The sequence below is a fragment of the Rissa tridactyla genome, chromosome 5, assembly GCF_028500815.1.
Source record: "Rissa tridactyla isolate bRisTri1 chromosome 5, bRisTri1.patW.cur.20221130, whole genome shotgun sequence".
In the NCBI taxonomy this organism is placed as follows: Eukaryota; Metazoa; Chordata; class Aves; order Charadriiformes; family Laridae; genus Rissa; species Rissa tridactyla.
The window spans coordinates 26,966,418-27,088,313 of NC_071470.1; the positions used below are offsets into that span (position 1 = coordinate 26,966,418).

General features: G+C 39.6%; 1 protein-coding gene across 3 annotated transcripts; it reads left to right on the forward strand.

Moving 5' to 3' along the window:
* Nucleotides 1–8,456: 8,456 nt before the first annotated feature.
* SLC2A9 (solute carrier family 2 member 9) lies at nucleotides 8,457–120,081 on the forward strand. Of its 3 annotated transcripts, XM_054202860.1 has the most exons (13): nucleotides 10,491–10,561; nucleotides 11,653–11,778; nucleotides 14,308–14,406; nucleotides 20,750–20,910; nucleotides 27,616–27,740; nucleotides 28,948–29,093; nucleotides 48,728–48,860; nucleotides 57,991–58,178; nucleotides 63,917–64,027; nucleotides 75,155–75,256; nucleotides 77,588–77,663; nucleotides 95,538–95,665; nucleotides 116,491–120,081. In XM_054202860.1, exons 2-13 carry the CDS (start codon nucleotides 11,740–11,742, stop codon nucleotides 116,746–116,748), a joined length of 1,566 nt encoding a protein of 521 aa, XP_054058835.1. In that variant the 5' UTR covers nucleotides 10,491–10,561; nucleotides 11,653–11,739; the 3' UTR covers nucleotides 116,749–120,081. The 3 variants fall into 3 exon arrangements, with proteins under 3 accessions (XP_054058834.1, XP_054058833.1, XP_054058835.1); XM_054202859.1 differs by lacking the exons at nucleotides 10,491–10,561; nucleotides 11,653–11,778 and adding an exon at nucleotides 8,457–8,534; XM_054202858.1 differs by lacking the exon at nucleotides 11,653–11,778 and having other exon boundaries at nucleotides 10,451–10,561.
* The last annotated feature ends 1,815 nt before the right edge of the window (nucleotides 120,082–121,896 follow it).

Sequence of the window (121,896 nt, forward strand, 5' to 3'; positions counted from 1 at the left end):
AAGTTTATTTTCCTAGCTTGATTTCCAGGACCAACTTTCACAAGAAAGCAACGTGAGTATGTATTTCTACTCTGGGCTTGTTCTGCCTCCTTTTTAGGCACATTCAGCACTGTAAGGAATGCGTGGACTCTGGGCTGGAGTAGTGCTCGCTGCTCCCAGGGGGCTGGAGCTCAAGCCCTGCAACCAAAGCTTTGAGCAAGCTAGAGACTGGCTGAGAGTGCGATGCATGTGAAAGCATTTTGTTTCGTTTTCCCCCTCCACAGAGGTCAAGAGTGAGGTCTCAGGCTAGAAGGAGTCATCATATTGTTGAGGATGATACTGTGAGTCAGAACACGGAGCTTCACCCGGAGGGGCCTTGTGTTAGAGCCTGATGTGTTAGCAGTTTAAATGATCTTTCAAAAAGCTCACTGGTTCTCCTCTGAAGATTTCAAGTTGAGTAGTAAACAATTCCTAAGTGTGATAAGACTGCTGATTGGAAAAAAACCTGTTTCTGTAGAAATCGCCTGCCTGTTCTTGATGTCTATAATGAGATTTTAGAAAAAGATGTGTAAAGAATTAATCTGCCAGGGTACATCTGCCTGCTGGAAGTAGGTTTTGCTACTACATGAAGAGAGGAGGAAGGCTCAAGATCTTAGTACCCTGGTGAGACATTTCCTTGCTTATAGCATTAACAAAGACAACAGAAGCTGCTCAAACATATTAATATTGGGAATTTCAAAAGTATTCTCTGATGTTCAACCAAAAAACCCCCTAGATGCTGGGCACTTTGCTGCCTTTGGGATTGAGCCCAAAATTCCCACTCTAGAAAGGCTTCATTTGGAGGCATAATCCTTCTTTACAACAAGAATTATTTTAAGCGTGTTTCCTTTCCACCTGGTAAGAACCTGTACCCAGGAGCTGCTCTAGTCTTAACTCTGGGCATAACCTTACAACATAAAAGCTTTTACTTGTCAATATTTAATTCAACATTTACTAAATGGCAGGTGGATGCTCGGCTGACTTCACTGGAAATAACTTGGCAAAGATTTAACTAGCTTTAATCTACATGGAAGGTAATGTTGGAAATAACCCTAACATAATGATAACATTAAACTCATGGCTCATAAGATTTTTCCTAAATGATGACATACCAGACTTGCACGTGTAAATGAGAGAAAACAGTTAAAACAACATTAATGGCAAACACAACACAGGGTAATTATTAACTACTTTTTCTTCTAAAGAACTGGGAAATACTCTGCTGTAGCTGATCGAAGGCACCGTTATGCAATAATGAGTAAAATCTATTTTTGAATATTCAATATTTTTCTTCTGTCTTTCCCCCAATCTGTTACACCTGCTTGTACTGATGCCTACGTACTGGGAGCTTTGACATTTTTAAGCTAAAAAGACTACTACATAAACACGGCCGGTGTCCTGGCTTTTCTCTCAAAACTCTGTTTTTTAGCAGTGCAGGAACACGATTAATTTCCATCATGGACATGCAGCCACGAAAGACACTAAATTCCAGTTTTAGGGGTTTGACTAAGTAAGAAGCTAGACGTTCTCACTTTCACTATCTAAGTATTTATATACATGCTTAATTTTCCTATGGAATTAGGTTTAAAACTAAACTGTATACTACTGCTTTGCCATATCAGGGCATTTTTATAAAACTAAAATCTAAGCATCAGTTTGGCTTACCAATTTGAGACTGAATTTCCAAAGGGACCTGCACAGAAATCAGCTACACCTTTTACGTGTGAATGAGCATTCACACATATAGGTACAGACACTGTATGCTCTCTGCTTATCTGGTGTACTCCAGCAATTCTGTTTCTAATTTACTAACAATAAAAAAAAAAAATTAATCTTGAACCTGAAATTAAAATTTCACTGACTTCTGTCAGTTGGTGAACTTTCAACTTAGGCTTGCTCATAAAGATTCTCTCTTTTTTCTGTTGTATTTAAATTTCAGTTAAAAAAAAATCTTTGCTTCTTTCTTGTGTGGTATCTAACAGCAATTCTTGTTTGTCCTCTTTCTTGGTCATGACTGTGTAAGTTGCCCTTGAGATGGTTTCTTTGTATTCTTGCTCAAGTTGATACAGGCCAAGTTTATAGACTTGAATCTAAAACGTGGAAAAACTGGGATCAAAGAGGTAACTTTGTTTAGTCTGAAAGGATTAGTTTCAGCATGGAGCGGGCTGCTTTTCAATAATCATTGAATTTATGCTTTTTGAACAGGCACATCTTCCCAAAGCTTACATAACCACACATGACTGTTTTTATAATGTATCAGTGACAGCTTTATAACCTTGTCTTGCTTATTTTCCTGTCCTTAGCTAATCATGGGACATACTGAGCAACAAATCCTTTCCACAAATGACAGCTGCTACTAAGGAGTGCATCTTGATGTCACAAACCTAATCACTTTGCATTAGTTGAAAAGTTGTGAAGTTTTCAGTGAAAATATAGATTATGTAAAATGCAAATTAAATGTATATATCTGGAAGTTATCATCTGTCACTTGCATGAAAATTACAAGATATGTTTGAACCTCATCGGTCACTCCAGAGAGTGTGGAGAGAATCTCCTCTTTCCTTATAACCAATGTAGCATCTGTGTTACAAAGGGCTAAGGTAGAAGATTTTACTTTTTTCCTGGTAACTGTAAAATATTGGGTGCCAGGTTTAAGACACTTTTAGATAAAATATGCTAGGGGATCTTATGGAGAAGTTCTTTCCTGTCCCTGCAAAGTGATGTTTTCTTTGATTAGTGTCCTGTAACTGTAGAAAGATGCTTATGTCTAGCTGAAGTAAATTTGATGGTAACAGGATCAAAAGTGATACATAGGAACTGCCAGTACAATCATAACTTGAAATACAAACAAGGCACCATGTGCTCAATAATGCCACCTTCTCTAAAAGAACAAAGTTACTTCAAATCCCAGCCAGAATTTATGGTTTCAGCAAACTCATGTCTGTACAGCTGCACCTCTACCTAACACATCTTGGTTAGCTTAGTATCTGCAAGTTTACAGATAATCCAATTAAATTAGCTATTAAGGTCCTTAAGGAAATGATGATGAGCCTAATTTAAACGAAGTGTGATGTTCAGAGAAAGCAATACGCTTACCAACAGGGAAAAGCCAAAAGAGGGAGCACCTTTTCACACCAAAGAGTGTTCTTATCTCTGCTTAGCTTTGGGATGTTAAGGAACTGATAGCAAAAGCAAAGTCAGAACTGCTTCACCCTTGTTCTGACCCGTCTTTTGTTTAGTATTTAAACTAATACTGATATGCAGTTCATCTCTATGGCACAAAGCCAGAAGGGCAGACAAGGGAAATTGTTTTATGAACTACTGTGGTTCTTGTTACTGTACAGTATGTCTTGTCCCAGCCTTTCAGACCCTTGCACAGGGGTGGCTCCTGACAAGTCCCACACGCTGTCTCGCACGCACAAGTACTGGCCCAACACATCACTGTTAAAAGCCATTTACAGCACATGGAATTCTGTGGGTGTTCCTCTACCTGGTCACTTGTGATGAAGTAAGAGTATATGAATGTGAGTCCTAGCCTTAGGCATTTGCATTTCAAATGTCTATTGGTGGGAATGTGGGAAGCAAAGCTTTTTCACGTTATGTGGCAACTGAAACAAAGACCTCTTGTATGGTATTGCATACAAGGCAGTTTGTTTTTTATTGGGTAGAAAAGATTTATTGCATGAATTCCAGCTGAATCGTCATACTATTCATTGTTTTTACTGTTAATTATTTATTTTATTTATTATTTATTTATTCTGAAAAGGTATAAAAGAGTTAAAGCTGGCTCTGAATTTAACTCAATGATTTAACTGTCCCTATTTCAGAGAAGAGGGCTGCTCTGAACTGCACTGAACTTCAGAAATCACTGGAAGTGAAGAATACTTTGGATAAGCGGTGAGTAGAGCCTAGAAGTTTGACTTGATATTTGGAGCAGCTTCTCAAATTTGGCAATGTTCTCAAGGGTTTGACTCAGGGAAGGAGGAATGGATTTATCTTGGTATAAAACAATTTTGTGAAATTTGTAAACAGATAATTTCCTGTGCTAGTCGAGTACTCAGCTTCTGTATAAGCAGTCATGAACTCTGAAATCTCTGTCTTCCTCTCCTGGTTAATAGATTTCTATGGAAAATAGCTTTATTTTTCCCCCAATTTATATTTAAAAAAAAAACCCCAACAATGAAAACACTTCATTTTGAAATAGACATTCAATTTTTCTCCTTCTCGGTATAAGAGATCAGATTGTGACTTGTATGAAATCCAGATACAGTAATTCATTATTTTGTAAAGACACTTTCGGACTGATACTACAGCTATAGATAAAACGAGACATATGCATTTTTTAACACTGTCAACTGACTACTTAAGAAAACAGGTATTTCTGGAAGCTGGGGTGTCTACAGTATTTGAGAATAACTCTTCCTAGATGGTTCAGTACCATAGGAATGCTCTGCGCCAAATGAAAGGCATGACACACCTGACTCCAGCAATGGTATTTTAATATTGAGACTGTTTGACATTTTCCATAAACAGTGTAAGACGCATTGACTTGTACAGTCTCACCTGCACCAGAATAGATCTAGCTTAACAAAACTATTTGAGAAGAAAAGAATCCCTCAGTTCTTAATGGAGTTCCAGAACACCTATTTTAACCAGGTAGTTGTGGTGCTTATCAGGATCTCATACATAAATCATTCCTGATTTGAGGGACACAGAAACTTGAAATGTGTTCTTCACGTTGGGTGCTCTAGCTAATCTTTTCACGGTGGATTTCTTTTGTGTGAGGGTGTGTGTGTGTGATTTACAGTACCAGGGAGAGGAGCACATTCATTGAAGTACGCATGGTAGATTGGTGACGGAAGCATCTAGCTGGAAGCACAGGGAAGTCCTCAGCTTGAGTCTGTTGCCTTGCAAGGATGGCTCCTTTACCGAAAGGCACAAGTGGTCAGCCACAGAGAATTTCGGCTGTGAGCTGAGTGGAAAAAGGCAGTGGCAGTAGTTCTAAAGCATGTAAGCTACAGGATAGGAGTGAGATTCAAAGCTTTTCTCCTCCGTCTCCACCTACCTATTTCCAGTACAATGCATAGGGAACCAAAGTTCTCAAGTTGGACAATTTTGCCTTCCCAAAGGCAAAAATTTTTAGATGTTCACTATGGCTCAATAGGACTTACAGAGTCTGTTTGGCTTATCTTTCCACTGTTTTCCAAAGCTTTGCAATTCACACCTTGTTGCAGTGTTGTCTCTCTTAGTGCTCCTTTTTACCATTTTTAAAAGAAACCAAACTATTCTGTGCTATACCTGAAAGAGGTTTACTCTGAAGGGTGCAAAGCAGTCCCTTTCCATCCCTGAGAGGCTGTGCTGTGTTTATAATTGCAAGTGAATTTTGTCAGCTGGAAGCTGCTCTTCTGACTTCCACATTTTCCCTGTGCATAGTAGTGCAATGTTGACACAGATAGAATCTTTTTATAGAGGTAATATATTTTGCGCTTGAGAGACAGACATGGAAGCCATGTATGCCCATCGTGAGGAGTTTGTGTCAGACGAACTTTTCATATTGCAGATAAACTGCCTGAAGGTTACTTGTGTTGTGCCTTGGGTGGAGTGACCGGTGGCTTTGTGTATGTCCAGGGCACCTGAAGTTGGCAAACAGGCCCTCACTGGCTACTGGCCCAAACAGTGCTTTGCACTCAGGCTGGACAACAACAATAATTGATCTATTCTAGGTCTTATACTCTTCTTAGTTTGGGGTTCTTTCTTAATAACTGTGACTTATAATTCAGCTTTTTGGAGGTGGTCAACTCCTTGGTGATCCTGCCATCTAACATAACAAATATGGCTATTTAAAATCTGAGTTCATATGAAACTGCTCCCTTTGCATATTTGCTTTTTGTGAACACGACACCTTTCCGATAGCTTTTGTTTTTCCTGACTTACAGTCAGTTAATGAGTGATAAATATTCAATAGAAGTTTAAAACCAAACCTAGACTACAGTAGGCTTATTCAGAACTCTCTCAAGTCAGTTTGCTGTGCACATAATGGTCCTGCGCTGTGAACTGCTGAGCCACCCTTGCCAAGGCTAACAAAGCCAAGCCAAGCTCCAGCTGCAGGACTCAGTTGGATTGTGTGTTCTACTAAGGAATTCAACCTGTACATTGCTAAATAAACTGCTCTGGGTAAGTAGGTAGGCAATCTGTAGCTCTGTAATGCTGGAACGGAAGGTGCTCCCTGGCCTGACATAAATGAGCCTTTCCTGATTTGTGGGGCACCTCCTGACCAACTGTACAAGCTAGGGAGCAGACAGATCAAATCTTCCATGATGAAGATTGATTAATGGATGAATATTTCTGGATCTACGCCTTAAGCAACTTACCTAGTACTAGTAATATGAAGTTCAAAAAATATACTTTTCTGCCCTATCTGTTAATTTTTTTTCAGCGAATGGCAACCAGCAGCAGCAGCGCAAATATCAGACTTTCATTCCTCTGAGTGGAATATCACTTCTTTAGATTTTTTCAAGCACTGAAATCTGAAAATCAGGTTCCTGCTTGCTGTAATCGTGTCTCTCTTCCCTGCACACAAGTCAACACAACTGCAAAAGTAACATTGACAAATCCATGCAGGTTTCTTATTTTTTGCATCACATTGGGTATTTGTACTGGATATGGTAACGCTCCTTTTTCTAGATACAAGTGGATATGTTTAAAAAGTTGTGAAACTAGGCTTACAGAAAACATTGGAGGGGCAGTTCAATCTGAACACTTCTGCAGGTGGTGCACTGTTAGCAACTAAACTTTCCAGACACAAGAGACGTATCTTGAAAGTGTTTTAAAGATCGCTCAAAGAAGAAGAGGAGGATTCAAACATATTAAAAAAAAATGCAGTGAGGGAAAGCAAGCAGAAGTTATCCTTGGCTAGTGTCTCAGCTGTGAGGTTGAGTTATACGTCTTTAGATGCTTAGCAGATTATTTCTGACTGAGCCTGTGCTGTTTCTGTTTCAGTGCTATGCCCCATATACTCTCTGTTTTGTAAGCTCTTAAATTCCAGTTTGATGATGCTTTGTTTGTGCTCTCTCAGAACCTTCATTAATGCAATTATCTACATTATCTTTATATGACATCCTGTATAGCATATGGGTGCTGCAGCGAGCAAGTCTGACATTATTTTTGGTATGCTTGTTAAATGTGGCATGGGACAGGTGAACTGTTTGATGATAAGACTAAGCATCTCTCCTACAAAGTGAAATACATTTGCCTTGAAAGCTCTTTTTGAAGAGTAATTTAGCAGGAACTGACTAAGGCCCTTTGCAGCAGAGGAAAGGAGTTGTTTGTAGGTTTTTAGTGTTGACTGCACTGGGAGGTAGAGAGGGAAGAAGGTAATTTTTCTGGCTTTAGTGCTTATAGGATACTGTCATCTCTCTAGCTTCTTACTTAAAAGCTCAGCCTGATTTCTTGGAACCATCTGATATAATGGCCCCAGTACTGCCAATGGCAGTACTTGTATCAGACAGAATTCAGGCAGAATTTCTTCTTAGGGAATCTCTTGTATGTGTGGCAATTTCCACTCCAACGTGCTGTTTCACTAAATTGACTTACTCCCCATGTATCATAGCTCACTATCTAGTAGGTTCTTGTCTACAAGACAATTTGCATCCAAGACGGGATCTATTGTTACCATAACGACCAAGTAAGCAGAAATCTTGAAATGTGCTGTCATCTCAAGATGTTGAGATAGAAGAACCCAGTAATCCATATTCCAAATGAACTGAACAGACTGAAAGACTGCCCAAGATCATGCAATGAAGCACAGTGTAAATAACAGATCATCCTCTCTGAAACCCCAGAAATCAGTTTAGTTTCTTAATAAATGGTGATTAAAATGTCCTTTAACATTATTAAAGCGCACATGGTGATGTTCAGGCAAGAATTTTCTTGACAGAGCAGTAAATAAGTGGACGACTCCTTTGCAAATACGTTCAGGCAATGCCCCAGCTAATATAAGGTCTAATAATCATTAGAATCACACCAGCAATTAATCCAAATGCCCTGGCTGCAACCCAGCCATAGTAATGTCATTCCACCTGACTACCCTTTTGTAGTTGCAGTGGGTCTGATGCTCCTATTCTAATAGAGACAAAGCATCCAATGAAGGACCTGATACTGTAGGTTTTTCCCCTTCATTCTTTAGATGTGCTAGGAGCTACCATGCCTGCTCCAGAGAGCATGCCGCCCTCTGACTAGACTCCTTAACACAGTTAGCATGTACGTTTTAGTTGCTTTTAACTGCATTCTGTTTGGTGCTGCTACGCTTTCCTGAACGAGGATCTGACTTTTGAAGAGAGTAGCTAGACTTCAGGTTTATGATTTTACTAGGAAAAAACCAACCCTGCCTCAGCTGAACAGTACCACAACTCTCCCTCTTTTCTTTCTCAGCTATTGCCTGACAAGGTAACAGAATGGAGAACAAACAGCAAAGCAACGGTGAGATCAAAGAAAATAAGGTGGTGAAGAAAAAAACGGTGAGTGAATTTCCCAAATCTTCAGTCAACGCATTTGTTTGCTATCTGGGGACTGGAGGCAGAAAATAACTATTTGGAACCTATATGAATACTTGCAGTCACAGGCTCAGTGTCCTAAACACATGAATGCTGCTGTTTCCTTTCTGCCTTTGGTACCTGGAGTGCTCACGGGCACACTGTGAGGCTGCACCACAGGCCTCTCATTTTTCCCCGTGTTTCTCTTTATATATATATGGCTGGTTTTGAACTAGACAAAAAACGGTTTAGGCAAACCATTCTGTGATTACTTGACTTTAGGATCTCCTCTTTCATGGGAGAGACTCTGTCATTGAGGACAGTGGTAACATTTTGGAGGAGAGTTTCAGTGCCTTCAAAAGGAAATTTTGGGAGGATGTATTCTGTGGAAAAAAGCTTTGATTTTGTCTCTGACACCTTTCTTATACAAGAACCCGCAAAGCTGTGTATTCTTCCCCTTTTTCCCCTTCCACTCTGACATGGAAGAGAAGAGGAAACTGATGCTTCTTTCCATGTGAACACAGAGATTTGAGCAAGGGGAAGCTGCCAGGATGAAAATTTGAGGGGTACAGGGAGTAGCATGTGTTTAGTTTCTGTAACTTACTAACGACAATTGTAAAAGGTCAAAAAATGTGAGTGTGTTAAGGTGAGGAATTATGTGCATATTAATCACATGCAGCCATATTATTTGTATTTGAGTATGAACTGAACTACTTGCACTGTGCTATTTAAAATGAAGCTAAATAAAACACAGGTGTCTGATTCATCTCAAATACACTCCATGCATTTTAGAAGCTTGACTCTCCTAACTTGACTCTTTTACTACCTATGACCATCCAAAGAGATTACAAATGATGTCCGGTCAACTATCCACGCTGACATTTCTCAATACGTACAATAATTTTACATGTTAATAAGTAGCATCTGGCTTTCTATTCTCACACTGCTCAGCTTGATCTGAGACAATGACACTTCAAAGTTGCTGCATCATAGACTGCGTTCAAACCTGCAGTGCTTTTTGGCATTACTTACTGTGTCTTTGAGAGTGCCAAGCCAGTTGTGAAGTATGTAGCATGTCAGAAGTGGAAACAGCACAGATTTACACCAATATTAACTGCAGTCATCTGGGAATAGCGCCCAGATGCACTTAATACTCATCCATTGCCAACTAGGTGGTGTAGTTTAACTCTTAGCAGTTCGAAATCCCCATGTTTGCAAATAGGCACCTTAAAAGTAATAGCTGAAAGAGTTTATCTTCCCCAGGTAGCATGTCTAATCACCCTCTGTTACACAGCAGCGCTGTGGCGTGTCAGATCTACACCTCCTAAGGCTGTGGAAACATCCCTACGCCGTGCGATTAACATCTTAATTGGCTACAGCTCTCGTGGCATCGTCGCTTTTCAGCTTCGGCGATACGGGGAAAACTCTTCCCCTCCTTCCTCCAGCGCCCAGCTTACAGCGAGGCAGCCCGGCTCTCACAACGGCACCCGCGGCGTGGGCACCCCCTGCGACCCGCGGTCCACTCGCGGCGGTGGGGGCGTGATGAGCACCCGGGCGTGACATTTCCCTGCCCCGCTGGGTCAGTCCCTGCTGGGTGGAAGATGCCTGCCGGGAAACCCCACGCAGGGCTGCCGGGCAGGAAGATTTTCTTAAGTTATGCCCAAGCAGGCAGATAAGTGAGGGAGGGCTCCTCCATCCTTTGAGCCCGGCCTGCGGCCCCCCCGACTCCCTCTTCTCCCGGGAGCCGCGTCCTCCCGTGGCCGGCGCTGCGGAACGGGGCCGCGGCCGGGGCCGCGACCACCACCACCGCCGCCCCCCCTCGCCCCGGGCACCCCCCGAGCACCGGCCGCGGCCCCCCCTCCCTCGCCCCGCCGCCTCCCGCGGCCGCGCCCCCGCCGCCCGGCGGAGATGCGCGGCCGCTGCGCACGTGAGGCAGCGGCATGGAGCGGCCGGCGGGGGCCGAGGCGGCCACGCTGGTGGCGCGGGGAGAGAGGGGCGGCCGCCGCCGGAGCGTAAGTAGCGCCGCGGGGGTGAGCAACGTGTTGGCGTCTCCCTGAGGGTGTTTTCTCCGGATAAACGACCACCGCTGCGCCGAGGGGTGGGTGATCGGGAGAGAGGGAGCCCGGCCTGCGCTGCCGGCGCCTCGGGGGACGATTAACCGGGGAGGCGGTGGGGGGTTGGTTTCAGTCCTTCCCCAGCGCGGCAGGGAGGGGGGACAGGCGAGGCTGGTGCGCGGTGGCGGTGGGAGCCGCGGTGTCTCCCTGCGGCTTCCCAGCCCCCCCGTCCCCCAGGAGCTCAGGTTGCAGAGCGGCGGTGGCGCCGAGCCCTTCCCCGCTCGGAAAGTTGTTGGTTGGCGGCGGGCAGAGCTAAAAATACCGGCGGCCGCCGAGGCGGCAGGCAGAGGACGGGCGGAGGGCAGCGCCTGTACCGGCAGGGCAGCCGCCCCCGCAGTGGGAGCGGGACGAGGCGAGAAGATTTCACCGCTTCTGCCCCAGGCCACCCGGTGTCGGCCGGTCCTCGGGGCAAGGGGGAGCCCGGGGGGAGAGGACGGGGGGGTCCCCTGCTTCAGTCCCCGCAGCCTGGCGGGCCAAGGGCAGCACCTGCCCGGAGCGCCCGGCCGTCGGTCCCTTCGCCTGGACGGAGATCGCTCCGGTACTCGGTGCCTTCCTAAAACCGTATCTCGTTAAGGGTGTCGGGTAAGGTACTGCAAAATCCAGGTTCCCAGTACCAGTAGAAAGTCTTATCAGTATCCGTTTAAGAGCAGCAAAACTTCCTGGTGTACACTTATAAGCGTGTTTTAATCTGAGAAGGGGTTTATGACTAACTAACCAAAATACAATATTCTCAACTGTGTATTGAAAACTGAAACACAAGTTGGCATGCATTTAAAAAAAAAAAAGACAATTTGAGGCTCACAGTAGCTGACACAAATGCTACACTTTGGGCATAGTAGAAGGGCGGGAGTTGGGAAAAGCATCTTTCAGAGCACGGTGCCCTGGGATCTGTGATAGGACCAAAACTTGCAGGCTCTCTTGAGGAAGCCATTCTCAAGTATCTGGAGTGCTTTGCTGTGAACTGACATGCAACTTTTCTGACCGAACAGTTATTGCTGTGGTGACGGTCACACCTACCTGCCCTTGTGCTGGTGGCAGCGACGCATGAGCACACGGATGACGGTGAAGGAACACCTATGAGGGAGGCGTGGTCGCCTTCGTGTTTCCCAGTCACTGTAAAACACTTTTTTTTTTTCCTTTTCTTTTGTTAGTGTTGTCACAGGGTTAATATTTTTCTGAGCAACAGTTTGATTTTTTTTTTTTTTTTGGTGTTCTTGCTTCATTGTGCTGTCGTCTTTTATCTGGCATTGCGGAAGCCTGAGCAAATATTTAAGATAGTGTGTGAGGAGACAGGTCATGGAGAAGTTGAAGTTCTTGTTCCAAGACCTGTAAAACTCCTGAATTTAGTAAGCCTGAGGTTTTCTGCAGCAGGCTGTATACTTGAAAAATTCTTGGTATTGAAGTAGGCTCTAAACCCAACTGTTAGCAACACTTGAAAATAAAGTGGATATGGGCTTTTCTAATTCGGCAGTACTTCAGTGAGTTGTCCTGCATTATATTCCACTTAGCCTCAAGTGCATCTAATTTGCCTGTGCTGAAAGGTTTAAGTGTTCACCAGAGTTTTTAATAAATCCTAGGCTATATGGTCCAAATCATTCTGTTTGCAGGATTTTTCTGATGCGTCTAACACTGTTGGAGCCGAGCCCTTTAGCAATATTGCATTGAGATTACCACATAGCACTTGTGAACTCGTGCTTATCTTTTGTGAACCCATTGGGAGCACCCTGAGAGACCTCCAGGAATATTCTCCTCAGTGTCATTAGTTCAGAGTAACAGCAGTCCCTCCTATGTGTAGGAGCATAGTGTGTGCACAGTAGAGAACTAATGGGCACCTAGTAAGCGGTGTTATCACAGCAAGTTAAATAAAGCCTTGGGTCAAAATGTCTACTGCTTGCTACCAAAGTAATGGTGCAAAGCTTTGTGTGTGTGGGTCGCAGGTTCATTTTAAGAAGCTGGCTAATAATAAGAAATTGCCTTTGGCTTATGTATGAACTCAATGGGATATATTTCTTACACAGGGCTTTTTCCCCCCTGTACACTTCCTCCAGACTTGACTGAAAACAGGCTGGTTAATGAACTGTGTAATCTCTTAAAAACTTCCCACATCATGTGGAAGAAGTTAAAAACTCTCGGCTGTCCCGCAGGGCGTCTTTTGAGCCCTTAGGAGTGGCAGCTGCGGCGTGTGGCAGACCCCAGGCATGCTGGGCTGTATGCTGCGCTCCCTGGCACCCAGCTATCTCATCACCTCATCCCTTCTTCATCCATCAAAGTGAGTCTGCGGCAACGGTGTGGAAACGTCCTAACAGCCACAGCATGTTGGCTTGCCCAGCCGTGCCTCTTCTGAGGCTGGTGGAGCTTGTTACGGTGCATCGTCACTGCTGCTACACTGTGTGCTAGCTACACACACCTAGTTCGTGCTCCAAATCTTAATTTTCCAAAGTGAGCATACAGCTGTGTGCAGTTGACAGAAGGTATTGGCTCATTAACCTGTTGTGTGTGCTGTAAGCAATATAACTGAAGCTGAGTTTATCAAGCCTGCTTAAGCAGGTCTTTCTCCTTGAGGCTTCAGTGAGTGATGAGGCTGGGCATAAAACGACAGTGAGCTGTGCCTGAAATTCAAGATTCTTATCGGAGTTTTGTGGGGTTTTTTTTTGTTTTGTTTTGGTTTTTTAAAATCAAAACACATTAGAAAGCCATCCACTTTAATGTATTCAGAAGTCAAGAAAGTTGAGTTGTCTTCCATGATCTACAAAATGACATTCTCGGCTGACCAGCCACCAAAACACTAACTTTAGCATCTTTTGGAAATGGTGATGATCACTTCTGCCACTCTCTGTAATCCAGCAGGAGAACTGAGTGGCAGAAAGTAATACTGGGGAAGGTGGGAAAGACCCCAAAATGCAAAATCTCTCAGATCAACTGGGTGAAAGTCCAGTGTCTAAGCAGTGCTACCTTTTTTTTTCCAATAGCTGATGTGTAAGAAGAAATTGGTAGCAGAGGTGGGCTAAAAACAGGATGAGGGGGATGAAGGGAGAAGAGCTGAGAAGGGGAATTACAGGTGTGTTACTGGGGAAAAAGGGCAAACGGTGTCTCCACCAGAATGTGTGTGTGGCAGCAAATTACTGTTGGAAACTTGCGTGTGGGTTACAAAACCTAGTTTGTAGACGTAACGTTATTTTTGGGGGTCACAATTTCACTAATCCTTTTGCTCCTGGGAGTGGGGGGCACAGCATCAGGCTTTCACCTAAGTCAGGTCTAACCATGGACCTGTTGTGTCAAATATATGCTACTCCTAATGCTTTGTTGCGTTAATGATGTGTTTGCCAACAGTGTCCTTTGCCGAGAGCATGCTTCTCCGGTGTTTTACTTTTTGGTGTGGGGGCTGATGGGATGCTTGCAGCAAAAATCTGTGAGGTTGAAGGAAGTTCAGACCTTCACTTATGCCTCGGTAAATGTTAACTGAGATGCTGTCACTTCAAATTTACTGTCCCTCGGGTTGCAGCAAGGGGAAGTGTTTCAGGCCACTGTTCTGCAGCGAGGAGATCTGCCTGCAGGAGCGATGCAAGATAGCGTAAGGAATCTTAAAACCCGAGGTACGTTAATTTTAAGTTAATAATGGCCACATCTTTTTCTTTGTTTTTCAGAATTGGTCTGGAAGTCTTATCGTAGCCTCTTTAACTGGTGCTTTTGGCTCGTCTTTTCTGTATGGTTACAATCTCTCGGTGGTGAACGCTCCTGCGGTGGTAAGTGACTGACAAAACTGGAATTTAGTATCAGTAGAGGGCAGCCTTGTCCAGCTAGCGTGTGCCTCTCAACAGCCTGCTTTTGTAGTCCTCCTGATATAGTAGAAGAGGTTAGATCTAATACGGTAACTTTCCTGTGACCAAAAGCTTCTTTCTGCTGTCCATGAGGTTTTCGCATAAATTCAGCAGTTGTCAGGAAAGTAAACGCTGCTGTTGAGTGAGTGCACGTGGTTTGCTTCTGCCCAAGCCCAGACTAATACTAAATCTTCTTGCACACTTTTATGTGATAAGGTATTTTTGAAAGTCTGTCTTTCTAGTGGGTATTTGGTAGCTCTATGCACGTGTTCAGCAGCCTCTGTTCAGATTGCTCAGTTCTGGAGGGTTGTACAACATTTAATTCCCCCAGTACTGGTATTATAAATAATGCCTCTGGCTTCCTCTTAAATAATGGGCCTCTTCTGCATTTCGTGGAGATGCCTTGTTTGGTTCTGAATTCGAAACCACTGTGTTGACCGTATGTTGGCTGCAACGTATGGAATAGATTTGGTGAATAGGGTACTGTGAAATCAGGGTACAATATTTGGGGGGGATTTCATTAAGATATCAGTTATCATCACAAGTACATTTTGTTTTTACACTGCCTCTCTAGAGATTCTCTTAATTCAGTTGAGCACAGCAGTAAGCAATTCAGTAGAGCTGCAAGCAACACTGTTTTGAAAAAGTAGCTAGTAATTTTGGGAACTAACTGTTGAAATTTCATTTCAAAATAGTTCCTTTCCAAAGCTAAGCTCCTTCTTTTATGGAAATCTCTTATAAAAATGTGTGGCTACGTTTCCACCTAAACAGGTTGGTCACATTAAAGACGGATGCAATATTTATGCAAATAATGAAAGAAGATTTTTTTTATTTTTAAATTAATGTTTCATATGTGTATTTTATTTGGTAAACTGATGACCCAAAGGATTAGGAAGAGACTCACCCTGTAGAAAGATTTAATTGCCCCCTTTGTAACTTCTGGAAATTTTCTTGAAGTTCCTGGCACTTCTGTACCAATAACACACGGTTGGACAAATTTGATATTTATCCTAGCATGACATGACTAGGCATCACTTCACCCTGCAGTCATCAGAAGATAAACATGGCTTAGAAGAAATCAGCAGTAAGCTGAAATTCTGTGAGCAATGATACTGATTGTCCTGATGGTAGACATCCTTCCTGCGCTGCCTTTGTACTTTCAACAGAGCAGTCAGAATGATCCAATTTCTAAGCTTTTAAGCGACGTTTAAAAAATGGGCTGTCCTGGTAATCAGAGCTCTCCAGTTGCTTTCTGCAGGAGTAAAGGAAAGAAAGGATGGCAGGACGTGCTGTTTGGCAACACTCAAGACACTTAGGTTCGAACCATGTGATAGATCATAGTGGTGACCAGAGTGCTGGTGGGGAGGTTGAAGGTGCTAATACACTGTGACGAATGATGAAATTTCAGATATCGTGGTTAGTAATGCTTCCAGGATTGTCCATTTTTGCTTAATCTTTACTGTTGCTTTCGGACTGAAACTGTCCACCGTGCTGATATGATGGGTTTGGTCATTCTGTTGACAGGTATGCCTGAAGTCTCCCTTTTTCCAGCATGGTGTTTCAGTGTGTGATTGAGAACTTTGTGTCTGTCTTATTCGCGTTAAGCCATACATTAGCTAGGGCTACAGAGTAGTCCTACTGACAAGGAATACATAGTGTGCAGTTCAAGAACAAAATACCAGTGTGGCCTCTGGTGTTCTTTCTAGCCCCAGGATTAATCTGTGTCATCTGTTTGCCCAGGACAGGCCACCTTCCTGTCCCTGTCCCTGGAGCTGCAGTCACCAGGTTGAAGGGAAGAGTCTGGGCTCTGCTCGTAGCCGTGGTGGGGAGGAGTGAGCTGTACCAAAGCTGTGCTGCTTGCAGCACAAGAAAAAGAACCTTTGCCCCATCTGTTTTCCCCTGTATGTCACCAGATCAGTCCGCTGGAAGGTGACCCTTTGGGAATACTGATGTGAGGTGACTGAGGAAAACCAAAGGGGAGCAGCTTTTAGCTATATTAAATAGCACTCTTATAAGAGGTTATATTGGGAGTGCAGTAATTCCTGAAAGCTGCAAGCTGACTTTCATTTATAAACTTGTTAGGACAAATAATTTGTTCTGGTGATGTGCAGCTTACAGCCTGCATTGTATCAGCATCTCTCTGTAGGATGTTGGGTATCTTCTGCCCCTGTTTACTTCAGTATAATTCCTTTTGATGTCTAAAGTCCTCCAGCCTTAGAGGAGGACTGTGTGATGCTTCAAGAGTCGTTGAAAAAATGCTTGATAATGACTGTTGACTAAGGCATGGGATGTTTCCAGGATCCTGGAACTGAACACATCACACACGATGCCTGAACTGTTGGGGGGAAGTTCATTTAAGACTGAAGTGTTGAAGAACTGTTTGTAAATTCTTGTGTACATTTCCTTTCAGTGCTGCAAGTTATGCCAGCTCATCAGACTCTAGGAGAATACCCCTGCAGTTCTCACCGGTGAACTTTACTGCAGGTCATCTTGTAGAGTCAGTCCAACTTCCTTTTTGTTGCAAGGGGGCAGTAAACCACACCAGCTCTGCTCAGAGCAGAGATCGCTTCCCTCTCAGTCGCTTGCCTTTCAGTGGGAAAGAGCAGTGGCCCATTGCAGGTGTGCTTCACCCTGCACACAGCGCTTGACCACACGAGAAACCCAGAATAAGATGTTTCCATGGGCTTGTTCAAAGAGTTACCAGAATTTATTAAAAATGTATGTGAGTATTTGGCAGTAGGAAGACAAATGCTTTAATTGAAGCCAAGTTGAAGCTGTCTTTTTCTGAGCTGAATTTCTGCAGTTCATTCCATGGACTGGTTGTGGGCAAGGTCTGCAGAACAATGATGTGCTTTGTGCTCCGTGTGGGAAGCGAAGTCTCTGCCACTTACTGCCGCGCAGCCCTTGCCCCCTTCCTGCGGGTGGCTGCAGCTCTGCATTCCTTTTAGAGCTGATACAGGGAAAGTGAGACTATTACAAAAACGTATAGCCTGCTGTGTTAGCCAGTTGGATAGTTGTCACTGTGCGTAAGTCACCCTCGTCACTATGGCTAAAGTCATTTTTCTTTTCTAAAGGCCAGTTCATCTCTTCACTTGATGTAATTTATTTACAAGTAGAGACAAGGAAAATATTTCCCTTATATTTAAAATAGATCCCTTTTGTTTATATATATAAATATATATATATATTCCTTGTATTCCCATTATATTTCCCACCCTAGCACTGCTACCTTAATGAACTGAGGCAGCAGAATACAAGATACTGATATCAGTCAGCTACCATTCCTTGTAGGCTTTGGTTAGGGGCTAAAATTTTTGTATGCAGATTTATGCCATTAGTATTGTTCAGACATCTGATTAAAATCCCAAAGGAGCCTTTCCACAAAACTCAATGGATTCAAATCCAGTGGATTTGTTGGGTCAGATTTGTTTTGTTTCCTGTGCAGCTCCTTAAAACCTGTACGTTATTAGCTTCCCATTCATTGGCAATGGGAATCCGGACACAGGTGATGTACATGCCAGCACATTTATTTGTTACTGTTTAATGTTGTAGTTTGTACTTTCTTTTCTTGACTATTTGCAATTATTTGATGTCTTCTTGTAAATAACAAAGCTATGCTGAGACAATCAGTCATAACACAAGGGGAAAATAATTTGCATACTATTTTTAGCCATCATCATTAACAAGAAATGCTAATAGTGTTCTAAAAATGTTTTCTCGTAGTATTCATTACTATCAGAAATGAACTTCAAATAAACAAGAAGATATCTGAATCTAAATATAATCTGAGTATTGATGTTGAAGAGATAAGATGTATTACTTGATTTAATGGCAGATTCGGAAGTTTACTGTGAGATTCTTCTAAATGGACCAAGCACCAAATTGACTTTTTTTCTCTTTTTTGTTTTTTTGTGGGTTTGTTTTTTTTTTTTTTTTCCTGTCTGTTTGTATAGAAACATATAAGATAGGATGGGAGACATATCCCTGTCCTCCTTTTAGTTCAGGGCACAAGAGACCTATTAGAACCTTGATAGAAGGAAGACAGTAGTATGTTCTACCTCCACCTTTCTTAGGTACTTTGCAGGTGGAGAGGTAGCGTTTCAAACTAAATAAAGTCCTCAAATCAAATAGTTCATATGTCCAAGGCTGGAATACCTAAAGTTTGAAATTCCTAGTTTGAACAGGGAAAATGCAGTGTTAGGCTTATCCAGGATGATATAGTACCTATGACATCCTGGAGGAAATCTGAGAAGAAACTGGGGAAAAGTGCCAAAATTGAACTTTGTGGTATTGTAGAGCTTGTTGGGGAGCGGTGACATAGGATGAGCAAGAGCGTTACACAAGCATGCTGTGCCCTTCTGCAGTAGCGACTGGTCACTGTCCTCACCAGAGCATCAGGCACCATGGTGGCCTTGGAGCTTTGCTTGATTTTGAAATGGAAACAGCATAAAAATGAGGAAGGTTGACTAAAAGGAAGACAAATAGGCAATATCTCTGCAAGGGATACAGAGACTGTGTAAAAATGTCATACTGGAGCTATGACGTCTTTACCTTTTAGAAAGATGAAGAAACTTTGATGTAATTAAACAGCAGGGAAGGAAAGTTGTTAGAAGGCATCTTTCAAAAAACTGCAGTTGTGCTCACATGAGGAAAACAGAAACAAAATATAAACTCTGGCACATTGAAGGCTAAAAAAGCGAGCCAGTCCTGGAATTTGAGTATTTTCAGCAGGCACAAAAAATGAAAGCTGAAAAAGGGTGTTCAGAGAATACAAGGACAGAATAAGAAACCTGAATTAATATTTTGAATTTGAAAAGTCTGGAGAGGTCCCACGCTGTAACTTTATAGGGGATGTATTGGACAAGTGGAAATGTCAGTAGAGACGCGGAATAAAATAATAATTTTGTGTTGCATTGCCAAAATATCTTAACATTTATTCAAGACTGAAAAAAATAACTCAAAATATAGGCTTCATATCACAGTTCAACTTCTTTCTGAATAGCCTCAGTAACAGTAACACTGAGAGGATTAATGTGACCTTAAGAAAAAAGTAGTTTTTTAGGGGGAATACTTGGAACATACACGCTAACAATTTGTTATTTGTACCTGACAAACTATCAGAAACTGTAGTAGAAAAGTGAGAATTTGGGGAAGAGCTGGCATGGCTTTTGCAAAGGAGAATCGTGACTCGGGCATCTGTCGGAGTTTTCTAGAGGTTCAAGAGGCACTTGGAGTTTCAAAAGATACCCTGGAAGGGCCCTTATGGAAGTGTCTTACGGAAATTAAGCTGCCGTGGGAGAAAAGTGTAGGTCTCGGGATAGCTGAAGAGTTAGAGGATAGGTCTCAGGTTTTCATTTCTTGGGAGAACCAGCTTCTCTGGCAGATAGATTCGTATCAGGGTCTTAGGTGTCTAATTTTGTGTTTGCTACATCTTTCATTACTGAAAATAAATTGCTTACCTTGTTTAGCAACCTGAACTGCGTTCAAAAGGCAGCTTAGGTAAATTTGAAGGGAAGAAGCTATAAATACTTATAAAAGTGATTTGGGATTCTTAATTTTGTAAATTTGAAGGGAAGAAGCTATAAATACCTATAAAAGTGATTTGGGATTCTTAATTTTAACGGTGTCAGACAGCTAGCTCTTTTTGACTCATACTGTGGGCTTCTTTTCCCCCCATCAGTATGAAACCAACATCTGTCAGCTTTTGCCTCCCTCCTTTAACAGTTATTTGTCTTGGCTGTAAATGCTTTGGGAGAAACATGTTATCGTTCATTGCTTGGCTTAGCAGGGGGGTTGGACAAGGTGGCCTCCAGAGCTCCTTCCCACCTCAACCGTTCTGTGCCTGAGCCTTTAACCCCAGTTCAGGCTGAAATGTTTATATATGAGTACACAGTAAGGCTAAACCAAACTGTTAATGTTGTACTGACAACCCAAAAGGTAACATCCTTGCTTTATAGGAGTTTCTCTTTCATTAGCCTCTTCTACATTCACGTGTACCTATTATTTTTTACCCACCTTGTTTATGACCGGTGTGTAGTTAAATGTGTGTACGCTTTGACTGGTTCAGTTAGTCAGCAGTGCAGTTGCATCTAAAAGTGATGCCCTGTTTGTTGAAGGAGGGAGATAGAAAAGAAAGGCTGATTCCTGCAAGCAACCTACTGTTGTGGTATTTTTTTAAACTCTGTTTCTCTCAGTTGTGTTCTTAAAGTGTGATTTTTATTTTTTTTTTTTTTATTTACGTGTATTGTTATGATGTATTTTCTTTCAGTATATCAAGAAGTTTTACAATGAAACTTGGGAAAGAAGATATGGCTTCTCAGTGGATGAAAGCACACTGACTCTCCTCTGGTCCATAACTGTTTCTATTTTTGCCATTGGTGGCCTTGTGGGTGCCATAATTGTTACCCCAATTGTGAAATTCTTTGGACGGTAAGTGTATTGGAAAACGTGTGTTTTCTAAAGCAGTTTTTCACTTAGTCTCTCTAGAAGGCTTTATTTTAATTTTTTCTTTTAAAAACCCTCTTCACCAGAATGTAAATTTAAACATCTTCAAATTATGAAAGCTCATTTTTAAGAATTATGAATTTCCAAGAGTAAAATCAGTACCTTTCTGTCTGGCCTTACTGTGCATCATTTTTGTGACAGAAGCCATTTGCTCTGAACGGGCAGTGCGTTGGGGTGTCGAGGAGGTTGAATTGTCAAGAGTGCAAAAGGAAAATGCCATAAAATAGGAAAGATTTCACAAAGAATTGGCACATTCTTGTTTCACGAGTCTGCTGAGTATCTTACTGAGCACAAATAAAGCTATCAACGTGTCTCGTTTGCTTCTCATCTTATGTTGTCATGTGGTAATAAGCATTTGCTCTTTTTTTTTTCTTCCTTGTGTCAACTTAAAATACCGTTTGAAGAGCCAAAGTAGGGTGAAGTTTGTGCTTGGTGTTCCTCAAGCTTGGGGATGCCTTTCCTGCTCTATGCGATGCAGTATTTGACCAAGTCTTGACCATAGGGAGTATGAGTATTTTAGGAATGTCTTTCCTGGTATGTGTTTGCCTTTCTGCTGCAGTTACTAATTAGATATTTCTGTCAATTTTTTTGTTTGGCACAGTCTTCCAAAGAGAATTTAAAAAGTAGTTTGTAATTCACCTATTTTTAGAAGGGCATGGAAAAAATGGTTTGGGGTGCAGCAGAGCCAGGTTCCTGTTGAGGGAGAGAGGCCCTGGCGCACAGTTGTTGCCGTGGCAACCAGGGACCCCGACTGGGTTGTTTACCCTGTGGGGGGGGTTGCACCTGTGGACAGGTCAGGTGACCCCAACTGGCCAATCGGGTGTTCCATCCCCTCCGCAGCGCTCAGTATAAAAGCTGAGGGATCAAAGGGATCAGGTTGGTTCCTGTCTGAGCCCATTCTCCTTCGGATCTTCTCCACTGGGTTCCTCTTCAATGGACTGCTTCTTCCATGACTGACGTCCGAAGAGGACCCCGTCAGCTCATCTGGCTTTTGATCCTGGTCAGTGTATTCCAGTTCCCATTTGTCGCTGAGTCAAGTCTGGAACTTTCCCGGCGCCTGCCAGTGACACCTCCCTGGGAGCTTGATACGGTTTTGTGTATATTTGTATATAGTGTATCTATTTCATTATTTCTCTTTTTTTTAAATTTTATTAGTAATATTTCATTGAAGTAGTTTAGTTTTTTCTAAACTCACAAACCTCTTTATCTCTCTTCTTGCTCTCCCTAGAGCAAGCGGAGTAGAGACCATCTGCTGTCCTGTCATTGGCCAACCCGGCCCAAACCAGGACAAAAAGCCATTATAGCGTTCATCTTAACTGCTCATTTGGCTTTTCCTTAATTGTAAATTCAGTATAATTTGATAATTTTTACTCAGTTAAATCACTGGAGAAGGTCGTCACGGCAGCTAAATATAACCATCCACCTCCACCGTTCTTACTTTTCTGTTCTGCATTTTGACTATTTCCATTGCTTTAGACTGTACTCTCCTAGGCCTGTCTGTCATTATTTCAACTCTTCCACATCCCATTTTTCACCTCGAAGAGAATGTTTTCAGATTCTTCCATTTCATGCTTACAGCAAGTCAGTATTCTCTGCTCAGTAAATCAGTTATCCGTTCTTCATTACTTTGTTCCGTCCCTTGACCATTTGATTTTCAATTCTTAAATATTTTTCATAGTCACTTTTTTTTTTTTTTTTTTTTGGCTTGCAGTCTTCTGCCAAATTGTCAGTTTGGGTTTTACACACCCCTTAAATATATGAAACTATGCCTTACTCTGATTAATGCCCAGAATTGCTGCTGAGTCTTCTTTACTTTATTAAAAAGTGAAGTGAAAAATAGGTTCATAGAAGTCTTGAATTTTAGATGAAGAGTAAAACAGCTTTGTGTGCAGTTTTGTTAAAGTGGTGGCTGATCTCAGACATATATATATATATATATATATATGACTTTGATGGGAGCAGGTCATATTTCCAGGGCAGAGCTTTGCATCTTGCAGACTCTGCCCCTGTTTATTGTGTATCCCTGTTAAACTGTGAAAACAGCTCTCATAGGTATGGTGTACAAGTACTTGATTAGAGATGGGAAAGGATTGCATCTCTCAGGGATGCTGGATAAAGGCTGCACATCAAAGTGTGGTTCTTGAGCTTGCTGTGCACACTGCAGTGTGTTCGTCTGGTTTAGGAAACCAGACTGACATATTGGTACGGTAATTGAGGAGCACATTATGAAATGTTGACAGAACAATAAAATACTCCACTGTTAAATCATTCAAGTGTAGGTTGGAGGGTTGTAGGTATGATGAAGTGGAGCTCCATTTACACTGACACAAAATAACGAACTAAGGGGGATAAAAAGCATTAGTCAGAAATAATATATGACTTTAAAAAGAGCACTCTTGAATCATATTGCTGTAAGGTTAATAACATAATTTTCAAATTACCAGACTCCTAGGCCCTAGTTACTTCAAGAGAGATGTAGACTAATTTTTTCAAAGAGAGCTTTGATCCACATAAGTCACACATTCAAATGTGGCTTTGGCACTTCATATATATTCTCTTCTACTGAAGAGCAACTGCTGTCGCGTATCCTGAACACCCAGAGCGATATGCTTAGTGGATTGCTTAGGCCACTGCTAGAGAGGCGTTTGCAGGAGGAGAACAAGGCCTTCCTTCAAGCACAGTGAACCATTTTGAAGCAATTAAGGGCATTTATCAAGATTTTTTTAGTAATGCTACCACTTGGTTATTCTGAAGTCTACTGTAGTTGAAATGGTGATTTGATATTCAATATGTTACTGTCTTTTATTTAAACACCTAGTTTAAAGAACACACAGCTTCTTGTTTAAACACCTAGTTACCTTACTATACTTTCTTTATGAGGTATCATATTTGCTCCCAAGTGGAGCTTCTAGAGTCTTTCTTATTACTGAATTTTGAGACAACAATACATTTTTGAAGAAACTTTAATTCTATCATTTTGCTAGTTGGGAGTTTTAGACTAAAATATTAATAATTCAAATCCCTCATGAAAGTTATTACAACAGCTCAGCTCTATTGGTGTCTAGCTGGTGAGTGAACTGTGTCAGCTGAGATGCTTATAGAAACTGATTTCTACTGAGAAAATGGTTCTTCTCTTAGGACTACTTCGCATTGAGTACAGGATTGAAAGGTACATTCCTGAGGGAACTGGGGTTGTTTAGTCTGGAGAAAAGGAGGCTGAGGAGAGACCTTATCACTCTCTACAACTGCCTGAAAGGAGGTTGTAGCGAGGTGGGGGTCGGTCTCAAGTAACAAGTGATAGGACAAGACAAGGTCGGTCCCAAGTAACAAGTGACAGGACAAGAGGAAACGGCCTTAAGTTGTACCAGGGAAGGTTTAGATTGGATATTAGGAAACATTTCTTCACCAAAAAGGTTATCAAGCATTGGAACAAGCTGCCCAGGGAAGTGGTTGAGTCACCATCCCTGGAGGTATTTAAAAGATGGGTAGATGTGGTGCTTAAGGACATGGTTAAGTGGTGGTTTTGGCAGTGTTAAGTTAATGGTTGGACTTGATGATCTGAAAGGTCCCTTCCGACCTTGGCAATACTATCATTCCTGCAGCAGCATGGTCTTAGAGAGAACCAGTTTTGGCACTAAGTTATAAAACGTAATGTTTGGCGTAGGATGTAGGAGGAATGGGAGTGAGAAGACTCATGGGTCAAACTAAAGAAGGGGAAAACACTTACCAATTACTGCCATGGGCAAAACAGGCTCAACCTGGGGAATTTAACTTAATTTATTGCCAGTTAACATAAATATTTAATTACTGAACAGGTATTGGGAAACACGACAAATGTTAAAAAACCTTTCCTCCCAGTTTCCCAGGCTGAGGGCTCCTCTGCTCCCCCTTGCTCCCATGGCGGGTGACACTCAGTCCGTGCAGTGAAGGAACAGGCCGTGCAGGGTGATGGGCTCAGTGGGCAGCAACTCCCCTCTGCTGCTCCTTCCTTCTTACTCTTCTCCTGTGCTCCAGTGTGGCTCCTCCATGGGCCACAGTCCTTCTGGAGATGTACCTGCTCAGTCCTGGAGCACCTTCTCCCCACTGACCTTATTATTCTCTCATTCCATCTCCTCATGGAAGCCACCCCTGCAGCCTCTTCCCTTCCAAAACCTTAACACAGACACGCAGCACAGTGTTTTCATTACCAAAATTTACATGCTTTATATAGTAACACTCTAAACAGCGTTTACTTTCTTGTTTTCATTTTTTTCGATCTGGAAAAGACAAAATCCTTTGTTTTTATTTTGGTTGGTTAGGCTGCGCTTTTCTATTCTTTGCTGCATAGAATAAGGGGTCGCTGGCCAACTTTTTCTAAAAAGATACATATTTTGTAGGGGTTTTTTTAATTATAGAAGAAGAAAGTAGTAACATGAGATGAACGTATAGCATTTTTTTTGTCCTGAATGAACAGTGTTTCCATGTCTGGCCTTATTTATATCACTTTTAGCCCTCTCAAATTATATCCATTTGAAAAATCTGTTTCAAATGGTAAAGTCATCATCATGCTTGACAGCTGTGTTGTATAAACATATACTTTCAATAAGCTATATGTCATTGTTTGATCTTCAAACCATGTTATTCATTCAAACAATGTTCAAAAAACACTAGAAAACAGGAGAAGTATTCTAAAAATACAAGTATTAAAAATACTTGCTATCAAAATTTATTGATCTGTTGTAACAAGTTGGATGACTGGTTCAATGGGTGGGAGATGTCCAGTTGGTACCTATGTGTTGAACTCGAGAAGAATGAGGGCTGCTGGGTCAGTTTGTTACCTGCTTTGGAAAAGAAAAGGGTAGGGAGCCTTTCTGGTCATTGCTTTTCTTTTGCATGGAAATCACAATATATAGAGATTGAAAATCCATTGAGAATACTTAAAAATTTAATACCACTTCATTTTTTAATAAAATTGGTATATTTTCAGCCTGTGCCATTTACTGTCAAAGTTAATAGAATCCTCATAATTTACATCATCAGTGATGTTTATCTCCAGGTAAATTTGTTTTCAAATCAGTTGTTAGCTTCATATGTTGTTGTGAGTGGGATTAGAGGCTTCAGTGTTGAGTTGTACCTCTAGAGCCAAAACAAGACTGTTCTTAATTATGTGACTGGTAAAGAGAAACTTTGTTGCTTTGCCTCTTATAACTAAGTGAGGTGACTCACAGATAGAAAACATAGGGTACAATCATTCTCTTGCCACGTAATTGTGAAAATTACGGTGTTTTGTCTTGTGTTAGAGAACAAGCGATGCAAAGCAGGTATCTCGTTGTGATGTGCTGTAGAGAGCCCACCACATCTCCAGCAGATATCCCAGCTCTGGCTGTGACTCTGTATTGTAATTGTAAGAATTGTAAGAAACTTCTCAGTCACTCGCAAGGCTGAACCTGATGATGATAATAGCTTTTCCAGCCATTCACCTGCAGGCTGTAATTTAGCAAAAATCCACTGAAATCTGTATTTGTGAAGAGATGTGTATAAGGTAGCAGTGATTCTCTGAGTTCTGGGTGGATTTTTTTACTTCATCTTTCAATAGAGAATCATTGCAGCAGAGCTATTGATCTTGTATCTTTAACCCCTCTTCCATGTGTTCAGGAAATGAGACCTTGGATGTCAGTGTTTGAATCTGTCAAAGGCCCGTGAAATCCTACATGTCATTTCTTTTGTAAAGTGTTTCCTTCTGCAGAAGTTACGAGACTTATGAGTAACTGTAGAATTGATGAGTCCCTCAGACTTAAGCAGAAAGTTCTAGAAGATGAAAACTGTGAGAAATACAGCTGTTGGTATAGTGTGAGCGAGAAATTGAGATGTTCTGAAATTTTGAAAATATATTTTTGATTTTCTTTGTACTTCTTCAACAAAGTAATAATTTGACTTTACATTTCTTTTCTTTGAAAGAAATGGTGTTTTTCACATTTTATTTGACTGCTTTGAATGGAATAATTTAAAAATTTGGGGTGAAAAAGATATATCTCAATATTTTGGTTAACTCAACAATTTTTGGAAGGAGATTGATTTTTATCACTTCTGTGAGCCCCAGTGTTTTTTTTCTAGCTCTACAAGTAGTAAGTAATTTTGCTTAATGTATTTCTTTAATATCATGGGTTGAAGGATGAATTATAATGACATAAATATGTCAGTGTTGGGAAGTTCTCCAAATGGCAAAAACTGTATGTAGCATAAAAATGCCTATAGTTATAGCAGTTTATTGCTATTTGAAGTATATTCTTTGGTTCCTACATACATACATTTGCCCAGAGTATGCTTGTTTATGTTCATATACAGTGTCTCGGGGCATGGCACTTGGGTTCTTAGGATGTGTAGGATGGCCAATTGCTGTGCCTTTGAAGTATTGCTTTAGTTGACTATGATATGTTTTATTTTAAAGCTGTGGCATTGGTTTGGAACTGTATCCATTTGCGTATAGTGTTGTATTTTGGAACTCTACAAAACATGTAAGAAGCAGTGTTTGTTAGGCACTTTTTGGTTTCATTTATGGATATTTAAGAATAATAGCCTAGCGTGCTTTGAATATGACTAGATTTAGCTGCTGTGATGCTAGTACTTACATAAAATGTCTTTTTCTTTTAGGAAATGTACATTGCTGCTCAATAATGTGTTTGCAGTGACAGCTGCATTGTTGATGTCCTTCTCCTTGCTGGCGGGGTCGTTTGAAATGCTCATACTGGGACGTATTATAATGGGTGTTGATGCAGGTAAGCTTTTATCACACTGTATATATCTGAAATGCTTGCACCATGGACAGTCTTTCTCCTCTCCCCCAGTTAGATCTTTCTTTACATTAAAGAGGCATTTTGGGGACTAGCCACACTGATTTCACTGGGGCAAATCAGCTGCTTGCTGCCTTGTGTTTAGAAGTTGTTGGATTCCATGCTAATACAAGTAGGATTAAGTGGAAGGTTTGGTACATCATCATTTGCTCCTAGCAACAGAGTCTTCCCAGTTTAAAAGTAAATCATGGAGGCACTGCTGCACCAGAATAGTCCTGCAGCTAGTAGTGAGGCTCTCAGCGGCTTCACAGATGGGTAGATGGTGAGAAATACTTACTTAATCTGGAGATGGACTTGATGAATCAAGATGGTTTAACCCTCTCAGTGTAATTACCTGACTCTAAACAAAGGAACATGCTTTGACCTTTGCATCGCTAAACCCTCTTCCTGGCAAGCTTTGTCTATGTTGTTAGTAGGCACAGATTGCAGTTGTTTAAAAGTGGACACGTCCATCACTTGAAGTGAAGTTCATGGGTAATTTTGGTGCTGACTGCTAATTTTTGTCTTAGATTACCACCAAACAACCAAACTTTCGGAGCTTTGTAAATATTGTCATTGTACTAACCACAGTCATGCATCTGTTTTCTCGTCACTTTGAGCAGCATTCTTGCCCTTATTTTATGCCTGCTATTAAGAGTTCATTGCAGCTGTAGGCCTGTATTGAGAGGAACATCTGCTAATACCCTTTACAGTAAAAATATTTCATCTGACAGTGTCTGCCCTCTCTGCCTGACACATTGGTTCTTTTTTCCTTACCTGCACCAGTGCTAACATGATTTTGCTTGCTTTGGAATGAACGAGTTTAAAACATAAAATCTGTTCTCCTGGTGATTCTCATCTCTGAGTAACCTTTGGTGCTTCTCATCAAATAGCAGCCCTTGCACATCACTGTAGATCCATAACAGATAATCAATCCCGTGGTTATTAAATGGTCCAAGAGTAATTAGACATGCAGAGAAGATAATTCATATTATCTGTGGATAAATATAATTCTGTTCTTTGCCTGGTTTTATGCCGGTCTTGTGAGCAGATTAGCATTTAAACTCCTTTCAGTAGACCAGTTTGTTTCGTACCTGGCATGATGAAAATATGATTTGACTTAATATATGTTTTTTTTTCCCTTCCTTTACAGGCATTTCTCTGAGTGCCCTTCCCATGTATTTGAGTGAAATATCTCCTAAGGAAATCCGTGGTTCATTGGGTCAGGTCACAGCGATTTTCATCTGTATTGGTGTTTTCACTGGTCAAGTTTTGGGGCTGCCAGAAATATTTGGGCAGGTAAGTATTTAACAGATGTTCCCTGTGAAAGAACACAAACATGCTTAAAAGTGTTATATTTTTGTATTTTGACTGAGTTCCTTAGAAAATTAGAAAACAGAAACATTATCTTTTTGTTTCAAAGAGTTTTGTTTCTTAAGAGTTTTTTGCATATTTCACTTATAATTTTTCAAAGTCAGATAGAACTGGGAAAGGCCTGGTTCGAGTTTGTACAAGAACCTGAATAGGAAGACTCTTGTCCAGTATTTATAAAGCTTCTTGTAATGCAGTCCTGCTTTTAGACTTGGAGGTGAAAAAACAGGGTTAATATGTACCTTCATGGAAAGAGATTATCTATGCTGATACAAGAGGTTATCTTGCTGTTGTAGGCTGAGATTAACTTGGTTGGCCACTGGATGTCGTTATTAGTCTGAATAAATGAAGTCAAGGTTTATTCAGACTGTCACTTGGAAACACTTTTCATTCGGAGATGAATCTTCAAAGCGGTGTGGAGGACGTGTTTGCAGCAATCCTCTCACAATGAAACCTGAATGAAGAATTTCTTCTGACAGCCAGCAAAAGTAGTAAACAGTTGAAAAGTGAGGAGAGCTTGTCCTCCCATGTCCATCCAAATTCAACCCTGTTTTAAATACACAATACCACCTTCCCTAACACTTATTTTTGTCTGGCCGGGTCTCCTATTCTGTCCCTTTATCCTTAGGCTCATTTATCCTTTTCAGCTCCCCTGAAGACAGATGGTTTGACTCAACCTACCCTTTATTGAAGGACGAATTACTCCCCCCTCCGCAAAAGCAACAGATTTTAGGAAAAAGCTCAAAATGGTTTTCACTGACCTTCATTGTGTGGCTTCTACAGAATTCCCTTCTCATGCTTTGAAAGCTAGTCTGGTACAAACAAGTGTATTAAATGTCAAGAGGCTGATTCGACTGCTTAGAATATATGTCAGCTCTTATGTAGTAGGGTTTTTTCTAATTTTTTGAAATATGCGTACACTTTTAAAGGTGAGGTGTCATAAAAATTCTTGTTTCCCTGTTAGGTCTTTGCGTTTTTTTAAATAGGAAATACTTATTCCTTGGTTTCAGCTTACTCTTGCTCTTTTTATTTCTCTTCTCCCCGTCCTTCCCTTCCAGTCCCAAATTATGGAGGTTGCAGTTCTGCTTCTACAACCTGCTTTAGTATGCAGTTAATTAATATCGTACCATTAAAGACAGCAATTAATTTATGTGAGAAGAAATATACTTCATCGGTAAAATTAGTTCTTTTCAAGATGGGTAACATCAGCATGTTAGAAGGAGCAAAGTTTTAGCTGGTGCGAATTTGTATATTTCCAGTAAAATTACTGGTGACGGCTTGCATTTTCCAGTTAGGTATGTGGGTATATTTTCCTTTTAATATATTAATAAAATATAGCAGTGAGGGGAAACCTCAGGCTGTTTGAAATACGATTCCCTAGTGCAGTCTTATCCTTCTTTGAAGGCTTTATCAAAATTTCTGTTGGTTTCAGTCAAGCTAGGATTTTCTTCGCTAGCTTCGTGTGGTTCCCACTAGAAGTCAGTGGGAGTTTTGCAGCAGGAGCAGCAGCTGTTGCCAGAGGACGTTGCTGCAGAGGGTACGTGCACCGAGTTCACTTCTGCTGAAGCTGGGAGGCAGCAACCATCGTGTTCCTCATCCTGAGTTCTTTAGTCCTTGCAACACTTTCCCCTCTCCCCTCCCTAGCAAACACCTTGCTCAACTTTCTGTCACTTTGTTCAGTCAAGTTCAGAAGCAGGTTCAAGACATTTGCAGGCTATTTTCTATGTCAGCATCTCACTGATTGACATCATGACTTCTGTTCACTAATGATGTAAAAGCTTCTTATCAAATCATTCCCGTATAATTTTTTTTTCTCCCTTTTGTTGGAGAAATCTTTGTTGCATTTGAAAGTGAGGCCCGTTTCCAGATCCACAGCCACCGTATTTTGGAGACAGCTATGCATTCGTGGTGCCTTATTAATGATTTCAGCTGTAACTGTAAAGCAAACTCTCGCTTTCCTCCGAAGCCTGAGGTTATTTGCGTTACACTTCAGCCAAGGCTGTAACATGGCATTCTGTGGTATAGCTCTACCTCTGTAAAATTCATAAATTGTTTAAAGCAAATAGACAGGAAAGTTGTGAGCAGTAGGAGCTTGTCTCCAGTGATCGCTATTCTGTGCAACTGCTTGCACTGGCATGTGGAAAAACACCTTTGCTAAGTCTGTCTGAAAAGTCCAGCTTTTTAATAATTTTGGTGTAAAACCTCACAGGAGTTTTTTTGTTGTTGTTGCTCTGTGGTCGGTTGCTTGTTTCTATCAAAATTGGTTGTAAATAATAATAGTTACAAATACATGTCTTCTGTCATGGTTTCATAACAGTTTTCTCCTGAGCTCTGTCACGTATCTAATCCTTGTAACTTGAGCAAATATCTAAGAGGTTATTAACCATAGTATCTAAGCAGTGATGATTTTGAAGAAAGGAGGGACAAAGACCAAGTTGGGTGTCTTGCTGGGAGAGGCTGTTTGGAAAGGAATGGGCATGGGGAGGGCTGCAGTCACGGCCAAGGTCTTGTCTTGTAAGAGGAGGTGACAGCAACATTGCTTGTGTGGCCAAGTAAATAGAGGGAAGGGAACTAAAAGCACCATGTTAACACAAGAAGGAACTGCAGAGGGAACAGAGGGGCTTAATCTCAAGGACGGTATTGCTACAAGAGTAACTTTTTATAAATTTATAAATGTGTGAGTAATTGCATGCTGAAATTCAGCAGAGTGATGTTTGGAACAGACTCCCGGCTGAAGTAGCTTAAGCAGAAAATTTAACTTTTAAATTGGAGCTTCATGCATTTATCTGGATTATATGAGGTTGTTGCCTTCAGTGGTTCTGTAAAAGTCTTTCCACAGAAAAGGAAAGTGTTTATGTAGGCTGTGGGACATAGCCTTACAAGCATTTATTAACAACCTAATTGATAACTTCCTCCATTACTGAAAACAACAGTGTTCCTTTAAATGTGGAAGCGTGCTAAAAATAGCTCCAAAACACTGAGTATTACTTGAGGCAATTCAGAAAGTCCTTACTGATTTTTATGTCAAGTAGGTTAAGCAGCCCCAAAGTGATTTTTGTTCTTTAGCAATCTTTTATTTATGAAGACCAGCCCAGGAGAAGCAGGAGACGTAGGCAGCCCCAGGTTCGGTGCCAGAGGCGCAATGGTCAGCTTTGGCTGTGTTGCTGTCTTAAGGCTGTTGGCTCTTCCCTATTCCTTCAGCCTTCCCAAGCTTTCTACTGGTAGGGCTGGAGGCTGTGAATCTTCTCATTTCCTTCTGATGCCTTTTCATGCCAGTATTATCAGCTTATTGTTATTTTGGTCAACTGTTATTTATCCCATGATATCTTACTCTCTCTCTCTCCACACCCCCACACCTCCCCCTACCCTAAATGCGTTTTCTTTCTCTCCCCATCCCCCCATCACTTGTGATCTTTGTGTTTCAGGTTAGACTTCATCTACTCTAGTAAAACAAGCTCTTCTCTTCGGTCTTCTTCTCATCCTACGTGCCTTTCTCTGTACCAATTCTGGTTTTAAATTTGAACCTGAGAGAACAAGATTATACAGACAACCCAGATGAAATGATACTTTTAAAAATACTAAATACTCCCTTTTTTCCTGGTTCTCCTGGAAATATTTTGGCTGAAATGTTCTAGAACTGCATTTAGGTTTTTATTTTCCTGTGTCATAGAACCATAGGGTTGGAAGGGACCTCTGGAGATCATCTAGTCCAACCCCCCTGCCAGAGTAGGGTCACCTAGAGCAGGTTGCACAGGAACACGTCCAGGCGGGTTTTGAATGTCTCCAGAGTTGGAGACTCCACCACCTCTCTGGGCAGCCTGTGACAGTGCTCTACCACCCTCAAAGTAAAGAAGTTCCTCCTCATGTTTAGGTGGAAGTTCCTATGCTCAAGTTTGTGCCCATTACCTCTTGTCCTGTCCCCGGGCACCACTGAAAAGATCCTGGCCCCATCCTCCTGACACCCACCCTTTAAGTATTTATAAGTGTTGATAAGATCCCCCCTCAGTTGTCTTTTTTCCAGACTGAAGAGACCCAATTCCCTCAGCCTTTCTTCATAAGAGAGGTGTTCCAGCCCCCTCATCATCTTGGTAGCCCTTTGCTGCACCCTCTCCAGCAGTTCCCTGTCCTTCTTGAACCAGGGAGCCCAGAACTGGACACAATACTCCAGGTGTGTCCTCACCAGGGCAGAGTAGAGGGGGAGGATGACCTCCCTTGACCTGCTGGCCACACTCTTCTTGATGCACCCCAGGATGCCATTGGCCTTTTTGGCCATGAGGGCACATTGCTGGCTCATGGTCATCCTGTTGTCCACCAGGACTCCCAGGTCTCTTTCAGCTGAGCTGCTCTCCAGCAGGTCAGCCCCCAACCTGTACTGGTGCATGGGGTTATTCCTCCCCAGGTGCAGCACCCTACACTTGCCCTTATTGAATTTCATAAGGTTCCTCTTTGCCCAACTCTCCAGCCTGTCCAGGTCTCTCTGTATGGTGGCACAGCCTTCTGGTGTGTCAGCCACCCCTCCCAGTTTTGCGTCATCAGCAAACTTGCTGAGGGTGCACTCTGTCCCCTCATCCAGGTCATTGATGAATATATTGAAGAGGACTGGGCCCAGTACTGACCCTTGGGGATCACCACTCGTCACCGACCTCCAACTAGACCCTGTGCCCCTAATCACAACCCTCTGAGCTCTGTCTTTCAACCAGTTTTCTATCCACCTTACTGTCCATTCATCTAACCCACTCTTCCTAAGCTTCCCTATGAGGATGCTGTGGGACACCATGTTGAACGCCTTGCTTAAGTCAAGGTAGACCACATCTGCCGCCCTCCCCTCATCTATCCATCTAGTCATGCCATCATAGAAGGGTATCAGATTAGTCAGACATGGTTTCCCCTTGGTGAATCCATGTTGAGTACTTCTGATAGCTTTCTTTTCCTCCACATGCCTTGAGATGATGCCCAGAATGAGCTGTTCCATCATCTTTCCAGGGATGGGGGTGAGGCTGACCAGCCTGTAGTTCCCCGGCTCCTTCTTCTTGCCCTTTTTGAAGACTGGAGTGACGCTGGCTTTGCTCCAGTCCTCAGGCACCTCGCCTGTTCTCCAGGACCTTTCAAAGATTATGGAAAGCAGCCCAGCAATGACTTCCGCCAGCTCCATCAGCACTCTCGGGTGCATCCCATTGGGGCCCATGGACTTGTGAATATCTAATTGATCTAATTGATCCCTCACTCGATCCTCCTCAACCCAAGGGAAGTCGTCTTCTTTCCCGGTTAATTCCCCCAATGCCTGGGACTCCTAAGGGCTGGGCCGAGCAGCAAAGACCAAAGCAAAGAAGGCATTCAGTTACTCCACCTTCTCCGCATCCTCCGTCATACCATGTTGACATGACCTTGCCAAACACTACTACATCCAATTTTTAAATTACAGTATAAAACAGTAGATGCAAAAAAAATCTAATAATGATTGTAATACTTAAATACAGGCATTCTTTTGGATTGTGAATATATAGGCTTTTATTCTATTGGTCTCCAGGGGTACTAACTTTAGAGTATTAAGTCTGAGGAAGGTGTTCCTTTAGTAAGCAACGCTTAACAAGAGTGATTATTCTGAAAGAGAAAAGCTGCTGTCATGATACTGGTCCTCTGCTACTGTGGTTTGATATTCTTATTTTCTTTTCCCTGTCTTAATCATCCAACAAATCCCAGAAATGCTTTTTATTCGAGATTGTGATTCTTGTAGGTCATAACCTGTGGGAAGCCACATCTACTATGTCTTTGTTGAGGTTTGGGAAATTACACAGTGGTGAAGCTGGCTGGTGGTCAGACTACAGAGCACGACGACTTGACGTGCTAGTGACCTGTTTCTCTCCACCACCCTGACTGCTGAGTGTAGTGTGCTCGTTTTCATGTGCTAGCATCTTGTTTTACTCTTCTGTAAGCCCTTCATTCTTCAGGAAGCCATGGCAACTGTAGATGACAACTTGGTGCTGGCCCACAGGTGTGCAGTCATGTTATCTGCTGTAATATGGGCACTGAATTGTAGCTACTGGCTACAAGGTTATTTAATTTGGAGCATTTTTGGTTGTATAGCATGTACAGCTTCCTATATATCTGACTGAAGGAAAAAACAGATATTAAGATAAAGAGGAATTGTTTCAGAGCTGTCACTTCTTCAAACACTGCCCTTCAGGTGTTTCCGTTCTCTCTGCTTCTGTGTTTCTGCAATTTAATCATCCAGACCATTTTTCTGACAGATTGCTCCCTGCAAAGCAAAAGCCAGTACATTGTCAACTTCAGTTTTGAAAGTTCAAATTTACACTGACTGTCTTGGGGGAATATTGTCTGGCCTGATTCTGGCGTATTCCGTGTATCCTTAGGTGTCTCTCTGTAACTAACTCGTGTAGTTCCTCCAGCATATAGTGTTCCAAAGGCTTTGCTTAGGATGGTAACATCTTTTAAATGTTGTAGACCACGAGGCTGTGTCTTCTGTATCTTATTTAATGAAGGTGGGCTTTAATCTTTCCTTAAGTGATAGAGGATTTAGTTCGTGAATACTTTTGTTGTAGTTACTATATTCATATTTTTTTATACATTGAGCCTCAGTATCTCTTTTGTCTTCTGTATAGGTATAAGAGAGGGGAGAAAAAAATGTTTCACAGTGTGTATATGTATTTAGGACAGATAAAACTGGAATTGTTGCCTGTTGCCATGTTTTCCTCAGACTTCTGCTTTGAGCCCCCTTTCCCGTGCATGGTGTGTAAGGTTTTGCAGAGCTGTAGTTGTTTTCCCTGGAGCTGCCCCCAGTGACTGGTTGGCTCCCACTGCTTCTCTGACCAGAACAGCTGTTTGCTGTAAATGGGCCAATAGAAAAATTTATTTTTTGTTTGCTGTTTTTTGTTTGGTTGGTTTTTACTTCAGGAACCCTATTCTGTATATTTCAAGTGGTCAACGGGTCATGCACCCACAAGCTTGTCTAACTGTATTGCCCTCTTTCATAGTGAATAGTATGTTGTCTTAAAAACCTTGCTCTGCATCCTAAGATTTACTAGGGCAACACTTTATGAATAATCGTTATTACTACTGTAGGTGTTTCCAGAAAAAAAATAAATAGTGAAGCAAACAGAAAAACAGTGAAATTCTTGATGTGTCCATCTCTTGAATGTTAGAGGTAATTTTGGTCAGCCTGCTTTAAAAAGAGTGTAATCAAGCAATATAAGACACAGGAAGGAGCAGCAATGATCAGAGATGGGAAGTGGTTTCTTGAGGAGAAAAGGCTGGGTTAAGGCTCGACAGGTCTTATGGGTAACCCCATGCTGGGTAAACACTTAAAGCAATGAAAAACAAAGTACAACCAGAGAAGACTCAGAATTTGTCTTTAAAGGACATGCCGTCTTTGTCTAGATTTTCCTCCATCTTTTCTTAAACACATTTGGAATTTGCCATGTTGCAAAACTGCTGTGTAAGTGGTTACAGTTACAAACTTCATTAATTGGATGTCATTGAAAAAACATGAATTACAGTTTTAAATGCCACTTTTTTGAGGAATTTGAGCAGCTTTAGTACGTATCTGGCTAGAGATTCCCTGTTTTTAAAAAAGGAGTTAGCTGGAAGTAAGTCTGTGATACCTGGTGATACTGGCCAAACTTTCTTCCCCCCACAGCTGATTATTTTAGCAAAGAAATTCTGTTGTTGATATGACTATCAATTTCTACAGCAAAATGAGCTAAATTTGTGAAAGGACTAATGAACTTCATAGACACTGTACTATATATCTAGTAAGGAAAGATCTTTGTGATTAATCCCTTTCAAGTTAGCTCTTCTTTACGCAGGTGGACCTTGCAAAGGAATAGTTGTAATTTTTTTTTTCTTTTTTTTAAACTCAAACTAAGAACTTCCGTAGATGCTATGTTAAACTCTAATTTTCTTTACAAGACCTCTTAAAAATGATAGATTTGAAGTCATAGACAGTTGTATATTTAGGGAAATTTATATAGGAATTTTTCATTTTTCTTTACCAAGTTCTTTTAAAAGTAATCCTTCACTTGCACTAAAATACAGTGGTGGAATAGGCAGTTGTACAGCCTATGCAGTTGAAGGCTGTTCTGAAAACTAAGCTTTGATTTTACTTGTCAAAGCTTTGGTTTTAGTGTGTTTTTTTCCCTTGTTTTTCTTTTTTTTAACTGATCCTTCTTCCTAAGACTCTTGACTCAGATTCAAGGATTCCTTAAAAACTGTCAGTAAATTATAGATGAGAAAAGAAAGCAATTCAGAATTACTCTGGGGACCTGCAGCCTGCTGGTGGACACCAGTGACAAAATGGTCTGTTGGAGATGCTCTTGAAATGCATCTTACACATTAGCATGATAATACAAAGGTATGAATCAACCAGTTTCCTCATATTTTTCTGTGAGCTCTTTTGTTGTATATTTTTATCTTCCCCTTGAGCCATGATAGTATCTACAGTTAAAGATACTTATCTTTCAAGATATGAGTTGAGAATTTATTTCAGAATATAGAACCGAGAGCTCTTGTGGCAGTAAGAGACAGGTGAACTCTTGCAACTGCATGAAGTATCTTGGCAATGAAACCAGCTTATGCCTCACAGATGCTTGCTGTTTACAGAATATAAAAAGGTGTTTGTAGCTTCCATTAGAGTAGGACAAAAGCATCCACTAGTTTAGCATTTTCCAGAATCACTCGAATTCCCAAAGTGTCCTGTTTGTGATAATTTCAAACATCTGGCTATGTAGAACAGAAAAACATAACATCTTCATTCTGCTTAGTTATATTATAGAAATATACGAAAGTGAAGCAAAGTCTAGTTGGAGGCCAGTAACCCAGGGATCAGTACTGGGTCCAATCCTGTTCGGTATCTTCATTAATGACCTGGACAGTGGTGCAGGGTGCCCCCTCAGCAAGTTTTCAAAGGATGCCAAACTGGGAGATGTAGCTGGTATGCCACAGGATCGTGCTACCATCCAGAGGGACCTCGACAGCTGGAGAAATGAGCTGACAGGAACTTCATGAACTTCAACAAGGGGAAGTGCAAAGTCCTGCACCAGGGGAGGAACAACCCCAGGCACTAGGATATGCTGGGGGCTAGCCAGCTGGAAAGCAGCTTGACAGAAAAAGACTCAAGGTCTTGGTGGACACCAAGTTGAATGTGAGCCAGCTATGTGCCCTTGTGGCAAAGAAGGTAAATAGGTCCCTGGACTGCATTAGAAGGAGTACTGCCAGCAGGGAGATGATCCTTTCCCTCTACTCAGCACTGGTGAGGCCCCACCTGGAGCGCTGTGTCCAGTTCTGGGCTCTCCAGTTCAAAGGAGACATGGACAGACTGTAAGGAGTCCAGAGAGAGACTACTAAGATGATGAGGGACTGGAGCACTGAGGAAAGGCTGAGAGCTGGGACTGTCGGGCCCGGAGAAGGCTCAGCTCAGGGGGATCTTATCAATGTGTTTCAATACCTGAAGGGAGGGTACATAGAAGGCAGGGTCAGGCTCTTTTCTGTGGTGCCCAGTGACAGGACCAGAGGCAATGGGCACAGACTGAAACACAGGAGGTTCCCTCTGAACATCAGGAAACAATTATTTATTTTTTTTTACTGTGAGGTTAATTGAGCACTGGCACAGGTTGCCAAGACAGGTCATGGAGTCTCCATCCTTGGAGATATTAAAAAACTGTCTGGACATGGACCTGGGCAGCCAGCTCTAGGTAGCTCTCCTCAAGGAGAGGGGGTGGACCAGATGACCTCCAGAGATCCTTCCCAACCTTAACCATTCTGTGATTCTGTGAAATGCTAAGTGTACACAGAATTGTATATAACAATTTACAATGCAGAGATCTCAGTTTATTCATGTTGAACTTTCAAAGAGTGATTTCTTAAGGCTCTTAGGCTTAAGCTCAAAAACTTTAACTAGACTGTATGCCCAAATATGAGTAGTCCTGTTAATTGCAGTGGGACAGTTTATATCCTTAGAAACATGCTGCTTTGTGGAGCCCATTGTAGTATATAAATTGCTAATTCTTAGTAAGATCTTCAGAGCAAAAATTAGTGTAGGACATGGGAAAAATAAACCAGGAATTACGCTTATCGGTTCTGATCCCCACTTTTTTGATGAGGGGTCACCTAAGTTTGGAGCAGGAGTTTGAGGAGATGGTTTCAAATACTCCTGTAAATGCTCTGCCATTGACACAGACTTGCAAAAGGTGACTCCAAGTTACCCTGGTCCCTGCCATTCCTCTGGACTGCTGAGCTGGTACAGTGTTTCATAAAAGCATAGAAGCAAAGCTTCTTTATATTGTCGTAGTAAAATGCAAAACTCTGAATTAAAGGCTAGAGTATTCCCAAAAGAGTGTTTTAAATCTTCTGCTAAGGATACAGGAGACAGGTTGGTGCTTGTAAATGGCTGCTCAAACCCATAAGGGTATGGTATCTGCTAAGAAGAGCTCAGAAAAACACCCTAACAAAAAAAAAAAAAAAAGAGAGAGAAACAAAAACAGAACAAGAAAACATTTCAGCGCTTATTCAGATAATCACCGATTTCCACAGGTGTTTGTATGGCTTTCTGAGCCTGTATTGATTATGTGTATCTGGATGGAAATCTGCCTGCGCTTCCTGCAAACTGGTAGCAGACATGCCAATTAAGAATTGCTTGAGGTAGTGATTTTGAAGACGGCAATCCTTTTTAAAATATTCTCTGGCTTCCTTTTTTATCTACCGATGGGAAATTTCCTTCATCTTTTCACAGTAACACATAAGGCACAGAGTTTCTTATTGCTGAAGCAATTTCTGTGTCATTTATTAATGCACTTGCGCTTAATTACAAGCTGTGAGTTGCTGATCAGGGGCTTGGAGGTCACCTCACCCCATAGTTGATGCAGCCAGGGGAAACTGCTGTGCAGCCACCAGGTTGGAGATACACGGCCTTGGTGGTGCTGACAAGGGAACAGAAACGCTGCCAGGACCCTCTGGGTTGTTGCATGTTCATAGTTCAGTAGTACCCATGGGAAGAGAAGGTCTGCTCTGTTACACCAGCCCTGTTGGTGGGATGTAGTGAGTGTTGATATGTTTGTAGTGGAGACATTAAGTGAGGTATTCTGTTTATATCTATTGTGGACCAGCTGAGATTATGTATTTACTGGAGATTATAAATCAACATTTTATTGGTTCCCCCAGATAGACACAGAGGTATTTATTCATCCTTTTTCTGTACAGAACTCATTGAGTAATGCATGGGAAAACAGCCGTGAGTCTTCATATTTGCAAATGAGTTTCAGTCCATTAGAGCTGTGCTGTGAGACTTGAATTCCTGAAGTTTTATGGACAGCACGTGGCTGATTGGCCATATGTAATATTCAGATGTTGTGGTTTTGCATTTGGGAAGAACATCCTGCCGGAGAGGATTTGTCTGAATGTGGAAGTGTGGTTATAGAAGAAGGAGAATTATGGAGAAATATGTATTTATTTGGTTTTAGACTTATTCCTGAACAACAGACTTAATGGCAGAGCATATAATGTTTGGATGGAAGTTTATGATCAGTGAGGACTATGTTTCTATAGACTGTTGAAACAGGGCCCACCTAACTCTTGAGAAGATAAGATTTCTATGTAGCAGTACTGTGTTTATTAGGTCAATTGGAAAAGCAGTAGACAAGTTTTCATGGAAAGGTGTCCTTCAACAGGTCTGAAGTAAAGAAAGACTTAAAAACACCACAGAAGTTGAACTTAGAACATTTATTTATATTGTCTATATATTTAAGGTTTGACTTTTTGCTTCTTTGTCAGACTTAAAAAGGTGGATTTTTTCACTTATTGTAGTTGACCTAGTAACAAGCAGTATCTGTTTATGAACCTTATTTTACCCTGTGTTAGTTGGAGTCCTCTTCAGAACTTTATGAGCAAGTAAATGGTTTAGCCTGTCTCCTTAGTGCTTGAGTATCCAATAATATTTACAAATCTGTTATTAAGCAATAAATCTAAAATGATTTGACCTGTGACTTCCTTCCCAGTGTGCATCACACACTGGGGAGATAAGCACCATTTAAATCTTTTTGAAGGTTCTGGATGATTAACACTTCAGTTTTAATTTCCATTGTCCTTTGTAAAATCACCCATTATTGCAAATTCATGTCCTAATCTTTTTGAAGGTTCTGGATGATTAACACTTCAGTTTTAATTTCCATTGTCCTTTGTAAAATCACCCATTATTGCAAATTCATGTCCTAATATGTAAATTTGTCCTTTACAAATTGGATATTAATGCTGTGGTAAATTGGTCAAGCATCATAGAGTAGCATGCAGTCATTGTATTGAGTAGTAGGGTGTATTGTCTAGACTTGTGTTTCTTCGTTTGCTTTTGAAATCGCTGACAAAAAGAAAAATCAAGAGGCATATTCTTGATTAGTATTTTGAGGGATTTTTTTAACTTGAAGTATATGTTAATTTATTTTTTAAAATCTAAACCAGATCTATTGCCATTACAATAGTGTCAAGATTAAATATTCAACTGTTCCAGTTGGTTTTAAAACAACAAATGTGCTTTGGGTTTTTTTGGCCTCTTTTTTTCTTTTTTTTTTTTTTCTTAACCTTGTTATTCCTTAGCCTCTAACTTTTATAACTTCGGCTTGGCAAAATATAATTACACAAAAGAAGAATTGCATCTAATGTAATTTCTAGAAGCCCTGAAGCATTTTACTTCACCTCCTGCTGGAGCTCCAGGAGGGTGCAGGTCTTTGGAGTTGTGTGTGTTGCACCTGCCAGTCCCACAGGGACGTCTGAGGTACCCTACGGCATCAAAATGATACTATATGCTCATGTTTGAGGAACTGAACCTTATCCTGTTCAATTATTTTAATTTACTATTTTATAATTTATGGAAGTTAACCTGAGTATACGTGCATAGTTGAAAGGAGGTTTTGTCAGAAATTTTGCGTAGCTCCAACATACCTCTAATATTTCTTTCTAAAGGATGCTGGCTGCTGGTAATAATCCCATTTGAAAGCTCGCCGTTTCCCATTGCTTTTCTCAGAATTTTTTTCTGAAATTTTCTCAGAAATGAATAAGCAGTGAAGGCAAATTCTGCCATTTAAGTGTTCAGTAAAAAGGTAGTTGTTACTCCAGTAAAAAGTTGGACCATAAAGCATCTTGGGAACTTGTAACAGATGCACTAATTCTCCCCCTCAGTATGTACAACATGATCTAACATGCAGTTTATTCAACAGAAGGTCATTGGATTTGGACACCAACCACTTTCAAGGCTGTTTTAAGTCCTGTTCCAAAGATGGTTTACTCAGTAACAAATACCTCCTCCTGACCTCTGTGAATTTTAGATAAGAATTGTACAGTCTTAAGTCTGGTAACTTTCTGTACTGTTTAGTACCTGGGAAGACACTGAGACTTGAGTCATGTTGTTGTCAGAGCTATATTTGTACTAGTGACATATAAAAATAAATACCCATGTGGGTGCAGAACAGAGGTGAAATACACATGCTGTCTGGTTTACCTCCGTTTTAAAGGAGAAGGTAAGCAATTCATAACTCTGTTATTAAAACATATTTTGACAGAAGTGGGTTACAGGAATGGTCATGCAAAGAGAAAATTGTATCCAGCTGGGATGCAACTGTTAGACGGGGAGGTTATTGCCCTCTGCAGCCAGAGAAGGTTGTAAAACGATGTTTGGGGTGGCATGAGGAGGTAAGAGGAGGGTAATTGTTCTGTTCCTTATGTGACTAGCTGATCTGAAGCCTGAGATACAGAAGTATTCATTTCTCAGCTCCCTCATGATCATCACCACTGTGCCATACCCTTGACTTAAGGAAGAAAAGGCAGTTCTAATGCTGAGAAATTAGTTCCATCTCAGTGCTTTTTCAGTCCTTGGCCCCAGGCCAGTGAGGTTGTCCTTTACCTTTAGGAGTTTTTTATGTGGCACAGTAACAGATTAACAAGGAAGTGCTGGACTTGTGCAGTCTTCTCAGCTTTGCACACCCAAGTAACTCTACTTGGTCTGTTCTAAGCAGGGATGTGATTTTTTTTTTTTATTTTTTTTTTTGGTGTGGCAAACAAAATATTTTTGATATGAAGTTTTTGTGCCAAGTCTCTACTAAAGAGGGTAAGATTCAGTTGCCTGAACATAAGCATATAGTATCATTTTGATGCCCTAGGGTACCTCGGATGTCCCTGTGGGACTGGTAGATGTGACACAGAAAACCCCAGAGACCTGCATCCTTCTGGGGCTGCAGCGGGAGGCGAGGCGAGATGCTTCAGGGCATCAAGAAATTATACTAGATATAATTCTTTTTGTCTGTGTGTATGTGATTATATTTTGCCAAACTAAAGTTGTAAATGTGTTCCTGCTTCTTGCAGGAACATGAAGCAGAAGAGACTCTCAAACCACTAGTTCCTGGACATTTTGAGTGTCTTGCATTGGATGCAAAAGGCTTTTGTTTCTTTGCTCCCAACATATAAAATGGATAAAATATGTCATTTTACATGAGAAGGGTATTATACAAAAAAAAATCATTGGTGTTTGTAAAGTGTTCAATGCTGTAGTAAACCCATCATAACCCCACTCCCCCAAGGAATTAATTCTGGAATTAATATTTGAAGGAGTTTGGAATAGTGACTGGTAAATAGACTTGCTGACTGAGAGATCACAGTTCTGTGCACTGAATGACAAAAAGGCAGTGTGAGTATTTTGGTACTATCTCCTGCAAGTTCCAAGCAGTAAAGCTAAATGAGCCCTTGGTAGCAGCTCTGTGAGGCAGCGTGGCTGTTATACTGGGATGCAGAGCAGGGCTGGAGTCCTCTGGGCATTGCCGTGTGCTACCCCACGTGCAGGCTGCTGCCGAGGAGGAGGTGTTTGGGGCTTGCGTTTGAGGTGCGGTGATTTCCTGGTGGCTCTGGAATGGACAGGAGGCAGGGATGCAGAAAGCCTGTCCTGGGGCAGTTGGGGTCAGGGACGCTCAGCTGGAGGTGGGTGTCTCCACAGCAGAGAAAACCAATTGCGGGGCAGAGAGCGAACAAGGAGCCTGACTGTGCTGTAGTGGTTGATACGCAGTTGGGAATGGGGAGCAGGATGCATGTGCAGATTACGCATTTTAAATAAATTAATAAATAAAACTAGAGAGAGATAGATAGTGGAGCCTGTGGCAGTTCGTGTATCTCCTTACTCAGTCTTTTTTATCCTGTCATACATCTTGTACTGGTATACTTAATTGGCCTCACTAGATCTTTCCAAAAACGAGTGCCTACATACAGGGCAGTACAGCACTTCTTCCCGCCTCTGTTGTATGACCTTGTCAACGATTCAGTTCTCCCTTTTAAAATTTTTATATATATGTGCATATTCTTAGCCTTTTCAGTGTTGAAAGTGTCTCCAAATTTTATTGAAATCTTCCTAATTAGGGAAAATATTAAATGTAACCAGTGCTTAAATAAGTCATTGAACTTCATATGGACCAACAGTTTAGCTTTCAGCAGTGTCTGTTGACATTATCCCCATGCCAGTTTTTTTTCCACCTTTTAATTGTTACAATAAGTTCCATTTTCTGCACTTTAGCTGATGAATCTCTGGCATAGCTACATTTGCTTTACTATATTCCAGTATAATTTAATCTTGTCTAATTTGCAGTTGATAAATCCATGATCCATGTTTGTGCTTTATCCATCCTCCCCTCTCTCCCCCCTTCTATTTCTGCAGCTTTGCACTTTATTATATCAGCCTTTGAATGAGTCTGTGGTTGTCAAACTCATTCTACTATTTAACTGTCTTTTGTAAATAGATCAAAGCCAGTTTTTTCATGCTCCAGCCTAAGCAAATATCCATAATGTGACAGTTTAAAATTAAAATCTTACCATCTTGACATGTTATTTGTACCAATTCTGAACAGGTGATGAGTCAGGTCCCCTGTAATTAAAATATTTAATGCTCTTTTAAGTTTTTCCTGAGATAAAATGGGTTGTTTTCATTTCTCTCGGTAGTGCCTGTGTGCTGCTCCTTACTGATGACAACTGAGGTAAAGTGTTAGTGTGTCTTCTAAGTCACGCCTACACTGTCTTCTGCCTTTACCTTATTGCTTCTGAGTGTTGTCCCAGTTTGTATTTTGTCCTATTCCTTCTTAAAAAGGTTAGGGAACCCTTCTTTTCCCTCTTTTCTTTTAATTCTCTTTACAGGGACTAATTTGACTTGATTTTCAGCAATTTGTATTTTATACTTTCAGACCAACAAATGTATGGACCTTTTAAACTCATTTTAGTCCTATTTCTTTTCTGAAGTGGGATGAAGTATTTAAACTGAATAATGTAAATTAAGACAAAAGCAAGTAGAATGCATGTTCTATAGCACTGAATAGGCGTCATCCAAACACTTTTGAAATGGATGGAGAAGTTTCCGTTGCCTTCAGGGACTTCAACTCATGCCAGCAACAGCAAGTGGAAGCACATTTATGATTGTTTTACTTTAAGGTTTTAGAAGTTAGCATAATAAAAAGTAAACCAGAAATCTTTGATAGAGCTTCACAGAGGAAGTTCAGCGTCTTATGTGGTGAAAATAGAGGGCTTTTTATTACACTGTCATTTATTATACTTATTGCGAAGGGTAAGTTCAGAACTTCAGTCTCATTCATAGCTTTTTCAAAATAACGCTTTCAGAAGAGTTATTTGAGAGAAATGTGAAAAAACATACACTATGGGACACTTTAAAAGGGGTGAAAGCTGATTCCAAGTAAGTCTCCATAGGTTGGCAGAATGTTAACAGCAACTATATACAGCAGAGACTTTTTTTTTTTTTCCTTTAAAAAGTGTCCTTGGCATTGTGGAAAAAACTACAGGAAACACGATGATCAAGAGTAAGATTTTTATCTAGCAGTACTGTAAAAAGTTCTACCACCCTATAATCTTTTTTATATGGCACATAGCAAGTGGATTTATATTATAGGAAATCATGATAGAGATTAAATAAAACAATGAAAAAAATTTTAACGACTTTGTATAAAAGAAATGTTGGATTCCAGGCAGACATAGACTAAAACTTATCAGTTGTACTGCCTGTTTTCTTAAGTTATTCTTTACAAACAGGTACCTATTTTTTAATGTGATTTGTTAACTGATCTTGAAGCCTTAACACAAGTTTAATTTTCTACTTTTTAAAATAAGACTGAGACTCGTTTCTTTATAAATATATTGTTAACCACTGGTGGTTCTCCTATGTTAGGTAAAGTTCTCCACTCAACTGCATTAAAAAAAAATAATAAGAAATAGGATCTTGAAGTCCTTGTGGTAATGGAGGTTCTAAGAAGACTTTATAACCTTGAGCTTTAAATTATATGGAAAAAATCCCTTCTCAAGTTGTTTTCCCATCCCAGGAGATTAAAAAAGATAACCCCAAACCTGTCACTTCAAGGACAGGTGAAAAGTTTCATGAGGAGTTAACTTGCTTATTCTGTGTTCTATATTAGTAAGTTATCTCAGGCCCTAGTTCAGGTTCGAGGCTGTAAATTGCCTGCAGTAAGTTGTGTTTTAGATGTTGTATTGCTGAAGTGGGAGAATGTAAAATAAAAACCATCAACAGAAAGTAGTCTGGGGGCTTTTGACCTTTGATTTAACTGTAGAAAATGGTATTGGAATAAAATGTCTCCAGCTCTTTTTGGGGAAACGTGGACTCTGAATGCATGGATGCATTCTCATGGAGGAACGGGATCCAAACCCCCGGTGCCTCTCAGAGCTCAGTCAGCCAGGATGCAGCACAGTCTGCTTTTGATCTAGCCAAGCTTTTGAAAATGTGCTAGACGTGGTGCCTGAACAGTAGGCCCGCTGAAGTCTCAGCAGGCTTTTCAATTAAGAACCAAGTCTCAAATTAGAAAGCATTGAATTAAATAGATGAATGCTGAGCTTGGAGAAAACAAGTAAGAAATTTCATCTTGACATTCGGTTGGAGCACAAGGCATCTTATAAGAACGTGGACAGATTGAGGGCCATTTTGCAGGAGAAAATAATACTGCTGGCACCTTTTTCCTTCAGTTATTTGAAAGTATCCTGTCTTGAGAGTAAGCCCAGAGATGAGCTCTCTGCTGCCTTTCCCAGCCTTTTCCTGAAAAAGCTTTGCTCAGGTTGCCCTCTGTAGCTCATTTTAAATAATGAATACGTTTGAGGATGTTAACAACTTTGTTTCAGTTGATTTCAAAGAAAATTATCAAAGTGAAGTTGTATCTGAAATCTGCCAGCAGTTGAGTAGATTCATGTAAATGGTGTTGGTTAGTGCAGCACCTCGTGCTCTTCACCTGCACTGCGGTGGGGCTCTGGCAGGTGAAAACTGCCTGGCTTCTGTAGGGGGGACTTGACAGAGAGGGGTCATTGGTGCTTTGCTTTGGGGGGATACCACAGATGGCTCTCTTGTTTTAGGTCCTTGCTGGAGACTTCCAGCAGATCACTTGCAAGGCAATAGAAAAGGTACTTTCTATTTTGTGGACCTGGGAACAGGGCTGTCAGCATTTCATTTGAATGTCTGAGCTACGTTACCTAATTCAGAGTGGGAAACAGTATAATTTTTCTTAATATTTTGTATAATCTTTATAAGTATTCTTAGTTACACCACCATAGAGCCAAAGGACTTCTTTAAGGTCCCATGATTTTGGGCAGGAGGATAGGTGAAACCCATTTCTTCTGCTTAAATTAGCATGGAAGCCAGCTTAAGAGGGGGAATCATTGGCTGCAAGAGAAAACATTCATAAAGACAACCTTGCTTTGGTTAGCCATGTAGCTTGTTATTAAATTTTATACCTGTCTTTCACTCTAATGGTGTTGAATTGTATATGTTGTCTTTTCTGAATGGAAATGAAAACTGCCCAACTGTGTGTTACTTGTACCTGTAAGGCAAATTTTGTGTTTTTCCAAGTAGAAGAGGCTTGTGGTGAGACCTCAGCCCAACTTGGTTCATTCCCAGCAGCTGTGAAATGCTGAATGGTCACTGCGTGTGTTACACCAAGAACCACAAAACTCTGTTAAAAGCAGCTTAGCTGAAGCGTTATCAGGATTTTACCTGTACTATGACAAATAGAAGACTGAGCCAAATATATATAAATATATGTGTGTATTCTGGTTTTTTTAAGATCAATTAGATTGGACTAAGAGACAACATGCAGGTATATGTAACTATACAAAAATAGCATCATACTGTTTCTTGAAGGTAATGAGTGATAGATACTACTGTGAGTGGGGATGACTTGTAGAATATATATTTGAGTATATATCAGATTTTTACAGGTATAATTGTTGATGCTGAAGGAAAGGAAAAATATGTTATGTTTTGCTGTTTCCCAGCTTCCCTGCCACTCTCTTTTCATGCTCCAATCAGTTGATGGCTTGAATTCTGTCTTCCTTGGTCCTTCAGTAAGGTGATCTGAGGGGGGAGCGTTCAGACTGCTTACTAAGCTCAGGCAGAAGACGTCACGCTGCTCACTGACACAATATGTTGAATGATGAAAAGTTACCGCATTTCCCATCAAAGCTATTTTTCTTCCTCATATCACTGTGGGAGATTATTACTGACTTATCTTTGCATCTGTTTGCAGGAATCTCGGTGGCCTTACTTATTTGGAGCGATCATTGTGCCTTCATTGATACAAGTTGTGATTCTGCCTTTTCTTCCTGAAAGTCCTCGTTACCTTCTACTTGAAAAACATAACACGAGCAAGGCAGAAAAAGGTATGATGTGTTACTTTCTTGCAATAAAGGATTGTTTATTGTAGGGATACTGGCTGAAAAGTAATTCTGATGTCACAGTAAAAGCAGAATGTTCCCATAGGAGAATCTCTTGGCAGTTATTTTTCCCTCACCTTTTTGTTTGTGCGTAAATATAACTGTTGCTTTGATTTATTTTTTTAATAGATCAAATTCTCCAACAAACTAACCTATGTAGCATTACGCATAGCGATACAGAGCTAACCAAATCATCCTACTGTTGTGCATCAGCCACTGTATTCGGGGTTCATTTGGGAGTGAAAGGTGGTTTCAGTCTTCACGACTCTCCCTTATCTACAGTCTTTGCCATTTGGCTAGCAAAAACGCTGATTCTGTTGCTGGATTTTGTTCAATAGCCACTGTGTTTGACCCTTCTGTAACTCAGTAACCTTTGTATTTCTAATAATAACCTCATACACCGATTTAACTGCATATTTTCAGTGCTTCTGTATAGCTTGCTTCAGTTTCACAAACCCAGAACAGAATAATTTGTTCTTATTTTGGGTTGTATGTGTAAAAGAATTTGCTTGTGTGATCACAGCTGCTGTATAGTCTGCTCCAGTAAAATCAAGGTGGTCAGTTTTAAGTTCCAGTATATCATCACGTTATGGCTGAGAGAATGTTGAAAAATTTGGTTTTGCTTATTGTAGGGACACATTAAAAATAGGATTGTACAAAGAAGGAAGGACTCTGATTATAATACCAGGATGTTTGCAGAACATAACTGCGCTTTAACAATTATTCGTAAAAATTTCATTTCAATATAACCCTTAACATTTTCAGTCCCTAACTAGTTGCTTGCAAAATTACTTGCAAAGTGTGAATCAGCCCCTGAAACTTAAATTTAATAATCTTTTAGCATTAAATTAATGCAACTCACTCTACCCTGTTTCTTCTACCATGAAATGAAAAACTGGCCTTTTTTGTTCTGATGAGCACTATGAAATAGAAATGGCATGCTAGAGACTCCTGTGTTGTCTCACTTTGGTGTTGAATGAAGAATTTTGTAAATGTTGGGGTCTGAAACATTTAAAGATACAGTAGAATTTTTAAAGAAAAAAAAAAACACAGAAAGAAAAAAGGAGAGCACAAAAGCAGCAGGGCTTTGGGGAGAGTTCTTTAGCTTTACAGAATCAGCGGAGATTTGTTGAGGCAGAGAAGAGCTTTTCCAGGGTTGGTGAAGGAAAGGGCTTGCCTGCCAGCTGTGGTCAGAGCAGCCAGCGGTGGTGAGCAGCTTGGGGCTGGCTGTTGGGTGGTGACTTCTGCTGCACCACAGCTGTGCTGGGAAGAAATGCCTTTGGGTGCCAAGTTTAAACTGGCTCATTTCTACCTGATACAAGTGTAAAATGTATTTCTGGAGCTATGGCTGGCAAAGAGCCTGCATCGGCAATGCTATTGCGTAATGTCACGCCTGTTCTGTAGGGATCTATTGGAAATACTGCCACAGAACCTGGAAACCTCAGCACTGGCAGTGAAGCTGGGCCTCTCCCAGGTGGAGTTTAAAAATTGCAAAAAATTGGCAGTGGAATTAACACCACCTGCCTTGAAATTCACACCATTTACTGTTTCTGGTAATGGGCCAACTGCAGTCTGGGACGTTTTCAGCATACATGTTCTGAAAATGGTTTGAAAGCTTATCTAGAAGCATTGGAGGTGGACTTTGGAGTAGAAGACTTCAGAGAGCAAAGTTACCCACACCTTATTTGGTATTTGAAGGGAAATGAACTTGAGCAATTGGCTTGCTGATTATGAGAAGGTGTCTTTCATGAGACACCTTAAAGACTATAAATTTAGATACTCTGAGAAAAAAAGAGGAGGCTGATATAAAAAACTTTTCAAAGTAACTGCTTATCAATAGAAGCTTTTGGACCTGATTAATTCTAAAAGAAAAAAACTAATAATGATACATGTTGTAGTACAGAGTGAAACTTATTTTGAGTGTAGTCTACAGAGCTTTCGAAACAGGTAGAGACCAATGATTCTAGACAGGGGTTTGCAGAGGACTGTAGGACAGTGAAGTGTACACTTCCCCCTGAATTCCCCTCCCGTTCCTTGCCTATCAGGCAGCCGTGCTTCCAGAATTGTTTGCACAGGCAAGGTGTAAGATATCAGGTTCAAAATAGGTAAGGATGATTCTTAGACATCATTTTGGAGTCCTTGAAATCCACCTGTAAGGCAGCATAGGTCATATCATCTTACCCTTCTGTGTTATGAAGTATCCATGTGTTAGGAAGCACGTTAGGAACACATACAATTTTCTTACCATTGCACATCCTTTTTAATCCCCTCTCTCCTAATGTAGATTTGCAAGTGATAGTATCTTTGGATCTCTGTTCTGCATGTGGATAGGTGGGGAGGGAGTTTGGTTGATTCATGGAATGACCAGGCAGAGGACACCTGTGATGTTAGACCAGCGTGGGGGGTTTGGAGCCTTCCTCCCCACCCCAGGGCATGTGGAGAAATCCAGATTAGGCATGAGCCAAGTTTTGGGCATCTGGAGTAACGCAGTGGAATAACGAAAGCACATGGGGAGGGGAATTCACAAAATAGGAGGTTCAATAACTGTGAATCAACAGTTAAGAAAAATCATCTGGATGTTAGCATTATCTGCAGAAACAGGAGGAAAAGCCTGAGTATTAGGGACACTAGAGGAGCTTGTGCGTTATTAAAAAAAACTACTGATTATAAACCATGTAATGACAATGCAGTATTCTCCATTTTAATGATGACTACAGTAATGCTTTTGAATTATTTGCCTCTTAGGTTAAATCTGCATATTAATACTAGAAATGCGCAAGTCTTTCTTCTGACTAAATCCCTTTTCTTTCCCCTAATGGATCAAGGCTATTCATGCAAATATACATTTCACTGTGGATTATATCTTGTTGGAGAAATATAAATCTGTTATTTGTAAAAGGTCTGCTGTATTTAAGGCAGATGACTGCGTTAGTCTTTATAAAATACTCTAAAATGTATGTGTATGTCAAAGCTTCTAAAGTGGAGATGCCAACATTAATCTTCCTAATTGTTTTAGAGCAATAAAAATCCAGTGGGAAAATGTAGGTCACTGAGTTTCCACCAAATTCTGCTTCTGCTTTCATCCCCTCCTTTTCTTCTGCCCTCAGGAGATAACCAGACTATAGCTACCAAAATGCAGGTGGCATCATTCTCTTTTTTTGGCAGAGGTGTAAAAGAGCATGACGCCTTTAAGTGGCAAATAAGAGACTGAAAGAGGGAGAAGGACCAAAACGTGTTGTGTAAATGATGAACAGAGAGAAGGATGAGGTTACAGCAGGCAGGCTCTAGCCCAAGAAGCTACTCCGTGAGCACAGGAATTTGAGGCCTCAGAAGAGTGATGTCTCCTGAGCTCCACTAATGGGGATCTACCCAGTTCCCTGCTTTCCCCTTCATAGCAGTGGAAGCGGTGCAGGCTGTGGGTGGCTGAGCCGATGTCTGGCTGATCAGCCATACGGACGCCATGGCTGATTTGCAGTTGTCTGCTGCCAAAAGCCGTGCTAACAGCCGAGCTCTACTTGTCTTCCTGGAGGTCACCATCCTGTGTCCTGCTCCCTGAGACCAACAGGAGCTGAGCTATCTCCCTTATTCCTGTCTCACTGCTGAAGGTGGGAGAACTGATTTACGTGTTGTGGGGGGAGAATGGCTGACTGGAGCAACAGCACAATCTGTAAAGCAGCTTTGCTCAAGAAGCTAAAAATCTGTTAATGGGGAGAGGGTAGAAGCATCCCAGCTCTCCTCCCAGGTCCCATAACTAACATTCTCCTCCCTTGGTAAGAACAGAAGGGAGAAAAATGTCTGACATTTAACTGGTGTGATCCTTCTTCATAATGCTCACCAGACAGCAGAGGAGAAATGAGTATTTAAATGGTTGAGGGGAAGGACTTTGGAAGGAGATGGTTATTTAGTTGCTAGAGAGCAGTGGGAGTGAAGGCTAACAGGGATAGAAACAGGAAGAAAATGAAAAATCTACTGCTAGAATTACATCAGGTGGTTTACCATTCAAGCCCTAGGACAGTAAGACAGGAATTTGACATTAGTTGTCTATTAGTTGCATGCCAAGCGGACACCTGATCTGTGACTGTGGCAATGATGCAAAATAAATAAAACCAATCATAGTAGTGTGATAAAACATTTTTATGACTAACAACATTGATTATAAACACTCTTAGTTGGAGAGTTGGTGTGTCTTTTGAAGAAACCTGCATTTTCAATGCAGCTACAGTAGCAGGTCATGTAAATCAATAATGGGATTCACATGGTGTCCCAGCTTGCCGGAGAAGAATATTGTTATGTCTTAAGGGTCAAATAACTTAGATAAAATGTCACAGTAACATCTGTTGGTGACATACAAAATCTGTTCATCTAGTATGTTCATTCATACATTAAAACTCCAGTGGTTATGAAAGAAGTATTACACCAGCAATAACAAGAAGTGTAGATTTAAATTCTTCGAACGATGGATTAGAGTTAATACCCTTTGATGTGACATAACAGCAAAGCCATTCCTGATTTTAAAAAGTAGGTAGTTAATTTTTTTACAAAGACACTCGTGGGGCCCACGTGGACAGGAGAAATATTAAAACCAAAGTTAGGGCAGGAATAAATTGCTGCAAATCCAGTGATTTAAATGAAGTTGTTATGGCTGACAACAAGGACATGGATGATTTATTTTTGCCTATATGTGTTTTCTGTATGTCATTAAGCATTATAAGCTATGGTTATTGGAGAGGAAGAGTCAGCCATGACTACTACAGTTGCTGGCTCATGGTAGAGGCTCCATCTCAGATGGTTGCTGACTGACAAAAACTACAGTGATTGTGGTGTGTCTGTTTTGTTTTTAAGCTTTTCTTAAACCTCCAGTCTTTCACAAAGGATACTTGGTCCACTGGACCTTTGATACAACTTGGTTTACCAATTCTTGCATTATTTTAGGGTGGCATGTAGATATTTTGTTTTACCTGTGCATCTTGGCTAGTTTCAAGTGAACTTGAACAGGCCTATTTTGTATTGATGGTCTGTGAAACCAGACATAAGAACAGGTAAAGATGTAATCCCAAACTGGATAATAACTCACAGAAGATCTGTGTGTTCCTTTACTTAGAAGGAGGTCACACATGGGAAAAGCCTAAAGCCTTTTCCTTGCCGTAACATTTACTGAATTGGGGATTTGTTCTTAAACTTCGCTACATTACATGCTAGTAGTTAATTAATATTTTGCTAGATTTAAATAGTCATTTAAATCTCTTCTGGCAAGGTACATCTAAATTATTCTTCTGGCTATTCAGTGCTCTAATAAAATAAAATCTAAATTATTCTTCTGGCTATTCAGTGCTCTAATAAAATTAGTGGTTAAATTTTTTTCATTTGGCCAACTATTTTTGCATTGACATGAGGGGAAATTATTATGTATCCAATTACAGGGAAATTACTATGTATCCAATTCAAAAGCATTAAAGTTGGGTGAACTTTTTGCAAGTGCTGAGGCAAACAGTGAGGCACCCCATACATCTGCTACCACTCAGAACAGCAGCCAACATTTTCAGAAGATGCCTGACTGCATCCATGCAGCCCGGCATTCTGTCTCCCACAGCTGCCAAAGAAGATACTGCTTAAGCAGAGCTTAGACATAGCTTTTTATTAAAGACACTGGGTTTATTGTACTTAATCAAGTGAACGTGTCCATGGGAAACAGATGACGGTAATACTCATGCAGCTTCTTATTTTTTTTAGTTTTTAGAGACATAAGCCATGTTGCCCAAACTACTACCAGTGATGACTACTCTCTTTTTCTGCCTCCTCCTCTTGCCTGGGGCTGGCTCCATTCTGTAAACCATACAACAGCCTTTTGATCCTTTTAAATGTCTTCTCAAAGTTTACATGCTAATTTGATCTTTACAATAACAGCTGATTTCTTTTCACAGTTGTGGAAGTACTACAGTGGAAAAAGAATTAGTAATTTCCCATGTAGTTGAGTTCTTGAGTATCCATCTTCAGTTAATTTAAAGGCCTGATTGGTTTTAAAGACAGTACCAACAGTAGAAAAAGAGTTAGTAATTCCCCATGTAGTTGAGTTCTTGAGTGCCTGTCTTCAGTTAATTTAAAAGGCTGATTGGTTTTAAAGACAGTACCACCTGATTTTTTTCAGACTTTTGAAAAACTTTCAAATGTTTCACCTTCACTTAGCTGAGATGAATAAAAGCTGGTGGTGTAAATGGAAGGGTTTCCTATCTCCTTTCCCCTTGACTGGAACCATCCACTTCTTTTGCTATTTATAAAGGTAGTGTAGCAGCTTTTGAAAGCCGAGCATCTAGGACCTTCTGATCCAAGGGAAATAAAAAGAAATCTGGGAAAGGTCTAAAAATTGCCAGAACTGTATCTCCTTAGACAGTTGTAAGCGTGACATGGAAATAAGCCCTCCCTACAGAGAGAAGCAGCCAGTCACAGAGGGAAATGAGTCATTGCAGCGGGGAGAGGAATGACTGTGGTGCCTCTCAGTGCCAATAATGCAGGGATTTAAAACGTTAAATGAATAGACTTGAACATCACACATTGAAAGACCTTTGAGTTTTCACATCTCCCTGCTAATGCAGAATTTATTTCCACATTAATTATGTATAAAATTGTGATTCTTACTGTACTGAAAAAATGTTAATGGAAGAAAATTAAAGATGTGTTGAGCAGCAGGAAAATGTGTTTTTCCAAGAAGACTGAGTGTTATCTGCTCAAAACTATGCATATATAGCATAGCATTTTCTTAGCATTTCTTGGCTTGTTGGTAATTTTAAGCATCCGTCAAAGTTCCCTAGTGGCATTTACATCTCTGCCCTAATACCATGAAGGGAAGAAAAAGAAACCAGGTGTCTAGGTTTTTCTTGCCTTGTACTTGGTAATTTTGGTAATTGCAGTTTTTTACTTCATGATCCTTCTAGAAATATAGCAAGCTCCCTGTGCAGAAAAGACAGATTGCTTTCTTTTTACTTGACTGCACCTATATTTTTGACTTGTGTGCCCTACAGTAATGCTGAGGATTCTAAGGACAGGAAAAAGAAAGAAAATTGTGCAATGACCTAATTTACACTGATAAACCAGATGCTTAAAAATCTGAGAGAATCTTTTCAAAGAAGAGTACGGTGATATATGTCTGGTTGTTCTCATCTTTATCTGAATTTTTCTTTATCAGTGCTCTAATAATACTGAGGAAAGTGTAATTTAAGTGGTACTGACTTACCATAGTCACACATTGTTCTAATTTCACAGTTCTTATCGTAGCCTTTAAATACATCACGTTCATTTAAGCAGGCATTTAGCATGTCATTTAATAAGTGGGCAGTGGCACAAGGACAAAACTCAGCAACTTAAATTCTAGGCTCTGAGGTCCAAATCTGTTAGCTCGTTTCTGATGGTAATTCCTGTGTGAAAAGATAAATCTCATGCTGTTCCTGAGGGATTTAAAAATTCTGACCTTTCCTCTCCCAAGAGAGAAGGTGGATATCAGAATAAATGAATGTTATCAATTGACTCAGCACCCAGAGGTGATCAGTGTTCATCCCTTAAAAAAAAAAATCAGCCCACTTGTTAAGCAGGGTCACATAAACCTCATTAAAATGCAATAGAAGTGCTAACTGCCTCTGAAAAACTGGGCCCAGAGCTCAAGTTAGTTCCCTGGGCCACCAGACTGGGAGCCAGGCGGAGCACACAGTGTTGCGCATCCATCAAAGGGACGGAGAGGGATGCGCCGGGGAGGCCACCAGTGCGTTTGTGTGACCGATCCCTCACGACATTGAAATGCCACTACTTGGCCTTTTCACCTGCTGGGTAAAGTTAAATTTTATAACTTCAAAACCTAAATAGAGTCCAGGCATTTTAATCATGACTAGTCAGTGTCTCTGGCTTTCATAACCGTCCAAGTCCTTTCTATGATCCAAACCAATGTATACTTACTGGAAAATGTGAAGGTCATTTATTTATAGGCAGTACTATGCAAAGGTGTGGATAAGAGAAAAATGGACTTTGCTCTTAGGAGAACTAAATCAACTTATTCACCTAATAAAAATAACAATTTTAAGTGACCTGCTGTGTAAAGGATTGTTTTTAGAGTTAGCATCCTACTGGGTCACAAAGCTTTGTTGCAGGGGTATGCATAATGTAATTGTTTCTCTGCAGTCATGCCAAGATGGTAAGAATTTTGAACATCTCTTAAAAAGCCAACCCCTGGGGTATGTTCATAAGATTGTGACAAAATTATCATCAGCATATACAGTATCTGTAAAACAAGGTTGGTGGAGATACATCACCTCCATTAGGAGGTATCTGTTTGTAGTACCTCTTGAAGCCATTGTGAGATGAAAAGCTTTTATTATTCACAGTGGAAGGATATCTCAGTAAGTCATCAATGTGTGATAATATAATACTAAGTGGTATACTTTTCTGGGGAGACGAAGTTGTTTGTTTGCTTACATTTGCCAGGTAAATTCACTCCTGTGTCTACAGCGTTGACAAATAGAAACTGCTCTAGGTAATTCTTTCTAATATTAATCATCTTGACAAAGTGAATTCTTGCCGGTATGCTAGTGAAAACAAGAGGTAAAATGAAGAGTAATAGCTATTCCTTTCAAATGTCTGCCTTTCCTTGGTTTACCAGACTTAGGAACATTTTTACATGTTATTACTTCTCTATCCAATCTACCTACAGCAACAAAATGTGATATATTGTTAGGCTGCAAAATTAGCCAAGTCAAATAATGTTCAAAACTGCTTTGCAATTAAACCCTTTTTTTGCAGGGTTTTGACTCTGCACTGGACCTTAGGCTATATTATATATGAAATAATATAAGGAGCGATCTGGTAAGGTTGCCAAGCAATTTATATATTCTTATTACAGCTTCTGAGACCGGTTGCAGGGAGGAGACAGATCATACCCACAGCAGAATGATATTGTTGTGCAGAAGAATAATTAAGTTGTAGCCCATGTGTGGTTCCTGTTTGTGTCACACATTTCCATTTCTATGGAACAAGTCTGTTGTAAATGCAGATAGTGCCAAGTGTCTGGCCTAAAGTACATGTCCTCTCTCTGTAGCATTTCAGACCTTCCTTGGGAAAGACGACGTGTCTCATGAAATAGAAGAAGTTTTGGCAGAGTCTCGAGTCCAAAGAAACACCAAGTTAGTGTCAATACTTCAGCTTCTGAGAACCCGTGCTGTGCGATGGCAGGTCATTACCGTGGTTGTCACCATGGGCTGCTACCAGCTCTGTGGGCTAAATGCTGTAAGTGTCCTTCTTCAGGCCATGACATCTCCTGGTGTGCTCCTTTATTTCTTTTTAATGCAAGGCTTGTGCTATACCATTCAGCAATCTCTATGACTTTCTATTTTTGGCTGTTTCTTATTCATAATTATTTTGTTACACCAGCATGTGGGCAGCTCCATGGAAAGCTGTATCATTTGTGGGTTTTTTTTAAACAAAAAAAAAAAAAGGTTGGGGGGAAGCCATGTTGTGTTAAGTTTGAAGGAATACATGAAAAGGTAGTACAGATCAGCAAAGAAAGTGTGCAGCTTCTGCTTCTGTTATTCAGATTCTCTGCTTCTGGTCACTTAAGATCTGGTCTGATATGCCTCATGTTTGTTCGTTAGGTAAACTTGGTCTTTCAGTAGACATTTCTGTTTGGATTAATTCAGTTGTGTGCTTATAGAAGTCAGCAGAAGTTCCTGTAAGTGATTTTTGATGTTTGTGGATGTTTGATTTTTGTTGTTGTTTCATACAATTTGAAGAATAAGCTGCACTTCAATATGCCTTTTTTGGAAAGTGGAGCAAAAGAGGAAAAAAGACACCAAACAGCCAATAGCCAGAAGTCCCGTTGACCGTTAATGTGTGTCTAAGGCTAATGGATACCAAAGTCTCCTTTTCTATCTGTCTGAGCCCATTGCATCAGCTAGGAGAGGGTCACAGGACAATTTAGATTGGAAGGGGTCTTTGGAGGTCATCTGGTCCAGCCCCATGCCCAGAGCAGGACTGACTTCAGGGTTGACTCAGGCTACTGAGGGCTTTGTGCAGGTGAGTTTTGAATATCTCCAAGTTGAAGAGTCCACGACCTCCCTGAGCAACCTGTGCCAGGTATTCTCACCTCTTACACTGTGAAAAGCATTTTCTTGATATCCAGCCAGAACTTTCCTTGCTGCAGCTTGTGACATTTGGGTTAGATGCTTTACGTTGCACAACACAAATTTTCTCATGAAGCACCTCAAAGCGAACGGGGTTTTCATCATAGTTCAAAGGCATTAATTGCTTATGTATATGAAGGGCAATTCATGAACAGAGCTTGGCTTCTCACTGTGGCTTTGTGCATGACACCATACTTCAGCTGTGTTTGTTTTTTTTTTTACCCCAGGGCTAATCAGTGATAATAAGTGTACCAAAGGCAGCTAGTTCAGGCTTATCTCAGGTGTCTCTATAGCTTTAAAACTCCTAATACAAAGTAATTTGTCCAAGACCATTTGAAATATTAATGCAATTAGAATTCTGGTATCTAAAAGTTTTTAATGAAATACTAGGAGACAGCTAGAAGATTTTTTCATACTGTGGAGAGAACTATAAACACGTTTGTATAGGTGGTATTTTCTTCTAATTGTAGGATTTTGGTGCTAATGACAGGCTATTTTGTTCCTCATTGTGGATACTTTTTTAAGAAAAGAAATGGAATTATCTTGTCATCCAGTCTTTCTAAGATTTATCAATGCAGAAGTGAAATAAAATGACACTTATAGTAAGAAACAGACTGTTAAAATAATGAAGCACATTGCCAAAAAAAAAAGAAAAAGAATCACACAACTAAATTTTCAGGGGAAAGAGAAGAGTTTTGTGACTTTGAGGATATTTAATAGATGACAGAAATTGTCCAGCACTCCATGGCAGAACATAGGCACACTCTCATAGCTTGAATGGGGGTGTGGGGCAATAGTGAGACATGTCCAGTCCAAAATGAATACCAGAGTTGTTTTAAGGTGTCATTAGGTGGCCAATTTGTGAAAATATGCCTCAGAAAAACTATTTTTGTCAGAAAACCTGTATATCAATTGGCTTGTTTAAGCCTTGCCTTTTTTTTTAAATTATTATTATTATTTTGTTTCTCCTCCCACATAATGCCACTAAACATGAAAAAAAAATTATTCACACAAAATTTGCATTCTGAAATTGATTTTTTTAAAATAGTTCATCTAGGAAAAACAAGCAGATGATGAGAGGTCAAGAGCAATAGTTGGACCACTTGATTAAGAGACCAGGTGTCAATTCCTTGTCTCTTCTGCATGGCTTTCTTGGCTGATCTTGCTCAAGTTGCCTGAAGCTCAGAGATCACAGGGCAGGTACACGTGTGACAGATACTGTTCAACCCACGTCTTGGTTTGCCTGGCTGCATCTGGGCTGACCTGCTGGGTGTGAGCCAGCATCAGCAAGGTTTAACTGGCTGCCAACGCTTCCTTCTCACTCATAGTTCCCACCGTTTGCTTTGTCTGTAGTGCTCTGTTAGTCAGTCTGGTCTTTTCCACAACTGCCATCTGGGCAGGACATATGGGAAAGTTGGGCAGGACATATGGGAAAGTTGGGCTTCTTTCAGGCGAGAGTCTCAGGTCACTCTCAGGGGAAATTACCAGCTGGCAGACTTCTGTAATCATCCTGCTGGTATCTGAGAACACTTGCTTCCTTTTAAGGCTTGTACTTTCCAGTAAAATAGCTTAAAACCAGTACATTTGTTTGTTTCCACATGGAGCAGAAATCATGGTGAAGCCCTGATTATATTAATATATTCAATTATAACAAAATACCAGACAGCCTGACCTAAGTTGGCATAAATAAATGAATCTGTATTAGTCTCTTTTCATCTGATAAAATTTATCCATGAAACATATAATCCATAATAAACTTATTTATCTTTCACCATTATATCTCAGTTCTAAAGAAGACGCAAAACTACAGTGAAGTTCTCATTGGTGAACTTTATCCCTTTTCATATCAAGAACTACACTGCGCTGCATATTGCTTTGACCAGGGTCATTCCCAAGTGGAATCCCTAGGCTTTCGTGGGGTCTCTCCTTAAGGCAGGGGCTGTATTTCAAATGGCAAGAAATCATGTAGGGGATGGGGGACCATGCAGCAAGGCATGTTTTCAGCATGCAAAGGACCTATGAAGAGTGTGTGCCTCACATTTGCTGTAGAGAAGACCTGGCAGCAGGTAGTGTAGGAAGGGATGAGCATGCAGTATGCATTCAGCGTGCAACACAGTATATGTCTATGTTGTTGCCTGTTTCTTTTTTTTTTTCTTTTTTTTTTATTTCTGGATGAGAAAGAAAAGGACTGGAAAACTGAGACAATGCTAGAGGTGTTTCTGGTGTGAAAAAGTTTGGGAACACCATTGATAACATGTAACACGTGCCACTTTAAACTAAGAGCTTATAGGAGTAAAAGCTTATGATAAGCAAAGTAAACAACTTCCACGCAGCTAACTGTAATCTACAGACAAGAATGCTAAAAGGTTGTGTCTGAACTCACCGAATTCAGACTGAGGAGATACAGCTGTTTAACTGACCAAAATGGTGAAGTTTTACTTCTGTCTGTGAAGCAACAGAAACCCACCGTGAACATAGGAACTTGGACGTCCCTGTGTTGATTTGGACTAGAGAGCAGTTATGTCTGGGTTTTTGGACCTTCTGCCCAATTTTTCCACAGCTCTTTTGTTCCAAAACTTTTAGCCCAAATAATTAGCTAACAAAAATCATGTTAGAAAAATAACTTGGAGTAATTGTCATTAGCCTAGTAAGTTTTTCGCAGTAATGTCCTAGAGCAACATATTGCCCTGTTTAATGATACACAGGCTGAAAAACATTCACTTTTATTGTTTTCAAATGTGTACACCTTGTTAATTTTTACCCTAATTTATTTTTGTGCTGCTACAGAGGGCTAATAACTCAGTGAACCTCATGCTGTCTTTGCCAGGTTTTTAATCTAGCTGTGTTACTACCACTGCTGTTGTCAATGGTCAGTCATGCTCTTCTGTGAAACCACTTGTGAAATGTCTTATGTTCTAGTTATTACATTTTGGCAAATTGCATTTGGGAGTTGTCTGCTTAAGTGACTCTTTGGCCTCTTTCTTCTTGTTCTCCCTCAAGGTCAGCATACCTGCATTGTCACCACCATTTTTATCTCTACCTGCTACGCAAAACTGATATCAAGAATGAAATGCCTAAATTACATGGTTTATAACTTCCATTGCATGATTTTTTCAGTCTTGTAACCTGTAGTATGGAGAAAAATATTATTTTTATGGGAATTTTGTGCTACCTTGTTTTCCTTATAATCACTGGGTAGGGGTATGGGAGGTGAATAGGTTGACAGGGTCCCAAAAAATTTATCAGTTGTCATAAACATTTCAGAGAGAATTGGGAGCTGCTCCGTGGTTTTGCTTCAGTCATGCTCTGTATCAGCAAGGCCAATGAAATGCGCAGTTAACACCAGTGCATGCTACGTGAAGGCAGATTATTTCATATGGAGAAGTTTGCTGCTATCACTTGTTGTCGCTGCACCTATTCTGGTGAGAGCTGATGTGCCAGCAGTAGGCATAAAAGTCTTAAGTCAGGTTTTCTTTATCTGTGAGGTGATATAGGTGTCTTTTTAGTCCTTGGTGCTTTATTTTACTTGTATTTTATGTAAGATGAGTTGGATTTTCTTCTTTGATCTGATCTGGGACAAGCAGCTTTGCTGAAGGCTAGTTGGGAATTTAGTATTACTTTTTTTTTTTTTTTTTTTTTTTTTTTTTTTTTTTACAAAGCTCCTGAGTTAGTAGCTTGATGACCACGTGTAGCATCTGCATAATATGCTGGCAGGCAGCAGGGTTTTCCTCACGCGATCAAAACACTTCCATTCATCAGACAAGCCTTTTCTTTAGCACATGGACAGCATATGGAAAAAAAATATCACTACTAATTTCACATTTAGTGCCATTATTATCTCTGGCTTTCAGTTTTGTTGCCACAGATTTGGTTTAGAACTTTATTTTCTCCTCATAATCAGTTGTTTCCCTTGGTTTTCATCTTCTCTAGTAAATCAATTATCTTTTCTCTCTCCAAGGCAGTCTCTCCTTGTTGCATGCTTTTGGCAGCCAAAATCTTTGGCTAGTTCTTTGTTGTCACCTTGAGTCAAAAATATCATATGGTCTTCAGACCTTAGTTGAGATGTGAATGGGGCTTTGATACTCACCAGACTTGTTATTTTAAAATATATATGTTCTCCGTCTGGATATTGTCACCACTGGGTATGGTTTTACTGACCAAACACAGTCTAGGCTGGTAACTGTATGCTCCCTGTGTTTCTGTCCATTAATGACAACTCCTTCTAGCCTATGATTCATTTCATCCTAAAAGCAGCTCTTTACTTTTCACAAAAAGACTCTCACTCTAAAAGTATCTTTTCTTTCTGTTGACAATAGAGAGATTAGGGTGATGGCTTGACTGCTGATGTCCACACTGCTGTGAGGTTAAAGTGAGATAAATCTCACACCTTCTGTCTGAAAAGGAGCAGGTTTTTGCAATGCCTCTCAGCGCCTCTTTCCTGTTCTCTCCTGTTGTTATGTGCCATTGAGGTATTCCATAAAGCCATCCAAACCTGCTTTTTAAGCAGTGGGGCTCAACCACATGAAACCTATTTGTAGCCTCTTGTTCAATCTTAAAGTGAGTTTCTTTGATTTACTCCTACAGTGAATTAAGCTAAATTGAGTTAAAGCTGCTTGTAATTCTGCCTGGGTCTGCAAGCAGAAGTACAGCAGCAGTGTTGTGACTAATCCACCTGAAAGTTGCACCTTTCCTTCATTTGTTGTCCTGCCCAGCCCTTGATCATTCAGGGGTGCTCAGTGTTTTAACAAGTCTGGTCTGTGGCAGATCAGATGCTTGAACTGAATGCCAGCGTCCTGTACTCCAAGACATAATGATTAATAACTCATTTTCTTCTCTCTGATACAGATCTGGTACTACACAAACAACATCTTTAGTGAAGCTGGGATCCATCATGAAACAATCCCCTATGTTACTCTAAGTACTGGTGCTGTTGAGACTCTGGCTGCTGTTTTTTCTGTAAGTATGGTTATAAAAATCCATTAACATGCTTGATATTTAAATTACTGATTTTATTTCCTTACACAGGTTAAAATATAAATAAATAGTATATTGAGGATTAAGTGTAATGGCTGGTAGAGCATTTGAAAATATTAATCCTAAACTCAGTTTTGTGGCTCGGACAATTTTTTTGTAAAAAGATGCTCTCTAGTTGCATACAAGGAGCATAAAAAGTTGATATATCCTGAGGTGCTTTGTATGAGTGAAGAAAAAGAAGGCAGGAACAGCAAGGCCCAAAGTATATTTAGTGATAACTCATAAATGACTTTACCTGGTAGCAGTTTATTCACATCTCAGAGTCTTCTTGTGTGCCTGCTGGGAAGCAGGCAGTGTTGCTGAAGAAGGCTCAGGCATAGTACAGCGAGGTGTGTCCAGTATGGATCACAGAAACAGACATACGACTTACTGGGCATGTTTTAATGACACATTTCCTATAGCAGCTTACAAACACTGAGGAAAATTCTTCAGCCATTTAAAAATATCGGAGTAAGTGTTTGTAACCCAGCTTGTTGGAAAAATAAGCCAGCATGCTAGAACAAGATTGTCCCGTGTTGTGTTAAATTCTGCTATCTCATTCACCGAGGGCAAGGAGGCATCCTTTCATAACACGCGAGCTCCTGAGTAGGTCGTGTACCTTTGCTCTGCACTGAACAGAGAGGAAGATGTTAATAGGAAAAAATATCCAGGCACATTTTTTTCTTTCCTATTTCAAAATAGAAAAGTTGGCTAGGAAAAAAAATAATACACTAAACAAGCAAACTAAACCTGAAAGGTTTAGATACGCCATTAATTGCTAAAGGAAATACATTTTTGTTTGCACTGCAATAAATAGGAAACAATGGAAGAAGTCTTTGAAATGGGAAGTTGCAAAAAAGTACATACTCTTTCTTTGTTAGGATTTTTCCTTATCTTCATATATTCTATACTAACTGTATTTGCACAATACTGGACGCACCAGACAAGCATTTTTAAATGTCAGAAGAATGGTTTTGGCAAAAAAATCCTCTCCAGTGGCAGAACAACTGCTTATGACCTATAAAATGTTAAACTAAATCCAACTATCAAGTATATTTTCTTATAGTCTAGGACATAAGGACTCTCAAAGGTTGCAAGGATCTTCTTCTGATCTTTGTAAATTTCTACAAATCTATTTTGAGGTAAACCATATTTTTTTTCTTTAATTAAGGGGACATTCTTTTTAATAGGTGGAAATAGTGAAGTGTGGAAATCTGTACGTCTTACAATTTCTTCGTGATACTGCAGAAATGCTTCTTGTTTACGATATATGTGAAAATGATAATTCTGCCAGTGATTTAAGTCAAGAATACACCTCTTTTTTGTGGAAACAGGGAAAATTACATGGAGATGATTCCATGATATTAAAGCCGTTCTGTAAATAGGGTCTGTCATCTTTTCAGTTCTTTCTGTGCTATCAGTTTGTGGGGCCTATTCAGAGCACACGGTTCACACATAATGAGGTGGATGTGTCTGCTTTGGTTCCTGGTATGTGTGGTAACTCTTTTTTATGCCCAAGAAGAGTGTTTTTTAATACTACTTCTGTTTAAGCTATTTGCTGTGCTTCTGGAAATGCTGATGTATTGATATCTCCATTGCCTTCAAATTTGCTCTTTCAGTTCAAGAGAAATGCTGCTTTGTAGCCTTAATTTTATTTCAGTAATCTTCATAAATGTTTCATTGATGCCGTTTAAAGGAACAACAACATGAATTTGTTTTTTCAGTTTAAGGTTTTGCAGGTTCTCATTTCTACAAGTAATTTCCTCTAAATGTTTTTCATGGCTAGAACTAAGGATGGGGGATTTCCTCCCACTCTCAACCTCTCATCTTTTTTCCTCTTTTTTTTTTTTTTTTAATCTATTTGACAGCATTAAGTCAGGTGCATATGTCTGATGTACTACTCAGAGGAAAGAAGCAGAACAAAGCAAGGGGAGAACATAATTTTCCTGGTATTTCTTAATATATCGTGCTTGCTAGCAGAAACCAAATTTTGCTAACAATAAATTCCAGAATTTCAGTAAATACTCCTCTATTGGTAATAGAAATAGAATTTTTGTTCTTATAAATGAAATAGCTATTGGAGACGTCCACAATGAAATCATGTACTATCTCTGATCGTTATGCATATGTTAGGTGGTCATGAGACTCTGGGCCTCAATAAGAATACATAGGTGTTGATGAGCTCCATTGAGGAGGCCCATATGAATGCTAAAGGAAAAGACTGAAATAGATACATTTTGTAGAGAAGCAAAATAATATTTAGGAGATAAAATATCATTCAAACTGTGGGAAAATTTGAAAGTCTCCTTTTAATGTGTCTTCTGGGAGCAGCAGCATAATAGTAATAATGCGGTCCTTGAGGAAGGGCAAATAACATCCCATCCTCTTTATAGCTCTATATTGCCTCAGATCACTTGATATGCCTGCTAGTCGCTTGCTTTGTGTACAGCTCCATCCGTCTTCCTCTTGAACAAAAGCCACATAAAGACTGAAAAATGAAACACGTGCATCGCCATTTTCTTTTAATTAATATAATTTGGCTGCAACTCCTGCTTACACCATCACTTCCTAATTTACTTCACAAAATACCTGTATGGTAGCATTGCGTACTTGGTGTCCTGGTTTCTCTCTGAGGAGATGATATAAACTTTCTGTATATTTTTCAGTTAATTGTGTAGTTCTCCACCCATTGTACTGAACACAAATTCAGTTTAGAGGAGTTGCTAGACAAGCTACTTTTTAATGACAGCGCCATTAATTTCAGTTTGCTTCTGAAGTAGTTTGCTCCCCTCTGGAAAGAAATACTGAAGATTTCCTACTCACGGATGTGTTGCAGCAGTAAGTTATCTAACCTAAAGCCATGCTTTTAGAAGGACGGAATATATCTAAATAATTCCCTGGCAAATATGTGTTTATTAGAAGTCTGTTCATTAAATTCTTCAGTGAAGGGACTCCACACACTTAGTTGCTCTTTAGTAAGATTGGTTACTATGGCTTTTTTGTAATTTTTAGTAATTGAGGTTAATTTAATTTAGTTGTCTTAGTGGACAGAAAGAACCATTTGCCAGTGCCTTTCTTTGACAAGGCAACAGGCTCAACGGAAAAAGAGACAGAAGTATATGTGTGAAGACTCCTCCCCCTCCCCTCCATGACACCAGCAAAGAATAAAAGACAATGTTATTCAAATTAAGCATCCCACATCCAATTTTGCCATCTGTGGCACCAGATTTGGTCTTTACATAATGTTCACGGAAAAAGACTATCTGTGACTGTATTGAGAAGATTATGCCTTAAGCATTTCCCAAAGGTGATGCATCAAGGTGTTACTAATGTGCCTTCCAAAGCCTGTGACGGAGACAAGCCATGCAAAGCCTGGAATGAGTTAAAATATAATTCAGTAGTAGACCATAAAAGAATATAGGAAATCCTTTGCAGTATCACACAGGAGTCAAGGAAACCAGCTTTCTTAGGTGAGATGATGTTATTCTGCTTTGGGATGTCACGAGAAAGGGCTCTTAGACTTGTTCTGTGTTTCTTTTAACGTTAATAGATCTTAATATGCAAGAAGGGATTCCCTGCTTAGGGCATGGCAGTTAAAATAAGGTCACCCCAGACACTTCAGTAGTTGTTCTCATCCCTAACACATTTCTTCCATTGTATCCAAGGGGTAATGCAAGATATCGCCATTGAAACTCTGTGGCTCCACTGGGGTCAGAACAAGAAGAAATACATTCCAGTGACAGCCAGTTGTAGCAAGTGGAAAAATGAGGTGACAAAAACTTTAATCTCAAGGATTCTGAGGAAGTTTTGCTATAATCTGATTTTTAGTAAGACAATGGAGTTCCATGTGACATTGTTTGCACTGGGTCAGAATCAACCCTCATCTACCCATAATCCCCAATAGGGTGTAAGAAGAGGAGAATGCAAGAATGGGGCAAACATGGCATTTTCCCCTTTTGCTCCCCTCACCCTGACAAGCTGTTGCTCAAGGAGTACCAGAATTACAAGGTAATATCTTAGCCTTTAATAGCCTGGATAAAATTTTTTTATTTGAATTTTTCCAGTTACTTTTCAACTTTTATATCTTTCTAGAACCCACGGCATCATAAAGCAGTGAATTTCACAGTTTTTCATACATATTGTATGAAAAAGTCCATCCTGTTGAGATTAGAGAATATCAGATACAGTAGGTGTGGGCTGGATGAAATGATAACAGTGTGGATGCTCAGCTAACTGCATAACTGTCAACACTTCACTGTCATACAAAGAAATATCAAATGGGATTCTGTGCTGGTTTATCCTGAGGCAATTCATCATAAAAAGATCCATTAATAATACGTGAGAGGTGACAAAGAACCTTTATAATCAATTATGTCGTTCAAACTCTCCAAAGGGAGAAACTTAAAAGTACTATCGAAAAGAACTATGGAAGATCATAAGAAATTGGACATGTGGCCTGAAATTGGTAAGATGAAATTCAGCAAGGAAAGGCACCCAGTTCCACACTTTAGGAAGGAAAAAAATCATATACACAAATACAAAATGTCATGTGGAACTGTGTCAAAAGGCTTACTGAAGTCAAAATCTATCATGTTTTTCATTTTCTTTCTATCAACTCAGCTTCCTCCCTGACGGTGAAAGAAGTCACACTGATCTGCACTGAGCAAATCTGTTTTGGCCGTTCTTATCACCTTAGTCTCCTCTAGTGGCTGTCAGACTGTTTGATCGGTTAATAATTCATCCTAGCGTTTTGGGGGGGATAAAAGCAAGACGCTCTATTCCTTCTCCCTGTGCAACAGAAGATAGGTGCTCCGTCTGCCCAGATCCAGTGCTCTCAGATATTGCCATCAGCTCACATCATTTCTGTGACTTTCATTAATCATCATTACGAAAGCCTCATTTTAACTAATAAATTGTGAGGTGAAAAAACAGTCTTTAGTCAATATGCATATTGATTTGAGGGGAAAAAGTTACCTAGCACTGAAGGCCATTAATTTTATCCAAGAGAAATATTTATACAGCTCATCATCTATAATTTTAAGGAGCCGTAAATAGTTGCCTACATGAGCAAACAGTTGGCTTCCAAAATTGCCTACCATACTAATTTGTTTTGCCGATAGAAAATTCCAATTGCATGAATTTTTAGATGATTTACATATGCTTTGCTCAGTCCTATGAAAGCACTGCTAAGTATGTCTAATAAGTGAAATCCAAAAAAATACTCGGTGATTCATTTGGAATATAAGATACTGAATTCTTTCAGATGCAGGGAGTTCCTAATTACTCCCTAGTCATAAATTCATCCTCATTCCAGATCTCAAATGTAAATGCGTGCAATCTTTATGGAGCAAATTTGTGAGTGGAAAAACACTCAGGTTTATGTCACTGTATTGGGCAAAATGTAATTAGAAAGAATCAGCAGTAGAAAAGAGAGAGTGATCCAGCACCTTCCTAGGACGTGGTATTTGTCAATGGCCAGAGCCCATGTGGGCACATTTTCACTGCAGGGTGGATCTCAGAGCATGACTGTGTTGACAAAGACATTATTTCTTCTTAATCATTTCATAACGCTTGAGCTTTTGGAGAGACAAAGATTACATGTGTTGAAGTAACAATGTAGTGCCTTCTGGGAGAAAAAGTCTTCTTATGAAGGTCTTCCTTACAATGCCACTCCTAAGACCCAAGGCATAGTGGGTTAGTGTATTTGTCTAGTACAAATCCTTCGGCAGGATGTATTCAGAAATTAAAAGGTTTGAAGACATATCTCCTGCTTTCAAGTATTTAAAAAAAAATACATATGTCATAAATCAAAGTCAGGATCTAGTTTAGCTTTTATAACATGAACCTGACACAAGACCAAACTCAATGCTTTTAACAAATCAGCAACAAAAGGAGCTTTGTTTTAAAAATATCTTCAATTTAAATAAGGGACACAATAGGAATAAAGTAATGGAGGGGTTTTTGTGCGCTGCCCTCAGGGCTGTTCCTAGAGGCACTGCTGGGGCAAAAGTGGCCGGCTGGAGGGAATCCCTGCATGGGCTGTGTCTTGGTCATGCTGGTCTGGCAGGCATTGAGTGTGGAGACCCTCTTTAGTGTATGGAAAATTTCATTGCCAAGTGAAGCTGATTAAGGCTGCTTTATTGCAAAATAGTTCAGACTGAGCTTAGAAATTTAGCAATCAGTTCCATCCTTTGCTGAAAGTAATCCCTAGCCTGGTACCCACAGAAGATGTGTAGGATCTTATCCTGTCATGGCAATAACACAGATACAGGCAAACTTGATATAAGAACCAGGGTAGGCACAGATTTATTTACGCCTTCTGTTTATGTGGTCAAACTTAGTGCTAGGACTCTAAATTTCATTTCAGGTACTTAAATAAAATAATCCGATTCTTTGTTTTACAACTATATAATTAATACAGTAGACAAGTGGATATACATAAAAATAGGAATCAAAAAAAGACCAATTTATAACCCTCAGTCTTCTGCTCCTCTCGTTTTCCTGGATGCAAGATACTACACATTGTGTCATAAGTAAACCTGACTGCGATATAAATGTGATTATCCATTTTAATCCTGTATTTAAAATGGAAATAAGACAGAGCTGTCTTGTCACGTTAAGTCTGAATCTAGACATACAGTCTTACTCAGACCTATATCCAAAATACATGAGAAAAAAAGTGTGGCTACTCTTGACGTTAGCATATAGATCAAACTTCTTTACAGAGCTGAGGCATCAAGAAAATCTAATAGGGTTTTCTTATTATAATTTAGGGCCAGGAAATAAGTAGGGAATAGTATTCAGTGACCTCCCGTTTGGGCTGTAGAACTTGCTTACACATTCATTTTATCCAGAGAAGCTTGTCTGGTCTTTTTTAATGCACTCTGTTTTCATTATGTCAGCTCCGGTATCTGCAGCTGACTCAAGGGAAAAGATTGACATTTGCTTTTTTAACTTTATTCACAAGTGTTTCCTGCCAGACAAAAGTAAGTTGTGTGAACTGTTAACTTAGTTTGCATATCAGTTACCTTATTATCACCAAACGTTTCTGTTGAGAGAATTTTGGTTGCAATATTTTTTTACACGTTTTCAGTAATTTCAGCTGTGTTAATTACCATGACTGGGTATAGGCTTCTACAAATTCATGTTTATGATCACACATAAACAAGTATCAGCCTACATAATTTGGCACATAACTCTCTGTGCTACCGCAGAAAACAGTTGTAAGATTCTTTTTTTGGCTGAACTTGAGCATATACTGAATTTCTTGTTATTTCATTTACTCTACCATATAGTATATTTTGACTTGTTATAGGTCTTCAATAGGTAACAGTTACCAGCACATAGCAGTGGAGCATTCAGGACTATAAATACTTGAAAACTGGTGAATCATCTTCCCTTTCTTATGAGTCATAAGCATCTTAGTGGGTTATGCAAGTTAACGAGTTTTGAATTTGTATAATCATAACTAAAAATGAAGTTGTCTGTTTATAACCTCAAAATCAACATTTTTTTCGCCAGGGAAACTTGTTATAGAAGACATGTTAGACCTTTCCTTTCAAGTATTTGTTGAAACTTTAGAGTTTATCTGAGCTTTTTTTTTTTCCATCAAGAAAAGGGGAACAAACAGTTCAGCAGAGAAATCAGAGCTACTGATGGATTGTCATAGGGTTTTTTTTTAAGAAATCCTCAAAAATAAGTCAAATTTCAGTTAGAAATAATGTAGACCTAAACAGCTTGATGCATCTGTGCACTTAAACGATTCAAAAAACCTTTTTGGCCTTGATGAAAGATGGTGCCTCCTGAGAGGCTTTTCCGCTGTGGATTGGCTCCCAGTTGAACAACCTTCATCTGCCAGTGGGCCCTGGGTTGCTTCTGCGTTGCCTTCTGACCAGCAGAGCCACAGACCCATGTCTTCCCAAACACACGTTCTGCCTTTCATGAGACCGCAGCTTTGTAATTTATATCCAGGTAGGGAGCGTGGGTTTTGATTGTTTCGGTTGACTTTTCATGGGCTTCACTCTGTGTAGTGTCCCATTTGAGCAGAGAGTGGTGTGCCTCGTTTGAATCTGTGCCATAAGCAGACGTGTTTTGTTGGGTTGGAACTGGTGGTACAAGAGGTAGGTCACGCATTGGAACAAATTAGATGTGTCCTTAGCTTTGAAAGAGAAGTAGGCATTTCTCTCCCCATAACTGTGCGAGTTGATCATGTCTAATTGAGAAGCCTTCCAAGTCTGTATTTCCTAGATCTATTAGTGTTGTCAGTGTACTTAACTTCATATAAACTTTGGAAATGATTATATGATTCCCAGCGATTCTGGTACATCATAGTGTCCTTGTGAATAAGGACAAAATTCATGCTTATTTTTTCCAGTGAACAAAGTTGGTCCATTCCATAAATCACAAGAAATATCACCAAGAATTGTAATTGTAAATTCTTTGGGGCAGAAAGTGCAGGGAGTGTCCAGAAGCTAAAGCATTCAAGTTCCTCATTGCTACTGTATTAAATAAATAGCAGTGATGAACACTTGGGAAACCTGGCATGATCTCAGGGGACAGAATGACTGCGCATGGATTTGCTTTATTTCTTCCTGAATTGCCACTGAATAAAAAAGAATTTAAATGTATTAGAAACTTATTCTTTTCTGTAAAAAGGATAGGGAGCCTGCAGATCTACTGTAATTATCTGTTCTTGGCTGCACTCAGTTAAAACTGAGAGTTCCTCACCAACCCACCTGGATTTGCCCAAGTACGTTCCAAACTGTTTATTCTCAATGCGTGTAGGCACAAGTGCATGTACACATCTTTTCAGAGGACTTAGTCCAAACTGTCCTCCTTTACTAGGGTTATTTATTCTTTGAGCTTTACAACCAGAAACCATCTAGCACTTTTTCCCCATGTTTTTCTCTGTATGAGAGCCATCTATGAACTTTTTTCCCCTCTAAGAGAAACATTGATTCCTTACCCACCAAAACCCACCAGCTTGTATTAACACCAAGATTGCTTAATCACAACCACCAATGCATAAAAAAATAAGGGAAATTCCCTGGTATGTCAGATTACACGTACAGCATCTATTGCTGAATGTGTAATTCATATCAAATTATACGTGAGGCATCTGTTGCAGAAGCCTCCATCTTCTTATGGACCGATTAGATAACTTTTCATCCCTCATAGCCATAAAAACTGACTCTGTTAAGTGTATGTGGGGCCACATGTGTTTGCAAGATGGATTCTTTAATCATAGTGGAAAATACTTGGCATCTTGTAGAGGTTTTGATGGTGCAGCAGTTGCAGGTTTAGAACATTTGGACCCCGTGAGCACAATGTGAAATTTTAATAATAACATCAGTGCGGGTCTACTTTAAACACAGCTCTGAAATAAATTGTGTTATGGAAGCTGTGGAAACTGTCAAAATGAGTATATTTGCTCATTTAAAGAAATAAGGAACACTAAATCTCTCCCCAGAGCTGCTTTCCATGTTCTGCAGCGTCACAGTGCGTGTCTCTGGTGTGGAAATCCAGCTTGGCAGGGTGCAGGGTTGGTGTGTTCTGAAGCCTGTCCTAAAATCTGCTGGTGGACCTGATGCTGTGGGAGAAGCACTTGCTGCACAAGGCGTTTATTCCCTGAGTGACTTTGCACTTTCATTTAATGCGTTTCTTCTAAATGCTCTCTGTGGAACGGTGTGCATCATCTCACAGAATTAAGGCTATTGCTCCAGATTTCATTTTAGTTGCTCATTTTATATTTTGCTTGAGGGAGGTGTGAAAGGGGGATTTCAGTCTCCAGTAAATAATGACGTGGCAAACAGCTGTGTGATTCTGACTTTTAACTTATTTGAAGTGGTACATTTTGGGCTTCATAAAATTGTTTTATCCTTCTCAGAAGAAAGCCAACTGTAATAGTTATCAATGGGAATAGTACATTAGATTTCACAACCTAACATATATATTAGACTACTCTAATGAGTCATACTAACAAAGTTTCATGTTACAACTTTTCAAGAAACTCTTCATTGTGTTCTTCTTTAGCAGATAAGCATTCAGATTTTGTGAAACTGCTTTTACCGAAGTTGTTTTATGTTCATGTGTTGAATATAAATTTGAAATGTGCATGAGTGCACAAGTATCAGTGTTATCATGCCGTGTCTGAGCAAAGTTTTCTGACAGGTGGATTTATTTTATCTGGCTATTCTAGATACATAAACTGTCCAAAATCATAACTAAATGTTGTTGCTGTGTTTGGACAAAAAAGAAATTAAAAATAAATTTTAGATTCATTTAAAAAAATTAATCTTTGCTAAAAAACTTTTAATCTTAAACTTTAAACCTTTTAATCTTAAATTCAGAGAGACGTTGAACTTAAGAAACAGCCATTCAATTAATGTACAACTATTTTTTTTTATCCCGCACCCACCCCCAATCCCTGGAAGTGTTCGAGGCGAGGCTGGATGGGGCTTTGAGCAGCCTGGTCTAGTGGAAGGTGTCCCTGCCCAGGGCAGGGGGGTTGGAACTAGGTGATCTTTAAGGTCCCTTCCAACTCTAACCATTCTGTAATTCTGTGATGATTTATGCCCTGAAAAAAAATAAGTCAAACTTCATATAGGTATCATCATATTAATTATTTTTATATAGCTAACATGCAGCATTTATTTTATTATTAAATTGTTGCACAAGAAGTTAAATGTAGTAGTAACTTTGAAATCTACCACGTCGATAATACTAAACTTGAATTTACCAATCGCATGGTTTTGATATATCTGTGGTCATATTTGCTCTGTAGTAGGAAATCCAGGCATAAAACTAATACAAATATAGCTTTGATCGTTTTCCTAGGGTTTTTTTTCAGTGGTTTCAAATAAGGATGCTGATGCTGTGCTGGCTTATTTTTTCAAAGAGGTTAAATTGTGTAAACACAATTGTGAACACAATTATGAACATATTATAGCTGATACCTAGTATAGAATCAACTCTCATGGTTATGTTCATATTTACCACGAGAACACATAACATGGTCTGAATCCTTCAGTGCTTTATCAAGAAAGTCAAATGCCATTTTTTGTTTTCCAGGGCTTAGTTATTGAACGGCTTGGACGCAGGCCTCTTCTCATCGGAGGTTTTGGGCTGATGGTTGTCTTCTTCGGAGTACTTACTGTCTCTCTGACTTTACAGGTAACGCTATGGTCACTACCTATTTTTACTCTCTCTTTTGCCTATTTTAAGCACCGAGTTCTCGATACCTGTTTGCCTCAGCATTCCTACAGAAGCCAATCCTTTTAATCAGCTTGACATAAAGATTCAAATGTCTGTCTTTTGCTTATTTAGGAATCTGTTAGTTTCAAAGTACTATGGTTAGCCATAGCAGCTTTTGCATTAAAAAACCATACGGGTTTTGTCATGTTCAGGCTCCTTAACTCAAAGATTCATGCATATCGTGAACTATTATGAAGACAATTTTACCTATAGTTACCCATATTCTGTGTTTTTGTTTATAATGCAGTCATTTTGAGATTTCTTTCATACTTTATGTCATCCTTATTCTTAGGTTTGGGTGTTTTTTTCCAGTAGTGAAAAGATTTCCATTTTTGATGTTTCTTTCAAGTTACATTTCTGATATTTTTATTGAAAATATAAAGACTTAGCCTTTGCAGACCATCTACACTTAATTTCTCAGATATTACTAGCAGTCAGTTCCCCAGCTATTTCAAATGGTCAAAGGCAGATTATTAAACCATTCTAAATACTGACCCTGAGTCATTTCTCCTTGTTTAGCTTCCATTTTCATAATGATGCTATTTCTTTCTGTTCCTGAGTGGTTTTGAGAAGTAAAGCTGACAGTCTGCAATGGCATGGGTTTGGGTGGTCTTTCATCAAGCTGTTTTTCTGCCGTCATTGACTTCTGTGTCTTGCCATTAGTCTGACTTTCAAATCTTGTTTCTTGGTTGAAGAGAGTAAGTCAGTTTGACTAGCAGCACGCCACCCTGTATGCCAATAAGTTCTGTTTGACTTACCTGTATGTACAGCACAATAAAGCTTTCCTTTGCATACCCATCATGACAACTGTGAGACAGCTCTCCAGAAGAGACGTGTTACTGCCGGTTTTGTGTGCTGAGTGAAAAATTCTCTTCCCAGTTTTGTAAAACCTAATTTGATGTGTAAGGACCTTCAGCTATTGTAAATCTCTGAAGTTTGAGTACCTTTCAGCTTTACATCCTTTCATAAGTGTCTCAATGTGTTAAGTGTTAGAGATGAGGTAATGCTTTGCACAAAGGACCAGAGTACAAATAGGCTTGATCTCAGGGAAATTTGTATCTACTCCATATTTGCACCTTCTCTGTCTCAGTGCCCTTAGACACCTTGGATCTGCCTTCAGATGAGAACTCCACAATGTGTAATTTTGATAGATCTGCAAGTCTCTTGGCTAATGTTAATTCCTAGGAGCCATGTTTTCCGTGTAACTAAAGGAATAACCCAGACTGAAAGAGAAAAAGCATTGCAAAATGGGGCTCTGTCTTTAACACTGAAATAAATAATTACCTATTTTTGCAAGTATATTTTTACAGTGCACAAAACAGGTGATGTTTTGTGATACTGCAGTTATATGTATCTTTGCAAAAACAGTAAAATTCTAATAAAAATGGCATTCACGCTTTGCTGATGGAAAGAACCCCACTGATGAAGAGAGAAAAGAATGGGAATTGGTCCTTTCCAATGGGTTTTTCACATCTGTTAGTATTATTATCAAGCATTCGCATACATGGTTAAGAAACAGTGTCCTGAAAACTCAGTAGAAATTGCTCATTGTATTTCAAGTTCCTGTATTTTAGTGGTCTGAATAAAGAAAAATCCACTTAGAAGTAGAAAAAAGATTGCCTTGTGAGGAAAATGGGTGATTCCGTTTACAGTTCCCTTAAAGAGCCATTTATAGTTTGTTCTATTTTCCCCTGTACCTGTTGTTTGTATACATGGCCCTCCTTGTCTGCAAAATCAGATTACAGCCTAATCCCTGGACTGTGTCTTTCCTCTGCTTTGCTAAGGTTCAGATACAGCTATTCTACCAAAAGGCAGCCTGTCGTGTCTAGACTTCAGCCCAGGCTTTAACTGGTGAATTTTGAAGCTCTGTGAGCCATCCTAGTTGCTCTTTTTAAATATCACTGAAACACCTGAGGAGGATGGAGGCACTGAATCTGTTCAATGGAAAGAAAAACTCTTTTCCAGGTTGTTTTGAACTTTAGCACAAGAAGTTGTAAACTTTCAGAGTTGTGACTTCTGTGGTGCAAGAGTTTGCCTGGTGTTTCTCTACAGGGATTCCACAGAGACAAAGATCTCTAATACGAATCATGTAATAAAGTTCTAGAGAAATACTGTGATTTTCTAAAGTAATGATAGACTAAATTCTGAAATGGAATCATGGAAAACACTACATTATCTGTGATTTTTTTTTTTTTTTAATATTGGTGATACATACAGTATACTGAACATGAATGTCTTTTATCTACCCAGAAAACCGTGCATTGGCTTCCTTACCTCAGTATATTTTGCATCCTTGCAATCATTGCATCATTCTGCATTGGACCAGGTATGTCTATATTTTTTTCACATTTCTTTGTACATCAAAAACACAGGTATTTTTGCACTGGCACTACGTTAACAAATTGCTTGTAGGAAACTTCACCTTACCCTTATCTGAAGACCGTGAGGGGCCTAAGACAATAAAAGGTGATAGCAACACAAAGTGACAGCAACATTCTTTATAAAAACCCATCTACACATGTATTCGCACTTAGCTGTCAGCATAATTGAGAACTAGCGCCTAAATTGCAATCAGTACCAAATTAAAATGTTGGCTATTATTGAAGGATCGCTATGATTTTGTAAATCTGTAAGAAAACTCTCAGACTGGAAGCTGAGTGTTTTATTTATTAATGCTTGTGTTAGCAGTTCAATGCCGGGCAAATGTGACACTGGAGGAAGGGGACAGCTGCACGTGGTTTCTTTCTTCTCTTTCTTTCCAAAGACACACAAGTGTTTTGCAACAGGATTTACACACAGTCTCTTTAGGAAGATGATGGAAAAGGTGGCTGTCCCGATGGTGGAGCTGCTTCTAGTCTGGCAGTTCTCTACTGATTGCATGCGTTTCAAATCCAATGTGTTTGTAGGTTGTAATGAGTTTATCAGACCTATTATCCCAGCCCAGTTTTGATTATGTGGAGATGGATACAAATTTATACATAAACCAGTACCTGCAGGTTGTAATTTTTGTATTTGTTTAAGATACTAAAGAGTAATAAAGCCAGACCTTTCTCAAAAGTGTAGACTGAAAGGGCCAGAGCAACAGTCAAGTCTCAGCAAGGGCAGTTCTGACTGGATAGAAGAGAAAAAGATTTACACGGAGAGCAGTTAAGCACACGTTGCTCAAAGAGGCCGTGAAACGGCCATCCTTGAAGCTATTTAAAACTCAGCTGGACAATCATGAGCAACTGGCCCTGCTTTGACCAGAGGCTGAACTCCAGAAGTGCCTTCCAACCTGGTTTATCCTGTGATTCTAATGGCATCATATCTTTGGAAAACACATTTTAGTTGATATTCATAATATGCAAATACTTGCCTGAGTGTACTATTTCTCTAAACAGTGTTGCTGTAGCCTTCAGATACTTGATCAGAATAGTATCCTGCAGTTATCAAATAATGAAACGTTAACCAAAATTATTTGCAGATAGATGAAGAGGAATTTAATCCAAATTCAATTCATGCACAGAATGAGATGTCAAAACAGTGCTTAAATTTTCAAAGATTCTCTCGCAAACCGTTCTCCACAAAAAGGCAAAAAATTAGCTGCTTTTTAGGAGTTTTTTTCCCAGGTGTTCTGCTGTAAACCTGAAAGCAAGACTTCTGTTCCCTTGAGTTCTTGATTTTTTTTTTCATGCACCGTTTATTGCCTCTTTTTCTTTATAAAGAGTTTGACATTAAACATTAATCAACTGTTTATACATCTTCACCACTGAAGTGATCTAATTAATTGATTGTGGTTTATTTGGGGAAAGAAAGAGTTGCTGATGTCTCATGTGACTCTAATGAAACATTGCTGTAATTCTATGGATCCTCTTTTGGAAAAGTTGAGGAAAAATTATACTGCTTTAGAGGAAAATGGGGAGATCAAAATATTCCTTTTCCCCTTGCTTCTGGAAAAACAGTTTGTCACTAATCTCTGGGCTTATTCCTTTGCATATGGTAGCTGACTGGAAGAAGGAAGGAGTCAAACAGGCTTGACTAGGGTCATTAATGCACCTAATGTTGGACTGTAGGTGATCTGTGGAACTGTTCTTCCTCACCTCCAGCTCTTCTTGCAAGGCAGATAGTGCAAACCATCTTGCAATCCATTTGTCCTTCTGTAAAGACAAATCTCAGGTTCACCTAAGTCCCTAGTATTGCAGACATATATTTCTTAGATTGAGTTATTTTTTTAAAAAAGAAGAATTTGATGGAATGGAACTGCTCTTGCATTTTGAATACCTAAGGAAAGTCAAATGTTGACTTGAAACTTCTTGAAAACTTCCCTTCCAGTGTTTTAAGTAGCTCAGACAATTTAAGTAAGCGCACCTGCTTGCAACATCTGCCTTTGTTTTTCAAAAAAACTCTATTGAAACAGAGTTTAATTTTTTTTCCATATTACAGATGCACTCCACTGATTTTTAGAACTTGCAGATTAATTTGTTCTTACAATGTATTTTCAGCATATAAAGATTAACCTTCTACATTTCTCCTTCACCTGACCGTTCTTCGGAATGGATTCTGGTTTTCTTCACTTAGCTTCTTTCCTTTTACTAATTGCTATTTGGGATTTTCTGTTGTACTTTGCATGCTCTTTGGAGCAGTGTCTGCAGGACAGCTTTTGTTTGATATTACTTACTTGCTTTCTACAGGAATTCTTTAAATCTTTTTGTGTTTTTGATTGTGCTCATTGCTTTTAAAACCAAACAACATTAATACTGTACCAGTAGCTATCTAATTGGCGCCTCTGCCTTTCCTGTGCATGTTCAAATTTTTGTAATACCTGACAATAGTGAGAATATCCCAGTAGCACTGAACATTGCTTTGCTTTTTATGAAAATTTTGTTAATTGACACTTCAGCTGTTGCGAAGAAGTTGAGAAGAATCATATTCTTGTTCCTCTGTTCGCTGACTTCAATGGGGTTGGATTTATCTTCAGTGAAACTTTTCTGTTCTGTTTAGTGGGGCCTAGGAGATCTAAACTACTTGGCTACCTCTTAGCTGGGAGCAGTTCTCTTTCAGAATACGGAAGCAACTTCCATTATTAGCCACGTTTAAGCTTTTTGCTTATAGACAGTGGAGCAAGGATGCCAAAGTTTTTGAGTCCTTAATTACTACACAAAGAACAAAATTGAATAGTTTTTACTTCTGCTTTTTTACTTCGGAACTTTGTAGTCCAGTAGGAAATCTGTACTTCTGGATCTTCCTAGATAGGGCAAGGGCTACTCACTAGCTATTACGGGCTGATTTAAAATTGCTTTGTTTTGTTCAAAACTATACTGTGATAGTAGGATACCCTATATGTGGCAGATACAGCATATAAATATATCTGTATCATACATATACTAAGGAACTAAGCATTTTCTCAGGGGGGCATGCGATGAGAGTGGAGTGTTATGGTACACAAAAATATAATTTCTTTAAATGGGAAAGTCACTGCTGAAAATTAACCTTATCTTTCATTTCCTACTAATGTTAGAGTTTTAGCAAGAGGAAGTAAGTAGGAAAGAACACATTTTTTTAACACATCTCCAATGCAGTGGTTGTTAGAGAGTATCTAAAGAAAAGTACGAGCAGGGCAAGCAGGCGAGACGCTTTTCCAGAACCTGCACACAGTTTTTTCAGCTTAGGGTCTTCCTGAGGCATAGTTTCCAAGATTTTCTTAGTTTTCCATTAATATGTTCATTCTCTGTCTGAAACTGCAAAATTTTTGCATCCTTTAGCAAAGAAATCTACATGTCTACCACCTCTCATGTGCATGAAGACATCCTTTGTTTTGCTTTGCGTGTTGCCCTTTAGGTCTTGCATTGGAGGAAGCGGAACAGCTGGTCCCCTTTTTCCCTCTTCAAGTTTCTTGTGATCTTGTAGACTTACCTTATCACCCTCATATTTTTCCAGAATGAATGGCTATTTCTTACTGCTTTCTTCTCAGTGATATTTTATGACATCCCTTTTGCAGGAAAATTTCACACTTCACTATCTAGTATTCTTTTGCAGCAGTCTGGTAGTTTAACAAGACAAGGATGAAGTTTAGGAATAACTTTCCTGCCTTTCTGATCAGTTAAAAGGGTCTTTCCCCAAGAAAATTAGTTGCATACTCTTTATTATTGAGTTGAAGATTTTTAATGTTTTTAAGTACTATTGTCATGGTATTACTAACCCATAGTATCTTATTTAATTCCTTCCATAGTTATTTAGAGCATTTCGGCATTCTTCAGAGTAAATACTTCATGGTTTGTAATGATTCTGCAGATACAGAATTTCATCTAGGATGAATTCAGTTTTTTACATTCATCGAGCTATCGGTGCTTGGAAGAATTATCCCCTCTAAAAATAGTAAATAACATGAGGAATTGAACTTATGAAAATACTGCTTTAAAATTGCCTTTAAAAATACAATATTTTCTTTCTTGTTAGAACATCTGATACTTTCTTGATAGCTTAGAAGTTGTGTGGTCTCCCACTTTCTGATAGCATATGGATGAGTCCCATCTGCTCCTTTGCAGCTAGGATCAGCTGTTACTATAAACTGTGGAGTTTTTTGATTTGTTTCATTTTTCTGAACTCGGCTTCTCAGCTTGCAGATGTTTTTCAGGCATATTATAAGGGACCGAAACATTAATGCTAACAACAGGTACATTCAGACGTGTGTGTGATTTGGCACTTCATCATTTTTATCAAAACACAAACAGCAGGAAGCTTTCGTGCATTTACTAAAAATTAAAGGGACCCTTATGTTCAAGGTAGCCAATCTATGATCTGAAAGAAAAAAAACCTTCAAAAATTGCTTATTGTTTTATAGATTAAGGAGCTGTGCTGTTCCAGACAGTTGCTTCATTTTGCCTGTTTGGTCAATTATACATGACTTGAAGGTATTTGGTTGCAGAGGAACATACTGTTTTTCAATATAACTTTTGATTATGGGACCATATTAGTAAATAATTTTACAGTTTTCACTTCAAGAAGAAGGCAGAAGCTTCATGGAAATGTTTTTCTTGGTCTCATGTTTGACCTGAAATGAATACATGTTACGTTTCAACTGAAGAATTGTCATCCAGCAAAGAGTAAATAGAAAGAACTGAGGGGATTCGTTCTGGCTCCTAAGGAAACAACAAGCACAAAAAAAAAATGCCAAAGAAAAATAGTAAGAGAACATTTTCAGTATCTCCACAAAGCATTTCTGCTTTTTGGGTTGGGCATCATGAGCAAATACATTGATTTAGAATGCCTTTACTGTGAGTGGGTAAATAACGTGCAGCTCCTTGGAAATTTGGGTAGTGATAGATGGGCTTAGGTACATGTCAAATGTCTTCCTTCTTTAACCTTGTCTTAGTATTTAAGCAAGAAGGAAAAGCTAAAAGTAGTTATCCCTACTTTCTCAATTAAACCCGTGTGGCTGCCTCTTCATGACCACTGGAGCATACTGAAGTGTGCTTGCACGATCTGTGTGTCTTTCAGGAAAACCACACTAAAATCTGACTTAAACACAACAAGTGTAGGTTCTGCCTATTTTTATCTATTTACTTGAATTCCCAGTTCATTCATTGTGCCTTTGCAACAGTTGCTGTGCAAACAAGTGATTTTTGATTTTGCTGGGTTAATTGAAAAAATATCTATACACATGTGTGCGTTGGGTGACTGGAAATAGTTTTATAAAGTTGCTGGAGATTGACTCCTTTTACCTACCAGCCAAATAGCTAAAAAACAAAACAAAACACAACAGCAGCAACAAAACCAACTTACCCAGAATGTGTCCAGTCCAGGGATAGTTTCCTTATTTGCTTTCAGGTATGTGACCCCACCTGCCAGGCAGGCAGTCATGTATTCTGGGGATGAGGGTCTTTCAGTCTTTGTTTGTGATGCTGTTCCAGTTTGTATAAAACAATTAAACATTCATTCTCTGAAGTAGAGAATGGTTGTTCTGCGATGTGTTAAGAGATTCAACCCAGATGGTGAAACATGTGGGGGAAAAAAACCCTGATTAATTGGGGATTACAGCAATGTTGGCATGGACTTCCAGATAACCTTCCCAATGGAAATAAGCATGACAAAGATACAGTGAGACCCTGAGAACTTGGGAAACTTGGCATAAAGCATTTCCATGCACTGTCTTTGTATGAAGAGATTTATTAATAGTTTTTCCTTAGAAGAAAATTCTGTTCAAGTGTAACATCCTTCTATCCAGTCTTGATAAACGGAGGAGGCAATGTTGCAGAGATGGGAAAGGAAACCATGATGGGGGAGGTTAGGTATGATGCTTGTCTTTAACTAAATGAAAGGGTGGGAGGTGGTGGACTGTTTCAATAATATATCTCGCTTTGAAGTAATCCTTCCTTTATCAGCTTCTTTCAGAAATGGAAAAAGTGTTGTGTCTTGAATCAAACTTTTGCATATTTGGCGGCTCTGGAAATACAGTGAACTGGAGCGCTGGACTTATTTTACCATTGGGAGCAAGCAGAAATAACCCAAGCCCCGATTGTTGCAGTAAGACCTGTAAAAGGTGGTTGTGTAGCACAAGTGTGTTGCCCTTCCTTCGACTGCTGTACCTCGGAGGTTGGTCACACATGTGCCCAGGCAGGCATGCGGTAACATTCCCCTCTTCCAGGGAATGTTCCCCAGGAATTTCTTGGAGTCCTCTGGAACAAAAAAATACAGGTTTTATTACAACAAGCAGTAATACTAGGGGAAGTTCCAGAAATCTGAGGGGTTGCTTTTATATCCATTGCTTGATTATCATAAATCAAGACATCTTTGTGCAGGAACTTTGTGATATTTTGGTAGTGCTTCCAAGTCTGAGGTTAATGATTTGTTGGAAATTTCACTTCATCTTCCACAATTTACCTGTTTCTAGTAATAGGACATATGTAACTGCAGGCACTTGGAGAGAAAAAGAGGCTTAGAAACTCAGGAATAGGGTGAGGATTTAAGATTGTCTGAAAATGCCAGCTAGCTAAGGGAGAACGTAAGAATTGTATCTGTAAGTGTCACATGGAAAACTTCTCCATAGCTCTTTGTATTTTATCTAAGTCATTTGAAAGATTGTTTTATATTAACACTCTATATGCACATTCATTTACATATTTTCTTAGAGACCTAATGCATCATATTGTCATGCATTGTCTCTCTGTATTGTAATGTGAAAAATGCTCATTGTGTTGTCATGTGTCATGTCATCATTTTTTTGAGATGAAGGCTTAGAGTTGAATGTTAAAGCACAAAATTGCTCATGCAGCAGTTTGCCAGGAAGGCTGCAAGGAAGGACTACTGTGAAGGTGAAGAAGATAGATTTGTTTGTTTGTTTGTTTGTTATTTTTTTTTCTTAATATGAAAATATACGGAATAACTTTATAGTGTCTTAACAAAAAAGACTAAGAATAGGATTTCTGTTTCTAAATACATGGGCAGAAGGCACAATAACACCGAGAAGACAGAATAAGCTGAAGGTAAATGTTGTAGAAAATCACAACAAAAAACTCAACTCAAACCTAGCTAGCCATTAATAAATTTAGAATAGAAATTGGAAGAAGACTCCTAGCAGTGGCTGAGTTCTGTATCAGCTTCACAATGGAAACAGCAAAAGGAGAAGCTAAACACAGGAGTTTTATAAATTTCTAAAAGGACTGTATGAAGTACTGCCTGAAATAGCTGAGGACTGGATTTGAACCAGATGATCCAGTCTGATCCTGGGTTCCTTTATCTCCAAGTCCTATGTTCTTCCTTTATCTCTTAGTGAGATGCTTGATCCTCTGTGTAAAGTCTGTCCTTTTTTCCATTTGTCAAAAAGCCCATGTGGCTGCAAAGATGAGCGTGTTCTCAGAGAGGATTTTCTAGCTGGTCGTTACATAGAGCGTGTAGCCTGTGACTTTATTTACATCAATAGCTGCTATTTTTAAATCAGTGGCGCTACAGTGAGGAGAAAGCAGGAGTCTCTGGTTAATCCTTATACAGTGGCTTCAGGGCATCTGACTTTTCTGTCTTACACTGTGTAACGTCTTAGAAGTAGTTACCCTGGTCCTAAATCCTGTAGGTATTTCTGTGGATGAGTGGTGCTTTCCTTCAGACAAATTCCTGCGGACTCCAGTGGAGTTTGTGTAAGGTTGAAGTTAGTCTGAATAGAATCAAACATGAATCAGTGTGATTTTGCTTCAGTTCCTACTTTTAAAATAAGTTCCTATTCATTATGTGTAAGGATGACAAAATCAGATCAGTGGTATGTTTCCAGTCACACTGTCGTCACAGGAAGGGGAAATTGATAAAATTCACTCCCTAATGGAATGTGAAAAAGTAGTAATTTCATGGTAGTGAGATCTTCATTTTTTGACTGTTGCTTTTTATAGTGATTGCATTTTCAGACACAGCTAAGAAACATTAACAAACGAAACCATTTCAGAAAAATGTTTCACTCACTTTTTGTCTCTTTTGAGAGTTTTGTCTTATCATTTAGTTTATAACAGTTGCCATGGTTTATGGAGAGTAAGTGAAGTCTTTCCTAGCACAGCTGAATACTGACACAATAGAAACATGATAATGGTACGTTCAGCATGTGTTAAATTGGCATTATGAAGTAAACTAAAGAAGACTCAGAGGAAATCATTGCTGTGCCCTGAGGTGTATCAAAGATATTTTGATATTTAAAGTTTAAATCAGCCTGTGCTCTTACTCTGAATGCCAACATGCAGCTGTATTGACAGCAGAGCGGTTGTGATAAAAGGGTCACTTTGAAAGTCATGAGGTTTGTTCAATCTGAAATGCCATCAGGGAAGAGAAAAAAATCTTCTCTTGGATGTGAAACACAACCAAAGGTGTGATTGCACACACGTAGACATAAAAGTACTGAAATGAAAGGCAGCATCAGTATTATTGCCTGAAATAGGCATTTATAGAAGCTTTGTGTGATGTTATGTTAGCTTCTCCACTTAGAGTGGGATGTAAGAATTTCTAATGCTTATGGCCTCCCACAGAGGCATTCTTTTAGTACACGTTTTTTAGTGCACTTCGAGGAAGAGTTTGGAGCTTGCTCGTGTGGAAAAAGCCTTCTCTTTGTACTAGAAAAGTGTATCATGTTAAAAAGAAACAAATAAACCTGTGTTGCTATATATTTAATTAAAAAGTGGTAGATTTGAAAGTTTAGGTTAATTTTCAAAATGTCTTTTATTCTGTGAACTGGAAGCCTTTACAGTCTTTCCAGGAGGTAAGCATCCTTTGACAATGTCAAATAGTTCCCTCATCAGATAAGAAGGGTATTTATGCAGAAATAAGCTTTAATTTTCCTGGATATTTAAGAAAAGGTTTGGTTTGTTGATGGTTTTAAGGCTTTTGTGGGCACAACAGTAGATTTAAAACATGCTGCACTGAAAGCAGTTAAATATTCCAAACATGAGTTACGATTCTATTCAATAACTGGATTGTAACTCAAACAACGAGTTATCATTCATAATAACCTGGAGATAAATGATTGTTATGAGATACGTACCAGTCTTGATTGAAAATTTGCTGAGGGATCTCTGGCCCCATCCCCTGCCCTGTTCATCTTCATTGAACTTTTTTGTGGGGGAAGATAACTTGCCTCTTGAATATAGTAAATACAGTGTCATTCAATATATATTTTGGGATTAATAACTGGTTTGTTTTGTTTGAATACTTCTCTCTTTAAAGAACAGCATTGAGTAAATGTGTCTTTTTTTAACAGTTCTGTTACAGAACTGATTTCAATTCTTTATAATTAGTGGAAGTTCTAAAGAAAAACGAACCCCTAGTATTTGAAAGGTAACCTTATCCGTTGGATAACGGAATTGCTGGAGATGACACATGGAGTTCTTAGCAGCAGGAAAACTTACGAACGTCATACCTTTAACAATAGATTTTACAAATTATCTTAATTGAAGCTTTCAAAATGTGAATGCTTTGACACTTGAGAGCACTCCTCTTACCTGAACTAGCATGTTTTCCTGACTGATCGCTAATTACTTGCTGAAGGTTCACAACTCCAACACTTAAGAAATTTACTGCTGCAAAAATGCATCCATTTGTTTTAGAGCTTCATGTAACTGAAAAATTGATTTATTCAAAAGCTGTGTAAGTACCTTAGGTACATTATTCAGATTAATGCCGACTGAATATAGAAAGCCTAGTAAAAAAAATATACTGTTTCTTCTGTGAATTAGTATAAGATATTTATACTTACAAAAGTGCAAACTAATAAATATATAGAACAGTAAATGTAGAACTAATGAATGTAAGACAATAAAAATATTTTATTTTCCTTGTGCCCAGGCACTATGCACAGCAAAGAAAAGTTCTAAGTTCATCTCATCTATTTTTGGCTAAGCTCCATGCCTAGCATTTAAATGCAAATGTTTTATGAGTTTTATGTTGCAATGAAAGTTGCTCTGGGGTCTAGGCAGTGTTTCTTGATAGCCAGATTACTATGTAGAAAGCTAAATAAACAGCACTAAGACACTTGCCTGGGAAACTATGGGTCAGAAGGACAATTGCATGAACAAGGGTAGTCTGATGGTGTCAGTTTGACCAAGTAAGCAGTTGTTTCCTTTGAATCTCTAGATGTTATCTGTCTTACTCTGGAAACTTCACTTTTGTGGCAACACTCAGTTACCACTTCGGCAAATTCTTTGTGAATTTCATCAGAAAGAAGTTTTATATCTTTCATCGCAGCAAGACTGTTACTGTCTTTTTCAAGCTGGTACTTCTAGTCAAAGAGCACCTTCTGGCGCTGTCTTCATTTTCCTTTCTGCTCGGTGACAAAGAGATATTGCTATTTGCTGTATCTATTTTGGTTATTGGCCACAGTAAGGAAAATAAAATATTTTTATTGTCCTACATTCATTTGTTCTACAACTATGCTCTCCATACCCTGTCTACCATCCTGGAGCAGCAGACAAATTCTTTAATCACTGGCATTTGAGGCCCCATGTCCTAAAGACTTGAGCAGTTTCCAGAAATCATAAACAGTGAAGACATGGTCTGTTACCCATCATAAACAGGAGGAGGAGGACTGGGAGAGGCTCTTCTGTCCCAGCTTCTCTGAAAATGTGGTCCACTATTTTTACTTTCGGAGTCCTTCAGGACAAATGCAGATACACAATGACATCCTTGTGCACTGCTACTATGATTAATTTGTTTGTTAAAATATTTCATGAGGAAAGCCTGACATGCCAAACTGAGTTTTCAAGACTGTTTTAGCTTGCACAGGTTCACAACCAGCAGCATTTTGTGCTAATGGGCTGTCAACCCAAATTCCTGACAGAGAAATCATGTCTGATGACTTTATATTTTTTTCAGGAGATTATTGTAGAAGTGATAAGCCAAGACTAGATAGTGTTTGGGTTTTTTTCTGTTTTCAGTCCTGTTACAGTGATGTGACATTTTGCTGTTATAGTGATGTGACAGTTACGAATATTTCACTTACCTAGGACTGATCAAACTGCCTGAGTCTCTAATTCAGGTATTTCCACGATACTGCCCTCTGTATGGTGGATGAGAATGTAAGGGACCCTTCCAGTGCTTTTATTAAAGTAAAAACTCTTTTATTGATCTTGTCGTTGAGATCATTGTTTTTAATAATGTAATATTAACAGAAGTGGTGTTAATCAGTCTCTGATCATCATTGTTACTGAGAATAATTATAAATTAATTATATCATAGACACTTAGTCATAGCTTAGTAAAGAAATTTTTTCTTCACATTCAAATAGAACAGAACATCAGGCTATAATTAGGGTTCTGATATGATAAAGTGAGTCTGAAAATATCGCAGAAATGTTTAAAAGACTATTTACATGTAGTTAAAAGTTGAGTGTATTTTTTAATTGTATTTTATTCTTACATAGTTATGCAGAATTTTAATGGTGAAGAAAAAAGAAATATTGCAAAGTACCACAGTAGAAATTTGATGTTGATGTTCAGTTTTTACCAAAAAAAAAAGACAACACAAAAAAAAATTCAACCAATAACAAAAAATCACAAAATACCCCACCAGATTGAAAGTGTTACCAGAACACAAAAAAAATTATATTGGATTTGTACAGCAGTTGGCAGAATGGCCTATGTCTGGACTGCTGGTTTCTATTATGATAAAAAAAGCAAAAAAGGAAAAGCTATTAAAAAATTAATATATTACTCAGGCTTCCAGGAAACAGCTGTATATTATAACTCGTGTAAAGAACGGTACCGTAAAAGTACTGAAATTATTGGTGTTCTTCAGTTATGTAGTAAGTATTTTGCCTTCATTAAACAAATTTTCAGAGAAAAATGATTCAGTCAGTAAACGACTGCTTATAAAATTCTGCTTGAGAATGCTGCCTTATGGAACTAAAAATTATTGGAAAATGCACTAATTGTTCAAGAGGGGGACAAGTTCACTGAAGAAGAAATTATCAGATGGTTCAGATAAGGGTATTCTTTTGTCTTTTGCATTACAAAATTACATGGAATATCTGCTTTAGAAATAGCTACCTAAATGGATGTAGAAAGAATATTGTGTGGTTTCCTCATTAACAAATAGCCTTGTTGTGGTATGTCAACCATTTTAGTGTGAATTACCTGAGAACTAAGAATTAACATTTTACCTAACAATAATATACCACAGTATGTCAGTATTTTTGTTCTACACCATTGCTTAGTTTATTTATTTACCCTGAATGATGTGGGTTACCTTGCACCAACAAAGTTCAGAATAACTCCAGAACTGGCTTTCTATATGCTGTTAGAGTTTTATAGATGCTAAACCAAAGGCCAGTTAATCGATGCAAAAACCCTTTCCACAAAATTTTGTATTAAAAATTAGACTGTCAATAACCATAGGTACTAATTATTGTGTTACTGTTTGTTTGACAGGTTTTGTATTATTTATGCTTTCTAATTTGGTGTTATGGTTTACACGTTTGGTTTGCCATAGACTGACTTAGCTTTACATGTTCTTTATTCAAGTGGCCTTTAATCTAAAGCAGAAACGACCATGCTCTTCAAATGGTACAAGTTAATGGAGTTAATGAACTATAGTGTTTTATACAAGCAAAGTGCCTGTTTTGTTTGATTCTGCGGTAAATGAGATCAGCAGTTCTCTGGTGGAGAAGAGCTGGAGACAGATAGCAGAGTCTGTAGCATGAGGCTGTGACTCAGTGCACCCCTGTCACACATTCTGCTCCCAGTTCTCTCAACAGGATTAGCTGGGCAATACAGCCGTCATATCTGACGAGGTAATGTTTTATTTGGTGGGGTTTTGTTTGCGTTGTTTGTTTGTTTGTTTTTTAATAGCTAAGGCCCCGTTAGAAACTAACAGCCTTTTGCTGTCTCACTGAAGAATATTGGTTGCTTTTCCAGCAGTTTTCTTTCAGGATATTTATCTCACTTCTATTGCTAGTCTCCCATAGCTGCCCTCTAGAGTTGTATTTTGCCCCTTGAATTGCAAATACTGAAGCCTTTCATGGAGATAGGCAATGAGATCTCACAACCCTACTAGGATATGTCAGTCTTCTCTACGTGCCTTGCCTTGCAGTCAAAAGCTGTTTTGCTTGATCTTGTCTAGGGCTGCACAGACTTTTTTTTCCAAAACAGAGCATTGTTGCAAAGTATTTGCCTATTTTCTCAAAACATCTCACTTTGTGCTTTGAGATAAGGAGTCTTCAGAGTTGAAAAATCTAGGAGCTCTTGCCTAATCAGGGCTCTCAGGACTTCCAGACTCCCTCCTGTAGGGGCAGAATTTGGAGTGTTGAGTCGTGCAAGAGGCCACTAGGCTGTATGGCCATGGTGGTCCTCCTGGTGCCCCCACGGCTGGAGACACTGCCTGAACAGACGGAGTTTTGTCTTGAGTGTGTATTGAGAGATGAGCTGCTGACTCAGGGAGTGAGTTCCTTTCTCTTTAATGGTTCTTATGGCTCATGGTTTCCATCACCTTTAGAGGCGATTTACCCGTGTAATAAATCTCCCTGATTGGTATTAGGCATTTATTCTTTTAACAGTTTCATTTCATAAATCATATATATAGCCATGACTTCAACTCCCAGGTAGGTACTGGATAAAAACAGAATAGGGATCTCAGTATTTTCTTTCCTTTTTCGTGTTCTCTGTGTTCAGATTTTTGGACTAAATTGAGTAATGGCTGCTAAGCAGTGTTTATTTGTAAGTGCTCTCTGAACAAAACAATAAATATGTGTACTTAATTTTTCATAAGAAAACATGTTGATACTTGTGCAAATTTAAATACATATTTGAAAATCTGTAACATCTACACCAAGAATATTATTTCTGTTCATGCATAAAGGACTATTGGATTGAGATTCTGGATGTTTACCATCAAATGACATTGATTCTAAGCGTAACTGGACTAATTATGGAGGGTAATGAATAAAATACACAGATATAGAAGTATTGTTGCATGTCTAATCGTGTCATGTGGGTTTAATCTAGTTTCATTAAACAGCCCATTGATACTCAAGTACTGCAATAGGAAATTTGTAATTTCCAATAGATGCAGCATGTTAACAGGTATAACAGTCTTTCTTTAATGGCACTGCAGTATGTTAAGAGCTTCTTCCATTATGTTCACTGTAATGCTGAAAAGAACGATATATTAGAAGTGAATCACTGCAATTATTGTGGTCAATGCATTACCTCTTTAAATTCATGTTCAGAAGCTACTTTGCTGAAAAACTCCTACAGGAAATCCTAATAGACATTTTTGGTTTTATGATCAGATCTAAAATAAAGCTGTTTCACTGAAAATTGTGTGGAAAGCCTTCCAGGGGAAATGCTAATGCCAGGTTCATCCCCCATGAGAAAGAACATCAGTTAGCTTTTTTGTGAAACGATTTCACCCACGTTCAAACACAACATTAAATTTGCAAAACCCATGACAAAAAGAACTGTTTCAAAAAATATAGTGGTTTCGTTGGATTCCTTCTGGCTGTGGTTTCCAAGTATCTGTATTTGAACACAGGCCAGTATGGACCCATCCAGCCTAGTGACTATGTAGAGAACCTTGCAATAAGACTAACTCTGTAAGGAATGGTTGGGTTGATGAGATGCCGTATTGCTGTTATGACTCAACTGCTCAAAAAGTAAGGTGGAAAATACTGGGATTTGTAAAGAGAGAGTGAGGGAGGACCAAGCCTGCATCCACAGACTGGTAGTGGCACAATGCAGCCTGGATCCAAACTGACCTAGTTAAAGCACACTACAGCTTCCTTCAGTCCCATGCACCCAGATTTCTTTCTCAAATAAAGGAAGTTCCAGGAGAAAAGGGGTCCTTGACTGGGGGTGGACTCCTGGAGCTATCAGTTCAGCTGATCTCAGGTGTCTGCGCTGTTTGTGTCTTAAGGCTTTACATTTTTCCCTCAGGTTGCCCTAATTTCTTTTTCACTTCACTCATTTGTGGAGTGTGTTCTTCACAGTGGTGTGTGGCTCATGGGAGGCATTGGCATCCCCTGCTCTGCATCCTAGTAAGATCGAGTCTCTGCTCTTCCAGGCATATAGCAATATACAGCAATGACCTGGCTTCATTCGGTTTCTCTTTTCAGGCTCCTTGGTTCTTCAGTATAATTTGTCTTAAGTCATCCCTTTACAGAAAATGACTTTCTCTGTTTTGTGATGCTATGGAGATGCTGGTCTATGCCACGAGGATGCCTGGAGGTCTGTCTGTGCCACCTTTCCCATTCCTCTACAGAATATTTGGCGTAATTCAGAGCAGCTGCTAATTTCTTTTTTTTTTTTTATTAGACTTTGCAAAATACTATTTTTACCATCACTAGATTAATTGATGGTTTTTCAAATTAGATTGAAGAGTTTTTGTGGCAAGTGTGACTAATAGTAAGTTTCGGTGATGGTTAACGTGTATCTAGAAATTACGTTTGAATTTCAAGGAACCTTTTCCCAAGGTAGTGCCCGTGCATTTTTATTTCCATAACATTTATGCTTTCTGATATGATTCTGTCCTTTTGTACTGTTTTTTGTCTTTTTTTTGCCTCTGGCTTTTTTTCTCTCACGTACAATGTGTATTTTCCCAAATGGGTCTCGAATAGCATTTTTTATTATACTGACAAGAACAGCAACACCTCTGTAAATTGTCCTACAGCAAAGGCATGACAGAATAAATGATCATAAATAAATCATCTTACATGATTTCTCTGTTTCCAGTCCTTCTGTTTCTCCCTTCAAGGGTCAAGTGCCCTGGCAAACCACTGCATGGCATTTGAGACCTAAACCAGCTGCTGACAGAACAGATGTGACTGTTGTTTTGCCTGCCGTATCTTAGGATTTGAACCCAAATCCCAAATGTTTGGTAAAATAGGCAGCGGAAGCCACCAAGGATTGATAGACCACATGTTTCTTGAATTTTGATAAGTTATGCCTGTTAGTCTGCTTATTCTACGTGTTCAGAGTGCTATCGGGAGAGGTCACTTTTTTTAGTCACAGAATTCAGATACTACACGTGGCTTGTAGGACACTAAACCTGGGCTTGGGTGGCCTAAACTCTCCATATTTCAGTTTCCTGTGTATAAAGTAGGAGTAAATAAATTTATTTGCTCTATGCTGTTTTGCTATAATTTATACTGGCTGTCTTTGGAACAGAAAGTTCAGTTGAAGCCTTTGCTACCATTGTAGATGTGTTCTCACAAAAAGTGATGTTAGCTGGTGATGGAGAGTGATGCCTACTAACATGTATAGCCGTTTGGTGCATCATATTATCTTTATTTTATGCATGTATTCATGGTCTCTGCATCTGAAAGATCTGGAATGGAGGAATAACTGATACCGTGTGTCATCTGCACGTCCTGTCACGTGTTTACAAGTTCCTATCTCATACTGCTCATAGAACAGCTTCTGGTGCATGTGTTTAAGTGTAGTGCTGTTGAGCACAGGGGGCTACATGACAATGCATCGCTATAAAGCATTTACAGATGTATTCACAACTGTCCAAGAGTAAGGGCAGTGGAAAAGATAAACACATAGGCCAAGCAAAGACATGCAAGGAGAAGATCCAGTGATGGATAAGTCTTTGAGGGTGGTTTTATCTTAATTGTATATATTTTGGAAGTCAGGATTGTTGTAGAGGGTTTTGAGAGTTGGTGTGTCTGTTAATATGCTTTTTGATTGCTCACACTGACTTGTTAAAATGCTCAAAGCAGAGAAGAGACTTGCACAGTACATAAGTACATGGATCTCGCCCACAAAGCTAAGTGATGCTCATGATATTGGTAGACATGAGGACCTAAAAGAAGAAATTGATAGCACCAGAATACAGAAAGTCTGTCTGATGTTACTAGGTTTACAGTTTTCTAAACTGTGGTGAAATAATTCTGCAAGTAGATGCATACCTAATGTGCAACATTAACTGAAACACGTGGCCAATCAGCAAACGCAATCCATGTTTTATTCTATGAAAATAGAAATATTTCTATTGAAATATCCTATTGGAATGAAGGAAGCCAAAGATCATACACTGAGACTTTCAGCTACTAGACAGCTATTCCCTGAGGGTATTTTCAGGCCAGCAATATGCCAGTGCTGTATAAAAAAGTCCACTGTCTAAGTGGAAGGAAACGAGTGACAAATGCGCTATTGAACTGAGCTTGGTATTGCGGAGGTCAGAGTCCTTTACCGATGGGAGAAGTAGACCTTGCCGGAAGCGCCAACAGTATATCTAGTAAGGGAATGTATTAAATAAGCATCAATGAAAAGTATGCTTAGAGAGAAGCAAATGTTTTGCCTTTTTTATTGCTAAAATAGAGTGGGTAATAATTATTTAAAAAATACTGTTTAATCTCTTTGGAGCCATCTCTGCACCTGTTAAGGTCTAAAAATATTGTGGAGTATTTCTGAATTTTCAAGCATTTTAGTACAAACAATTATTTTTAATAAACAGCTCATCATATGGTACTCTAGAAGCTGTGTGGAGTCACTGCTCTGTTATCTGCTTGCCGTCACTCAAAGGATGTAAAACAGGAGATGCGGTGCCTTGAAAGACAGAAGTGTCACTTCTGTAAAGTATGGTTTTGACAAATCACATTTTACCGGCTCAGAAGCCCCTGTGTACACCAGAGCAGAGAGCTGTAGAGCAGTGCTAGTCACTGAGGTGTGTAACATGGAGCACGTTCATCTCTGTAAGTGAAACAGCTGTTGCTGGAAGAAATTTACTAAAACCACCGATCTGTTGAACCCTGTTTCAGGTGGAATTCCATTTGTCCTCACCGGAGAGTTTTTCCAGCAGTCGCAGAGGCCGGCCGCGTTCATGATAGCTGGGACAGTCAACTGGCTCTCCAACTTCGCAGTCGGACTGCTCTTCCCTTTCATTCAGGTACTCGGCAGCCTTGATATTTGATATACGATGATATAGCTGGTATAGTACAGCATGGGAAGTTTGAATAGTAATTTTCAGGCAATGATAAATGTCTTTTTATTAAAGGGGATGAAAATCCCACCACGTTTTTGATACAGTTCAATTGTGCTACCCACATGTCTCCTTGTTTGAACATCTTGGAGAAAACCGTCCTGCAAAAGAAAAATTATGGTAACTGTTCCTCGCAGGGCTTTAGCAATACAGCCTGATGGCTGCGCCAAGAGTTCACGGTCACTGATGGTGATGCCTTATTCTTCAGCCTTTAGGCCACCCATCTTTTGGTTTACCCTAGGCTTTGAGAATCCTTATTAGTCTCATTGGGGAATAGATCCTTTCCTCTGTCCTCTGTCTAAGCTTGACTTTGTGGCTGTCTTTTTTTTCTAGTCTCTTCTGTCAGGCTTTTATCTTCAGTAGCTGATTCCTTCTTGCTGCAGCCTAGTTGCTGCGTGGATGAATTTGTTCCTGTCCCAGATTCCTCAGGCTCCCATAAGCTTTGCTTCTAGTGGATTGCTTTATTTCCTTGGCTGAACTAGTCACAAGCAGGACAGAGGCCAGTTTCATCAAGAACTGCCTGGCAACTGGTGTTTGTATTCTAACAGGCTAAGTTTATATTCTAAAAAAATCAAATTTAAATTAAAAAAAAATATTAAAAAATAAAACTCAAAAGTTCAACATAGAACAGCATTTTCCCCCTCTGATTCCTAAGAACGCTTTGTCATTGTTAATGTGTCTTTGTGCGGCAAAGGAGGCTTCAAGCAGCTTCTCATTCAGAACCACACTGAGGGCCTTTGACCATGAACCTTTCCCAAGGACCATCCACAGCCGCTGGAGCTCACACAGGAGCTGATTCTCTATCTCAGGAGCTGAAGGACAGCTTATCAGTCCCCTGACCAACCACATCCAAACTCTTTGAAGAGTCATCCTGCTCCACTGATAACAGTTTAAGAGTGAAGCTCACAACTACAGCACAAAATATAGGAGTCCTAATTGTTTTTTTTTAAATGCACAGAGGAGAAGATTAGGGGCAAGGGAACGGCACAGAGGGAGGCAAGCCCTTTAGGCTACTTGCAGGTCCTCACAACCAGGAGGGAGATTTTGGATTACCCTTCAAATAATTTCTGAGTAAGAGATTTAAATAACAGGCAAGGAGGTGTTACTGCTGTTTGTGCCTTCTTACAACTGAAAATTTTATGATACTTTATCGCATGCAATGCTGTATAACAGTATTTGCAGATACTGTAAAATTGTATCATACTGTAAGACTATATATTCATTTTCATTTGACAAGTAAGACTGCTTTTCTAAGTAAGTAGTACTGTTTAAAATTATCTGTATGAGATAGTTTATGGGAGAACATGAAAGTCTTATAAAATCTGACCCTTGGTCTAAGTTTGACACTTAATTTAAAATTTCTTGTAAAAGGAAGAAGTCTGTAGTCATTTTGATTACTTGGATCACCTTCAGAAGTCAACATGGGTATAAAGGATGTGCTCCAAACTCTGTGCTCCTACTAACATTAACTTAGTTAGACTCCTCAGAGCAAAAATCTTAAGAGCTTGTTTCAATGCTTACAGAAAACAGGGAGTGTTTTTCACCAGTTTCACGGTGCAGAGTAAAGACTTGCCAGCTTAGACATTTAAGGTGAGATTTTTAAAAGCAGGTAGAGATGTAATTCTTTTCCCACTGAGGTCGTTAGAACATCTACCAAATGCGGTGGAGAAAGAATTAGACAGTTCCCTTGTGTTTTCGAAAACGTGACCTTAGTCATCAGCATCAGTATGGTCCAGGAGGCAGACACGAGCTCATCCAGCAAGTGGCTGCTTCTGTGTGACTTAACAGCTGTTTCTCCAAGAAGATGGGGACTAGCTATTTAAGCAGTGCTGGGGATTGCCTTCTGCCCCAGCTGGCCAGGCACTAGCAGTCCCACCACCTGCCTCCATGGTGGCCAGAAACGAGGTCTCAAATCCAGAAGCGTATAATCAGAATACTTTTATTTGTTACGTTTTTAAATTATCCAGAAACATTTAAGGAATAATCGCATTTCTCACAAATTGTGGGTTTTGCCTCCTGCACAAAACTGAGGAGTTACCTGAGCTCTGGCTGTCAGTCGGATCTGATTTCATGCAACTCAGGGCTCTCCCTTCTTGTCCTGCTAATCCCACCTGACAGATCACCTGGTGGGAAATGTTTAAAAAGGCCCTCAGTAAATTCAAATAAAAAGGTTAACTTTTCATATGCATATTAAAGCTTTTTGAGTGATTTAGTATGCATCCATATGAAGCTTGCTGTAGCCTTGAGGAATTTATTATTTTGTGTCATAAAAATTTCCCATTGTGTGATTACAAAATTACCAGTTTATTTTTAACGAAGGTAAATTATAATTCCACCTTGCAGGGCTTTTGGTTTTCTCTTCTTTAAAAAGTAATAAAGAGTAAAAGCTTAGAGTTTGCACCTAAAGATGAAAGCAATGTTACTCAGACTGATTTTTAAAGCTTTTTCACGAGATCAAACTATAATGTCTCCTCATTCCCTAACTTTCACTTCTTTCCTATTTCAGTCAACTTTATTCTCAAAATTCAGCTTGTGAGTCACCTGTTTCTGTATAGAAAGGCAATAGCCTCTCCTTAGCTCATCTTTGTAAGTCCAAAACAGGGAAAAAATCTTTAAAATGCCTTCACGGAATGAATGTATAATCCCTTCTGTGTATTTAAATACTAACCTGATTGCTTGAGAAACAGCAGCCACTTTTTTGATTATTGGTGTGCTTCTACAAAATTATCCCAAACGTTTGGGAAACAAATATGTTAGCTTTAGAGTTACTCAAAAAATCAACCAGTAGTTAGTTCTCCAAATGTCACCAATTAACTAGTTTGAATGCCTAGGTTTTCTCCCCTCAACCATCTGTAGGTACATATAATAGCATAAAACACTGGCTTGAGTCATACATTAAAATGTATGGATGAGATTGAAAAGCTAGTATACAGATCAATTTTTGACAAATCAAAAAAAAATTAAAACATGGGTACTGTTCCAGCCCTCAGCACTGCCTATTTGAGAAATTTGTTTGTGCAAAGGATCAGGACTGAAGTTAAAATGACAACCAATGCTACATTGAATTCACAAGTATATTTGATATTGTGTGATAACTAGGAGGTCTCTAATAGCAGGTGTCAAAAAAATTTGCATTTTAAAAGAATTTTTTTTTTAGTGCAAAGTATAATAATTGAAGAAGCATTATTGCATGTGATCCTGGAACATACAGAGAAATTATAAAACATGTGGGTTTAGGTCTGAAGGCATTTCAGACTTGTGTTTAACATAGAGCTTGACCTCATGAAATGTCAAACGTGTCACCTTGGGTGATGCCCAGCAGTATCTCTTTCCCGTTGCCATCATTTGAGAACAAAGGCATGAGGCTTTTCTCAACAACGAGCTGTGGAGAGACAAAGACGGCTTTGATAAGCCAGCAGGCCAGACATGCGTGAAATGGTTCATAAAGACATGGTGACCCCTCCTTTCAAAGCATTTCAGTGCTCCTACAGGTGCTAGAACTGGGTCGTAATGCTCTCTTATTTGGACGCCAAACCTCCAAAGTTTCACTCCTGCAAAATATCCATCAGTGAGTATCTGGAGTAAGAAAGAAAGCACTTCAGCCCTCTGCCCTCTCCTCTGACTTGCATATCTCATGTTTTTGCATGGCACTTATGTGTCAGAAGATCATAACAATGTTCACTGAATCAACCATGTAATAGTAAAAAAGTAATTTGGCCACTGGGGGAAGGAATACCTGAAGTTATAATAATGCTTGTATAAGCCTGAAGAAATAAAAATACTTCATCTGAAATACTCACAACTTTAACACTTTTCATTTTGCCTTTACATTATAGACTATGCTTTATACTTTTAATGCATTGTGATTGGATTTGAATCTCTAATTTTTGTGAGCATTTAGAAAGGTTCAAAATTTGTGGAAGCTGATGAAAACCTTATTGAATATACTGTCATATCTAAATAGGTATGTTGTGTCCTTGTTCTTAGAGACTGATGCAAACACTTAATTACAGCATTTGATTTAAAAGCAGCTTGCATTCATAAAGCTATTGATGTGCATTCATATGCCTTTGAAAGATCTGAACCTAAATTATCCAGTATTGGTTGTTCAATTCGTGTCTGTTTTCTGTTGTTTGTTACATGTTTCATTGTTCCAATATGTAGAGGTGAAAATAATAGCATTTTTCCTTGTGCATGTCTAATTTTTTCACTTTCCTAGAATATTTATAAACTTTTTTAAAAAAAAAGTTTACAAAAATGATTCAAGTTAAAAAAAGAAGAAGAAAGAGACGCACAGTGTGTTCTTGCACACAAATGACATTGCTACACTAGACACCACACTATCTGGCCAAAATTTTTATAGATAGATACCTCTAAGTTCTTAATCCAAATTACAAAATTTATCTGATTTTCAGCTGTGTTGCTGAAATTTCAGCAGAAACACTCTGGGGTCAGCGTCTCACAGAAAGCATTTAATAGCTGGCTAGGTGAATCACAGAATCACAGAATCTTAGTGGTTGGAAGGGACCTCTGAGATCATCGAGTCCAACCACAAAAAAAAAAAAAAAAAAAAAACAAAAAACAAAACAAAACAAAAAAAACAACAAAAAAAAAAAAACCCAACACCCACCTACTAAACTCCACACCCCCACAACCCCACACACAACACCCCACCACAAACAATAATCTTGGGCACTAGAGCATGCCCTGAAGAGCCATGTCTACACGTTTCTTAAATACCTCCAGGGATGGTGACTCCACCACCTCCCTGGGCAGGCTGTTCCAGTGCCTGACCACTCTTTCAGTATAGTAATTCTTCCTAATATCTAATCTAAGAAGACCCAACTCAGCTAAACTCCCTTAAACACCAAATCTTTCTCCCTTGTTTGCTTTTTGTGATGGTTCAGTTGCTGTAGATAATTCAGGGCAGCAGCAGGGCTTGTCCCACAATCATGATAAATAATATTGCTTCTTGCTTCAGCCCTATGTTGCAGTTTTGATGCGCAGTGTTACAGATCATCCATTATTCCTTTTGTGACTAATATCCTCTGAAAAATGTTTTAAAGCACTTCCTTGCTCAGAAGGCTTATAAAAGCACAACTGTTCTTTTTGATGTGTTCGTAACAAATCAGTCTTTGAAAATATGACTCTTTAATATATGAAATGATTTTAGAAAATGAAAAGGAGATGAAATCAAGTCTTCCAAAGGTTAGCCACTCTCCTGAGACCTCCAAATAATATAGTTTCTTGGGGTCTAAAATAAGCATTTCCGTCATGGATCTTGCGTACAGATCACCTGGGCAGGTAATTCTCCTGTGGCACATAAGTTGTGTCATGGTTGAGCTTGCAGTGGTAGCATGAATTTTGAGAATTCTTGAGAAGAATTTCTTAATTTCTTCTTGAGAAAAAGTGTTAGATGTTGTACCTACCCATAAAATTCACGTACTCCTTTTAAAATAGTATATGTTGTTGGAAATGTCTTCTCATTGCTTTATGATATCGAGTATCTCAACGCATGAATGTGGCATGGCAAGCTGAGAGGATTAGTCACCTTCTTCATGTGCTCCGAGTGTAACTTCTGTTTCCTAATGATTTAGCTTCTGGGACTACGAGACACAGATTCTCTTTGTGGTTTCCTTCTGAGTAACTGCTAAGCTAGCTGTAACACCTGGAGCAAATTGAGTATCGTAAAACAGACTCCAAGTATTTGCTTGTACTTGCAAAGAGTTTATGCTCAGTATACAAACCTGTGAGAACTTATCTTTATTTTTTTGTGTGTACAGAAAGCGTATTGAGAATGAGTTTCTGTAGTCATCCACAACAAATCATTCCATCATTTATTCATATCATCCCCTTGGGAAAGGGGATAATATTTTATGTCTCAAGTAAGCAAGCATAACAAACCATCGAAGTTTTTGGAGTGAAAGTGTTGGGCAATTGGGGATGTAATTATAGAATCATTTTAGCTGGAAGGGACCCCTCAGGGTGTCTGGTCCAGCCTCTTGCTCAGAGAGGGTCAGCTGTGAGATGAGACCACGTTTCTTAGGACCTTGTCCACTTGTGTCTTAAAAACCACCAAGATTTGGTACTTCTATGTTAGTTAGCTTTTAAATTCAGAGGAGTCAGTAATCAAAACTGATGGTAGCTAAAAAGCAACCATGTTTGGCCATTTCTGAGAATAGTTTTAATCTTAGTTTTAAAAACTGTACATTATTCACTATTAATCCTGAGTTGAAATAAAAGTCACTAAAAATTCTGGAAAAGACATTGAGACTTCCTGCTGCTCATCAATGTATTTTGTAGGCTAAATTACGACAAATGTTTCATCTTGTCTTAATACATGGATGCTTTCTGGATGTCAACAGATGCATCTGTTCTGCTCTCTGTCTGTGAAACTATATTTAGAAAATTAATCAGGAAGAGTCTATGGGATAGATGAGTCTATAAGACTCTATGGGATATGCATACATCTAACTGTACCATCTCCCTTTTCTCTCAAGATGATCAACAGTATCAGATCATTTTGAGAGAAAAGGGAGATGGTACAGTTAGATGTATAGAAGAAGAACAAAATCAAAATAGGACCATTTTAAGTTCCTGTATAACGTGTTTTTTGTGCACATGTGAGATGGAGTGCAAAATATTTGTAGTAGTGGAGTAGAGACGTCTGCATTCAAGCTCTCTCATGTTTCAGAATAAGCAAGCAGCAGCCAAATGGTTCTTCCCAACACACAGATCTGCAGGTGTAGCTGGGACGCTTCTCATTTTATGCATTTGGATCAGTGATATTGATGGTGTGCAGAAATTCACGTGAGCCAACCAATTTCTTTAGTTTCTTGAGAAAAATGCTAATGCCACTTTGATGAGAGCACGAGTGCTGATGATGCTACTGTTATTTCCTGTAGGAATAAGCTATTGTGAAGATTTTTCATGCTGGGGATAAAACTCGCACTGTCCCCAGGTAGGGGAGCAGGAAGGCCACCTTTACCAAGACATACTTTACATGGAGGTCTTCCTCATCACTGCGGGTTTCCTCATTAAATGCCTCTGTTATGTCTCTGTTCTAATCCCATTAACAGTGATATATAACTAAATCACAGCTCAGGATAACAAACCTGAATACGTCAGATTTTCAGGTTAAATCCACTGAGTAGAATGGATAGCACTAGCAGAATAATTAGTACTTCGTTCCATAATTTATTTTAGCCAGTGGAACTTCTTGGGGGAAGAACAACAGATACATCTTTTTAATTTTTTTGTTGTTGTTTTGGTGAGTATGTAAGTTTTAACGAGTAATTCCAGGTATTTCAATATGTGTAATATGTTCATCTGCGTGGTTAGACTGAAGCATTCATTTCAATAATTACATTGTAAGTATTTTATAAACCCTCCAGGTTGCTAAGCAGCTTAATACATGACATCAATTAGTCTTTGACTAGAATTCGCAGAGAGATGTAAAAAAAGAAGCAAGCCTTTTACACGGGGAGCAAAGGCAGCATACCTGTTTGTAGGCAGCACAAAGGAGAATTTTGAACATCTCTTCTTTGTGTTCTGTGTGCTTTCTTCCTACCAGTGTGCGTTTTTAATCTAGACTTGCACTTGCAGGCTTTTTAAAATTAGACTAATTACAGCAGTGGTTATGTGGCATCTGTTTTTCCCAATTTAGTAGATTACATGGTTTAAATTTGCTGACTGTTGTTCTGACATGTATAGCCTGTCAGATATCAAATCTTAACTTTCTTTCCTGGAAAGGGACTCCAGACTATGAAAGTGTGAATGTTTGTGTAGTAGACACGACAGTAAATATTCTTTAAGGTCAAAGTCAGTTAAGAGCATTCTCATCACTGTCAGTAGGAAGGGTGTTAGTCTGGAAAATACGCAGAGTTCTTTTCCTGCACAGTGCTGCTTGATTACTAAATACAGATTTATTAAGAACAATATTAGTGCCTGTAGTTGCCTTTTTTATCTTAGCAGTGTACACTCTCCAGTAACAATGCTTTATCTCTCCCTGTTTATCCATACACCAAACCAGACTGGGGTTGCCTTTGCACCTAAACCTCTTCTCAGAAGAGGGTCTTGAAATGTGAGAAACTTGAATTTGTGTCCCTGACCATCGGGAAACAGGGGGTTTCACTTTCAACAGGGCCCTTGGACCCAGCTTCATAGGTAGTAGTGTTTGCTGGTCCGGCAGAGTGTCCTTAGGCATCTTGCTAATGTAATCAAGGGCAGAGCTGCAAGACTGAGCACAAAGTACTCAATGGTAGATGAGACCACACATTCAAAAAGCCAGGTGATGGTAGTGGTGGTGGGATACTCCTTCCAGTTGTAGTTATACAGAAATAATAAAGGACTGAAGAGACCGTAGTATGTATTTTTAAAAAGAGGATGCTATTTTATTGCTGTCTGTACCGTGTCCAGCAGCCTGTGTGTTTGGTCAGACCTGAATAGTGGTGGCAATCAGAAGCTCCACCTCCTCGGCTGCACGTGTCCTTGTCCCAAGGTGGCTTTTGCTGCCTGTCAGATACGAGCACAGCCTTGCTTTTCAGGTTTCTACAACATCCATGAAGCATAATAAAACCTTTTTATCAAATTCCGCTGGAATTAATTGATGCTTTTATTGATTGCTGCAGTGAATGTGAAGTTTGCATTTAAGGAGGTCCAGCACAAGGTCCTCTGCAGCTACTGAGCATTGCAGAGAGTTAGTTCAGATAACAGCTCTAGCAGGCAGGTGCTTTCATACCCAGCTTAGTTTCAAAAGTCCCCAGGCATGCCAGACCCACTTGCAGTTGCTTCCCCATTCTCTGTCTTGGGTGCAGGCGTGTTTCTGTTCACTGACTTCACCAGCGACAAGGGTGATGAAGCAGAGAGAATGCATGTTATATTTTCAGATAACTGCATCAAGAAGGGTGTTAGGAAACCTTTTAATCATGAGAATAGCGTAACTGTGCAATGATGTGTGGAGAAATTGTAGCTTGTCCATTACTGGAGATCTATAACAGACAGGCAGACAGATGTTTGCCAAGAACTGGGGCTGCCTTTGTAATGAGAATGGACTGGCTGGCATCTGTATTCCTGGTTTTCTATGAGTTTATTGACATTTTGAAGCCTTCGGAGCAGGAAGTCTCTCTCACCAAGTGTACACACATCATGGGGCTCCTTTAATGCTCCTTTAAGGTTTTTTTTTTTTTGTTACTGTGTTACATCAGTGTCACTGCAAGAAGGACTGCTGCAGGTTGTGGTGGCAGGAGAATCCAAACTCAAAAAAAAATAATAAATAGAAGACAACTGCAATTACTCCTCTCCTTGAAAATAGTGACAGCATAGTAGGAATAGTGTAATGATGCTTTCGGATAAATAATCTTGAAAAATTAAGAGGAAGAAACAGCAAAAATTGCAATGAACTTGGAGTAAAAGAATGCAAACCTAAAAATACTCTGTCTGGAGAAAAGATTTGAGAAAGGAAAGGCTAACTGTGAACAACTGAGGAGGGAGAAAAGATCACTTATTTTCTTCAGTTCAAAAGGATCGGAAAGTGTTAAACTTCTCTGACACATCAGAGAGAACCCTGTGAGTTTCAGAACAACTTGAGCAAGAATCAAGCATCCACAGAAATTTGAGGAATCTCTAACCTGAAGGCCTTCAAGGTTATATTAGTCATCCTTCTGTAAGCTTATTACTGTTTCATATATTCCTTCTTTTATGGGTAATGAGAGGAAACAGATCATTTTCCCTTTGGCAGTAGTGACTCATTACAAAAAAAACCCCAACCCAAATATGACTAGAGGAACCTATATATTCTTGTCTGGTTTAAGGTGCATGCAGTCAAATATCACCTACTTACTTCTGCATTAGTATTTTCTAATTGCACTAGATTGTCTCACATGTACAGTACTGAGTTACCACTGAAGGTTTCCAGTGAATTTCATACTTCTCAATAGGGTATTCAGTGATGAATTCTAAATCGCGTCTATTTCTGTTTTAAGTTTAAATGACTTCACCCTTCAGCCATCGGATACTTTATTTCTTGCAAATTTTTGTTTATTTAATCTTCTGTTGAACAGCACAGACTGGGGGTTTTGATACCTTTCTAATTGTTGGCTGAAGAGTTCACATGAATGTATTTCAAGCAGCAGAGTTTCTGTAAGTCACTCGCAACCATAAGGAGCTCATTATCCCACAGGATATTTATTCCAGTCCTTAACTTAATGAAGATCTTCTTAAACAGAAGAATAATGAATGGCTAAATAACATACAAAACAAATATGCTTGCTTGTCCATAAGCCTCCTGTTTTCACTTTCCAACAGGCACGTGTATAAACAGAAGCTATTTCCAAAGCACTCAGATGAACAAAACCCAAATCTTGTAAGTGTGTACATACACAAATAGATACAGGCAGACCCTTATTAATTTAGCCAGACTCAAAATTGTTACTTGTGGATATTGTTTGGCATCACCTCCTTAGATTTTCTGTTTTATTTTACGTTGCTGGAAATAAAATCCGAGGCCTTGCCTGACTTTGCTGGAGCTGGATGGTTGAAAAATCTATTTTAAAGAGTGAGTGACGGCTGGTAGAAATTGGTAGGCTGAGGAGGTGCTGGAGTGTGGAGAACAGGGACACTTGGTATATTTATGTGGCAATGGGTGCAATGAGCTGAAGCAGGCAGAGGGGACAGCAAACTCCAGCAGCAGGAAAGCACAATCTGAAAGGCTCGGAAACCTCTGGTGCAATAGAATAGGCTTCTGTTAAGCTGTTACTCGTCAGTAGCAGTAAGTTTGCAGGGGCAGACTTCTGTAACCCAATGACATAGCAGGACCTTAAATTACATGTTATCTAGGAAAAGGTGCTGTTTATTTTTTCTAATGCATTCCGTAAATGCAAAGAATTACTAAGCATTAATAATTGGAAATTAATTTCATGACATGTTATTTTCATTACATGTTGATGCATTCTTATTTCATATTTCAGTTTGTTCCATTAGATTGTTATGAGGCACTTAAAGGCTACGTGGTAAATTAGTATTACATTGCAGGACGGCATAGCAGATTTCTCCAGAAGTTTTCTGTCATAATAATTTCTCTTTCTAGAAGACTGTGCAGAGTCTTTTTTTGGTGTCAAAGTCACGCTGTGTATTACTGCTATGTATTTTATTGAAATTGGAATCTTGGCATGGATATACTAAACTGCATTGCAGAATAATGCACTTTCCTTTCCCAGTCACACACTGGAAGCAGATGTAAGCCAGAGAGGAAATAATGAATTAGTCATTTTTATCCGCCGTCAATATTCTTGGGGTTTTGTACTTGGTTCTATAAACATCTCTCGTGTTACCTTTGCCTGCTGCTCACCCCGTTGCCCCACAGGCATCCTCCCTCTCCCTGCGCTATGGTGATAGCAGCTGGCTGAGCTTATGTTTGCCACTGGTTTGTACCCTTCTTTGCCAGCCCCTGTGCCATCCTTGTTCAGCTGGCCTTCAGTCTGATGAGCGTGCTTTAGCAGGGGGATGCCTCTGCCTGGGTGCTCCATCTCAGCAGCCAAAACGGACCATCCCAAGCCCTCGTTTCCTGCCTTTCTGCCCTGCAGAGACCAGCTGCATCTTTACTGCTCCTCTGGTTCTCTCTCTGTCCCCTCAGTAATTTTCCAGAACAACTCATCTTCGGGCTTTCCTCCTAATAGAAATGTTTCCAATAACCAGGGATCGCAGAGGAATACCCAGTTATGATTACAGGTCCACTAAGTGGAAAGCTGATTTTACTCCCAGCTGTGGTTTGACTTTCACTTTTGGCAAAGAAAGAGAGTTTTGAAATCATTAGAAGTGTTGGGGAACTGATCGATGGAATCTCCCCACGTAGTTGTACTAGAAAATGATGTAGCTCCCTATCAAAATGACGAAGAACTGAATTGCTGCTATGGTTTCATAGGAAAAAGAAAGGACTTAAATGAGGTTCGTTTAGAAATGGGAGGAACCTCTTTTTCATCTTGCCAGGCCTACATACAGCCCCTGAGGACTTGTGTTACCCCAAAATGGGATACAAAGGCATCATTCTCTTGCAGCCTTTTTGCAGCAAGACTGAGGCAATAATAGTAATAAACTGTGAGATGTTTTGCAGCTCTGTGGCAGAGCAATAGTGTAGAGTATCTCATTTTTGCAGAGACTAATAAATGTCACTGTGCAGTTTGAATGTTTTGTCCAGTTATAAAAGAACAGCTTTATTTTACAAAGTCGTAATAATTGTGTCTATCCTCCATCATCTATTTTTTTTGCTTTGTTTCCATGAAATTGGAAATTGCGGCATGTTGATAAAGCAGATATATATTGTGCGATGGGTTACAGAGATGAACACTCAGACCTTAGTGAAGACTGACGTAAAAAGCTTAAGTTATAGATAGGTGCCTGGCTCTTCAGGCTGGGGAACTGAGCAACTGACAAAAATGACCTCTGTAATTCCTGTGCAGTTCACTGGCAAAGGAAAATGATGTGCTTTTAATGATGGACTAACAAGTCACTAGATTTGGGGCAGGCTTCAATAATATCTGAGAAATTGATGGAAAATTTTGGGGCTGTCCTGTCGCACCCCATCAGTGTCCCTCCCATTACAGTGTGTGTTTTTGCAGGAAGGTTCAGCCAACAAGGTGGTAGCTTATTCTGAGCCATAGCAAACATTAGGAAAACCTTTAAAATAATTAAAAAATCGTATTAGCATGTTTGTTCTCAGAAAATGAACAGTGTAAGAGCTTAAGAAGGATGTGAAGGAGATTATATAGTGAATAGAAAGTGTGTGACAGAAGATCAATTTTAAATATTTCTTATGAAGAGCTGCCTATATCCTCTGTAGTTGTGGCAGGGAAACATCTTTACAGTGAAGAAATCCTTGGCGTTGAGTGCTGATGTTTGCCAAACCTGTCTTCTGCGCAAGGGCAATAAAATGAGGACATGGCTGTAGACGTGCAGCTCGTTGCAGCCCGTCGTAGTCGGATGGCGCCCAGTTGCTGAGCTGGTGGGTGGAGGTCTAATTCGTGTGCCCTCGCGTGGGAGGTCAGCACTGGCGCTTTGGTTGGCAGATGCTGAGAGGCAGAGGCAGATGCTGAGATGACAGGAAAGGAGGACAAATAGCTGGGTGGACATCATGTCCCCCAAATAGGGAGCATTTTTATTTGCTGGCTTTTGAAGTGAGGAACTCAAAGACTCTCTGAATTTTCACATGTCTTCTTCATATAAGCTTTTTACTTACATTGGGGTAGAAGGCGTCTGAAAGAAGTAAAGTAAAAATTTTTGCTAGTTAGAAATTGGGTAAACTTTTATTTTCTTTTTAGACTCATTAAAGTGTCTTGAAAAATAACCTGCTTGGATCTGTGGTCCAGATGGAGCTCAGTATCACACGGGATACAGGTGCTACAAGGCTGGTAGCCTTAGTTCAGATTGCTTACTAGTATGATGCAAAGACCCTGTATGGGTGTTTATTTTCCCCTTCTCAGAAACTAATTTATTTCTGCCTGTGAAATATTACTTCTGAGTCACTATACTTGTTACTAGAGGCTCTCCTGAACCTCTGCTGTTTCTTCCTTATTTTTACGCTTCAGATTTTCCTTCTTGTGCATCAAGAATCATTTACCCAGCAAGATTGTCTTTTGGTTTTCCTTATTATTTCCTTACACTGTAATAATACCCATTGACTCTTTCAATTATGCAGTACAAGAATTTCAATAACAAAAATGTGCATGGAAGCTTATACATGGATTCCCTCAGTCAAGCTATTTTAAGCTTTTGCAAATACATCTGATGTTTAAAGTAACTGCAGTGCACCTGTATTAAGGGAAATAGCTAAAGTTCCCCTCAAAAAAGAGAAAATTAAATGTAGGCTCCCAGAATGTTAGATACGAGAAAAAATGCTTTAATTAGAAGCAACCCACTTCAAGTATAAAACACAAGGACCTGTTAACATTTTGTGAGGAGATAGTGAGTGTGTGAGAGTTGGGCTTGAAATTGCAGTTCATATCTGAAAATGTCTCTATTTTTTACTTGGGAAATACGTTTCATACATTATATCTTAGTGCTCTATCCTTCTTCATTGTCCTGCACCTTCAGCAGAACCTTAAATTATGTCTGAAACTGAAGAAGGACAAGGGGTAAAGGACACAAACTCTTTCATCCACTTGTTTCAGGGTGTTATATTAATTTGAAGCAAAGTAAGTAAAGTAAAATGTCTACATGAATAACTGTTTTGCTGCTGATCATTTTAGTAAGACATCTAACCATTATCATTTGACCTCATCACTTCAAAATCAAGTTTGACCCCCATCTCGTGACTCTAATCTTCATGGCAACTTCCAGATACGAGCACCCATTACTGCTGCCAAAGGGGCTGTGACATTGCGAGTTGAGAATATAGAATCACATTTTGGCGTTTGCTGGGAAAAGCCAAAAGTTCTGTTTTAAAAATACTAATTTGTTAAGCTAAATATTAATTTGTTAAATCTGATTCAGAATTTGTTCATTTGCTCATTTATTTTGCTGTATCTGCCCTACAATATCTATTTTCCTGTTTCCAGTATCACAGTCCTGCTTAGAATTTAACCTTTGCTACAGGATGAGTTAAGTCAATAAGCAGCCATCGTTCAATAGCATGTGATGATCTACTCAAATATTTTTATATTTTTCCAGACTACAGTGTTCACAGCATGTCAGCTATTAGCAGGAAGACTGTTCTCAGCTAGCAGACTTTAAAAATGGCAAATTGTGATTTTTTTTTTTTTTTAAATCAAAACCAGAAATCTGATCATTTCAATGCCAGCTTTTTTTATTTCAGTTTACTTTTTAGCCTGAAAAAAAATTAGTTCTTCTGCTCATTCATTCTGGGCACTTAAATATGTTCATAATGGTAAAGATTAAGTATTCTTTACCATTGTATTTAAAGGGAGGTGGAGGAAATGCCTGTACATTCTGCCAACTGTGTATAGCAGCCCTACAGAAGCTGGGAATATGTTTGTTAATCTCATTGCTTAAGAAAATGTGGCTGGGCTGCATCTACTTATTCATACAACTCGCTTATGCAGCTACATGTCATCTTCAAAGTCAGATTTGATTGCTTGCCATGCCTGGGATCTGATTTGGGGGAATTGCCTGAGTCCTTCAACTTTCTTTTTTGTGGTAATCACGTGTGTGTCTCAGGTGAATTGTTTCCTGGTTTTCCGATTTTTTGACAAATACAGAGCCTTGATCAGCTGCAGAAAAGAGAAAATAAAAATGTTTGAGTAATTTAAAATTCAGCTGGCAGGACATTTCCAGAAATGCTGTGTTTTAAATAGTCTCCTTAGAAATCTGGTACGAAAATAGAAGGTGATGAGATTAGAAGTTTATGCTTAACTTTTAAATATCCCGTATCGCAGTAACCCTCACTAGCCTTGACAAATCCAGTGTAAATCCTGCTTTGGAGAGGCTTTATTAGCCTGCCGACTAGCAAGGAACAGGCTGTAGGTAGCCAAGGTGCTTTCCTCGGGAGATTGCATCAATCAGTAAGTGTGTCTGCTGTTCCCTTGCCCTCCCCCGTGCACTTGGGAGAGCAGGTGCACCTTCAGTAGAGGAAGACCTTCAGTAACCCATGGAAAGCCTGGCCTTTCAAGGACCTTTGCCTGTGTACCTGACCTTTACTCTGAACAAATACCCATGAGCCTATCAAGAGACAGAACCGTTGTTATTCAGGAAACCACCTGAAACTTTGGGCAACTTTGAACCTTGGATGTTCATGCGGGAGGGCGTACTGAAGAAATGTTAGGGGAAAACAGCTACAAAGCACAGACTGCTGTAGTGCTTTGTTCTGTCTTCCTTCTAACCTCGGCTGTAAAGCTTGGCTTTGGGTATTACTAAAGAAATGTTTTCCTAGCTCTGTCGAGCTGTCACGGGTGGTGTGATGCACTTCACTCAGAGAGAGAAGCAGCAATACGTTTATTGATGTAAAAGAGGGATTTAACAAAGTTTGATGGTAAATGCAACAGTGTTTTAACAAGATTCAATGGCAAGGCACACTTGGTTATTTACTGCGTGGAGGACGGGGTCAGACAGAACTGTCGGGGGACCCTCCCATTGAGTCACAAGGTTCAGAAAGGGACCCCCTTGCTTTCTAAACTCCTTCTCAGAGAGGAGTCTAGGGGCGGCTGGATCCAATCCTAGTCCCAGACTTGGTCAACGGTTTATGTCTAAAGGATTATATATTCACAATCAATGCTTTATATCATTTAGGTAAGATTTCAAAGTTTGGCATGCTATTAGTCACTTACCAAGGATCTGTGGTGGCAAGGAATCTCTGAATCTCGAGAAGTAAACGTAACTTTGAGAGGTGTCCCTACTCGAGGGGGGATCCTGGCGTGCAGCCCACTGCCGTGCAGGAGGGCTCAAAGGGCTCTTGGGCTGTTGGCTATTTATGGGCGTAAGATGATTGTCTTATAGTCATATTTGCGTATTGACTACAGTACCAGCATTGTGGTTAGGTGGGTGCATTGCTCAAGTTAGCCCTTGGCAATTGTGTTGTTAGTTGTCTCCCCAAACCCACATTGAGACAGATGTTGCCATCACGATTAGATACAGCCATTTTGACCACCACGGGTGGTTATCACTTGGGCAAGGTTACAGGAGATAAAGGTCATGTTGGGGACTGGGGGGGAGCATACTGTCACACAAGCCTGTCTGGTGTTGGAAGAGGGGAAGCACCTTGGTGAAGTTGGCAGCTTGTTCTGAACCTGAGCAGTATGTGCAGGCTGAAGAGACTTACCAGAGTGGCTGTGGCAGAGGGGCATGGATGGGACAGGCAGGGCGTGCTCGCTGGGGCTCGCGTCCTCGGCATGGTTCCAGGGGCTGGCTCGGTGCCTCCTGCGTGGCCAGAGTTGATGCTGCGGCTGCTAGGAGCTGAGTGTAAGGAAGCACCCCAATCCTTATGTGGGAAAGCTGAGAAGTAACAGAAACTGCATATTTTCCTTGAATTTATTCTGTATCTAGTTAGAATTTTCATTCAGAATTGGCTTGCTTTTGCTTCTTCCCCCACCCTTCCCGGCTTCTCTTAATCCTCCCCTCCAGCTGTTTGAGTATGGTGTTTTTTATTAAGAATCAGACTACTCTTCAGGTGGATACAAGTATTCAGTTTTTGAATTTCAGGCTTCTATCCCATGTAGTTAGTGAAATAATGTCACAAAGTATAGAAAAACTTTTACCTTTTCAAGTTTTATCGTACATATTGTCATTATTCTCCCATCATTGCGAATGCACATGTCAGTAAAGGATCTTGAGACCATGGCCGTTGGACCAAATACAGAAGGTTGCAGAGTATCTGTGCTTTGCCACCGAAGACTTTAAGTTCTTCCTCTTTTTTTTTACTGCCACCCCAGCCCAAGGTAAGCAAAACTTTGGGGTTTTAGTTCCAGAGTGACAGCTGCACAGTCTCTGTAGTGTCTACCAAGTTGCAAGGAGTAAAATAACAAAGAGAGACTATGGATTTGGAGATTACAGATGTCAAAGAGTAAATGAGAGATACAGGCTTCGTGGGCATAATATAAATAATATGTAATATAAATGAGAGAAAGTATAGTCATTTCACGGAACAAAGACACAGATCTGTTTTCCTGTCAGATCTGTCTGTCAGTACCTTTTCTGTAGTAGCTGTCATTCAATAACTCAGCATTTACCCTTTTCCCAGCACATTATCCTACCTTCTAGATCCCTTGATGGGCATATCAGGTATGCTGTGGCCAATCTATTAATTGTTCCACCTATTAGATCTTTCTTGCGGTACCAGGCACTTCAGAATACATCAGAAACAGGTAAAAATGAATTAAACATCTAGGCTGAGCTGTATCCCACCCATGTCCCACTAAGGGTTTCTATTGAGTTAGGATTCGGGATTTTAACATTTTCCTTCCACTTTATCCTGTACTTCTGTCCTACATCCTTTATCAATGTGCAGTGCAGGTAGAAGGTTTCATGCTTATAATGAGAAATTCAGTTAACACGTGATGTTCTTCTGTGCCAAATGCAGGTTTGGGTGATATGAGTTGAACTCTGAATGAATTATGAAAGACTTATGAATATGGGTGTTTGTCTTCCCTGTGTGTGTAAAATAATAACCAACTTTAAGGAAGTACTATGACCAAAGACTAGCTGGTGAGAAAAGGGCATTTTGTTTTCGCCCTGCAGTCTTCCTGTCTGGGAATTAGGGCTCCATTGTGATAATTCTGCTGAACACACAGTGCAAAGTCTTGGTCTGTTTCCACAATCCCATTTGTAGGAATTATAATAAAATTTAATTTTTAGCTTATTCTCTGTAGAACTTCAGTTGGAGTCCTTGGGGGCTACTTCTAAAGGGATCTGCAGAAGTTAAGGAGAGCAAGTTTATTACCAGTAAATGTAAATACATTATGTAAAATAATTGCAAATAAAGTATGCACTCATGACAGTGTTCAGTTCAATTAGAAAAGGTTTAAAGAGACATGAATCAAAGATGATGAAATATGCTAATTTAGATCATGGACAGCAAAGAAATAAACAGGAATAAGAAAAGTGGGACAAAATTGTGGCTGCAGCACCAAGAGGCACAGGTAACTTGTGGCATCTGATTGACAGGCTTATTCATACTAGGCATTAATGGTTCATTTTCATCATGGGGAAGATTTAGTTCAATGAAGATTTTTAAAAGGGAAAAACATGATTCCAGATTGGAGCTCTACCATTTGGCTGAACAACAATTTCAAATGCAGAAGATCCAGATGCAAAATTTGAGTTCTTAACATGACAGGATGATTTGTGAGGCACTGTGAAATTATTTTTTCCCGTCTACTAAATCCATTTGCGTCTGCCTCTGTATAAGCTTGAAAGTCATATCTGTTTCCATGCTGGAATATTTCCACCCCCCTGTCACCCATGCTGTCTTTGGCTTGTGATTGTCAGGTTGCTCAGGAGTTCATGCTTCTAAGATTTAACAAAAAAAGAATTGATGATCTCAAGAGCCCATAGTCAATATCAGAGGATGCACTTTCCAGCTTTTCCTATTACAGACAGGGGTGGAAGGGCTGAACTAGGTAATGAATTATCCACGGAAAACATTGTGACTAGGCAGGCTGGCAATCAGCCATGGTATTAAAAAGCAGCTGCAGAAAAGTTGGTTTTTTTTTCTTTTTTTCCTTTCTTGTTCCACACACGAATTCATATTCTTCTTCCACACCATATATGAGGTATACTGAGAAAGTGAAACATAAAAATAGTCCTAGGAATTGAGTGCACCCTGAGCCCCCAAAACAGGGAGCTTAACCAGCCTGCAGTGGAGGACTGGTACAGCTGATGAGAATGTGTTAGAAAAATGTGGAAAGTCAGGGTTACATCATTGTCTAGCTCTGTCTTAATTGTTTCAGATACATGGCTTTAATGGCAATTGTAAATATCTGTGTATGTAGGAAGCCACATCTGCTTCCTCCATCCTGAGTGATTTTCCCTGGGTAACCTCTGCCTTGCAGCACCTGGGGTGACGTGTGAGGGGTCCGGCTCTCCTCCTGTTCACTGCTCATGACCTCATGCAAGGCACCAACGGAAAGGTCGCCTTATTTTTGGAGCTCGACATACCCCTTTTGGTTTAATTCAGCCTTGTTAATAAAAAAAGTCAAAAATACGGGTTCATTGGTTGTTCGGTTTCAGGACGCAGAGTGAGGCAAATCAATAGAGGAGGAAAGGGGGTTTCCTCAAAGGCAGGGGCTTCGCTGGAGCCACAATACCAAACCTTTTCCTCGTTCACCAAATCACAGCTGGCAACGTTGTAATTATCAAATGTTTTTCAAAACTGTACTATTGAAATGTAACTGTAAGTTATTAAATGATCTAATAATCACCAGGCAAGAAATACTTATGTTTCAGTGACGTGCAACTCCTACTAGTCAGTTGGAGCCTTTATAATCAGTTTATAAACTACCTGCTTTGTGTCTATACTCTTTTTTTTTTTTGCAGTGAAGTAAAATCCAAAACATTCAAATGTGGCCTGTACTTTGTTTTCAGTTAATTCTTACACTAGTTTCTAGCATGACAGAAGTGGATTTTTTGGATTTTACGGATTTTTTTTTTCCCTGCTGTAAGCTCCCATAACCGTAGAAATGATACAAATGTCTGCCATTGTTTTTTTTTTTTTCCCCCCCTTGTTTATTTTGCAAATCTCAAAGCTTGTAACTACTGTGATGCAGATGTCCCTGGCTGTGACAGGTTCCCTATGTGTTGTATACAGGTGCACGGCATCGCAAAAGCATACCTCGTTTTTTCGTGCCTAGAAATGGCGAGACAGTATGCAGAACAACCCCATGAAACATCTGCCTTGTTTCCAGAAATACGGTGGCGGCGCAGGGCTCAGCGAAGCCGTGCACGTAGCAGGAGCCCAGCCGCCACCTGCACTCCTCACATCCGCCGTGCCTGAGCTCAGCCAGAACTCGGATGCTGTCTCCCAGCATCGCCCAGATTGCAGATCTGCGCACCACTGCCAGGAACCTACTTTTCCATCAACGGGCCACAGGCAGTGTTGGAGAACTAGAGATTCATGCATTTTTATGAACTTCTAAGCACTCTGACTTGCAATGACTGCCAGCGCTTACTGTACTTGGTTAAAAGTTGCTCCATACCACTTTTTGTTTCCCCTTTCAAACTATTTCTGGTGTTGCTTTTCTTTTGAATTTTGTGCCTTTTGTGATGACCATCTCCTTTGTTTTCTATTTCAGAGTGGTTTACAGACCTACTGCTTCCTAGTGTTTGCTGCCATCTGCTTTGCGGGTGCTACCTACCTGTTTTTTGTCCTGCCTGAAACAAAAAATAAGACATTTCATGAGATCAACCAGGCATTTGCCAAAAGGAATAAAGTGTCTTTAGAAATGCAAGAAATGAACCACTACCCAGGGGAGAGGAAATCGAGTGCAGAACAAGAGTCAAACTTCACGTCTTCGGTGGACAATGGGGAAACCAAAAAAGGGATCGTGTAAACCCAGGAAGTTCTTTCAGGAGACGGGGGAAAACATGTATTTTTTCATTCAGTATGTTTATAGCAATGCACAACTTGTATTTTTTATGTGACAGTGTGAACTGCTTCCCCCTTGAATGTGTTTTAAGTGAGTACAGGTGAATTCGTTAGCAGCTAGGGTGATGGTTGAGGAAATGAGAGGTGGGAGTAGTGGCAGCTGATTAAATAAATAAGAGCCAAAATTTTCTTGGGCACCTGTGAAATAGGTGCTGTGGTGGGAATGTAGACTAGGAGAAGTAAAGTGGTGGTGGGGAACCGGGGTTGTGAGGAGCAGCTGGCTGAGCACCCCTGTGTGCTAATGAGGAGGTGTGAGTGCAGTCACTGAGGAGGAGGAGGCAGGGAAGAGGGAAGAGATCCCAGCAGGGGTCTGCTAAGAATCAATGCAAGCGAACCTGAAATGGTACCAGCTTGTGTTTCTCCGCATTTCCCAATATGTCATGAAAGTTGCAGGTGAGAACTGAGGACTTCAAAGAAGGCTCGTGACACTCCCCTGACCTCCCATTCCTTTTCCAGCTATTTTGACTTTCAGTTGCTTTGTCTCAACATCTCCCAGCTTCTCACAAAAATGAGAGCTCTGGGTCCTGATGGGTTTCGCTGTCTCTCTTGCAAATCCTGATCGACTAGTGATAGAGTTGCCTCTAGTTTCTGGGTTTGCTGACGCTGCATTTCTGTGGATATATGTATTATTTTTTTTTTAATTCTATTTTTTAAGAATAGCTATAGAAACTTTAATATGAAAAGAAAACTAAACCTCATGGTGAAGAGAGAGAACTCTGATGGTACATGTAGGGTGTAGCATTAAAAAAAAAATCAAACACCAGGTTTTTCAAGGGTTGGGATTTTTTTTTTTTTTGCTTTTCTTTTCAAGTTCCTTTTAAAACAAGTCTTAGGAGCTAAAATTTCCATGAGACCCAGTAAGTGTCATTTCTTAACACTCAGATCTCTCGAAAGGAATTTGGGTGCCTTTTTCTTACTTAAACACTAATTTTCATTTGGGCATTAGACTCTGAAGCTCCAGGCCTAGTTCACGTTAATATGCTTCTAAGCTATTTAATGCTGTGTAAAACTGTCCTCAGAGTCTGCTTAATTTCATGATAGAAAGACTCAGCAGGCTCTCGGGGCTTAGGTGATCCATTCCCTTCCATGTGGGATTTTTTTTAACGAACATCATCCTTCTAGTTTGTGATTTTGATAATAGTTCTTCTTGACCCTTCTAGGTACCTGGATGCTGAGGAGGTAATAAGCACTTTTAAATTAAATAGTTAGCTGTTTTATATGAAAACTCAGTGAGTCTTAGAGCTGCTCTCAGTTAGGAGTAAGGCACAAGAAGCAAGTGAAGCATTTAGGTAGAGCCGGCTGCTTGCACGAGTTTTATTTACTAATCGAGGAGTTCATAAATTTTAGGGGTATTTGAGGGGGGGGAAATAATATATGTACTCATATATATTCCAAATATAGAAATATATATGAATATATATTTTCTTATGTATACAATGGAGAGTTGCTTTCCAATATTTGGGGTTTTTTAGATTTTCCTGAGTGATAAGCTGCTTATTGTTTTGTTCTACACTGTAAATTACACTGTAAATTAAAGTCAGAGATCCTAATATTCAGCTATTACTACCAAATGACATATATGGTTTTATACTGTGATTTATTTATATGTGGCATATTTACTGCACACATTGTAAGCTGACCTAATAGGGCAATTTTACTACTGGGTAATGGAAGAAAATTTGGTCTGAGCCTTTATGCCAGGATTTATACTATTTTACTGGGACAGAGGTACAGCAACAAGTAAGAAAATATATATGAGCTAGAGAATGAAGAATGAAAAAAATCAGATTTATTATATTGGTGCTACTGTTAGGAAACAGAGTGAATCAAGATTATACCAACTGATAATCATATATAGAAGCTAATCAAATACTACGGAGAAAACCTGAAGAAAGATGGCTTCTAATTGTAGAAAACTTGTAAAACTATACATAGCAAATGCACATGTCATCTTTCAGTGGCTTTAGTTGCCTATTCCATGTGTTACCTGAGTCTTGCTAACTGGTTGAGTCACCATCCCTGGAGATATTTAAAAGATGGGTAGACATAGTGCTTAGAGATATGGTTTAGTGATGGTTTTGTCAGGGTTAGGTTGATGGTTGGACTAGATGGTCTGAAAGGTCCCTTCCAACCTTGGTGATCCGATGTAAAAAATGAGTTTGAATGCCAGGAAGAAATTCTTCCTCTTCTGCCTGCAGGGCAAGAACGGCAAGTTGAGACCCTGTCACTCAAATTGAGAATTACCTTACTTTGCAGTTAGATCTACTAACATGGTATGATGTGATCTGATTTGAGTTCAAGTGGCAGGATTGGAATCCATTATTATTATTAGAATTAGAAAAATTTAGCGCTTACTGCTGTTTATTAATGTACATTACAGGCATTACATGTTGATAACATTGCCATTGGATAACTTCAATAAAATACCATGTTGGCCTGATAAGGCAGTTGCACTGGACTTCTGCAACAAGATTAAATCATCTTACAGTTGCATTTGGAGCCCAGCTCTGAATGTGTTAGTAAGGAGATGGTTGGATAGAATTTCCTCAGGGGCTTGTACAGATTTAACAGCGGGGGGGTCGTGTTTTCTTCGTTTGCAATCCCATTTGCCCATCTCTTGCCCTACCTGAGCTAGGCGTCTGAGACAGGCAGTGCCAGATAGGCACTTTCTGTGCGGCTGCAAAGATAGCTGCTGCAGATGGAGGACGCCGTGGGGCAGCGGTTGCATGTCTCACCAGCCGTTTGCTCCAGCCCGTGGTACAGGCTAAAAGCGATTCCAGTCTCCAGGCGATGTGTAAGTGTGCAGGTGCTTTGCTCACCGGCTAGGGAAGGTGGCTGCGGTCTCCTTTGCCTTGGGTTGTGGAAGTTTCTGAGGAAACTTCAGATGTGCCGGTACTGCATTAACTTTCTCATCTCTGACCCTGACGAAAGATTTGTGGTGTTCTTCAAGTTGTTCCATAATGTGGTTGTTTTTTTTCCCGTTGTTATGCTGCTATAGCTTCTCCAGCAATGAGAGGACAAAATGGAAAATATCGGCAATTTATCATTTGGTTTTTCTAGTTGAATGTATCAAATTGTCTACAGCCCATGTGTTTGTCAGTGAATTGTTGTGTGGTTTCACGTTCTCTTTTCCTGTCTGTGACACTGAAGTACTGCGAGATGGTGTTTGTACGAGTAACCGCAAGTGGGTTATGTGTGTGTGATCAACTATGTCCGTGCGCAGTGATTGCAAAATAAACCTTTGGAATTAAACTAAAATGGTGTAGGTTTTGTTCTGGATAAATCTGGATCTCTACAGCTGCACGAGTTTCATTGTACAATTCCCTGGGTTTTTGTATGTTCCAGTACAAGACTGTACAGTCCTACATCTGGATGGCCCAAGTCATTGTGGACTTGGTGTTTGGGTGTTTGGACAGTTGGGTGTTTGGGAGTTATGGGGAAGAAAATCGTTCCTGAAACTGTATATTTTTTTGAGCATTATTTACATTTTGCTTTTCAAATGAGATTCCATACTTCATTCTTTCATATGTTTGTATTGGGCTTTAGAAATACAAATGCAGACATCAGTGAAAACCAAATGGTTAAAACTGGCTAGTAGTAGTAATAACTGTTTATAAGAGTTGTTGAATCTGGTGAGGCTTTTTTGCAGAAAGTTGTCATTTGCAATGGATGACTTTGAGTTGCTAAAGCTCTACTTTCCGATGAGAAATTCAATCAAATGACTATTTCTGCTACAAAGATATGCAAAACCTAGGATCTGAAATATGTATAAAAAATTGAATTTCATACTTCAGGTTCTGAAGCCAATTTTCACTCCACAAGGATCTGCTTTCTAGTGGGGGAAGATGTGAGTAGTTCAGCCATATGGGACAATTTTCATCTTCAGTGTAAAATAAGAAAAAAAAAAAAAAAAAAAAGGAAAAAAAAATACCAAACTCAACTCTTTGAAATTTGCTTTCTTCCCCTTGACTGTTTTTATGTGCTTTTCCTTACAGAAATCACTGTATAAACTGTTAGAGCTCCTATCACCTCGCACAGCAGGAAGAACAGATCTGAGTAAAGCATTCTTAGGAAATGCCTGCAGTCTTTTCCTTTCAGCCTGACTCCAGAAAATAGAGTTCAAACGCAATGTGAAAACCTGATCGGTGCAGACCCAAACTATGGAGCAGGTTCGTTAATGCAAATATTCAAGCTGTTAAAAAATTCAGGTTTGGGTCCATACTTAATTCTCTCTGCAAGCGATTTTATTTGGGAGTGGGCCCTGTGAAAAGGTGAATTTCATGGCAAAAGCTGGGTACTTGGACTCCTAATCAAGTTATCACAGCTCAATAAGCAATCGTGCATAACCTGAGTCACTACAACCCTCTTCCTTGCAAACTAGGCTGCATTAACCTTGCTTTTTCCATGACTTAAGAGAAACACTGGCAGCAGATGGTCACGCTCGCTCTTGAGATGTTCCCTCTACAGTAAAATTCTTTTAAACCTAGGATTTCAATTTTTAAAAAGCATAGAAGAAAAAGCTGTCAGGAGACTTTTATCCGGTGATTGCTGAAGTCAACAGAAATCTCCTCCGGTGGCTTCAACCGTACAAATGTAGCCAAGAAAGGCTTGGTATACAGAAAGGAGTTCTAAGCTTAGGAAACCCTGCACGTTTTTATCTTCTTTAGATAGTATACGGATGGCTTGCTTTCTCAGTCAGTGAAAAAAATACAATGATTCAAAAAGCACTGATCTGATGCTTTTCTTCTGAGTTTGGGAACAGGAGGGGGGTTGGCTGGTGATTTGTTTTTTGTTTTATTTAAGTGAGAGCATTAGTAGTCTGGTTCGTATGCCAAAGAAGAGTACCAAGCATGAGACTGCTGGAGTTGCTGGTTGTCTTAAGATAATTCCCAGAAGGTAAAAAGCAAAATATTACTCTGTCAGACCCCCAAAACACAATACATTAAGAGTGTGATCTTGTAAGGGTATGATCTTTGCTGCTGTGTAAGCTGCCACCCAGAGACACTGATTTTTGTTTGATTTTCTCTTGTTTCTCTCAGTTAAAAAAATCAAG

Bases quoted from the DNA above. Each gene is read 5' to 3' on its own strand.
- SLC2A9 (XM_054202858.1), top strand. From the start codon at position 10,490: ATGGAGCGGCCGGCGGGGGCCGAGGCGGCCACGCTGGTGGCGCGGGGA. The intron at 14,407-20,749 runs GTAAGTGACTGA...ATTTTCTTTCAG, and splicing joins TGGTGAACGCTCCTGCGGTG to TATATCAAGAAGTTTTACAA. The intron at 95,666-116,490 runs GTACTCGGCAGC...TTTCTATTTCAG, and splicing joins TGCTCTTCCCTTTCATTCAG to AGTGGTTTACAGACCTACTG.